Source organism: Salvia miltiorrhiza, chromosome 2, assembly GCF_028751815.1.
Source record: "Salvia miltiorrhiza cultivar Shanhuang (shh) chromosome 2, IMPLAD_Smil_shh, whole genome shotgun sequence".
Taxonomy (NCBI): domain Eukaryota; kingdom Viridiplantae; phylum Streptophyta; class Magnoliopsida; order Lamiales; family Lamiaceae; genus Salvia; species Salvia miltiorrhiza.
In genome coordinates, this window is record NC_080388.1 from 56919122 (window position 1) to 57063300 (window position 144179).

Here is a 144179-nt window from a genome sequence, read left to right on the forward strand (position 1 = left end):
GACTTCTCTGGTGAGGATTTTGATGACTCCTCTGGCGAGGATTTTGATGACTCCTCTGGCGAGGATTTTGATGACCCCTCTGGCGAGGATTTTGATGATTCCTCTGGCAAGGATTTTGATGACTCCTCTGGCAAGGATTTTGATGACTCCTTTGGCGAGGATTTTGATGACTCTTCTGGCGAGGATTTTGATGACTCCTCTGGCGAGGATTTTGCTGCTACTTCCCATTCAAGCCTTCCTTTGTTGCTTTCCATCCAATGCATTCCTTTGCTGCTTCCCATCCAAGCACTCCTTTGCTGCTTCCCATCCAAGCTTGAACACTCTGCGCGGAGCATGGAGGACCCTGGGGGTGCAACCAACTTTCGCGGCTTACGATTAAGTAGTAACCCTCTGCGCGGAGCATGGAGGACCCGGGGGGTGCAACCAACTTTCGCGGCTTACGATTAAATAGTAACCCTCTGCGCGGAGCATGGAGGACCCGGGGGGTGCAACCAACTTTCGCGGCTTACGATTAAATAGTAACCCTCTGCGCGGAGCATGGAGGGCCCGGATGGCACAACCAACTTTCGCGGCTTACGATTAAATAGTAACCCTCTGCGCGGAGCATGGAGGACCCGGGGGGTGCAACCAACTTTCGCGGCTTACGATTAAATAGTAACCCTCTGCGCGGAGCATGGAGGGCCCGGATGGCACAACCAACTTTCGCGGCTTACGATAAAATAGTAACCCTCTGCGCGGAGCATGGAGGGCCCGGATGGCACAACCAACTTTCGCGGCTTACGATTAAATAGTAACCCTCTGCGCGGAGCATGGAGGACCCGGGGGGTGCAACCAACTTTTGCGGCTTACGATTAAATGAACCCCCTGCACGGAGCATGGAAGACCCGGGGGGTGCAACCAACTTTCGTGGCTTACGGTTAAATGCAACCTCTGCACGGAGCATGGAGGACCCAGGGGGGTGCAACCAACTTTCGTGGCTTACGATTATCTGCAGTCTCTGCGCGGAGCATGGAGGGCCCGGATGGCACAACCAACTTTCGCGGCTTACGATAGCTTCCCTCCCTCTGCGCGGAGCATGGAAGGCCCGGGTGGCACAACCAACTTTCGTGGCTTACGAGCGTTTCCCTCCCTCTGCGCGGAGCATGGAAGGCCCGGGTGGCACAACCAACTTTCGCGACTTACGAGCGCTTCCCTTCCTCTGCGCGGAGCATGGAAGGCCCGGGTGGCACAACCAACTTTCGCGGCTTACGAGCGCTTCCCTCCCTCTGCGCGGAGCATGGAAGGCCCGGGTGGCACAACCAACTTTCGCGGCTTACGAGCGCTTCCCTCTGATGGCAGCATGATTCCTCTGCTTTTCCCCTTGACTTGCTGAGGAGCAATTTTTGGATTCTTGAATTTAAAAATTGGGGACTACGGGTGTAGACCCTACTCCCCCCCTGGTGACATGTGCAATACTCTGTTATGAACATGTTGGCCCAATTACTCCTTAATCCATCTCCGGCCCACACACTCGCGTGAGCCCGTTTTCTTCTAGCCCTTTTCTTAAGCCCCAAACCATCTCTATATATACCCCTCCACCCTTCATGACCTAGCTTAGAATCCCTTATCTTCTTTCCGCCGCCCCAATCTGATCTCCTCTCAAACCCTAGATCTCCCGACCCTTTGTCTCTCGTATCATGTATCCCCTCCTATCTTGGTTGTGAAGCACTCAGTCGGGGGAGTGAGTCCTGTTAAGAAAGTGCACAATGTTGAAGACTGAAAAAACAGGACTCTCCCCCGCCTGAGAGTTTTATCTCCAGGATTCCTGAAGAAAACTTCCTCGTCACCCCTGGTTTGGCTATAAAGCACCCAATTGCGGGGAGTCCTGTTCAAGGCACCCACATTTTTGAAGGCTCCGCCCTTCCCTTTGTGTTTCCGGGGTAGATCTTCGGTATTGTGGTTGCAGGGAGCAGGCTTCCGGCAATCGGGAGCATTATCCCCGGCTTCCTGAGATCTGGATGTTGGTTGGTCTGTTCCTCTTCTGTACTCTTTCTTTTTGGCACTTTGACTTGTTTGTTTTTTCCTGGTGTTCTGCAGGCGTGGGGTAGATCTGGAGTAGATCTAAGAAGTGGGCGTGTCTCAGCGAAGAAGAAGAGCTTGAAGTGTTGGCGCAGGGAAGAGAAGTCGTCAATCCCTGATGTTTGTTTTCCCTTTGACCTGCTAAGAAGCAGTTTTTGTATTTGTTTCTCCCTTGTCCTGCTAAGAAGCAGTTTGCATTTTGAATTTGTAAATTGTGGGCTAGGGGTATACACCCTACTCCCCCCTCTGGTGACATGTGCAATGCTCTGCACGAACATGTTAAGTAGCATATGTGATGTAAAAAAGCGATAATTTAAAGTAAATAAAACAACACCAGGGAATTCCCTAGAACCACATATCTGTTTTATTGATATTATGGCCCCGGACCTCGTTAAAACCCCTGTGGGGAAAAAGAGTATCCTGTCTACATTGGCATTAGTCCTGCTAAGTAGCAGTTATACATAGAACTTTTTGAGATTGTTAATATTTCATGGTCTAGGAAGAGCTCTGGCGTCTGGATCCGACAATATATAAGCTCCACCCCCTAAGACCTCTGTGATGATAAACGGGCCTTCCCAATTAGCTTCGAACTTGCCCACTGCCTTCAATGCATCAGCCCGCTTGAGGACCAGATCTCCCTTTGCCAATTTTCGCGCTCTGACCCGCTTGTCATACCCTGCCTTGATAATGCCTTTGTATTTTGCTGCTCTGACCCGGGCTTCATCCCTCTGTGCTTCCACCAAATCTAGCTCTGCTCGACGAAGTTCAGCATTGTGCTCAGTGTCGTAGGTTGTTATCCGATATGATTCCAATCTTGCCTCTGCTGGTATTACCGCATTAGATCCATACACCAGGGTAAATGGTGCTTCACCCGTGGCTGTCTTTGGGCTAGTGCGGTAGGCCCAAAGTACAGTATCCAGCTCCTCCACCCATTTGCCTTTGCTCTGAGTCAGCCTCTTCTTGATCCCTTCACATATTGTCCTGTTGGCCAACTCCACTTGGCCATTCGCTTGCGGATGAGCTACCGAGACGAATCTTTGAGTGATGTCCATCCGATCACAGAAATCCGCGATCCTCTGCCCAGTGAACTGGGTTCCGTTGTCAGATACGATGATCCTGGGCACGCCAAATCTGCAGCATATATTCCGCCAAATGAAGCGCTCCACAGTCACCTCATCGATTTTCCCCACAGCTTCAGCCTCTACCCACTTAGAAAAGTAGTCCACCGCTACGAGCAGAAAACATTTGCCCCCTGGTGCTGTGGGCAGCTTCCCGACTATGTCGATACCCCACTTGTCGAATGGACATGCAGCATACATAACACCCATAGGCTCCCCTGGAGTGTTGATTCTCCCGGCGTGTCTCTGGCAAGCCTCGCACTTGCGGACGAACTCTCTGGCGTCTTTGTTGATGTTAGGCCAGTAGAACCCTGCCCGAATGATTTTGCGTACAAGATCCCGGAATCCCGTGTGACCACCACAGCAACCTGCATGAACTTCATTTAACGCAAAGTTAGCTTCCTCTGGAGATAAGCACTTTAGTAAAGGCTGAGTAAAGGATCATTTGTAGAGTTGGTCATTGAGCAAGCAATAATTTTCGTATCGGGCCCTCTGGTTAGACTCTTTGTTCAACCGCTCCCCTGTCTTGAGAAAATGTAGAATAGGAGCCCGCCAGTCGTCTCTGATTTCTACGGAGAAGACCTGTGAAGTCCCCATCTCTCTGGTATCACAGAGTAAAATAATTTCATCACTTCAGGTTTGTTCCACTGCACTAGCCATTCGTGCCAGTAGGTCTGCTTTCGTATTATCTTCCCGGGAAATCTGCTCGATTTTGAATTCCATAAACTTGTCCTTCATCTCGCTGAGCTTGCGGTGGTACGCCTTCATGCGTTCTTCTTTGACGCTATAGCCCCCTGAATATTGTTGGGCCACTAACTGGGAGTCTGTCTTGATGATGACACATTCAGCCTTGAGTTCTGACAAAATGTGCGCCCCTCTGACCACAGCTTCATACTCCGCTTCATTGTTGGACAATCGGCAAGTGAATTTGATTGCAAACTGATATGTACCATACCCCGGTGATGTGATGTATACTCCAATTCCGCATCCCTCTTTTGTCACTGATCCGTCCACAAAGGCAACCCAAAATTTCGGTATGGGACGGCGAGTTGTTTCTTGGATGAAATCTGCCAACGCTTGTGCTTTGATCGCTGTTCTTGGCTCATATTCCATATCATACTCCCCCAACTCCACCGCCCACTTCACCATTCTTCCCGACAAATCTGGGCGCCCCAGCACTTGTTTAAAAGGCAAGGCAGTGCGCACCACTACCCGATGTGATAAAAAATACGGCCTCAACTTTCTCGCCGTGACCATGACCGCCAGAGCAGCCTTCTCTATCTCTGTGTAGTTCAATTCAGGACCCTGGATGATTCGGCTGACGAAGTAGATAGGTTTCTGGTGACTTCCCTCCTCTCTGATGAGCACAGAGCTGATTGCGTCTTCCCCCACTGCTATGTACAGATACAACGTTTCTCCCGGGACCGGCTTAGTCAGAGTCGGGAGCTTTGCTAGATATACCTTGAGATCCTCAAATGCCGCTCGGCATTCCTCTGTCCACAGAAATTTAGTGCCCTTCCTTAAGATTTTGAAAAACGGCATGCTGCGCTCTGCCGACCGTGATATAAACCTGCTCAGGGCAGTGATGCGCCCATTTAGAGTCTGCACCTCCTTGATCCCTCTAGGTGGTGTCATTTCCATGATGGCCTTGACTTTCTCTGCGTTAACCTCGATCCCTGCAGGGGTAACCTTGTAGCCCAAGAATTTACCTGTTGTGACCCCGAAAGTACACTTTGCTGGATTCAACATAAGCCGATGCTTTCTAACCACAGTGAAGATTTCCTCGAGATCAGAGACATGGTCCTCTGCCCTTATACTCCGCACAAGCATGTCATCCACATACACCGAGATATTCTTGGAGAGCTGTTCCTTGAAGACTTTCTCCATCATCCGCTGATACGTGGCCCCCGCGTTTTTCAAACCGAATGGCATACTTTTCCAGCCATAAACTCCGCAACAGACGGCAAAAGCTGTTTTAGCAATGTCTCCCTTGTTCATTTTAACCTGATGGTATCCCTGATACGCGTCCATCATGGATAATAAGGCGCATCCCGAAGTGGCGTCCACCAGCTGGTCAATCCTCGGCAGAGGATAGTGGTCTTTTGGGCAAGCAGCGTTCAGATCTCTGAAATCTACGCACATCCTCCAAGTATTTGTCTTCTTTGGTACCATCACCGCGTTTGAAATCCACTCTGGATATTGCACCTCCACAATGTGCCCTGCTTCCAACAACCCATAGACCTGCTCCCTTATTGCAGCGTCCTTCTCGGCCCCAAATTCCTTGTTCGTTGCTTTACTGGCTTAATTTTAGGATCCACATTAAGGCAGTGCTCTGCCAACCCTCTGTCAATTCCCTTCAAATCGGCGGTGCTGAATGCGAACACATCCACATTTCTGCGCAAGCAAACAATGAGCTCGTCTCTGACTTGATCACTCATGTTAGACCCAATTTTAGTCTGAAAACCCTCTTTCCCCGGGAACAATTCGATCATGTTGCAAACGTCACTAGTAGACACCAGCGCGGTTTTTTCTGTACTGTCCCTATCTTTCAACACGTCTGCCAATTCATAGCGCTCCTCTGCCGAGGCATTCACTTCACCCACCTTCCCCTTCTTCCGTGTATCCATTCCCTCTGTCACTCTTTCCCTTTTCTGTCCCGCTGAATGTGTAAGCATTTGTACATGGCAAGCTTTCGATGCTGTTTGATCACCACAAACTTCTCCCACTCTCCCTCCCTCGATGGGGAATTTCATTTTCAAGTGAAACATAGAGATCACTGCCCTAAACGCCATCAATGCAGGCCGGCCAAGTATCACATTGTAGGAAGGCTTTGTCATGTCAACCACCAAGAACCGCACCTTCCTAGTTTTGCTATTAGCAGCCGTAGTGCCGAGATTTAACGGTAACTCCACATAACCCAGAGGCATGACCATTTCCCCTCCGAACCCAAACAAAGGGGCATTCGTTGGCTCAATGTGAACATCGATTCCCATGTTTTGAAGGCACTCCCAATATAAGATGTTCACCGCGCTGCCCGAGTCTACGAAGACACGGTGAACGATACAGCCGGCAATATCTGCCATAATAACCAGTGCATCATCGTGCGAATACATTAATGTACGTAGATCCTCTGCCCCAAAGGTAATCATCGGCTCTTCTGCCGCGGTTGTAACCTCCATACCCTGCTTGTGGTAATATCCTGACTTCACTGCTCTAACCACTTGTTTCTTAGCCCTATTTGATGTGGGCATCCCGTTCTCTCCGCAAATCATATGAACTTCCCTCCGATACGGGGGAGGAGGTGCTTGTCTTTCCGGCCCTTCCCTACGATTATCCCGATTGTCGTTTCTCTGATCCCTATTATTCCCCTGTTCTTGTCGTTGATCCCGGTTATTTCTCTGATCCCTCTGATCTCTATGATCCCTCTGGTCCCTATGATCCCTCTGATCATTCCTCCTCTGACCCTCATTTCCTCTATCAATGAACTGGTCGAGATTTCCCTGGCGCACCAGTAGCTCTAACTGATGCTTGAGATGTCCGCAATGTTTTGTGTAGTGTCCAAAAGAGTTGTGATACTCACACAGCTTATTATTAGGCCCCTCCTGTGGCGGCCCATCCCGGTAGGTTCCCGGTGCCCGGAAGAATGGTTGATCCTTTACCAAATGAAAGATTTCCTCCTGTGGTTTATTTAAAGGCGTGTACTCAGTAAATCGTGTGACTTCGTTCACGGTACGTTGCTGCTGGGGCGGCATTCCTCCTTGGGGTGGCAGTACCCTCGGAGGTAACCCTCTGAATGGTGCTCTATCCTGGTGTCTCTGTCTCTCTGGTGCTTCCTCAGCTCTTTTAACTTTATGTTTATCGTTTTCCGCTTTTCTCGCCATCTTGGCGTCTTCCAACTGTAGATAGCCTGGCAACCTTGCCATAATATCGTCGAAATCCCTCACTGGTCGGATCTGTAGCTCGTCAAAGAAGAGCCCCGGCTTGAGCCCTCTGACATAGGCACAATTTTTAATCTGAGATTCCGCCTCTGGCACCTCCAGAGCGGCTAAGTTAAATCTGGCAGTGTATTCTCTCAATGTTTCAGTTTGATCTTGTTTGATATCCATCAGCGACAAAGCTGACTTCCTCACCCTTCGCGAGCTTGCGAACTGACGTAAAAAGCGGGTCTGTAAATCCTCAAAGGAGTGAATAGAATTGGGGGCGACTGTTCCGAACCATAACTGGGCTGGTCCAGTGAGAGTAGTGGAGAAGATACGGCACTTGATGCCCTCAGTATACATATGCAGTGTGACCAACCCTTCAAAACAGTTGAGGTGGACCTCTGGGTCGGTAGTGCCATCGTAATCTAGCGAGATGGGTTTATAGCTCCTGGGTAAAGTGTCTGCCAAGATATCGTCAGAGAAAGGACTACGGTTGCTGATAGGATGAAACCTTGAAGTCTTAGCCCTCTTGTCCTCCTTGTACCTTCCCTGCTCCCTTCTGTCTCTTGGCACGTCACGGTCATGACGCTTGTGAGCCCGGTGCCCTGGCCTGCCAGAGGAAAACTCCAGCTCCCTTTCTTCTGATCTTTCGGTGTACCGTGATTTCTCTGGGCGGTGGGACTTTGACTTCTCTACTCTGTACGACCGCTCTGATCTCTGTTCCCTGTCGTCCCTTCGGGATTTCTCCCTCAACGATTCTTCCAGATTCTCGAGTTGGTGTTTCAGCTGCGACACTTGCTTTTTCAACCGTGCCTTCTCCTTCGGTCTCTCTTCCTCAAACACAAGGGAGACAGATTGACTGTCAGACTCGTCAACCCTCTCTTTCCTGACAACACTGCTAAGCCTAACACGGCTCCCCTCTGGTCTAGCTAGTTCTCTGTCAGCAGCGTCCCCTTGCATTTCCCCAGGCATCACAACCTGTTTGTTGATTGCCAACATGTTTGCCTCCTGAGCAGCGGGAGGTGGGGCCTCAGTGCCCTGCGGGTTGGCTGCTCCAACCGGGGTAGCCACAGTAGGGATGACAGACATCATCGGAGTTCCCAGTGCCTGACGCATGTTAGCATAGCTGAGCAAAGCCATCATTTGCTCTGCCAGCCCAAAGTTAAGCGATCCCCCTCCAGACGTGGGGGCCAGACTTGGCAGATTAGAGCCCGGTGTTACCAGAGCAAACCTCTGGGCGTTGACATTCAACCCTGTTGTCGGAGTGGCTGAGATAGCCTGAAAACCCGGTGGCACAGTGAAAGTGGGGTTACCCTGAAGGCCATTGAACAGTGAGGTAGGCACCTCGGTAGTGACAGCAGCAGAATCGAACTCCTTCTCCAAGTTGCGGTGAGCATTAGAGGATCCCATAGTACCTACATAAAAACATAGTGAGAAGAAATCTAGATAACAAATGGATAGAGCCTCCCCTACTGATTGAAAACCCGATATGAGAAATTCCAAGCACCGGCGCAGAGGCCGTTTAAAAATTCTCCTTAAGACAACTCCATGCCCGGGGAAATAAACCCAGGGCATAGATTAGAACAATCAAAGCCCGAACAACAGAAATTTCCCCTGTAGACTCTTATCAAGATCCGGCAGAAGAAACAGAGTGTCCAGAGATAGACATAAAACAGAACAATCATCAAGAAGCTTGTTAGCACAAAACGTTAAGCATGAGATATAGTAAAGAATTTGCGAGAAAACGAACATCATAACCCAGAATTACCACGATCGTGCGCTATATTAACCGCAAAAACCCAAAAACAACAGAGTTATCATGGCAATCAGCCGGATTAGTAATATAACGTGCTAAACAGGGTATATAACAAGGATTAGTCGAAGAAAATATGGAGCACACCAACAATTATCATCCTCAGTCGAAACATAGTCGTAAATTAACAGTGCAAACCCAATTATCACAGAAACAAATCATTACCCCATAATCCACCGATAGAAAACGAAGATTAGCCACAAAAACACGAGAAATATCGACAATTATTACCCTTAAACGAAAAACGTCCACAAATCAACAACACAAGCCCAATCAACAACATTCTACCGAAGCGAAACCCCATAAATCGTCAACCAAAACCCAAATCAAGCAAAAACAGAGCGATACTCCACAATTTACCGGTATAAACGTCAGATCTACAAATAAAATCCCGATTATACGAAGAAACTTTGTATTCACCCATAATCGAACCGATCAATCGGTAGATAAACACATATCCCCCCAGTTCATGATTTACGACTTTCGCCACCTTTCCCCATGCACCAAAAGCATAATTAAACACAGATCGCAAAGAATTGAAAGCATATCAACCCGAGAAAACGTAATTAACAGCTCGCAATCATCTAGGTGTCCGAATTATCGGCTCCCGCGGTACCGACGCGCGCAAACCCGATTGGAATTTCAGATCTGCCCACGCCGGCGTCCGTAAACTCACATCCTAGCTCAGTAGCTTTCCCACAGACGGCGCCAGTTGGTGAAATTATAAACCAACACCTAATCTAAAGAGTAATAAGCATGATTATACCTAGCGTAGATGATCGGAGAAAGCAAAGTAAACAATTGGAAAACCGGAGCTCAAGAGAAAACTAGCTGTTGTATTTGAAAGTAAGAGATAGCGTAGTGTACAGGGGAGCACGCATGGCCTATTTATAGATTACATATAAGGGCAAAATGGTAAAATCATCTGTGGTTCATGCGCTTGGCATGATAGAAGGGCATGTTGGTAAATTTGCCTTCACGCGGGAAATCTCCCGCGTCTCTGGCGATTCCGCTGATGAAGGTAGTTCCTCTGGCGGAGGCTGCTTCTCTGGCGAGGGCGACTTCTCTGGCGTGGATGACTTCTCTGGCGAGGGTGACTCCTCTGGCGAGGGTGACCTCTCTGGCGAGGGTGACTTCTCTGACGCATGAGATGCCTTTAGTGGGTAAGATCCCTCTGGAGAGGATGATTTCTTCTGACGAGTGTACTTCCTCTGCCATACTTATTCCGCTGGTGGATTCGATTCCTCTGTTTTGCATCATTTCCCTACTCTGCACATATCACTCCTCATCAAATTACAAATTCAAAATAATCCGTAATTTTATTTGCTAAAATCCCTATAAATAATATGCTACTAATCAACCGACAGTTTGCTTCTAATTAGTTCAGATATTGTGCTGCAGTTTTGGGCCTTCGTTTAATTTTAATCAACTTTACAATTTTATTTCTTATTGGAAAATATTCAAGAGAAAGATCATGACATATAAATTTTAGGGTTAATAGTGTTTTATGTCTCGAATTTTTAACATTTTTCACAAAATGTCCCGAACTTTTATTTTCTCCAAAAAAAAACCCTGAACTTTCAGTTTTTTCCATAAAATATCACACTATACAAAATTCGGGGACAAAAAAATGAATTATCTCGCCGAAAGAAATATTTTGGGGACCGCTGTTGTTGGAAAATCATATTGGGAACCACCATTGTTGGAAAACGCTGAAAGTTCGGAATATTTTTTTTATCATATTTTCATCATCGAATTTTGTATAGCATGACATTTTATGGAAAACTAAAAGTTTAAGATTTTTTAGAAAAAAATAAAACTTCAGGACATTTTGTGAAAAACGCTGAAAGTTCGGGACATAAAATACTATTAACCCTAAATTTTAAATATAACCATCAATCACAAGCACTAGATGTGGCATAATAAATCTTAATTACTATGAATTATTAAACTTAAATTATAAATTATTTGATTACAATTAAAATTTTAATTATTATTATTGATTAAGTTGTTAGGCATATGTTCGCTAGGGAGTTGATCGTGGTAAATGATTAAATATAATTTCACATTTGATGATACTCTCTCAAGTTTCAAATAAGATGATGTTTTGAACTTAATTATGATCTTTTAAGTTCCAGACGAGATGATGCACAAAAGTTAGAGGTGATCTGTCAAGTTTCAAACAAGATGATTATCATAACTTAATTATTGTTTTTTCAAATTTTAGATAAGATGATGCTCACAACTAAGTTATGGTATTTTAGGTTCCAAACAAAAGTGAGATTAATTAAATTATTTTCTCTCTCTCTCTCTCTCTCTCTCTCTCTCTCTCTCTCTCTCTCTATATATATATATATATATATATATATATATATATATATATATATATATATATATAGGGGAGGGCTAGAATAAAAACACTCTTAAGCGTGTAAAATATAAATGATTTTCAGCCCTTAGATCATCAAGATCTACGGTTGATTCGTAACCCTGTTGGATGAATTCGTGGTCCTGAGTTCGAATCTCAAAGGTAACAAAAATTTATTTTTCGCAATTCGTAACTCTGTTGGATAAATTCATACATGTTCTACATAAAATTCGTACATTAAGAAACGTTTATATTTTATACACTTAAGAGTGTTTTTATTCTAGCCCACCCCTATATATATATATATATATATATATATATATATATATATAGAGTGGGGCTATAATAAAAACACATCTTTTTGTAAAAACTAAAAACGGCTGAATTCTATGTAGAACACGTATGAATTAGCTGTGTAACTGTATGAATTGCGAAAGGTCCTGAGTTCGACTGAATTCTATGTAGAACACGTATGAATTTCACAATTCATACAATTACACAGCTAATTCATACGTGTTCTACATAGAATTCATACATTTTAGCCGTTTTTAGTTTTTACAAAAAGATGTGTTTTCACCCTAGCCCAACCCTATATATATATATGATCTTTTATTGGTATTTATCTTCTTATCTTTTATCCTATTTCTTTTCTGAAGTTATCAAATTCTCCACTAATTATAAAATCTTTGATATGCATATCAAATTGAAGATCATTACAAGAATTTTAATTTGATATATTTTGTGTAAATATATGAACCTCTCCTACGTCATATTTGTTAGAAGCACTTAGTCAGGTGAAAACTAAGTTCCCACTCACGTACCCGACTCGAATCTAGAAAAGGAAACCTACTTCATTGAATTCCCTATTCTTACTATCGAGCAATTGAATTACCTCTTTCTCAAACTGAAAGGATAGATTTAAAATGTAAAAGTTACATTTATTTAAAAATTTAAACTAAAAAAAATCCATGTCCTCTCTTCTCTCTCGTTTTTAAAAATAATTAAGTGCATATATAATTTTTATATTTTTATTTTTATTTTTATCCTTTTTTTCTTTTACTTTTTTCTTTTAAATATAAAAATATTTTATTGCATTGCACAAGTGCAAATGCTAGCTAGTGTTTTCCTAAACCCATAGTTATGGCATTGTCTTTATTATCGCCCAATATCTTCTTCTTTCTAATCCTAATTATGCGTCAAATATATGTCAATTTAATTTTCTTTAGTTATACAATATGACATCATTCAATTTCAAAGTAATTCTAAGCAACAAAACGGCCTTGCTTAAAGAAAATGTTTATGTTCATTGTTGAATGAATAAGAAAAGTGAAGCATCCAATTAAGCAGGCAGCGTCTCATTTTCATCTGTTCTTTCCTACCAATCCAATCATATAGTAATGTGGCAACTAATCATCAGTATTAGCAATAACACTGAGAGAACGTAACCACAAACCTTAACTGAACTTACAATATATACTTAAAATATAAGAGACAGGCAGACACCCACCCTGCACCAAACCATTGCCTTCATTTCACTCCAACCAAAAATCGAGAAATAAATTACAAGCTTATCTACCACAAATTTGTAATCAATGGTATGAATTATATTTAATTTTTATTTATAAATATTGAATTAAAAAAAATTATATACTCTGACTTTGGACTTATCAATCCCAATAATAATGAATTAAACGTGAAATCAAATGATAAAAAATAATTATACACCATAACTGAATGAAACATATCCTAATTAATATTCATTAAATTAAATTAAAGGAGAAATATGCATATAAACATAAAAACTAAAAGTGAGACACAAAATGGAACACTACACGCTGAATCTTAAACGTGCCTTCAAAAGTAGCCAAGGACAATTCTGTAATTTTGCTTCAGGCCTTCCTTATATATGACGCTCCACGCCCAAACACTTGAGGTAAATCGATGTACAAATATTTGTGATAATTATTTGGCTGAGAAAGAAAAAAGAGATGGGTGAGAAGAGCAAGATTCTGATAATTGGGGGCACAGGGTATATCGGTAAATTCATAGTGGCGGCGAGCGCAAAATCTGGGCACCCCACGTTTGCTTTGTTGAGAGATGCTACAATTGATGACCCTGCTAAGTCCCAACTCATTCAAGGCTTCCAAAATTCTGGAGTCACTATACTCAAAGTAGTATTTTATTTTCTAAAATGAAAATTCATAGTTATGCAATGTTGATCTTAATTAGTGATTGATGAAACAGGGTGATTTGAAGGATCATGAGAGCTTAGTGAAGGCCATAAAGCAGGTGGATGTGGTAATATCCTGTGTGGGTCAGATGCAGTTGGCTGATCAGCTGCACATCATTGCTGCTATTAAAGAAGCTGGAAATATTAAGGTCATTTCATTCTTTTCTATTGTGCATTTCTTTCTTCAATACAACTCAACATTTCTTCCCAACTGCCAACCTACGATTTCCCTTGTGCATTCAAAATATTATGATAAACCATTATTTCATTAAATGTCGTAGATAAGCATGCGATTCATTTGTTACTGGCTATTGTTCAATACGGTCGCCGTATGAAAATTGATCAGAATCATACTATACATGAAGCGTCTGTAAATTTAAATAAACCAGATGGTAAGTGAGGCGCAGTTGAATTAAAGTATTGGATTTAAATACGAGGGAGTTATTCAAATGAGCCCAACTATTTATCCTATAGAATAATTACAATTTTTCAGCTCTTAGATCATGAAGATTTACCAAGGATTCATGACTTTGCTGAATGAATTCATAGTCCAAAGTTTGAATTTCGTAGGTGGCATAAATTCTTTTTTTATATATATATACTTTTTCAAAAAAACACTCTTTTATAATTGTAACAAATCAAATGTTATAAAACAAAGTTCTTTTATAGTAATCCATCGTCCCGAAAGAGTATTCTTAGCTAATTCATCACGAGTTTAATAAATGTTAGGTAAATGTGTTGTGAGTGGAAAAAATGATTCACTTTTATGAATAGAGTGGAGAAATAATGGTTGGCCATAGTGCATGGTGGGATCATGTCCAAAAATAAGTTGTACGTACTCTTGTGAGACGAATGAAAAAACAAAGTAAATATATTCTCTATGGACGGAGGGAGTAGGAAAAGGTGTGTCTAGTTTGTCACAATATGACTAATTGAGAAGTGTTTATACTAAATGGTGTATACAAAACTTATGAAAGTGCATAATCTAACAAAAAAACAGAGGTTCTTGCCGTCGGAGTTTGGAAACGACGTAGATCGTGCCCGGGCGGTGGAGCCGGCGAAATCAGCATGGGCGGTGAAGGTTGATATCCGGCGAGCTACAGAGGCAGAAGGCATTCCATACACGTACGTTTCAGCCAACTACTTCGCTGGCTATTCTCTGCCAACGCTCATGCAGCCAGGACTCCCCCCTCCGCCTACAGACAAACTCGTCATCTTTGGCGATGGGAATGTCAAAGGTATTTCAAATCTATTACTACTAGTCTATGTTTTTCGACTTTGCTAATTAATTACTCATAAATATACAACCAATAGGTCGGGGGTTCGAGTCACCTTAGGAGCTAGAGTGTGAATGAGTTTTTTCCTTTATTTGGTTGTAACAAATTTAAAAAAAAAAAAAAAAATACACACTTTTACATAATTTTAGTTTTTCACATGAATTAAAAATTTCTATCTCCAAACACACAAACTTTTAGTTATTAATTATCAACTAGCAAGCATAGGGGACATTTTTATATTTCTATATTTGTATAAAATTGATACCAACTCAATTATCATATTTATAAATATAGTAAGAAATAATTTTAACTGAATATATTTAAGTTGGATATTTAAAAATTAAAATAAAGAAAATTTCACAATAATAAAAATTGATATCATGAAAAGTAATAAAAATAAAAAATGAAAACAAAAATAAAAATAAAAATATAAAAGAATTAAAAAATAGATTTATTCAAAAAAGATGAGAGAGGGGGGAGAATTTTTTAAAATTTTAATCTTTAAATAAAGATAACTTTTATAATTATATTTTTAAATTAAATATATACATAAAATACTATATTAAAGCTCTTATTGTGATCTTTAATTTGATATATGTATTAAAAGTTTTATAATTAGTCAAATTTCACAATTTTAGAAAGAAATAAAAAATAGAAAAGAAATAAAAATAAAAAATATAATTCACAAATAAACCTTTCAATTTTATTATAACTACAAAATTGCCACTCAATTTTGAAATTTTAATATAATATAGATTTCCAACTAATTAATGTCATTGTGGCTAGATGAAGTAACAAATGAATGTCACTGAAATGGTGTAGACATCCAACTACTACATCAGTCGTTTAAGTCATGTAGATATTTTAGACATCCACCTCAGTATTAATTTGAATATCATATGAAAGTAATAATTAAAAATTTGTATAGTTTTTTTGAAGATAAAATTTGTATAGTTAGAAGCACAACTTTTGGTGCACGTGCAAAATCAAAATTGAGTGAAGTTGATGTAGTTAGAAGCACAACTTTTGGAAATTGTAATAGAAGCAATTGATGCATTATTTTGCAGCTGTGTTCAACGATGAACGTGACATTGGCACATACACCATCAAAGCTGTTGATGATCCAAGAACCTTGAACAAGATCCTCTACATCAAGCCTCCCAAAAACATATACTCATTCAATGAGATTGCTGCTTTATGGGAGAAGAAAATCGGCAAAACCCTCCAGAAAATCTATGTACCCGAGGACCAACTTCTCAAACAGATTGCAGGTATATAAATATCTACCAACATATACATATATGTATAATAATTTTCCATTTCTACTAATAATTTAATTTTGCAGAGTCAGCAATGCCAATAAACATAATTCTGGCGATCAACCATTCTGTATTCGTGAAGAGTGATCAAACATATTTTGATATCAACCCATCATTTGGATTTGAGGCTTCACAGCTCTATCCTGACGTCAAGTATACTACTGTGGACGAGTACCTCAACCAATTTCTCTAAATTGTTTCTCCATTTCGACTACATCAATAATGGGAAACCTCAAATTTATGTTATATACTTTTATGTGTGTTTATGAAACATTTATGGATCTACTATGTATCTCAAATTCGTGAACAACGGTTTCTGCTATAAATTTATCGACTTTAATTTTAATTGTTGTGAAGTTTCTATGCTACGGAAGTTTGGATCGCCTAAAGGAATGGAGAGTTTTAATTGTATATAATTTAAAAGCTAGCTTCCTCTGTTTTATAAATCGGATTAATATTAAAAATCGAGTCCAAATTGGTGATATAACTACTAGCAGTCGGCTTTGAGCTCACATGAAAGCACCAAAATGAGAAATCATGCACCAAATTTAAGAGTGTAACAAATTGTATTTCATAGCAATTAAACACTAACAAAATCAACTACAATAAATCTTGTAGCTAATTCAAAATCAATATTGAAAAATCTTTTAGCTATACAATTGGTAGCAACTCAACAAATATTGAATAATTCATAATTTGACAACATGAATTAGCTTTAAATTTTAATGTTCCTCATTAAAAAGTGATAGTATTTTTTATAAAAATAAATAAATTAAGATGAAGATGTGGATAATAAGATAAGTACTGTATCCTAATATGTATTAGCCTCCCCTAGCAATAGGGATTAGGGAGTTGTAGAAAGTCAAATATGAGTTGGAATACGGCATACATTTAATTCTCTACGGCTACTGAATTTAGAAACTTCTACTGCTACTGCTACTAATCTATTACTCCCACTAACATTAATTTTTAAGTTTTAATTTTTAATTTTTAATAGGTTTCAGAGGGCAGCTTTGAGGTACCGAACACTACTGCTTTAAGTAGATAAAATTATTCACTATAAACTAGCCTAGTGATATATTTTATCTAACAAAGAAATCTATAAATGAAATCTTTTGATGTAAAATGGGTAGAAGTTAATCAACTCTCCAGAGTTATAAAAAAGACTCATAATCATAACGAATAATGATCGAGAATCACAACTACAAAAAGGATAATAGTAGAAGAAAAAAAAAATCCTCTCATAAACAATCTAGTAATTGATGCGTTTAGTGAATGCGCAACGAAGATATCAATCATTTTGATAAATAAAAAGAAAAGAACAAAAAGGGGAGTATGGGCCATATTAAATGAACAAAACAAGTCGGTCAATGCAATTAATAGTAGTAAGCTCAACAAACAACGACCCCACCCCAATTTTGGCGTCAAACCATAAATGAAATCGTCGGATTAATCATTCAGCAATATAAATATTGGTAGACCCGACTTTCTTATATATACAAGCTTGTTTTTAACTTCACAATCAACCTTTACTATCAAGTTATCAACAATATTTTCTAGAAAAAGAAAAAAGTAAAAAAAAAAATGGGAGAGAAGATCTTGATCATCGGTGGAACAGGATACATCGGCAAATTCGTAGTTGAGGCCAGCGCTAAATCTGGGCATCCCACTTTCGCTTTGATGAGAGAGGCATCCCTCTCTGATCCAGCCAAATCTGAGCTCGTCGAAACCTTCAAGAATTCTGGTGTCACCTTCCTAATTGTATGTAACTCTCTCTGTTTTTGTGTGTGACAGAAAAGGTGATGATTTTGGGGGAAATATAATATACTAATATGTATATGTGTATGTGCAGGGAGATCTGAATGATCACGAGAGCTTGGTGAAGGCTATAAAGCAAGTGGATGTGGTTATATCAACCGTGGGCTTCATGCAGATTGCTGATCAATATAAGATTATTGCTGCGATTAAAGAGGCTGGAAATGTGAAGGTAGCTAGCTCTAATTTTACCACCCTGCATGCTCTTGCTATATAAAAATATGTGTAGGTGAAGATATATAACATAAATGGTTGCAGAGGTTCTTACCATCAGAATTTGGGGGTGATCTGGATCGTTGCCGTGCCGTGGATCCCATAAACCAAAACTTTCAGCTAAAGATACAACTCCGCAGAGCAATAGAGGCAGAGGGCATTCCTTACACCTACATCGTCTGCAACTTGTTTGCCGGCTACGCCCTCTCCAATTTCCTGCAGCTGGGCGCCACTGCTCCTCCCAGAGATAAAATTGTTATCCCCGGAGATGGAAATGTTAAAGGTATGTATATGATGATGATGACTAATTACTTAGTGATTGAGTTATTAATGATTAATATGTTGCAGCTGTGTTCAACGAGGAACATGACATTGGTGCATACACCGTGAAAGCTGCGGTTGATCCCAGAACATTGAACAAGATCCTCTACATTAAGCCTCCTCACAACATATATTCATTCAATGAGTTGGTTGCCTGCTGGGAGAAGAAGATCGGCAAAACCCTCGAGAAGATATACGTGGCAGAGGATGAGCTTCTGAAGCAGATTGAAGAGTCGCCGATGCCGGTGAATGTGATATTGTCGATCAACCACTGCATATTCGTGAAGGGTGATCAGACCTATTTTGAGATCGATCCGGCCGTCGGGGTTGAGGCTTCCCAGCTCTATCCTGAGGTCAAATACACCACCGTGGATGAGTACATCACTCAGTTCGTGTAGGTTAGCTTCTCCATGGAGAGAATAACTGGTTTCTTCTGTTGATTCACGTTTGCTATGTTTTGTTGGCTTATGATGATAAGTGCCATCTACGTTAATAAAATATGAATTTTAGCAAATAAATTTCAATATACTTTAATTGTCTATCTATAATGATGTATTTATTTCATTTTTAGTACGTACGTCATTCAAATAAATATTTTTTTTCTTATTTGGACGCTACTTTACACATAATTGGAGATGCCTAATCAGATTGACATTGATTAATACTCTTAATGTGAGACTATTTCTCCATTATAAATACATTCATGTAATAAACTAGAGAGAAGCGAGAGAATAGAGAAGAGAATACGAATTAAGTGTATTCAATATGGAGGCTAAAGGCCTCTATTTATACAAGTAGGAAGCTAGGGTTTTAGGGAGATTTCTTGGTCAACACACATAAGATATATCTTATAAGATATATCTTATAGATATATTTACAACACTTCCCCTTGATTGACCAATCCCTAAAACAAAAAATGTTGCCTCATTAAAACCTTGCTAGGAAAACCCAATGGGACAAAATCTTAGTCGAAGGAAAAAAAGTACAACTGCTTCCCCTGAACTTGAGATCATAGAAGATCTTTGAGTCGACGTATGCCGATCTCATGTACCAACTTTCTGAATGTCGATGTTGGTAATGCCTTGGTGAATAAGTCCGCCAGATTATCACTTGAGCGAATTTGTTGAACGTCGATATCGCCATTCTTTTGAAGGTCGTGTGTGTAGAAGAGCTTGGGAGAAATATACTTCGTCCGATCGCCTTTGATGTATCCTTCACTACGCCAGATTCGCTCATAGATAACGGATTTTATCCGTTATCTATGTGAGAAAACATCCGTAATATATAATGGTGTAATGTATGTGAATTTCATACATAACGGAGATTTAAGCGTTATCTATTCTATTATACATAACGGATATAATCCGTTATCTATAGTATTATATCCGTTATCTATTCTATTATACATAACGATTGTTTATATATACGTAACGGATTATATCCGTTATCTATAGTATTATACATAACGGATTATATCCGTTATCTATAGTATTATATCCGTTATCTATTCTATTATACATAACGATTGTTTATATATACGTAACGGATTATATCCGTTATCTATAATATTATACATAACGTTTCAAACCGTCATGAAAGTTTAATATTCACTGTTATGTACACACCTATACATAACGGTTTTTTTATATTAATAACGTTTGGTAATCCGTTATGTATAACGTTTTTTACCGTAATTAGATTTCTATTTCTCCGTTATCTATTAATTTATACATAACAATATAAATGATAAAACCAACAATAATAATATTATATATCATCCAAAATATTTAATTTTATATTATTATCATAAAAAAGAATTCATACAAGATTTGAATATAGTCAAAATTCAACAACTGTTCTATCTATACTATTATGCCTTACAAAAATACTAAACATATTAAATATGCAACTAGCTAGCCATATGGTACAACTTTTCTTGTGAATTCACAAGTCTCTTCAGCTCAACGTACGACTCATTTAATCCACCACAAACCTGCCACAAAATCATACAAAGAGCCAACCAAGAATCACAATATAGAGCATCATGATAAACACTTAAAAAGCATATCAAAGTGATTGGTAAAATGGACAAAACCTATCAAGTTACTAAGCACTAAAAACTTCTCCATTTCACATTTTTTAGGAAATATTACTAAACACTAAAAGTACCCAAAATTGATGCAAGAACTCAGTAGGAATAAGCAAATATGACAGTGATGTGAGTTCCATATAAGTTGGCAATTTTTATTAAACTGGTCTAATGTTATCACATCACTCGTATTATCTTTCAAATACACAATCATATACTATATTCTTAATACTAAAAAGTAAATGCCCCTGAGATAAACATATTACATACTATCTACCCTACACACAATTTGGTCGAGGGAGACGAACCTGGAGTGTTAGAGCACTTGTATGCTTAGTCACCAGGAAATTGCACAAGTTCGCTTCATAATCCACTGTTGAATTAACGAAAAGAAGAATCCACATGAATTTATGTTCCTTTCCAAGTGCGACAACTAAGTTAAATATATCAGGTTCCATTACAAACACAGCCAAACTACAACAGCAATCGGTGCCATATAAAGCATCAAATTCATGGAGTTAAGCTTTTCCCTGCAATGACGAGTGAGCTTATTAAAAGCTGGTAGTCAGTTATGCTTTGAGAAAGAGAAGATGAATTCAAACATAGAGCAACAATTATCAAAGTAAGGATACAACAAATATTATTTCTATTAAGACAATCAACTAGACTATATATTGCTTCAACCGATATAGACTTTACTGCCAAAAGATTTTTTTTAGGTAGAAGTCATACAAGAAAAGCAAAAACAATAGTCAAGAAAATATTTAGCAGATATTATGATTAGTTACTTATCCTTCACTGGAAAGAAGAGCCCCACTTGAAGGCTGAATAAAATATGGAGGTCTTACAAGCACAATCAGAATGGTAAAGAACGTAATTTTTTAGTTGGTTAATAAAGCACCAGAATAAGCATCGAACCGCCATTTTAAATTGCACTTACTTGATGACCATTCTCCCCTTCCTGTATATCAAGAGGAGAAAAGGAATAAGAACCAAATGCTGAGACAGTTCCTAAGTACAATTGAGCTGAAATACTAACATGAGCAGTTGAAGGTAACTGCCCAGATAGTTTCCCTGAAGGATTATTCATTAAAGCCTGTCGACGGAGAACCTGATCTGCTGTCTCCATGTCAGAAATTTTCTCTTCAAGCCTAAAAGATAGAAGATTAATGAATATACCATGAGGCCAAATAAACACAATCTATTGATTTCATTAATTTTTTTCACCTGTGAGAAAGAACCAATATTATCTCTTCTAAGGACTTAAAAAGAATAAACTACATGGAAATAATGAGCTAATTGTCCGATAACTGATTCAAGAGTAGAAAAAAAGTTATATATCAACCTCTGCATTTCGGTCTTCAGCTTAATTATCTCTGTCTCTGCCTCCATAGCTAGCTTGTTCGACTCTTCATACTTCTTCTCTCCTTCATCTACTTTCTTTTCCAGAGAACTCACTAAACTCATGAAAAATGCAAGTGAATTTGTACTAACCTCAATAGAGGCCTAGCATCTTAGCTCGGTCATATGGCTGGGATCAAGTTCGGACACATCCTTGTTAGCTTCACGGTCTTCTGCCACATACTCCTGATAATAGGGGAAAAATAAGAAATCGCTATAGAAATGGAATCAACTGGAGGAAGATGCAAATGGAATCAATCTGAAATAGGATTTACTCAAAGCAACAAAATGGAGTAAGATGCAAATGGAATCAATCTGAAATAGGATTTACTCAAAGCAACAAAATGGAGTAAGATGCAAATGGAATCAATCTGCAATAGGAAAACAGAGCTCACTTTAAACAGAATCTAAAAAGCACAAAAATGTGAGTCAGTTTTCTAGTAGACAACTACTACCATGTTGTATCTGTTCCTCTGCAGAGTGAAAGAAAGTATGACCATAACATTAAATAGAAATGAAATCGCACAGACTGGAGACTCATTTTAATAAGCCTAATTATTAAAATTCTGGCAAGGCTTAATCCAATTCAATTATATCATCAAAATTGCACAACGAAGAAAAATTAGCAGCGAATTTACTAGAATTCAACAAATAATCATATCCAATAACTTGAAAATTATCAATAGCAAGGAATGAAAGTGATTGTCCTTGGGTAGAAGATGAAGAGCTAGAATTGATAACCTCTGATGATAGCAATGGAGCGAGAAGCAAAACTAAACTTAGAAACACTAAATCTCTTCTAAACAGATAGCAAATCTAAAATAAAACAAAATAAACTCAGTGCAAAATCCATGAATTAGAGGCAACAATTAACCTCAACCCACATTCCATGTCCTACAACAACGAGATAAAGAGATAGCAGATGAGAAATGAAGAATGAACCTTTCAACTGGAACTTGAATTTCAAGTTGCTCACCACCACTAGCAGCCTGAACAGTGCTGAATCCTCGAGCAACAAGTGAGGGTGAACCTCCAGCATCAGCCTAACAATACACGATCAGTTTCAAATTTAGGTCTTAGAGCACAGGAATACAAGACATGATTTCATTGTGAGCATCCACCATGCCTAATATTCAATTAAGCAAAGCTTACCACCTAAGAAAACTGTCATAACAATTCGGACCCGGAGCAATCAAGAATTCAGAATCCCCCCGCGAATTCAATAACTACAGTGCAAGAAGCAATTGAATTAAGTCGGACTACAAGAATCAATCAACTGCAACACCCCGTTCTCCGAAGAAGAGAACTAGAACTTACTAAGTATGCATAACTTACAAAATTGCTCGAGAATTTAAAAATTCGAACCCAGAGTAGAGAAGTGCAGAGTTCAGGACTTACTGGAGTTGGAGAGAACTGTCGTTACCGGAGCAATTTAGAACCCTAGAAAGATAAAGTTGTGCCCAATTTGTGCATATTATCTGAGAGAGAGAGGGTCGCTGCCATTAAAATCGGAGTATTTCAGTGCGAGGGAGGTGACTACCGGTGGAAGCGGTGGAGGTGGCGACAAACGACCTAGGGTTCTGAATTTGGGGAAAAAATAGAGGAGCTCGAGATAGGTCGTGAGGGGAAAGTTGGCTTTCCTGAGAGGCTTCGATGACAGGCCACCTGCGACAACCTAGGGTTCGAAGCTGGGACTTAGTTCGATCCGGGTCGCCGAAGCGTGCGCCGCGCTGGAGTTGGTGAAGGAGGCGTCGATCCGGGTCGCCGAAGTGTGCGCCGCGCTGGAGCATCGGCATGGTTCGAAGTCGGGACTTGGTGGAGAATCGGGGCGAACAGAGTTGGTATATGGCAGAGGGGTCGATTTGGGGAAGAAGAAGGCGGATGGGGGGAGGAGAGGCGAAGAAGAAGGCGGATGGAGAAGAAGGCGGATGGAGAAGAAGAATTGCAGAAGCCCTGTTTTTCTTTAAGTTTTTGGGGAAAGTGGAGGTGTCGAAGCCAATTTGGGGAAGAAGAAGCCAATTTTTTGATTTTTTTTTTCTTTTAATTTTTAAAATTCTATAAAAAGATGCTCATAGATAACGGTCGGCTTAACGGTTTTGTAATACCGTTATGTATGTATCTAATAGATAACGAACAAATATAACGGAATAACTCAAACCGTTATCTAAACGTATGGACAACACTACATAGATAACGGTTTTTTGTCAAAACCGTTATCTATTCTAAAAATGCGCTCATACATAACGGTTTTTTCAAAAAACCGTTATGTATGAGGTGTTATGTATGTGCATTTTTGTAGTAGTGCTTCCTTGAGTTGCGCGATGCAAGCAATATTGTCTTCATATAAAATAGTTTGTTTGGCCTTTGATGAAGCTAACCCGCACGACTCTTGGATATGACTCGTCACATTTCTCAACCATACACATTTCTCGACTTGTTTCGTGGATTGCAATGATTTCAGAATGATTTGAGGATGTTGCAGCCAAGGTTTGCTTCACATATTTCCATGATGTAGCAGTTCCACCACATGTGAAACGTATCTAGTTTGTGACTTAGCTTCATGTGGATCGGATAAAAATCCTGCATCCGAGTACTCCACTAGAGTATTATCAGATTTTTCTTGATAATATAATTCAAGGTCAATGGTACCCCTTTAGATAATGTAGAATGTGCTTAACACCATTCCAATGCCTCAAAGTGGGTGCAACGCTAAATCTTGCTAGAAGATTGACATAAAAAGCTATATCTGGTCTAGTAATATTAGCCAGATAAGTCAACGCTCCAATTGCACTTAAATATGGTACTTCAGGACCAAGTATTGTTTCACCCTCTTCAATTGGTCGAAATGGATATTTCTTAGTATCAATAGATAACGACCATTGGTGATGCTAATGAATGTGCATTATCAATGTAAAAGCGTTTTAACACTTTTTCTGTATATGTGGATTGATGGATAAACGTTCCTCCACGGATACGTTCCATTTGCAAACTAAGACAAAACTTTGTCTTTCCCAAATCTTTCATCTCAATTCTTTCTTCAAATATTCAGCAGTTTTATTGAGCTCTTCAGGAGTCCCAATTAAATTTAAATCATCAACATAAACTGCTATGATTGCAAATCCACTTTCTGTTTTCTTAATGAAAACACAAAGGCAGATATCTTTATTCTTGTATCCTCTTTCAAAAGATACTCGCTCAGTCTATTATACCACATACGACTAGACTGTTTCAACCCACACAACGATTTTTGCAGTTTAATTGAATACATGCTTTTGGATTTTGACTGCAATCCTTCAGGCATTTTAAATCCTTCGGAAATTTTCATATATACGTCATTGTCTAATGACCAATATAGATAAGCAGTTACTACATCCATAAGGCATATATCAAGCCTTTGTGACACAGGCAGACTAATCAAAATCTGAAAGTAATAGCGTTCATTACGGGAGAGTATATTTCCTCAGAATCAATTCCTGGTTTTTGTGAGAAACTTTGTGCTACGAGTTTTGCTCTATATCTCATAACTTCATTTTTCTCGGTTCTCTTTCTAACAAAGATCCACCTGTATTCAACATGGATTTTAGATTCCGGAGTTAAGGTTATATATCCAAATACTTTCCGGTTATCACAGGAATTTAATTCCCTTTCTATAGCTTCTTTTCACTTTGGCCATTCAAGTCTCTGTTTGCATTCTGCAACAGATTTCAGTTGAGGATCCTCATTTAAAACATGAAGAGCTATATGAAAGGCAAATATATCATCAACAATGATATTTTCTCTCTCTAATATCTGATGTAAATAATTTATTGAGATCTCATGATTTTCAGATACTTGTAATTCTTCAGGAATTACATCGCTTTCATTTGGTTGATTAGTCATTTTCGTCATTGTTTGGTTTCCATCTTGCCCCTTTCTTTTTCTAAGCATAGAATCTTTGGAATCAACTGGTCGACCACATTTTTGACGAAGTTTAGACTCATTTGCTGCCAAATTTATTTGTCCTTCAAGGACATCAATTTTAGCTGGAGTATTTGCAGCATGTATGTGAGATTGTGTCACTTTTCTTGTATCTACAAAAGCATCAGGAATTTGATTTGCAATATTTTGCAAATGAATGATCTTTTCAATTTCTTGTTCACATTGATTTGTTCTATAATCAAAATGTGATAAGTTTTTCTCATTTCAAGAGAGTTCCTTGTGCTTTTCTGGATGTAGATTTATTCCTCATAATGTTGGAAATGTAATTTCGTCAAAATGACAATCTGCAAAACGTGCAGTAAATAAATCACCTGTTAAAGGTTCTATATACCTTATAACCGAGGGTGAATCAAATCCAACATATATCCCAAGTCTTTGTTGGGGACCATTTTTGTTCGTTGTGGGGGGTGCAATTGGGACTTAAACCGCGCAACCAAAAGTTCGTAAGTGAGAAACATCAGGTTCTCAGCAAAAAATAATTTGCATTGGGAAGTATTCATGATTGGCTTATGTCAAACTAATGTTGCAGCATGTAATATGGCATGACCCCAAACAATAGTTGAGAGTTTTGATTTCATAAGTAATGGTCTAGTAATAATTTTAAGACGTTCAATAAATGATTCCGCTAAACCATTTTGAGTATGGACCTGAGCGACTGAATATTCAATCTCAATTTCAATAGCCATACAATAGTTTTCAAATGCTTGAGACATAAACTCACTAGCATTATCAAGACGAATTCTTTTAATTGAATTGTCTGGGAATTGAGTTCTTAATTTTATGATTTGAGCAAATAGTCTAGCAAATGCCGCATTTCTAGTAGAAAGCAAGCATACATGTGACCATCTAGAAGAAGCATCAATCAATACCATGAAGTATCGAAAAGGTCCACAAGGTGGATGTATAGGTCCACAAATGTCTCCTTGAATTCTTTCTAAGAAAGATGGAGATTCAGTATTAACCTTCGTATATGAAGGTCTAATGACTAACTTGCCTTGCGCACAAGCATCACATGGGAGTTCATTTGTAGAAAGAATCTTTTGATTCTTTATGTTGTGCCCATATGAATTATTGATTATTCGGTGCATCATAGTCGCTCCAGGATGTCCAAACCTATCATGCCAAAGCTTAAAGCTTTTTGTATCATTGAACTTTACGTTCATGACATGGTTTGTCTCAATTGCTTTTATGAATGTGTAATACATTCCAGAAGGTAGTGTTGCTAATTTTTCTTTTGTCAGCTTATAGCCTGAAACAAAAGAATTTATATAAAGATATCCGTTGCTACCTTCCGCAATTTTTTTTTTCCGATGTGGTATCTATTATTGTGGATATCCTTGAAACTTGTAAGTTTCTTTTAAACTTACTAGAGTACAGGGCATTTTCAATATCTAATTTAGTATCATTTGACAAAATGATACAAGCTCTTCCGGAGCCTTCAATGATGTTTGATGCACCTGATATTGTGTTAACATTATTCTCATCTAATGTAAACTTAAGGAAATACTTCTTCTTTTGAAGAATAATATGTGTATTGATACTATCACCAAGACAAATATCACAAGATTCCATATGATATTAGTGTATAGATGTTCATGCCTAGTTAAAAACCTCTCCGCAAAAACCTTATAGGAAAAATTCGGTAGAGGAAAAGAGTACAAGACATATATATTTACTCATATATTACACTAGTTGCCTCGTTAAAAACTTTAACTAAGAAAACCTCGAAGAAAAAAACTTAGTAAAGGAAAAAGAGTACAACCATTCGGCCTTTAGGGCCATTTGACCTTCACGGTCTAATTTTTGAGAGCATGTAATATATATTTCTTTTCAAGAGCATGTAATATTCTTCAGGAATATTACTTGTGCTACTTTAATAGCATCAATTTAAGATCTTGAATGTAATATTATTCAGGAACACTACTTGTGCTCAAGGTCTAATTTTCGAGAGCATGTAATATGCATTGCTCTTCAAAAGTATGTATTATTCTCTAGGAATATTACTTGTGCTATTTTAATAGCATCAAAATATAAACTTTAAGATTATTCGTGTTTCTTTGAAAACAACGATAATTATATTATTCGTAATAAATATATATATATATATATATATATATATATATATATATATATATATATATAAATCAAATGCAATATAACATATTTGCATCAAAACTCTAAATCAAAAAACAAATATAAGTGGAAATTGCACAAAGTTTAACAATCTATTATAAGCAATTTTACGGTAATTGAAAAGAAATTTGATTAAATATTGAAGCAATTGACTATTTGCTCATGAGATAAAAGCAATTAATGGCATAACATATTGATGTATGGAAACAAACATATAAATCGATTCTATATCTGACGACGGATCTAATGAATATACATTCGCTTAAAGAAATAGAGCCCAATATTGATTAATCACAACAGAAGATCAATTCATATACCAATGACAATGGCCTAATAAATCAAACGCAATAAGTCGTAGTACTTCTCTGTTGTCGAAAATATTAACAAGAAAATTGAACATCTCATATAGAAAAGCAATTGGCAGTTCATATATAAAAACAATTGCACTTATTGATAACAAATCACGAAATTTGGCATGGAAAACACTAATCGTGTGAATTTAGTGTATATATAAAAATCTTTTCGACCACCCTTTTTCAAGATATAAGAATTCAATTAAACTGAAACTTTATTTTATTTTACTAAATATTGCAATCCGTCAATATAGAAAAACCAAGGACACATCCCTTTTTCTAACTAATCTAGTCTAATGATTCCAATATCTGTTATTTGAGTTTTTGAAATATTAAAGAAGACAAGCATTAAACATACAGCTTCAAAGCATCTAGCAGCCAACAACATGTATAAGGGATTTAATATGTAGAAAAACAATCGCTCAATGACCAATTAAAAATTAAGGAAACTTGCATACAACAATCACGCTACTACGACAGAAATAAAAGGTTGAAATACTTGCACAAAATTATTTAGATCGAAGATGAATACAAGAATTTTGTGAAATCAAATAGAGATGAAGTTATTTAATTATATGATTCACATAAAATCGGCACATATTGAAAGTAGAATTAATTACCTTTCCGATCGAAGGGAAGTAGAATTAATTACCTTTCTCCGATCGAAGGGAGATCAGAGAACTAGAACTATCGTGCTGATAACGTGTAATAAACTAGAGAGAAGCGAGAGAATAGAGAAGAGAATACGAATTAAGTGTATTCAATATGGAGGCTAAAGGCCTCTATTTATACAAGTAGGAAGCTAGGGTTTTAGGGAGATTTCTTGGTCAACACACATAAGATATATCTTATAGATATATTTACAACAATTCAATATTTTTTTTTATTAAAACTCACGTTGAAATATTTCTTTTTTTTTTACTTGAACGCTACTTTCATCCCCAACAATACCTCCTCAAACTCAGGATTTTGCTGACATCATTATGGACTCACTTTCAACTCATTCAATATTTATTCACATTTATTCTTTATAATTTAGTAAAAATAGTTTAACAGTTATTTTAAATCAATACTCCCTTCGTCCCAATAAGCTTGTCTCGTTTCTTTTGGGCGCTGTTTTTAAGAAAAGTTAAATTAGTGTAGTAAAAATGTGTAAAGGTGTGGGACCATGCTTATTGTTTGTAGTGTAAATCATTACAAAAAATAGAGATAAAACAATATTATTGGGACAACCCAAAAAGAAAAATATGACAAGATTAGTGTGACGGAAGAAGTATAAGATTAAATAAATTATTTTATAAATATTAGATATAAAATTAGCAAATAATTAACTGAATATTTAGAACTAAACCCACAACACAAAAGACAACTTCATTAAAAAAATTATTGAATACAACACACATCATAAACTTTTAATTTAATAATGGGTTAAGGTGCAGATTCATCCCTGAAGTAGAGGTCCCTATATCAAACATTAGGAGTGAGCAAAATCCGGTTAAATCCGAAAATCCGAACCGAACCTAACCGAAATACTAATTCGGTTCGGTTAATTTGGTTTTCGGTCCGGGTTTGGTTTTGAATTTTGAAATTTTTGATTTTTCGGTTCGGTTATGGTTTTTATGAAAAAATATTTGGTTAACCGAAATCCGAACCTAAATAATAATTAATTTAATAATTTATATATATTATTTAAAAGTTAAAATGATTATTATTACTACTATATAAAATAGTCAATAATTACTCTTAATCTCGGTCAATTTTTTAAAAAATAAACTTTTCAATAATTACTCTTAATTTATACTCTTAATCTTTGGTTAAGATGTTTTAAAATTTTGGTTATTATTTTTTAAGGATTTCGAATCTTGTATATTGAATGTTAATTAGTTATTTAAACTTTAAAAAATATATTGTGTATTTATTTCGGTTATTTGGTTTTAACCGAAATCGAACCGAAATATTTCGGTTCGATTTTGTTCAGTTTTAAGCATGTTCGGTTCAGATTTGAATATTAATAATATAATTCGGTTTTAATTTGGTTTTTGTTATTCGGTTCGGTTCGGTGACCGAATAACCGAATGCTCACCCCTATCAAACATCCCCCAATAGTTCAAGAAAAAGGTGCAATTAAACCCAGACCTCTAACGTCGTTAAGCGCCGTTAAACGTCTGGGTTTAACTGCACCCTCCACTTCAGGGGTGGATCTGCACCTTAACCCTTTTTTATTTTTATTTTTCAATTTCGGCAACCCACCTTCGGCATCAGCTTAACCGCCTCCGTAGTCATCGGCTCCAACATGCATCTTATCAGCTCGCACGCGCTCAATTTCTTGGTCGTTGATTGGGCGTATTTATACGCATTTATTTGGGGGATTTTAGTATGATTTTTATGCTTAATTCATGTTAAATATCATCTTTTGGATATGAATTATGGTCTTATATGAATTTTGATGGTATTTGATAGGTTTTGAAGAAAATACTTGGTTTAGAGAAGAATTTTGAAGCTCGGAGCAGTGAAGAATACAAGCTGAATTTCAAATTGAATGGAATTGTTGGTGTGGCGAAAGTAGAAAACTTGGAATGCATTTTGATTTTCTTGTGGGCTGAATTCGATTCCTTTTTGCCCAAGGCCTTGCGCCATTTTTCTTTTAATTAGTATATTAGGCCTTAGTTTTCTAATAAGTGGGCCTGCGCCACTTTTAGGTTTCCTATTAATTTAGGTTAGTTTTGTTATTAGTTTAGGGCCCATACGCCACTTTTAGTTTTTAATAGTAGAATTAGGTTATTCTTTAGTCATATATATATATGTGAAGTAGACATTTTTGTGGGGAGATATCACAAATCAGACGGCACCTTGGAGAGCAGAATTCTGGACGCAAGTTTTGGAGCAATTCAAGTTTTATTTCTTTCATCTTTTTCTTGTAATTTATTTATTTATTTCTTGTGTTATTTAATTATGTTTTCTAGCTAAATTCGTTTATTCCGGCAACGATTAGGGAAGCACTAGCGAAATTATTCTGTGAGATCTAATTGTTCTTATACTTTATTTTATGCTTGCATCTGCGATTCTCCATGTTTAATGATATTAATTGTTTTAATCCATTAGATAGTTGCAAATATTTATTGGGTTAGAATTAATTATATAGCCAATTGAACCGGCCATCCGTAATTGTGGTTTAGGTTTGATTAGTGGTAATTTGACACATCAGGGTCAAGGGAAAAGCAGTCTTAATTCAATAATCCTGCGTCAGAGTTTATTGGTTTTGAATCGGGTTTCTCTAGATATTAATGCTGTCGGCTCATTAAACCTATAGAGCGTCTCTTACGGTTGTCAGTCGATTAGGGTAGTAATTAGTGAAGCGTCTTCCTGGTTACCGAATAATTAAAGAGAAATAAGATCACGTCAGAAGCGTCTTCGGTGGTTATAACTGATTTGTTTGCATGATTTAAAGTTATTTTTGCATCGATGATCGGAATAATTAAGCTAGGGTGGACTTAATTGATTGCTGGAATTCTTTTATTAATTGTTGGAATTTTTATTCATCTTTTAGCTATTGGAAAAATTGGTTTATTTGGATTTTATTTATTTAATTTTAAGTTTAGTATTTTCTATATTTTATTCTCAAAATTTCTTGGGTTACTTGCAGACTTTAATTAGAGAAATTCTCGCCAGTCCTTTGGGAGACGATTTTGCTTACTGTTGTCTGCGCAGTGTGGGCATACCGGCTGACTGCCGGATATATTTGGTGTAAAACGACGCACCAGTCGTCGACTGCCCATCGTCGACATGCAGCACCGCCACCAGGTCCAGATTTGGACCGGATGCTGCTTGGTCCAGATTCATATCCGTATTTTTTTTACTTAGGTCCGGATCCGGTCCAGATTCATTGGTTCCAAAAAACTGAGATTCAGGTCCAGATCCATAAGATCCTCATGGTCTCGGGTCCTGACCCGGATCCATTATTTTTTCTCTTTCAAAATAAATTTATAAATATTAAATTAACCAAAATTAAAACCATAATTATTGTCTAGAGTTTTAGCAATTATTCAAAAATAAATAATTAAATCATAATCTATAAATAATACTCCCCTCGTCCCACGAATCTTGACACGTTTAGTTTCGGCACGAGAATTAAGAAGTTGTAGATTAGTGTTTTAAATGTGTAGGTAATAAAGTATAAAAGTGATAAAGTATGAGAGAGAATGTAATAAAGTGATAAAGTATGAGAGGGAGTGTAATTAAGACCCCTTATTTTTGGACTAATTATTACCTTATTTGGAAATATGTCAAGATTTGTGGGACGGCCCAAAAAGGAATACGTGTCAAGATTCGTGGGACGGAGGGAGTATTATAAAAATTCAAAATAAGTAAGCATACAATAATCAAGCACTAAAGAACATATTAAAATAGTAAAATAATGACATACACACTTATTTTAATTGTATATGTACAAAATGAATGAAAATTAATTATCATATCATTAAAATCAATTTTATCACTAACTTCATCACAATATTAAGTAACAGTGAAATAATGTGTCTTCTATTTTACATTGAAAAAAGAAAAATAATATTATCAATACAAATAAAAGATATAATAATAATAATAAAATAAATAAATTTTAAATATACTCACTCCGTCCACGAATCAACTTCCTGTTTGCCTCTAAAATTTTGTCCACCAATTAACTTCCTACTCTGCTTTTTGGACATATATACCCTCCCTTACTTTTTAAATTACTACACTTTACCAATTGGACCCACCACACTTTACCATTACTTGTCTAATTAATCTAATTTTGAAGTTAATTAAATGGAGTAGGATATTTCGAATTTCCAGTTAATTGATAACGATTCTTTTTCGTTCTATGTTGAATTCACGTATGAGAATTTACCTTTCTATTGCTCAAAATGTAAACTTACAGGACATCCCACCGAAAAGTGTCGGAAAATCTCCGTTAAGAAGACGGTTGTGGAAGAGGATGTTCAAGATAGAAGTCAAATGCCTTTGGTTAAAAATGGGAAACAGTGGCAACCTATCTCTGGTGATGCTAGAGACGAGAGAGAACATGAGCAGGAGACAGCCAAGGGAGATAGGCCGGTTGAGGTGGGTTTGATACAGGTTTCCCCAGCTCGTTCGGACCCGGGATGTTACTCACTTCAGAAAAATGATCAACATAAACAGTTAAGCTTGCCGGTTTCGGCGTCGAACAACAGTTTTGCCCTGTTGGATAACGAAGGCACTGAATTGCTTGAAGAACCGGAGCAGCAGCGGCGGGTACCTCTTTCTAGGGGTAAATCTTTGGATGATTCCAATTCTGCTGAACACTACGGCCCTGATAGGTTGGCCGAGTGTCTAAAACCTTGTAAAAACTCGGTGTTTGATCAGCCAGTCAACATTTCTGCGATCAATGATGGACATATCTCGGAGGAGGTTTCGGATGAGGATGAAGAAGTGAACTATGACAGCAGTGGGAAGTACGTTTCCACAACGGATGATATTGCTGTTAATAATGCCTTGAAAGCTCAATGACTTGAGCAGATTTTGGCGATAGCTAAAGCGCCCATGCCAGAAACAGTTGCTCCTGCTAAGCGACGAGGAAGACCATCCAAACAGGACCAAGCTGCTAGGGCAGCGGAGAACACAGCAAACAGGCCAGCGGACACAAGCATTAAAAGTAGACTTCGTAACACGGGGGATACGTCGCGTACTTTTGTGATTGATACAAGTAATAGAGACAGCGCTCTAGCCATGGAGAGCGTCGCCAAAGAGAGCTGGGCGGAAGAGGTTGAAAGAAGCGGAGCTGCCTCCGCTAACATAAATTAATTCTGATGAATATTATTGCATGGAATGTCCGTGGTTTAACGGATGAATCCAAACGTCTGCTGAAGGAGCATTGTAATTCTTTTAGCCCGGTGGTGTTGGGCATTCTTGAACCGAAACGGGCGTTTCGGAAAGTTAGACAGAGTTACTGCATTCGTTGAATCTTGTCCCGGTGCATCAAAACTGCCGGTCTCCTCGCTGTTCGAATATTTGGGTTTTTGTTCACTCTTCTGTTGTTACTAATGTTTTGTTCTCTTCTGATCAGGTGGTTGTGGTGGACTGCATGTGGCATAGTTATGATTTTCGTATTGCTTTTGTTCATGGTTCGAATGACCAAAATGACCGCCGTGATCTCTGGCATGATCTTCTTCGTTTCGTTTCTGGAAAAATGGTTTTCATGGGCGATTTTAATGCGGTGAAAGGTGCTCATGAGCGTCTGAGTTTAGCTTCGCCACATAGAGGTTCTTGTGAGGAGTTTTGTTATTTTATTGATAACTCTGGCTTTATTGAATCCCCTACGGAGGGGCTTCGATTCACTTGGTCGGGACGTAGATTTTTACCACACCATGTGGAATCTGTTTTAGATCGTGCTTTGTTTTCGCAGGGTTTTGCTGATCTCTGGTCGTCGTTGGTTACTGCTGTCCTGCCTCGCCTCACTTCGGATCACTCTCCGTTGGTGTTGCAATGCAAATTGACAAACCCTACTGGTCGGAGGCCTTTCCGTTTTCTTAATATGTGGACCTTGCATCCGACCTTTCAGGAGATGGTGGCGACATCTTGGAGGGAGACTGTCAGCACACGCTGCCCGATTTTATGTGTTATGTTGAAATTGAAAAGGCTTCGTAAGGAGATTGGGGTTTGGAATAAAGAGGTTTTTGGCAATGTGGATTCCTCCATTTCTTCTCTCATGAAACAGCTTGAGACTACTCAGGGGAAGATTTCTGCTTCTGGATATACGAACGATCTCTTTGATGAGGAGGTTAGTCTTCAGGCAAAGCTAAATGTATCGTTGACACATAAGAACTGTTTGCTTCAGCAAAAAAGCCGTACGAACTGGCTTCGGGATGGAGACAGGAATACTGAGTTTTTTCACCGTTTGACCAAGTTCAAGAAACGGAATGCGCCTTTCACTCGCCTCAAGATTGATGGTAGAGAGACTTATGATGCCACTATTATTGAGAATCATATTATTGACCACTTTACGTCTCTTTCCGCTGATGATGGTCGACCTTCTGGAGATCAGTTAGAGATTGATGCGCTTTTTGAGTCGGGGGTGTCTGATGATCAGAATGCGCGGTTGGTGAGTATACCCGATGAGAGTGAAATTGCGGCGGCGGTTTTTAATATGGATGCTTCAAGTGCTCCTGGCCCTGATGGTTTCTCTGGTAACTTCTTTCAAAGTTGCTGGGATGTGATTAAAGCGGATGTCATTGCGGCTGTTCAGAATTTCTTTCGCCATTCTTATTTACCTTCTGGGTGTAATTCCAGTACGATGATTTTGATTCCCAAGAAGGATTCAGTCGACACTGTTGCTGATTTTCGCCCGATTGTCCTTTCGAATTTCTTATTCAAGATTATCTCGAAGATTCTTGCCTCTCGTCTTGGCGTGGTGGCTGCGTCTCATGTTTCTGACAATCAATTCGGCTTTATTAGCGGGCGTAATATTCATGATTGCATCATGCTCAGCTCGGAAGGTTTCAACTGTATGAAACGCACGGACAGGGGACGTAATATGGCTTGTAAAGTTGACATCCGAAAAGCCTTTGATACTATTCGATGGGATTTTAGCTTGCAAGTTTTGCGAGCTAATCACTATCATGAGAAATTCATTTACTGGATTTCTATTATTTTCAGCTCGGCGAGGCTCTCTATTCTCTATAATGGTCAGCTGCGGGGATATTTTGCTTGTTCTCGCGGAGTGCGTCAGGGAGATCCCCTTTCTCCGATTCTCTTTGGAATTGCGGAGGATATCTTGAGTCGGCTTTTTAGCAGCTGCGTTGATTCTGGGCATCTACAACCTATGCGCTATAGTCGAACTTTTCAGTTCCCTACTCACTTGTTCTATGCGGATGACGTTATGATCTTTTGTAAAGCTACAGTTCGGAATGCTAGAAAAATTCATCAGATCTTTTCGTACTATGACTCTCTTTCGGGTCAGCAGTGTAGTCTGGAGAAGTCTTGCATTTACTTTGGTTCGGGAGTTCTCAATGACAGGAAAAGTGCTATTCATCGTGAGCTCAGTTTCACTACCGGGAACCTTCCTTTCAATTACTTGGGAGTTCCGATTTTCGTTGGGCGTCCGAGAGCTTCTTTCTTTCAGGCAATTCATGATAGGATTGTCCAGAAGTTTGCTCGATGGAAAGGTCGTCATCTTTCTATGGCTGGGAGGCTTTGTTTAGTCAAGTCGGTTATTCAGAGTTCGATTGTTCACTCCATGATGGTTTACAAATGGCCAAAATCGTTACTGCACTCCCTTGACAGGAAATGTCGTAATTTCGTTTGGTCGGGAAATATTGATAAACGGCCCAGCTGTGCTGTTAGTTGGGGTAGAGTCTGCTCCCCCTTGAAAGAAGGCGGCCTCGGCATTAGATCTTTTACGTTAATGAACAAATCTTATTTGATGAAGCTGGCTTGGAAGTTAATTCAGGGAACTGTTTGGGCGCATTCCATTCTGAGATCGAGATATCTAAACAATTTTGGGGTTGCAAAGGATTCGGTGTCGAACTCTTCTGTTTGGATTGGGATGAAAGAAGAAGTCAATCAGTTGGTGGATGATTCTTATGTTTGTATTGACCGTGGTGAGCATACTTACTTTTGGCGGGATGATTGGCTTGGGTACAAGCTTGTGGATAAACTTAAAATTCCGATATATATGCATGATTTTATGAGCTTCTCGGTTAGTGATTATTTTTATGATGGTGTTTGGCATTTCACGACATCCTTTGTTTCTCGTTTTCCTGATATTGTGGATGATATTCTGCGTATTCCGATGGGCGGCCAGAGGGATACGAGATTTTGGAAACAGTCGGTTAAGGGTGAGGTTTCGGCCTCTTTGGCTTTTTATAATATTTGCCATCGTTTTCCTGCTGTTAGCTGGGGCAAATGGATCTGGGAGGACTTTATTCCGATGAGGCGATCTATTCTCTGTTGGCGTGTCCTCCATGGGCGCTTGCCTACTATTGATGTTCTGATCCGGCAAGGGTTAATTGCGCCCAATGCTTGTTCTTTGTGTCTCCAAGATAGTGAGACGATGTCGCATGTGCTTTGGGAGTGCTCGTGTGTTCGCCCTATTTGGACTGATTTTTTAGGTTGGTTTGGTAAAGAGAATCTCTTGTGGTGCATGGATATTCATTCCTTCTTAGTTCTGGCTTGGAATCTCTCTTGGAGTTCTCAAATTGGTTCTTTTTGGAAGGCGGGAATTATCACTCTGATGTGGCGTATCTGGTCGGGACGCAATGCGCTTATTTTTTAGGATTTGTGCTTTGATAGACGTGCGGTTTTGGCCTTTGTCAAGGCTTACTTTATGGAGATTGATGGGGTTTTCCGGAAGTTGGGTAATATTTCTAATTCTTGGGCTAACTATTCGATCACTCGTGCGATTGGGGTGAGGAGCCGTGCTGCTCCTCCCCCCTGTATGGTGGAGGTTCACTGGTGGCCTCCCGTTGGTCAATGGATTAAAGTTAATACAGATGGCTCGGCGGCGGGAGCTCCTGGAGTTATTGCTGCGGGTGGGGTTTTTCGAGACAAGTGGTCTCATGTACGAGGTTGTTTTCATTTTAAAGGCGGCAACGGCTTTGCTTTCGAGGCGGAATTGTTGGCTGTGATCTATGCTATTCACATTGCTCATACCCGAGGCTGGCGGCATCTGTGGGTTGAGGCTGACTCTATGTATGTGGTTCACCTTTTGTACTCTCGCTCGAGTGATGTTCCTTGGAGATTTAGGGCGTTTTGGCAGCATACTCTTCGCCTGCTTCGGGATTTTTCTTTGATGGTCTCGCATATTTACCGTGAGGGTAATCAACCGGCAGATATTATGGCCAATGATGATCGGCAGGAAGGCTGGTGGCCTTTTGCGATTGAGGAGATTAGGATTGCGGTTGCAAGGGATATGTCGACGCATAGTCATATCCGTATGGTTATATAAGCAGGTTCGTTGGTTCCCTTAGGCTTTGGTTGGGTTGTTTTCTTTTGTTGTTGGTCTCCTGTTTTCTTTCTTGGTTCTTCTTCTTCCGGTTTTCTTGAGCCGAGCTTCTTAGGGGTGATGGTTAGGCCGGAACTCCTGAAGTTGTCTCTTCCCGCTCCTGAACCGAATGTGAGTCTTTCACTAGTACTCTTTTTCCTTCTAAGGTCTCTTCTTCTTAGAAGGTTTTAATGAGGCTCGGTCTTTTGTTTGCTCTCTTTTGCGCTTTCTTGGATGTTTTGTACTCTTTTACTTTTCCATTAATACAAGCCTTATTCTCATCATATTTTCTGAATTTCAAGTTTATTTATTTATTTTTGAATTTTCAGTTTATTTATTTATTTTTGAATTTTCAGTTCATTTATTTCCAGTTTATTTATTTATTTATTTATTTCTATTTTATTTATTTATTTATTTTCGAATTTTCAGCTTAATTATTTTCCAGTTCATTTATTTGTTTATTTATTTTCTGAATATTCAGTTTATTTATTTATTTATTTTCTGAATATTCAGTTTATTTATTTATTTATTTTTGAATTTTCAGTTTATTTATTTTTCACTTTATTTATTTATTTTCTGAATTTTCAGTTTATATATTTATTTGTTTTCGAATTTTCAGTTTATTTATTTTCTGAAAAATTTATTTCCAGTTTATTTAGTTATTTATTTTCTGAATTTTCAGTTTATTTATTTATTTATTTTCTGAATTTCAAGTTTATTTACTTATTTATTTTTCAATTTTCAGTTTATTTATTTCCAGTTTATTTATTTATTTCCTGTTTATTTATTTATTTTCTGAATTTTGAGTTTATTTATTTATTTATTTATTTTCTGAATATTCAGTTTATTTATTTATTTATTTTCTGAATTTCAAGTTTATTTATTTATTTATTTTTGAATTTCAGTTTATTTATTTTTCAGTTTATTTATTTATTTTCTGAATTTTCAGTTTATATATTTATTTATTTTTTAATTTTCAATTTATTTATTTTCTGAAAAATTTATTTCCAGTTTATTTATGTATTTATTTATTTATTTTCTGAATTTTCAGTTTATTTATTTATTTATTTATTTTCTGAATTTCAAGTTTATTTATTTATTTTTGAATTTTCAATTTATTTATTTCCAGTTTATTTATTTATTTTCTGAATTTCAAGCTTATTTATTTATTTATTTTGAATTTTCTGTTTATTTATTTATTTATTTATTTTCTGAATTTCAAGTTTATTTATTTATTTTTGAATTTTCAGTTTATTTATTTCCAGTTTATTTATTTATTTTCTGAATTTCAAGTTTATTTATTTATTTATTTATTTTTTAATTTTCAGTTTATTTATTTATTTCCAGTTTATTTATTTATTTTCTGAATTTCAAGTTTATTTATTTATTTATTTTTGAATTTTCAGTTTATTTATTTATTTATTTATTTATTTCCAGTTTATTTATTTATTTTCTCAATTTCCAATTTATTTATTTATTTTCGAATTTTGAGTTTATTTATTTTCTGAAAATTTTATTTCCAATTTATTTATTTTCCAGTTTATTTATGTATTTATTTATTTATTTTCTGAATTTTCAGTTTATTTATTTATTTATTTTCTTAATTTCAAGTTTATTTATTTATTGAATCGGGACTTTTGTTTAATGTTTTCTCATTTAAATGCTTTCATTTAATTCACCTAATAAAATAATGTCAAATAGTTAGTGCAAGATTAGTAAAAGTAACCACAATACTTTAACACTACCCTTTTAGTTTTTTACACCACCTTTACATCACCTTTTTCAGCTTTCTTAAAATCCGTGCCGAACACCAAACAGGAAGATGATTCGTGGACGGAGGGAGTATATTATATAGATAGATATATACACAATTAATATCATAAGATAAGCTTAAAGGGTTAAAGTGTTGGAGGAGATGCTGCTGTGCGGGGGAGGAGGGGGGAATCGAAGAAGTTGGTGGCGCTGCTGCATGTCAGCGGTGGGCAGTCGACGACCAACAGATTGGGCATGTGCGAGATGGCAAGGTGCAATTCGGAGCCGATGAGTACAGGGGCGGCTAAGCTGATGTCAGAGGTAGGTTGCCAAAAAAAAAAAAAAAAAACGGGGGGGAGGGGGGTTAAGGTGCAGATTCACCCCTGAAGTAGAGGCCCCTATAGTGTTTATCCCCCAATTCTCGACCTTGGCGCAAATAAACTCAAACCTCTAATGTCGTTAAATGTCTAGGTTTAATTGCACTATCTACTTTAGGGGTGGATCTGCACCTTAACCCTTTAATAATTTAACTTCCCCCATTTATGCTGGTTTTTCTTGATGAGTCAGAAGATAGAACTCGTTGAGCAAGGTAGTATTGATAGTCTTGATAGTAATTAGATTGATATCCATATGGAGCTCCTGGAAATTTCATTAAATGTGGAGGATAAGGTTGGTGATGAAAATTGAAATTTTGATAATCGATGTTAGAATTTTAAGGTCGAAAATTTGAATTTAGAAGATCGAAGTTGAAAATTTCGGGATGAGAGTTGGACACTTGGGAAGCAGAATTTGATCCGCAATATTTATAATTGGACCAATTTGAATTCATGATCTCACAAGATATTGGTTTGGAAGAAGAAGAAATTTAAAGAGATGGATGAAGAAGAAAGTATGAAAAATTATAGGAATAAATTTAGTGAGATTGATTTCTTTTATAGATTCTTTTTATCTCTAGTATAAAACTATAAAAGTTATTGTATAACTTACGAAATTCTTTTTATTATTCACATCTTTTATTTCATTTGATTTCTCAAAGCATCTATTCCCTCCGTAAATTGATCAATTCCTTTTGAAGATTGAATTTTAAAAATTAGTGTTTTAAGTGTGTTTGGTAATAAAGTGAATAAGTGATTGAATGTTTCTTTACTTATATTTATTCCATATAAGAAAATTGATCAACTTAATTGGGACAATTCAAAAAGAATATTGATCAAGTTAGTTGGAACGAAGAGAATATTTATTAGGGTTAATAGCCAGAAAATACACGAACTATTTTCAAATTTGCATATTGCACATGACCTTTAAAAATAGCTCCAGAATACATCACCTTTCAATTTAATCGCAATTTGCACCCGCGTTGACTATTACCTTGATCGGTGGTGACGTGGCTAACGGATTTTGTTGACGTGGACGATTTTTTGATGTACGGCGTCGTTTTGGTGTTACATTACAACCCCCAAAACAACGTCATTTCGTAGGTCTAGAACTTAAATTTGAAAGCTACCCTGTCGACGCTCCAAGTGATTACAATGGACTCAACCATCCTAAGTGTGAAGTATGATCTCTTGAAACGCCCCAATGTCTTTGGGCCACGCCTTGAGATTATATGGATCATGGATGGATCATCAGTATGCCTATGACAAATGCAATTATCGACAATAGTTATGACCTAACCGAAAACCTTACCTCTTGTTATATTTGATTTCCGTTTATCTTATTTGTGCAGGTTATACAGATTGAGACTTGTGACACCTCAATTTGTCTTTGGAGAACAAAGTGTCCCTCATTCCCTGTGGGATTCGACCCTATACTTGCTACTAAGACTGATCTTTGGTTGTGAGCATAGGAGAGTGCTTTGTCCGTTTAGGGCAAACACAAGTATTTTGATCGTACCACACGACGGGTGCATGTCAAAATTGGCGCCGTTGCCGGGGAGTGACGCGCAATAATTTTGTTTTTCCCTCATTCCATTTTCCGCTACTGGTGTATGCGTGGAACTCGTCGAGTAGCAAGAGCATTGGTATTTAACCCTGATATTGATAGAACTGAACGTCGACTACGCGAAGGAGCACAGATAGCGAGACGCGAAGCTATGGCAGAGGCCGAGCAGGCGCAGACCCTCAAACAGTTGGCATACCCAACTAATCTAAACCTGAGGCCCAACGGAATCACCTTACCAGACAACCCGTTTGCACCTCGACGATATGACTTGAAGCCCTCACTTCTTCAGATCTTACCGAAGTTCAGTTGATATTCAGGAGATGATCCACACACTCATCTCCATGAATATAAAATATTCAATTTGCATCTTACGTTTAAGTTGGTCAGAAGATCTTTAATATAATATAAAAATTATAAAAAATGAATTTAAAATGAAGGTTATTAAAATTTTAAAATATTTTATTTTATTTTTCTTTGTTAATTTTTTTAACCTTTTATTTATGTTTGTCTATGAAAATATTTATTTATTATTATTATGTGAAATTTCTCTATAATAATAATGTGTAATATTAATTTGTATTATCAGTAATTTAAAATAATTTAATAACTATAATTATCATTACGCTTTATACATAATTAAAAATTACGTTCTTAAATTCAGTTTTTTATTGAATAATTAGTATATTTTATTTTCAAATCATATTTTGTATTTATTATATTTTATTTTTATTTAATATTTATATTTATTTATTTAAATATATTATTTAATTTCAACTTCGCCGTGCATTGCACGGATTATTGTTCTAGTTTTATTAAAAAGTGAGCTATGTTGTCCCCTTGGGATGGCCTAGTGGTTGGGGTGGTTGTCTATTGTCCAAGAGGTCACAGGTTTGAGTACTCTCGGCCACAATAACCACTAGGTGGGGTGTGTGTGCGTGGTTTGTATTATTTATAATGTAATTTCATAAAAAAAAAAAAAAAAAAGTGAGCTATGTTTGGATAGTCTATAGATGCGCATGGTTATTAGTGGAGTGTCATTTATCGGCGCATAGTAGCAGTAGCAGTGATTTGCATCGCCCGGATCCATCCATCATTCAAAGTGTAAGATTTCAATCTTCCCACTCTTTTCTCGGTTTTTTGCTCGATCTTGGATATGGACATGTTTTTCCCCAATCAATCTGCTTTAAGTTTTCTTCGACACTTAATGCTCAACTATTGCCTTTATTTGGGTTGAATTGAAGAGAGATATTGCACTTCTGTTGATTTAAGGCAAAAATAGAATAATATGTATATATATATATAAAGCGATTGTGGGATAGGATGGAGCGGCTAGAAGCACAAGCTTGCGCAAATGCTGTCGATTCAGTCTTATTTCTACTTCTACTATGATTTTCAAAACAAATTAGACTCACTATTGAATGCCACTTGTATCTGCAGCCAGAATTGCAGACAGAAATGGGAGGTAAAATTCTACTGTCACTGAAACTTCAAAAATTTGGGTCGCGGATGTATGTTGGTGCTACTTTTTTTGAACTGTTTATTGGGGGTGAAACGCGCAGCTGGTGAGGTGGGTTGCTCGAGTTCAAATCTTTGGTTAGCTCAAAACCCCAGCAAAAGATGGGGTGAACTATTCTTTCTGATTTACACACCTTTCTGGCTCACTCTCTGCCTTGGCATTGTCGTTCCCTACAAACTCTATGAGGTATTTCACACTCATACTTACCCACGTTGTCTTTTGTTGTTGATATGCAAGTTCTTTCTTTTTCTGGTTGTTTTAGTAAACAAGTTTGTCGTCTGCACCATAGTGTGATGTTCTGTCAGAGGGAAAAAAAAGGAGGAATTTCTTATTCTGTGTATACCCATGAGGTTGATTGCGAAAATGGTTTTGATTTTTCTTATTCATATAAATGTTGTAAAAATGTAATAAATATCGAAGCATGAGTTGAGTTTTCATGCTTCACAATATTCAGTTTCTGCTTGTTAATTAAAAATCTTGATAACCTGAACAGAAAGATAGAACGTCCTAGTTGTTGGAAAATTTAAAAGTATAACTTCAGCATTGGCCTGAGATCAAGGATTTAGGGCAAGCTTTGATTGAAATCCAGTACTAGCTCATTGCCTACTAGTGTATACTTGTATATTACATTATTACCTGCTTTTACGTTTGTAGAACATATTTGAAAGTTATTCTAGTAGGAATGCTATTCATTATTTCAGTTGGCAGTTTACAGAAAACAAGCAACTGTACATTGTTTGCGTGTCTGCCTCACCATCTTATGGAAATCTTCCTTTGGATAATTATGAGATATTGAGATATGAAACATGTCTTCTCTATGTTGATATTTAGGAATAAGGACTATTTTGGACTAAGTTTGTTTATGATTATGTGTTGTTTTGCATAAAATCTTAAAGACATCATCGATTACACCACTTCATTTTGCAAAAACTTGAAGTTGTATTTGCTACTCTGACTGACATTACAATTTCCTTTACACAGTTGGCTAATTTTCAATTTTATTTTGATTCTGTTTTAGACTTCATTGAAAAGTAGGAATAGAGTCAGTTGTATTTGGAAGTTAATGCCAAGTACTGTCCATCACTTTCCCAGGATGGTGACAAAATTTGTCATCTGCTATTCATGGTTGCGTGGCTTAAGCTTAAAATATGTGGTCAACTAATTCTCTCTTCCATTTTATATGTACAATGACAATTATGTCTGAATCCATGATTTATCATATAATAAGTGTCTACTTAAAAATTTCATAATTCTTTTGCTAGAATTTCACAGAGTGGGAGTACCTGTTTCTGGGACTTGTTTCAGCATTGCCTGCTTTCATAATACCGATGATTTTTGTTGGAAAGGTAAGTTTGAGGTTTGTTGTCATGTGGTGAATAAACTCATTTTAGTAGAGAAGCTGGTGATAAACTATGATGATGTAATTGCGTATGATGCTTTATCAGGTGAAATTGGTTGGTCTGCTGACCATATTTGTAATTCTAAATCTCAGACTGTCTTTCTTGCTATTATGAGCCATGTCTTTCTTTCCCTGGGATGATGCAAATGAAAAGTCATGATCAAAAACTTAATTGTTAATGTTAACTTGCAATATATATTCTAGCGGTAAGTTTAGAAATCATAACATCTTTTCCATCCACATTTTCAATTTGTGTGACATTTATTCCTTCCTCTTAAACTTTTCCAGGCAGATCGTAGCTTGTGTTGGAAAGATCGTTATTGGGTAAAAGTAAGTATAAATGTGTTGTTGCTAAACTAATTGATCATGTTTCATTTATATGTGTGATCATATATGCAATATGCTTTCAATTGTTTATGTGAAATTCCACATGAGACGAGGCAATAGGAACTTTGATCACTTGCATGACATAGGAAACAAGACTATCAAGTGCCCTTGTTAGATGAAAATCACACGGATGCTTGTTTCCATCTTTTGTCAAGCAAAACTGTCCTAACGGAGCTTTCTTAAGAATAACTGCTCTTGCGTAATAAAATGGTGGTGATGGAAGATTGCAGATAAATACTTTACATTGTGATTGAGCTATAGTTTATTAGACTGTGCCAAAACAAGTCCTGGCTAATCAGTTAAGCATGGAAAGTAGTGTGCTAACCTTTTTCCTCATTCAATATTCTTCACAAGAAATGATGATGATGTCTTCACATAAAATTAACACACTGAATTATTTTTCTTTTTGTTTATACTTTTGTTAATCAAATACAAAGAGTAGATTCTATGGCAATAGATATCACATATATTTAATTATTTAGCTTCAGACATAGCTGTTTCCTGTCCAGGACTTCGTTTACATCTATTAATTAATAACAACTATGTAAAGTTTCTTTCATGAGTTTAATGAGTTTTTTCAATGTATATTGCTGTAACTAGAAAGTTTCTTTTCTGCCAGGCTAGCGTCTGGATCATTCTCTTTAGTTACGTCGGAAATTACTTTTGGACCCACTACTTTTTTACAGTATTGGGTGCATCATATACATTCCCTTCGTGGAGGATGAATAATGTGAGCCCAAAAATCATACTTGTTTACATCCATTTTAGTCTTTTATTGATTCATAATCATTGAAAGTGACCACAAAAACCTTTTTGCAGGTGCCACATACAACCTTCCTCCTCACTCATGTGTGCTTCTTGTTTTATCATGTTTCTTCAAATATGACACTTCGCAGAATTCAGCATTCTATTGCTCACTTGCCAGAGAAAACACAGTGGCTCTTTAAGGCTGCCTGGATTTTAGTTCTTTCATATTTTGTAGCATATCTAGAGACTATAGCCATTTCCAATGTAAGTAAAGGAGTGGCTATAAAGACACACACACACACACACTCATCTCTTAGGGCTTATCTTTTATGCAGTTTCAATGTTTTTGTTAACATGCCTTGTGCATATTAATATTCTTTATTAATCTTTCGCATTGATCATGTGCAGTTTCCCTATTACGAATTTGTAGACCGGGCTTCCATGTACAAAGTTGGCTGCTTGTTTTATGCAATTTATTTCTTCGTCAGTTTCCCTATGTTTTTGAGGTAAATATATGTTCTTCTCTGTCTGTGTGTGTGATAATTTTCAGTGCTGATGGGTCCGTCTCTAATTAAGTTGGCCTTGCTTGTCTCTCATTGAATTTCGCCTTCCATCTTTTAATTAATGAAAATAAATATTTCTTTGGGTACTTGAGAAGCTATTGTGTGGTATGTGTGTGTTTAGCAGATTAGGAGTAAATTTCCAAAGCCTACACAAATATCGGTTGCTGGATGACTAAAATAGGAGGGAAAAAGGCGAAACACTTGACTCAAGGATCGAAATCTAAAATGTACAGATATGATGGGCTAACTGCTGAAATTTGTTAATTATAATTAGTGATTATGACTGGAAGACTTAACATTATTGTTCAGTGCAAACTCAAAACACCTAAAGATTAGGTGAATAAGTATAGCAAGTGTCTATAATAAAACTTCAATTCAATCGGAATCTCTTGTAGCTCTGCTTACATTGATTGGCATTATTTGCAATGAGCAGGATTGACGAGAAACTTAGTGATGATGCCTGGGACTTGCCCAGAGTGGCTATTGATGCTTTAGGTGCTGCGATGCTAGTTACCATTATACTCGACTTATGGAGAATTTTCCTTGGTCCAATTGTGCCGATTACAGGATCAAAACAATGCCATCAACCGGGGCTTCCGTGGTTTCCTTGAAGTACAGAAGGAGTAGCATGTAAGCAAGAAATGTTCATTTTTCTTGTTCGTTCACATGGACACGTTCTCTTGTAGCTTTTGTGCATGTGTGGCATCGGGTTATTCTTGGTAAATTATAGATTGTGCCACTACCTTTTATTGTTTTTCAAAAAATATTATCTACTGACGTTTTTACTTACTAACTCCCAACTTTGAAAAAAGTTGGATTTATATCCCGCATCACAGAATCCGGCCATATAATGATGAATCACCTTGCCGAATTCTTAGGGGGATTATACATGGACTTTTCATGCTTAGGCTACTTAAGGATCCATCTAAAATTCCAACCAAGTGATTCATCATTCATTCGCCAGATTTTGTAATGCGGAGTATATAGCAATCTTTCATGATCTCACAAAATAGTTAGGTTATTTTTTTAGAAATTGATTCATTTTCTACAAATAAAGTTCTAACTATTTTTACAAATAATTTTAAAATTCAGGATATAAACTATAATTAATCTTTTATGTTATAATCCAGTATTCTAGAAAGTCAAATAAACGTAATAGTACTATTCAACTTTCTTTCTGTTTGAGAATGGAGTTTTTTCTTTTTGAGACGATTCAACTTTGAGGTGCCAAAATACTGATTTTTTGGAGATACACCCAGCTACTCTATTCGTATAACACTCAAATCACATTATTTAATTTAAAATAGGTGGAAGTTTAGAAGTCAAAATCAATTCCAGGAAGGATCTAGAGAGATGAGAACTAATTTTAAAAGTTTTGAATACCAATTAAAATAACAACGAAGATTTTGAAATAGAAAAAAGTAGGGAGGAAGAGGAACAATATGGTAAAGTAAAGCATCCAATACCGACGGCATGAAACTAAATAACCAGGATTTCTAGGCTAGAGTGCATTAAAGTATTTAGGAACTTCTGACTCTTTTTTTGATGTATACTTTTTTATTTTTTATGCTATATTTTAATGTAATAATCATTAACTTTTTTCTGGGTAATTTATAATTAATAATTAGTATCTCATCCATCCACCAAAAATTATTGTCTTATGTAAAAATAGGCCAATAATTAGGATCTCTTCCTCCTCTCAGTCATTTATTAAAATATGCACCCATCAAATCACATTATAATTTTCATAGATAAATTGAATAGTTTAAATCTTTTAAGACCATTGTTTTAGGGTGATTGATAAACAACCTATTATTTTAAATTTCCACGTTCGTGATTATATTTGGACTCATTTTAAGTGCAAAATAACTCAATAAGGCCCAAATGTGATCGACGAGCGTCAAAATTTTAAATAATTAACCTATTTTTTGCAAGCTTGAATAAAGTTGATCTATTTTTGCAAATTACACCGATGTAGTTTACTGAAAAAACTTAAAATCATGAATGAAGTATAGTTTATTACATTATAATAAATTCAATAATTAATGAAACACCACTATAACAAAGAAAACTGTGAGGACCTCCAAAAAAAAGCTATCAATTCATGTGAGATTTATTATATTTTTTATTTTTTTTTCCAATAATTAGTTAGTAAATTTGAAAATCAGTTAGAAGTCCTCCCATTCACGTACCTTTTTCCAGTTCCGCCTGCCGACATCTCTAGTACGAAGTATGAACTCAGCCAAACACACACACACACACACTAGACCGCAAATTTTGGGTCAATCCAACGACAAAACCTCTAAACAAATATTAATTCATCATTATCGTCTGCTTTGACTGGAGAATTTTTATAATGCTAAAAATGGATAGTGGGTGGATGCTAATTAGTTATTTATATGTGAACCCATCTCAACACTAATTCATCATCAAACTCAGCAACTGTAAGTCATAGCAGAGTTTTCAAGAAGAAGAAAAAAAAAGTTTCACATAAAGATAGAAAAATGGGAGAGAAGATCTTGATCATCGGTGGAACAGGATACATCGGCAAATTCGTAGTTGAGGCCAGCGCTAAATCTGGGCATCCCACTTTTGCTTTGATGAGAGAGGCATCCCTCTCTGATCCAGCCAAATCCGAGCTCGTCGAAACCTTCAAGAAATCTGGTGTCACCTTCCTAACTGTATGCATCTGTGTGTGTGTGTATTGTTTTTGTGTGTGAAAGAAAAGGTGATGATTTTGTGAGAAATTTAATTTGTGCAGGGAGATCTGAATGATCACGAGAGCTTGGTGAAGGCTATAAAGCAAGTGGATGTGGTTATATCAACCGTGGGCTTCATGCAGATTGCTGATCAATATAAGATTATTGCTGCTATTAAGGAGGCTGGAAATGTGAAGGTAGCTAGCTCTAATTTTACCACCCTGCTCTTGCGTGTTGGTGAAGATGGTGCATATATATTCGTAAATCTTGAAAATTTTAAATTATTGCAGAGGTTCTTACCTTCAGAATTCGGAAACGATCTGGATCGTTGCCGTGCTGTGGATCCCATAAACCAAAATTTCCAACTCAAGGTACAACTCCGCAGAGCAATAGAGGCAGAGGGCATTCCTTACACCTACATCGTCTGCAACTTGTTTGCTGGCTACGCCCTCTCCAATTTCCTGCAGCTGGGCGCCACTGCTCCTCCCAGAGACAAAATTGTTATCCCCGGAGATGGAAATGTTAAAGGTATGTATATGATGATGATTATTAATTACTTAGTGATTTGAGTTATTAATGATTAATATGTTGCAGCTGTGTTCAACGAGGAACATGACATTGGTGCATACACCGTGAAAGCTTCGGTTGATCCCAGAACATTGAACAAGATCCTCTACATTAAGCCTCCTCACAACATATATTCATTCAATGAGTTGGTTGCCTGCTGGGAGAAGAAGATCGGCAACACCCTGGAGAAGATATACGTGGCAGAGGATGAGCTTCTGAAGCAGATTGAAGAGTCGCCGATGCCGGTGAATGTGATATTGTCGATCAACCACTGCATTTTTGTGAAGGGTGATCAGACCTATTTTGAGATCGATCCGGCCGTCGGGGTTGAGGCTTCGCAGCTCTATCCTGATGTCAAATACACCACCGTGGATGAGTACATCACTCAGTTCGTGTAGATTATTAATTTGTTATGTTACATTTCATGTCGTGCTTTTAGGTATATGTTATGTCAGCACTCCAAATTTTATACTTGTAATCGAAATCTATTTCCTTACTTTCACTACAATAAATGCTATCTTTTTGCTTCAATGTTTTTGGATTTAATGCTGTTTTAAAGAGGAGAAGCAACAGTTGAAAATCAGTTCCGAAAAACTGCAAAAACTTAAAGGGTTAAGTATCAATTTGGCCCCTAAGTAGAGACCCCTGTAGCTATTAACACCCTATGGGCAGGGGTGTGTCAACTAAGCCCCTGAAGTACCTAATTTTCGCCAATTAACCCCTTCGATTTAACGGACGGTTAACACCGTTAACTATTTTAATTTTTTTATTCTTTTTATTTTATTGGTGGTGGGACTCACACCATCTTCTTCACCAAGCTCGTCGGAAACCTAATCCACCCCTTCCCCGAAATTCCGCTGTGGCGGCGACGACGACGGTGGCGGCGACGACGGTGGCCGACTCGGAATCGTGTAGGACGCCATCTGTAACACATAATCTAAATTTAAATAATTTTAAATGCCAAAATATTATAAAATAATCATTTTGATCATTTTCCGACGAGTAGCCCCCGCCGAGCCTTCATCACTCCTCGGGGCGAGCCCTCCCTTCTTCGGCCGACAATTCCATCTCTAATTCCTAAGGCATCTGAATTTGTACGTGGGTCGATTAACAGAAGATGTGTGTTGGGTATCTGAATTCAAGAATGAGAATTTTTTTGTGAGAAATCTTAGGTTGCTTGCTGTGTTTGCTCAAGATAAAAGAAAGAAGAAAAGATAGGCTTGCTGTATTGAAACAAAACTGTATAATTTTTTTACTGAATAAAAGGATTACCTTGTGAAGCTCTGCAGTGTCACAGCCCAAAACCGTTTAGTTCATTTGCAAATTTAATTTGAAAATTATTATAGTTTCGAGTTATTATATATATATATATATATATTAGTCGAGTTTGTGATGAATTTGTCTAGTCGCACCCCTAGTTAGATGTATGATTTCGAACTATAGATTATATCTATGGAAATGGAAGGTTATATTCAATTATTTTTACTTTAATTTGGGCCTAAATACGATTATTTGAAATTTAATATATGTTGGGCCTTATTTAATTTTTTAATCTAAGCTTATATACATTATACCGGCCCATTTACTTATCATACATTACAAGCCCATATATATTATTAATGTGTAATTCACTTTTTATTAAAATAAAAATGAGATTTACGTGTATCCCTCAGCTTCAGCTACATATTCACATTTACTCAGCTTCAGCCACGTATCAGTCCAATTCTTATCTCATTTAAATTGCCTCGCGTCTCCATCAGCCTTAACCATTCCTCATTTTGTTCACTATTCTTTACCCAGCGTTTTAAACACTGCAGAATTTTCAATAGGTAAATGTTTGTTTGTTTTTCTTTTCTGTAATTTTTCACAAATTTTCAAATTCTCTCATCACAGCTATTCATCCTATTTTATTCCCTTTTCATTGATTTTGTGCAGCAAAAACGATAATTTATCAGAATTAGCTTTCAAGTTGAACTTCAAATTCAGGTGTGGGATTTATTTCAGTACATGATGTGGTTAATCTTTGTCCATTTTAATATTATGTGTTTACCATATGTGAGTTGCATTAAATTATATCGCTAGGGGCCCGTTGAATGGGTCCAGGATGGAAAGATCCTTGGTATGCCACAATGCGATATTATGTTAAAGTTATGGTTGCAACCAGTCGCCGGGGGCCGGCTAAATCGGTCCAGGACGGAAAGGTCCTTGGTATGCCACCGTGCGACTTTCAGTTACGAATGTATTGATCATATGTGATTCTCATTTTATTAACGTGGACAATGATTGCATGTTCCCACACTGAGTGTACCCTGTATGCTCATCTCATACTTAACATTTTCAGGTTTTAAAGGCCGGAGGCGTGTGGAAGGTCGAATGACGAGTCAAATGTTTTTAATTTAGCTATAGTTAAAACGTTATTTTGAGTAAAGTTGTTTTAAATAAACATTTATTTCACTATTTTCTCGTTAAATATTTATTTATATTCATAGTTTTTCCGCGTGCGTTTTCATTTAAAATTAAAATGGATTTGGGTGTCACAAGGTGGTATCAGAGCAGGTCTACTTTTCTGTAGACTCTGCAAAATATTTTACGTAAAATTTTTAAAAGTCATATGTGAGAAAGTCATTCGACCACTACGCGCTCCGACTTCAAGGTAAAAGTATTTGAAAAGTTTTCAAGGGGATGAGTATAAATTATTTACGTTGAAAGTATGTTGAGTTTTGCTGCAATGATTGAATAAGTATTATCAGAAAGTTCAAGTTCACTATGCAAGTTATTATGAGAAAGTTCAGTATTCAAATTATTATGTTGAAGATTATTGCAGTTATGATTTGTTAAATTTCGAGGACGAAATTCTTTTAAGTGGGTAGGTTTGTCACAGCCCAAAACCGTTTAGTTCATTTGCTAATTTTATTTGAAAATTATTATAGTTTCGAGTTATTATATATATATATATATATATTAGTCGAGTTTGTGATGAATTTGTCTAGTCGCACCCCTAGTTAGATGTATGATTTCGAACTATAGATTATATCTATGGAAATGGAAGGTTCTATTCAATTATTTTTACTTTAATTTGGGCCTAAATACAATTATTTGTAATTTAATATATGTTGGGCCTTATTTAATTTTTTAATCTAAGCTTATATACATTATACCGGCCCATTTACTTATCATACATTACAAGCCCATATATATTATTAATGTGTAATTAACTTTTTATTAAAATAAAAATGAGATTTACGTGTATCCCTCAGCTTCAGCTACATATTCACATTTACTCAGCTTCAGCCACGTATCAGTCCAATTCTTATCTCATTTAATTTGCCTCGTCTCCATCAGCCTTAACCATTCCTCATTTTGTTCACTATTCTTTACCCAGCGTTTTAAACACTGCAGAATTTTCAATAGGTAAATGTTTGTTTGTTTTTCTTTTCTGTAATTTTTCACAAATTTTCAAATTCTCTCATCATAGCTATTCATCCTATTTTATTCCCTTTCATTGATTTTGTGCAGCAAAAACGATAATTTATCAGAATTAGCTTTCAAGTTGAACTTCAAATTCAGGTGTGGGATTTATTTCAGTACATGCTGTGGTTAATCTTTGTCCATTTTAATATTATGTGTTTACCATATGTGAGTTGCATTAAATTATATCGCTAGGGGCCCGTTGAATGGGTCCAGGATGGAAAGATCCTTGGTATGCCACAATGCGATATTATGTTAAAGTTATGGTTGCAACCAGTCGCCAGGGGCCGGCTAAATCGGTCCAGGACGGAAAGGTCCTTGGTATGCCACCGTGCGACTTTTCAGTTACGAATGTATTGATCATATGTGATTCTCATTTTATTAACGTGGACAATGATTGCATGTTCCCACACTGAGTGTACCCTGTATGCTCATCTCATACTTAACATTTTCAGGTTTTAAAGGCCGGAGGCGTGTGGAAGGTCGAATGGCGAGTCAAATGTTTTTAATTTAGCTATAGTTAAAACGTTATTTTGAGTAAAGTTGTTTTAAATAAACATTTATTTCACTATTTTCTCGTTAAATATTTATTTATATTCATAGTTTTTCCGCGTGCGTTTTCATTTAAAATTAAAATGGATTTGGGTGTCACATGCAGACAACCGAACGGAAATGAATTTAAGTTTGGTGCGTTTGGGTAAATTTTCAGAAAATGAAGTGATAAAGGTTGGTGGGTCAATTTAAATAGGGTGGACTTGAAAGAACAGATGCTCAGTGGCTGAAGCAGATTCAATCAGAAATATGTGGCTTAACTACAAAGAACCACGTAAATACCAGAGCTCTGTGATACGCCAACAGAAGTCCTAATAGAAGCCCAACAAGTTATACAAGATGAACCAAGCCCAAGCTTAGCCCGGAGCCGACCTCGTCGAGAGATTAGAAAGCCCAACCGCTATCTTAATTAGTTATTCCTTTACTTATTGTTTTCTCGGAGTCCTACATAGATTAGCACTAGATTAGAGTTTATTTCTTGTTTTCCAAGTAAGTAGTTGTTGCCCTAGCTTCTATATAAGAAGATGGGAACGTTTGTTTTCTTTATGCTATGAAATTATTTCTTGAAGCTATTCTTTGCGTGATCGTAAGAATTGCCGGAGTTTTGCGTTCTCCCTAACGTGATCATTAATACGTAGCGTATTAATTGGTGCTTTCATTGTTGTTCTCATGGCCCCCGACGTTCCCGATTGGCAAGCGCCGCTCACCGCCGTGCAGAAACAGATCGACGAGCTCGTCGCGCTTTTCCGCAACTCCCACCCTTCATCATCCTCCACCATGGATAACCACAATCCTCGTGGCCCGCTGGTTCGTCTGGACGTTCCGCGCTTTGACGGCGATGATCCTCATTCCTGGATCTTCAAAATTGAGGAATACTTCGCATACCACAACACACCAGACACGCAGCGCCTCCAAATCGTTGCGTTCCATCTCGACGGCAAGGCCTCCACATGGTTTCAATGGCTGAAATCACAACATATGCTATCGACATGGCCGGATTTCTTAGCCCGCGTTCGCGCGCGCTTTGGTCCCTCGCAATTTGAGGACCCCGAAGGCACGCTAGCCAAACTCACACAACAAGGTTCTGTTGGTGATTACCAATCCACCTTCGAATCTTTAATGGGACGCGTCACGGGTATCTCTGAACCTCTTCTTATATCCTTTTATATATCTGGGCTCCAGCCATCTATCTGTCGTGAATTACAGATGAATCGACCATCAACGTTGGACGAGACTTTCGCTCTTGCTCGGGTATTCGAAAGCAAGTACTCAGAGGACCCGCCCAGCCACCACGGCTCCAACCGGCAGTTCAACAGGCCGGCATATTCGCCCTCTTCCATGCCTCGGCCACCACCAGCTCACACGCCAACACCACCACCATCGAGCCAACCTATCACCACACCGCCTATCACTGGGCCTCGTCGCGAAACCACCACGGCTGTCCCGGTCCGACGCCTTACCCCGGCAGAAACTCGCGAGAAGCGCGAGCGCGGTCTCTGTTTCCACTGTGACCAAAAGTGGAACCCCGCCCATCGTTGCAAATCAAAAGGCACTGTCATGCTTTTAGAGGGAGATGACATCGAACCTTCGGAGGATATTGAACCCACAGAACCCGCTGATCACTCTTTGGATGAGACACTCATCATGGGCGATATCTCTAGCCTGCACTCATTGTCCGGCGCTACTCACCCCCGATCTCTCCGTTTATGGGGCACCACGCTCAATCAACGCTTTCAGGTAATGATCGATAACGGTAGTACTCACAATTTCATTACACCTGCCCTTGCAGAGCGCCTCAAGTTGCCACTCTCACCGGTTCCCAGCTTTCGAGTCCGTATCGGCAACGGTGACTCTATTATCTGCCAGCACGTCTGCCACCACACCACTATCAACCTCCAAGGCACCGACTTCACTCTGGATCTCTTCGTGTTGCCCATCAAAGGCCCCGACGTTATTCTCGGCATTCAGTGGCTACAAGAATTGGGCCGTGTGCTACACGATTATAGTCACAGTCGCATGGAGTTCACGTGGAATGGTCAACAAGTTTTTCTCGAGGGAGACCCTTCGCTTTGTTCTCGCGAAATCTCTTTATCCTCGCTCCAGGCCCTACTCCAATCTGATGAGGTTGATTCACTATTTGAATTATGGATGCTCCTGACCGACGAACCCGCTGTCCCATCTATTCCTCTTACTGAACTCCAGGACGTTTCTTCCTATTTTCGTCCGCTCCTGACTCAGTTCGCCGACGTATTTATAGCACCAACGGGACTTCCTCCACATCGCCTCTTCGATCATCGTATCCATCTGGACCCAGGTTCCAAACCAATTAACATTCGCCCATACCGCTACCCTCACTTCCAGAAGAGCGAGATGGAACGTTTGGTCCAAGAAATGCTCGATCAGGGCATTATACGCCCCAGCCACAGCCCATTTTCATCCCCAGTGCTATTGGTTCGGAAGAAGGATGGCTCTTTCCGCTTCTGCGTTGATTATCGCGCCTTGAACGCGGTCACCGTTAAAGACAAATTTCCAATTCCCACCGTCGATGAACTCATTGACGAATTGGGCACTTCAACCATCTTCTCCAAGCTCGATCTGCGTGCCGGGTTTCACCAAATCCGTATGCACAATCAAGACATTTTCAAGACGACATTCCGGACTCACGACGGCCATTATGAGTTTCTAGTGATGCCATTCGGCTTATCTAATGCTCCGTCTACGTTTCAGGCCACTATGAACTACGTTCTCAAGAAATTTTTGCGTTGTTTCGTCGTCGTCTTCTTTGACGATATACTTATCTACAGTCGCTCCGAGTCCGAACATCTTGAGCATTTATCCGCCGTGCTCTCCTGCCTTCGCACCAACTGTCTCTACGTCAAGCTCTCTAAGTGCTCTTTTGGGACTTCGTCTGTCGCCTACTTGGGTCATATCGTAAGTGCCGGCGAACTCAGAGTTGACCCGACTAAAATCCAAGCTATGCTCGATTGGCCACAACCCAAAACGGCAAAACAATTGCGGGGCTTCCTTGGATTGACGGGATATTATCGTAAATTCATCCAACACTACGCCTCTATCGCTGCTCCTCTCACGGACTTGCTGCGTAAGGACGGGTTCCATTGGTCCACCGAGGCCTCATCCGCCTTTACTACCTTACAACAGGCCATGATCTCGGCTCCCGTGTTACGGCTCCCTAACTTCTCGAAACCATTCACGATCGATACAGATGCTTCGGACCTAGGGCTTGGTGCGGTTCTCCTCCAAGACAATCTCCCGATTGCGTATCATAGCCGGAAACTAGGCGTTCGCCTCCGAAGTGCCTCCACATACATTAAAGAGCTCCACGCACTTTGCGAAGCGATCGGCAAATGGCGCCAGTACCTCTTGGGCCGTCGTTTTGTCATTCGAACCGACCACCATAGCTTGAAGGAACTCCTCCATCAACAACTTCACACACCGGACCAACATCGCTACATTCGCAAGTTGTTGGGTTATGATTTTGTGATCGAGTACAAGCCCGACTCCCATAACGTCGTAGCCGACGCCCTATCGCGTGCCCCGGCAGCCGATTCGGATTCTCCACTCGCCACTGACACCTCGGCCTCAGTTCCTCCTTCGTGTTTCTCGATTCAGAGCATCCCCGTCTCCACCTTCCTTGATCAGTTACGTCGCGCCAACTGCGAGGACCCCGAGCTCCTCTCTTACCACCAGCAGCTCCAGCAGGGTCTACTCCCTCCCGACTATGCTGTGATCGACGGCCTACTTACTTATCGCCACCGCTATTTTATTCCCCCTTCAGCTTCTTTCAAGCAGCAACTCTTACAAGAGTATCATTGTTCTCCCTTTGGCGGACACGGTGGAGTTAAGAAGACCCTTGTCGGCCTCTCTACTCTCTTTTATTGGCCTAAAATGCGCTCCGATGTCGAGGATTTTGTGCGCGCTTGTGTGACCTGCCAACAAATTAAGTCTCTCACCACTGCTCCAGCCGGCTTGCTGCAACCGTTGCCCTTCCCCGCACTGGTTTGGAATGAGCTTACTATGGACTTCATCACTCATCTGCCGATCTCACATGGCTATTCTGTTATTCTCGTAGTTGTTGATCGTCTCACAAAGGCTGCCCACTTCGGTCCCTTATCTGCCGGCTTTACCGCAAGCAAGGTAGCACGTCTTTTTACTGATATGATAGTCAAACTACATGGTTTTCCTTCCACTATCATCTCTGATCGTGATCCCATTTTCATGAGTAAATTCTGGTCCGAATTGTTCAAACTTAGCGGCACCTCTCTCAAGCACACTTCCGCTTATCATCCCCAAACTGACGGTCAAACCGAGGTCGTCAATCGATCATTGGAGCAATATCTTCGTGCCATGACTTCTGATCACCCTACTCGTTGGCCGGATTATCTTGGTTGGGCCGAGTTTCATTATAATACCAGTTTCCATACTAGTATTTCCATGAGCCCTTTTCAAGCCGTGTACGGGCGTCTACCGCCGGTCATTCCTCGATACACGCCCAGCTCCACTTCTGTCGATGCCCTCGACACTCTGCTTCTCGAGCGCGATAGCTTACTCCAGGCATTGAAGGAGTCCTTGACGTCTGCTCAGCATCGCATGCAACAGAACGCAAATAAACACCGCCGTGACGTTTCCTTTGATGTTGATGATCGTGTTTGGGTCAAGCTACAACCGTACCGTCAAGTTTCTGTGGCGCGTCGTCCAGCTCCCAAATTAGCTAAACGATATTTTGGCCCATACCGTGTCTTGGAACGTATTGGCGCTGTTGCTTATCGTCTCGATCTCCCTGTTGGCAGCCGCATTCATCCGGTTTTTCACGTATCTCTTCTCAAGAAATTCGTCGGTTCTGCTTCTACTCCCATCGCTCACCTCCCTGTGGACTCTGATGGTTCGCCGACATTGGTTCCTTTGGTCGTTATTGCTACTCGCACCATCTATCGTGCTGGTACTCCAGTGCCACAATTATTAGTTCAATGGGACGGCCTTCCGCCGGAGGCGGCGACTTGGGAATCTCTATCTTCCTTTCGGGAGTCATTTCCAGAATTTCACCTCGAGGACGAGGTGGTTTCAAAGGATGGGGGAGTTGATACGCCAACAGAAGTCCTAATAGAAGCCCAACAAGTTATACAAGATGAACCAAGCCCAAGCTTAGCCCGGAGCCGACCTCGTCGAGAGATTAGAAAGCCCAACCGCTATCTTAATTAGTTATTCCTTTACTTATTGTTTTCTCGGAGTCCTACATAGATTAGCACTAGATTAGAGTTTATTTCTTGTTTTCCAAGTAAGTAGTTGTTGCCCTAGCTTCTATATAAGAAGATGGGAACGTTTGTTTTCTTTATGCTATGAAATTATTTCTTGAAGCTATTCTTTGTGTGATCGTAAGAATTGCCGGAGTTTTGCGTTCTCCCTAACGTGATCATTAATACGTAGCGTATTACTCTGCCGGCCACCGTCGTCACCGCCACGCCGGAGTTTCGGGGAAGGTGTGGATTAGGTTTCCGGCGTGTTTCCAGCGAGCTTGGTGAAGAAGATGGTGTGGATCCCACCACCAATAAAATAAAAAAAATTTAAAAAATTAAAATAGTTAACGGTGTTAACCGTCCGTTAAGTCGGAAGGGTTAATTGGCGGAAATTAGGTACTTGAGGGGCTTAGTTGACACACCCCTGCCCATAGGGTGTTAATAGCTACAGGGACTTCTACGTTAGGGGCCAAATTGATACTTAACCCAAACTTAAAAGAAACTATTGTTGAAAATGACAAAGAGCTTGGCATTCTTTGCTCATCATCAATTGCACCTTAGCTTCAATTCTTGTACCTAAAAACTTTGTATGTAAGCATCCTTTTCTAGGTGAGACTGGGAGTACTTTTCTCTTTTACCATGGATATTTACAGTTTCGCTTTTTACTTCTGTTTAAATGTTTAGAATTCAATAATGTAGGTCCTCCAATGCTATTTTCTTTTATTTTAAATGCTTGCAACCGCATACATTTCTTGGAGAGAATATGTTTACGGAAAACGACTTTCATTATCCTTTATGGGGTAATAAATTGTCTATATAGATTGTATAAATTTTAATTATTTTCGGAGAGAATTGTAGTTTTGAGAAAAAGAAATCTCATATTTTAAGATGAAATTATATTGGAAATTTCCTACAGCTCAATTAATTAAAATTCAAATGAGAATTATATATATTTTTTGTGAGATTATGTGATAAATATTGCACTAAACGTATAAAGTCATTAGATTTGTCGTAAAATAAATTATGTTAAAAAAAATCGTTCCTCATGAAATTCAAACATTAATTGATGATGCATTCATCCATCAAAATGTGCTTTCACTGTAGATGTTCGCGATCAAAGTCGCTTTCAAATGATTTGAGGAAAGCTTTCGAATATGTTCAAAAGCATATTGCTTTTTGATTTTTGGCATGTACGCCATGTTGCAAATAAGGCAGCTCATGAGCTCGTGAAGTTTGCTTTATCGTGAATGTTGCAAACTTGCAATGCTTTGAACTTCGACGACGTTCCCTCGCTGCCTCCTTGATTTTGCTTCGTAATGATGCTTTTCCTCCTAAAAAAAAACTTCCGAATAATTGGTCCAAATCATACTATGAGGGATTGCGATTTTTCAAATAAACCTTAGGGTGTTTAAATGAACCTTTTCCCTAAATAAGATAGCACTTTTATAATTTTAACACACACTCTCCATTCGCTCGTCTCACTTAGCCCGTATATTTTTTTTCAAACTTGGCCTAATTCATTTTTGTATAAATAAGAGCCACCAATTTACACAAATAAGTGAAACATAACACTTTATACTTGCTCGTAAATAATCGTAGAAAAAAAAAATTAAGTCAACTAAAATGGTATAAAATATTAATTATTTTGTAGTTTCTACACTCATCGATAATTGTTTATTCATATTTATTACTATGACACTCTTGAAGAAAATGTCCATCGACAAGGTTATAAAACATTAAATAGAAAATAAAGAATGCATATCCGAAATATGAAGTTGAAATATTTAAAATTTATTAACGTGCAGCGCACTTATTTATACATGTAATACGACAAGAAAACATAAGAAAAGTCTCTCAAAACAACATTATCCAATGAGGTTATACTACACAAACTGAGTGATGTACTCATCCACAGTCGTGTATTTGACCTCAGGATAGAGTTGGGAAGCCTCTGCCCCAACCTTTGGATCGATCTCAAAGTAGGTCTGATCTCCCTTTATGAATATGGAGTGGTTGATCGACAATATCACATTCACCGGCATCGGCGACTCCTCAATCTGCTTCAGAAGCTCATCCTCTGCCACGTATATCTTCTCTAGGGTGTTGCCGATCTTCTTCTCCCAGCAGGCAACCAACTCATTGAATGAATATATGTTTTGAGGAGGCTTAATGTAGAGGATCTTGTTCAATGTTCTGGGATCAACCGAAGCTTTCACGGTGTATACACCAATATCATGTTCCTCGTTGAACACAGCTGCAACATATTAATCATTAATAACTCAATCACTAAGTAATTAATCATCATCATCATATAATACATACCTTTAACATTTCCATCTCCGGGGATAACAATCTTGTCTCTGGGAGGAGCAGTGGCGCCCAGCTGCAGGAAATTGGAGAGGGCGTAGCCGGCAAACAAGTTGCAGACGATGTAGGTGTAAGGAATGCCCTCTGCCTCTATTGCTCTGCGGAGTTGTATCTTTAGCTGGAAATTTTGGTTTATGGGATCCACGGCACGGCAACGATCCAGATCACCCCCAAATTCTGATGGTAAGAACCTCTGCAACCATTTAATGTTATATATATGCACCATCTTCATTGCCTACACATATATAGCAAGAGCAGGGTAAAATTAGAGGTACCTTGATATTTCCAGCCTCTTTAATAGCAGCAATAATCTTATATTGATCGGCAATCTGCATGAAGCCTACGGTTGATATAACCACATCCACTTGCTTTATAGCCTTCACCAAGCTCTCATGATCATTCAGATCCCCCTGCACATACATTTATTAGTACTATATGAAAATCATCATCTTTTCTTTCACACACAACTACACACACAGAGAGAGATACATACAATTAGGAAGGTGACACCAGATTTCTTGAAGTTCTCGACGAGCTCGGATTTGGCTGGATCAGAGAGGGATGCCTCTCTCATCAAAGCAAAAGTGGGATGCCCAGATTTAGCGCTGGCTTCAACTACGAATTTCCCAATGTACCCTGTTCCACCGATTATCAAAATCTTCTCTGCCATTTCTTCTTCTTTTTCTTCTCTACTTGAATTTTCTTTTCTTGAAAAGTTTGCTTAAGATTTACTGAGTTTGATGGAATTGTGGAGTTGAGAACATTATTTAAATAGGAAGGTAGCATCATGATTTTGCTGCTAAGTCTTCGTTTGATGAATTTCTTAGTAATTTAATAATTTTCGTAGCCGCCCTTGCTTATTTAATTTCTTAGGGTCAATGTTGGATACCATGACTTATCTTTTGCTTCTTTTTTAATTCTTTTCTTTAGATTTTATTTATTATTACGAAATATTGGGATTAATCCTCATCTCTAGTTTTCTTTAGTACTAGCATTTGCATCCCGTGCAATGCACGGGAAAATATTTTTAAATTTTATATTTATATAAAATTAATACTAATTCAATTATTATACTTATAAATATAATATAATATAAAATTAATTTTAATTGAATGTATTTGAATTGAATATTGAAAAAATAAAAAAAATCACAATTATAAATTTGATATTATGCAAAACAAAAACAAAAAAATAAGTTGAAAAAATTAAAAATAAAATACTAATTAAAAAGAATAAAAAATAAATTTATTCAAAAAAGATGAGAGAGGAAAGAGAAATTTATAAAACTTTAATATTTAAACAAATTTAATTTTTACATTTTGAATCAAATATTTTCATAAAATATATCATATTAAAGCTCTTGTCGTGATCTTTAATTTGATATGCATATTAAATATTTTATAATTAATCAAATTTCACCGCTAGAAGTATCCTATCTCTATGCTGACCGACGAATCCACACTGGAGTAGATCGATAGTCCCTTATTCAATTCCTTCGGAATTGTCGGGACGTTAGCTACAGTTAAAACTAGGAAAACAAAGACTTAGAAGTCAATATTTCATAGATTTAATCCAGTTAACAAGAGTATTTAGGGAAAAAAATGTAACAACAAATAAGAAGTTAAAGAAAATAAAAATAAACAGACAAATGTAGAGTTTAAAGATAAAACCTTCTATTTTATTATAAGTATAAAATTGTCACTCAATTTTAAAATCAATTTGAAATTGATTTTAAATTGGAAACTCCCTTTTTAATATAGTATAGATTAATTAATTTAATTGAGAGTTTGAATTTTCTGCTATGTCCAAAATAAACGGAGAGAATTAGCAGAGAATTTTCTGCTATGTCCACTATAATATTTTTGAATAAAATGAAGAAGAGTAAAGACTGAGGAGTCGAATAAAACTGTGGCTTGTAGTATGGCAATTTACTTTTTGACTTTCTAGAACTCACGAGAACACAAAATTTAATCAATGGAGCACGTTCAAACTTTCTAGATTTTTGACAAACCGTATTTATATACTATTCATTCAACAAAGAATTATTTCTTACATAATAAAATCTATACTATATTAAAAAGACAGCTTCCAATTTGAAATTAATTTCAAATTAATTTTAAAATCGAGTGACAATTTTGTATTTATAATAAAATTAAAGGTTTATGTTTAAACTATATTTTACTTTTTATTTTTCATTTTTTTAACTTCTTATTTGTTGTTTTATTTCTTTCCAAAATTGTGAACTTCGATTAATTATAAAATATTTAATATGCAATAAGAGCTTTAATTTGATATATTTTATGTAAATATTTGATTTAAAATGTACAAATTAAATTAGTTTATTAAAATTTTATAAATTTATCTTCTCTCATCTTTTTGAAAAAAAATGTATTTTTAACTTATTTTTTTTGCTATTCATAATATCAAATTTTATAATTGTAAATTATTTTTTATTTTTAATATTCAATTCAAATATATTTAGTTATAATTAATTTTTATTATATTTATGAGTATGATATTTTAATTAGTTAATTTTTATATAAATATCAATAATAAAAAATATTTATAATATATAGGGGATAATTCCAATTATATCCTTTAGGTGAGATATTAAATTGATTTTGGTGTACAAGGAGTATATTTTAGGACTAAAATATTGTTTTATTTTAATAATTATTTATTTATATAAAGGTTAAATTTGTAATTAACAAAACATGGATAACTGATTTTTTGTGCTTGAGGGATCTTGGTTGTTATTTTATTTATGGTATATCTGTAACATCTCACATCCTATAAACTTTTTTTTTATGATTTTATGATTTATTAAAATTCATAAAAATAATCTTTTTCATATATTTTTTTTCTCAATATTATGTGAAGGGGATTTTCAGGAGTCTGAATTTGCGCCTAGATAAGATTTTCATTATCGAGTAAAATACGACTTTGATGAATCAATACATATACATTTGTGGAATAAAGGTTCTCTATTATGTTTGGATGGCGTTTGCATTTGTCTCGATGAGCAAAAATTGACCTTCAATGATTTTGGTAATTTTAATAATTTTTTGATGTTGAATTATATAGTATAATTTATTATTATTATTATTATTATTATTATTATTATTATTATTGTTGTTGTTGTTGTTGTTGTTGTTGTTGTTGTTGTTGTTGTTGTTGTTGTTGATGTTGAAGGACCTCAGTGTAAGAGTGACGAGGAGTGCGCTTCATATAAATCATTGCACAAAATATTCTTGATTTTTCATATGGAGCATGCAAATGCCACTTACAATCTATATAATATATAAAACACCAGTGTAACGGCTCTTTTTTGGCGCCATTTTTGGCAGTTTCAGAAAATCCCTTTTTTTCGGCAGATCATATTCTCTCTCCAACTCCTTTTAATTCATTCTACTACTTCTTCTTCTTCTATATTCCAGTATCTCTCTCAACACTTCCATCCACCACGCTGCCGCAGCCGCTAACCCCCACCTCCCAATAAGCCGTCAACATAAACCCTAAACCTGACCATGAATTCCAACAAAAATAATATTCACATCTTTCATCCATCAACCGAAGAAAGTGATTAAAAAAAAGATTTAGAAAGAAAAATAAAAATAGAGATTCAATTGAAGAAAACGAGTGAAAGATAATAATCTGAGTTTTTTTTTGTAAAAAAAAAGAAAACAGTATTGATATTTTACCTAAAGATCTCTTCTTCAATCTGAATTTTTTTCCCCTTTATTTCTTCATTTAGAGGAAAAATGCAAACTTAAAATCCAAATAAAATTGCTCGTCAGCATATTATATTATAATAAAAATTATTAGTATATTATTTATTACGATAAATGCTATTATTATTATTATAATATATAGAGATAAAGAAATAGAGAGAAGGTTGGGATTAATTAACCGTCAGTCTTTGATATTATATTTCTCGCTGTCTGTATTATAAATTTTATATATTTGTATCTACTAGCAATTTATTTTGTCACTATATGTCATCTAATATAATCATACAATATTAATTTCGGGTAAAGACTACAAAATTCAAGAGAAATATAAAACTAGTTAGGATAAAAAATAAGTGATGAACAACGCACAATCTAATGCAAGCCGGAAGATTATTACAAATGTAGTGGAGACAAACAACGTTGTCCTCATTTAATAGGAAACGACGTGGTTTCCTTTGTATTTTCCCAGATTAATAACAATCTTGATGCAGCAATAAGCAAAGCTACTTGTAATTCCAGCAATTAATATATTAATAATTTAATAGTTAATCACTCTTTATCTCCTATATACACTGAGAAATTTGACCCTATTTTGAAAAATGATTATTCGTTTCTCTGTTTTGATAAAGAGTAAGACGAGCCATAGCATGAATTATTCATCATTTAAAACCTCAAAACCAATAGTCAAAATACAAGAACTAAGTGATTCTAGCATATTTATGCCTTGAGATTCATGACTAGCATCAGATGCAAGATGAACAAGAAAGCAACATCATCAATTTCAGCCCTGCACTTGTGCGAGTATCATTTTTCTCATCTATAATCATGAATAATCGGTAGAAACCTGAACTCTAATCTATCTGCCTTTTAATTAATGTTCATATGCATCTCCATCATCATTGAGAAAGTAATCAAAATAGAAAAAAGTTTGGGGTGATGAAAACTCTCTTTTCTTTACAACGAAGACTAAGCATGTAACTTGTTAGAACTCGTGGCTATTAGCTGGGGTGGACACATATCAAATGAAGCAAATGTTTTTGCTAACATTTCCCAATTTTTAAGGTCTAAAGCAAGTGAACGGTGATTCAGAAAAACCAAGATTGTCATCATTCAAGCTGACCCCAATTGTTTTATAGTAGTATCTCAACTCTCATTGACAACTTCAAAGACACAGACACTACAAAAAAAGCGTTGATTACCGACGGCTAAATGCCGTCGGTAAAAAAAGACGGCCGCCGGTAAATAGTGTTACCGGCGGCGATAACGGCGGCAATACCCCGCCGCTAAATGGTTCGTCGGCAACGACAATAACGGCGGCGAACATCCGCCGTCGGCAGTTAACGGCGGCGATGCCGCCGGAATTGTCGCCGTTAAACGGCGGAGCCTAGCCGGAGAATTAGCGGCGGCAGACACCGCCGCTAGTTACCGAGGGCTATTTTGCCGTCGGTAGAAAGCCACCGGAGTCCGGCTGACCCTGCCGGAAAACTACCGACGGCGATTACCGCCGCTAGTTAGCGGCGGCGAATCGCCGTCGGTAACAAGCTACCGCCGGCCGGTGGGTCATGCCGGAGGATGGCCGGGTATTTACCGAGGGGAAATTGCCGTCGGTAACTACCGACGGCGTTTTGCCCACGGTAATGTTTTTTATTTTATTTTTTATTTTATTTTATTTTATTTTATTTTATTTATTTATTTATTTATTTATTTATTTATTTTATTGTATATTGTATATCCACAATTTATTTCCGTATTTATACGGTATTGCATACTTTAGACGAACTTCCCAGTCGGCGACCCGACTTCCCAGCGGGTCACCCATCTTGCTTGTGCTCTGTGTCAAGCACGCTTAACTTTGAAATTCTTTTCGAGTGATCACCAGTACAGAACACTCGTATTATTGATATATCTACATCTATTAATTCATTTAAATGCTATATACTCACTCATATAATTATAATCTTTGAATATGTGGAGATAATACCTTAAATATGTTGTTAATTAGTGAGCGAGTTCGTTTCGGTCCTTATTTTTATCGTCGGTAAAATATTTAATTAATATTTAATAATTAATTAATTAATTAATTTTTTTTAACATTAATACACCAAAAGTGTTTTAATTTGGTTATTATAATGTGATTTGAATTTATTTGTTTATGTTAAATGCAATCATCATCATCATTGCCATAAATATATAAAACATATATAGTTTTAATAATTAAAGCACTTGAAATATATAGTTCAATAAAACATAAATTTGAAAAGAAAGTGCAAATGTAATTTTGTTTGAAAACATAAACATAAGTCTAAGCATCATCATCATCATCATCATCGGCATTAGGGTGTGGAGGTGGCTGAGCATTATACATCCTCATAAACGCCTCCAATTGAGCCATGCGGTCCTGCATCTGTTGGCGTTGTGCTTCCTCTGCCGCCATGCGCTCCTCCATCTGTTGGCGTTGTGCTTGCTCTGCCGCCAATTGCTCCTCCAGCGTGGAGATCCGTGTCTCATAAAACTGCTGAGACACCGCAGAACTGCCCGTGCTGCGGATAGACCCCCTACTAGCCTGACTCTGCCCGGCACTCCCGACGCCGTAGATCCGTGACCTATCAATTTGCACCACCTCCAAATACACCTCATCTAGCCGGTCCTGTCGTCCTGTGGCAGCGGCTAGTCGATGAACCTCGGCCTAATACATACATAACAATGCATAATTGTTAGAAAATAAATACATTCACTAAATATTTGAATAAACTTAAACACTTACGTCAATTCTAGCATCTCTCTCCGACGTATAACTTCCGTCGGCGTACGTGTGGAGGCGGAGGAAGGTGGCATAGTTCGGTGCATCCTGGGGAGTACCAGGATCCAAGCTCTGTAGATGCATTTATATAAGATAAATAAGTTATATTAGTCAATATATTAATTTAATTTATATACTTAATTATTTGTTAATTACATACCATATACTGCTGCAGGATACGAGTCGACTGGGACCCGCCCACGTGCCTACTGATCCCTGTACCCTCCCCATCGGGCTCGGACATCCGGTTTGCACGAGCTCGATTTGAAACAGCCTCAACCTCGGGCTGATGCCAGTAATCCCGGAGTCCAGTCCAAAAATCGGGAGTCATCCAGACGGGCCTAGACATCTCTCTCCCTTGGCTGATACACTGCTTGAGATCTGTCTTGTAGTTGCTCATCATGTCGGAGTACCTTTTGCGGGCTTTTGTCTCCCACATTTTCCTCACGTCACGCTCATCATCGGGCTGCCACGTAAACTCTTTCTGTTGAAAGAAAGAGAATTAATTTAATATCAAACATTTTAACAATTTAATATGATATATTTATATGTATTATAAATTTAATTGTACCTGTAATTCATCAAAAAATTTATCCTTCATCGCCGGGGGCGTCAACTTCCATGTGTACCCGCCTGGGTTTTCAAACATCTTAAATGTGCACGTGCAAGCTTTGGACAGGCCAGAGGGCTCCAACAAAACACTGTGTACAAGTAATTTTGTCACTTAATCATGGTGTACGAGAAACAGTAATTTTAACTAATGTACTTACCCAGTCGTAGGATGCCTCTGAAATACCGTCCTCCCATCAGGTGCTTTAACCTCTCTCTCTCTGATAGCGGCAGCTGTAGGGCCCCTAGGCCTTCTAGCCCGTGAACTACTAGAAGCCTGGGGAGTCTCGGGAGTCCCAGAAATATGCGTCCCAGACCCATCAGATGTATCTGATGTAGCTTCTGGCGCATTAACGCCAGATCGCCTCCCAAATCCCAAGAAACCTCGAGAGGTAGACATGATGCCTGTTGCATACAATTAAATTAACAAATATATAGCGAAACATAACCTTAACAGTAACTAACAAACATAACAAATTTGCAATCAAATTCAACCAAAATGTGCATTTACATTTATTCATAAGCATCACTACTATCATCATCACTATCGTTAGATGTCAACGGGGAATCATCGTCTTCTGCTTCATCGTCATCTTCAATCTCAACGACTCCACCGAGGGGATGAAGGAGAAGTGGTTGTTCAATGCCTACACTTGTGTGAGTAGGCATAATAGTAACCACTTCTTCTTGAAATGGTTGATCTAATGTTGATGTAGATGCTGCAGTAGACACTTCAACCTTTGATCTTGCGTTGACTTTGCATGCTGACCACCAATTTTTCTTTGATTGGTTCGTACTGGGATAGGGACAGTAAAACACTTGAACTACTTGACTTGCCAAAACAAAGGGATCATACTTCTTATATCTTCGTGTGTGGTTCAGTGAAACTAACTTGAAGTCTGTATCAATAGAAGTTCCCTGAGCCGACAAGTCAAACCATTCACAGTTGAACAAGACTGTCTGCTTAATTGGATACCCCGGATACTCCAGCACGCAAACCTCTTGCAGACGCCCATAAAAGTCTAGCACATCTCTATCACTACCATAGACCGAGCCTTTTATGCAAACGCCACTGTTCACAGTCGCACTCTCTCTATCATGCTCAGTTGTGTGAAACCTGTAGCCATTCACGAAATAGCCGGAGTATGTTTCAATCTCCCTTAATGGTCCAGCTGCAAGCGACCTAATATAAGGGTTCAACTCGTCGTTACAAGGACGACAAACCTGTTTCACACAAATATCATTTAAGTTTGCTAGCCAATTTTAGAGTAAGTAAATGTATATTTAACATAAATTTATCGTCTCTTACGTAATGGTTAAACCACACAATAAACTCGTTGTGAAACGCGACTTCAAACTCTGCATCAGTCATGTAAGGATTTGCATATCGTTTTTCCTCCTTGAAGATCCTTGGATACAAAGAATCAAATAAATATGTTAACACCTATATATGATGAACACTTCTTATACGTAAATTGAACGAGAATACTCACTTGCTATATGTCTCTGCAACCTCTGCACAATTGCTCAAAATATACATGTGTGCAGCAAGCCATTCGCGCTCATCCATGTATCTCTTCGTCCCTCGGCCAAGTGAACGCCCAATAGGTTTGAATATGGCGAGACAAAGAGGATCATCATTTTCAGCAACGGGCATCTCAATATTGCGAGGCAAAGTTGTCCACTTTGTAGATATTTGATCTTCAAAGTAAAACGAAGAGAAGGTTGACATTTCTGCAAGTAAGTATGCATTGGCGATGGACGCCTCAACCTTGGCTTTGTTTTTTATATGATTTTTTAATGTCCTCAAATATCTTTCAAAAGGATACATCCACCGATATTGCACTGGACCAGCCAATCGTGCCTCATCTGCCAAATGAACTGGTAGGTGCTCCATTGAATCAAATAAACTAGGCGGGAAGATACGCTCAAGTTTGCAAAGAGTAACAGCTATCTTCTCACTCAGTATTCTCATGTCATATATGGCCACGTTGCGGGATGTTAATTCTCTGAAGAAGAAACTTAACTCTGTAATTGCCTCCCAAACATTCTTAGGAAGAAGTTCTTTAAATGCAACAGGCAGAAGGATTTGCATGAACACGTGACAGTCGTGACTTTTCATGTTGTGCATCTTCAGGGCGTTCATGTCAACGCATCTACTAATATTTGACACGTACCCAACGGGAAACTTAAGACTCTTGATCCATTGGAGTAAGATCTTCTTCTCTTCCCTGTCAAGCGTATAACATGCTTTCGGATACCCTCGAGTTCCATCCACTTTCTTCAACTCTTTCCGCTTGCAGAAGGTGTTCAATTCTTCTCTAGATTTTTCTGTATCTTTTGTCTTCCCCTTCACATTCAGGACAGTATTAAACACGTTATCAAACACATTTTTCTCAATGTGCATGACATCCAGATTATGTCGAATCAAAAGATGTCTCCAATAGGGTAGATCCCAAAATATGCTTTTCTTTTTCCACCCTACATCTTGATATTTGGCGAGTTGAGCGTTCCTGCCATCGAAGTCTTCGGTAACCTTCACGAAGCCTAACCCCTCGATTTGATTCAAGATTTGTATTCCTGATCTTTGTTCTGGTGGACCAACATTGCATGTCTTATTCCTCAAGAATGAAGTTTTGTTTCTCCTAAACACATGGTTAGGAGGTAAGAACTTCCGATGATTATCAAACCACGATTGTTTTCCACTCATCGGCAAAGTGAATGCTTCTGTATTCTCCATGCAATGTGGACATGCCAATTTCCCAGCTGTACCCCACCCAGACAACATAGCGTACGCTGGAAAATCACTGATAGTCCATATCAAAGCTGCTCGCATCTGGAAATTTTGCTTCAACGATATGTCGTAAGTGTTCACACCAACCTCCCACAGAGATTTTAACTCGTGTATCAATGGCTGTAAGAATACGTCCAACTTCATCTTTGGGTTTGATGGGCCAGGCACGAGGACTGTGAGGAACATGAATTGTTCTTTCATGCACAACCACGGAGGCAGGTTATACGGCGTGACAATAACTGGCCAAGAAGAATATTGACGCCCTGATTGTGCAAATGGGGCAAAACCATCTGTAGAGAGGCCCAATCTCACATTTCTGATCTCATCGGCGAATCCAGGAAAGACTGAATTCAAATGTTTCCATGCCGGAGAGTCGGCCGGGTGGCGCATTATCCCATCGTTTGTGGAGGTCGCATGCCACCGCATATGTTCAGCAGTTGCAGGAGATGCAAACAATCTCTGCAATCGGGGCGTCAAGGGAAAATAGTGCATCTGTTTGGCGGGCACTTGTTTCATTCTGCGACTCCCAGATGCACGCAAGCTGTCCTTATATCGTGATTGGTCACAGAACATACAACTATATATGTAGCTCACTAGTTTCCCCCCAATACAACATGCAGTTATTAACACAGCAATCGATCTTCTCTACTGGCAAACCCAAACCACGTAGATTTCTTTTCGTACTATAGAAGTCTTCTGGACAGTTGTTACCCTCTGGTAAAGCAGCTTTCATCATCGAAGACATCTGATTGTAAGTCCTCTCTGACATGTGGCTTTCAGTCTTTATGCTCATGAATTGAGTCATCCAACTTAATTGTGTGTACGTGTCACATCCTGCGTACAATGGAGTATCCGCTGCATCCAACATGTTATAAATCTGTTGAGCGTCATTATTGGGCGGCTGATCCAGATTTGGAGGATCTTGATAATTACTAGGTCCAGCATGGTCATGCACCATCCTTTCGTAGTTATTGTATAATCCATCATCCTCATTCATTATAGCATGTTCTCTCGGCATAGACAGCGGTGCTTCCCCGTGACAAACCCAAACTTTGTAATTCAGGACAAATCCACGCCTACTAACATGTTCTCTGACCGTAGGTACATCTAAATACGCTTGATTCTTGCACTTCTTACACGGGCACCTAATGTTACCTTGTCCATCTGTGTACGCCGTTTGATTGAACGCCCACTCAAGGAAAAACTCAAGCCCCGTTTCAAATGCGGTACGATCATTGTATCTCGCGTACATCCACGTACGATTATCACTCATTCTTGCAAATTCTAATTGAAAAAAACAAATAAAATATAATAAATTACTTGAAATCTAACAAAATTTCGACAGCATAACCCCACTATCCTAACTACCAAGTGCTCAACTCTACCAGCAACTATAGTGACCATAGTGGTCCTAATTTACTAAGCCTATACTAGGTCTACCCGGCCCCCCAATGTCGAAGCAATAATACAATACAAATAAAAGCAATAAAAATCATGGTAATTAAATTAAAAACAATCATTTGTAGGGACAAGATCCTTAAGAAATAATCAATTTCTATCCCAAAGGGAGAAGATCCTTAAGAAATTGATTAAATCTATCCCACAATATATATATATATATATATATATATATATATATAATAATATAACATTTCATAAACACATAGCACATAACATTTAATTTAACAAAATTATCCAACATATATAAATTATTCTAACAAACAATTCTTAAACTAATTGATTAAAATTAATATAATTTAAAATTAATCATGCTTCATAATTTAAAATTAATCATGCTTCATATAATTTAGTTATAAACAAAATCAATTATAAATTAATTAACTATATATAACAAATAAATCTATTTAATTAATATATAATTAAATACATAAATAAATTCATAAATAAATAAATAAATAAATAAGAGAGCGTACGGTGGTGGTTTCCGGTGGGTGTCGTGAAGAAGGCGGTGAAACGAGGTCGTCGAACTACAATAAATAATATAAGTGAAAATTATATAATTATATATATATAATTAAAATTAATGAGATATATATATATATATATATATATATATATAGATCTAGAGAGAGAGAGAGATACCTGCTAGGGCGGCGGCGGTCGGCGGCGGCGGCGAAGCAGCAGCAGCAGGCAGGGGAGGGGGGGGGTGGATTTTCGTGTGTGTGTGCGGCGCAGAAACTGAAAAAAGAAGGAACCCGCTGCCCTATATTTAAACGGTTACCGACGGCAAATGCCGCCGCTAGCTAGCGGCGGCAATTTTGCCGCCGTTAAATCTATAAAATAAATTATTTAATGCGTATTTTAATATTAACGGCGGCGTCGCCGCCGCTAGCTAACGGCGGGGAATTTGCCGTCGGTAGATGGCCGGTAAATTCGAAAGTTCGGGTCGCCTGGACTGCCGCCGCCGTGCCGCCGTTATATACCGACGGCAAAATAGCCGCCGGTAGTTTTCGCCGGTAAAAACGCGTTTTTTTGTAGTGAGATTAGGCACTCTTTCTTTCCACAGTGTGTAATATAAAACAAGATACTGGCATACTGCTAAACCCTAAATATCTGAGAATGCTCAACCAAAAATTCAATCAGCATAAACATGCTCAACTGAACTTAGTATCTAACTCTAAGCACAAAAATAATGAGTATATCTACATTGTTCAGCAGCTAAGTAAAATGCATCAATATCTACAAACAATCAGTTCTTGCTTGAAAGAGCTAAATGCAGATTCGTTTCATAAAATCTTCGATTCCACCTTTGAACCAATGGCAGCACTTCGCAATTATTCGAAACCCCAATCTATCTATTATACTAAAGGAAAGTTGTTTGGAATTCCAAAATTTTCACAAAATTTAAAACTCAAATATTAATGCTGGAGATTCATATCTATATATAGAATGTGAATCAAAACAGATTTTTCATTTTGTTGTTCCTGATTTACTTAATTTTTCTGTACATGCATATTAGTCGATGTAACACATCACATTATTACATGTAATGGTGTTTTTTTTTTCTTTACTATATTTGCAGTTTAACGTTGAAAATTTGTTTGAAACAGGCACTAAAGATTTGTATGGCAACATGTACTTCCAACACAACTTCAGTTTTGAATCTGCTCGGAGTAAACAAGTATTAGCCGAGCATTTTTCTGCTGCACCAACGCATCGTCTGAAAATAAAACCTTTAGGAAATATTTAATAGCTTGCTTCCTCCATCAGTAAATAAATACTATAAACTAAAAATCAAGGTTGATTTTGCTTCCATGCGTGTTTAATTTAGTATACAAATATGCAGCGAGAAAGTACAAATTCAGAAAATGAAACAAAACAAATTTAAAAAAAACAAACCTACCTGCTGCTGCGGAGTATCGAACGGAGGTGATGGCCGTTCTTCTATTCTGTCTTTTATTTCTAATATTTAAATTAGACTATATAAATTTTGCTTTATACTTGGATCAATTTCATTATGATAATTTAGGAATCAATGAAATATTTGTATATTTTTCCCGTAAAAATCAATGATAAGATTTTTGAATCAAATTAAGAAGAAAAGACTTAATAAACCTATTTGAATTAAGATTCAACAGATATATCAAATTGAGATTTAAAGATTATGGTTACTTTATATTGAATTAATTGAAAAATTAGACATAAAGCTTAAAACAAATTGATCATGCACCAATGCATATTTGAACGCGTTGAAATTTATAAACATAATTTTTTCAATAATTGATCATGCTTCTCAATAAAAATTTGAACATACAACAAAATGAGAAAATTCACCTAGTCACGTAATTTTTTGATCCGTTCTTTTAATTCAAAATTCAATATCGATTTTAAATAAATTACCTATCAAAAACCTTAGTAAAATGATATTATGAATTTGGATAATTAATTCACTTAGCCTTGTTGATTAATGTTTTGATCCGCTTAGAATTATATACTTGTATATGTCTTAAAAGTTAAACCTAGTTAAAAAGTAATTTTACTGTTTATTGATAGTCTCAAATCCGTATATTAATACTCTCTAATTACTCAAACACGTAAATATCCTTTTATTAATTAGTTCTAAATCGATCAATATCATTAAAAAATAATTTGAGATATATATATCTATGGGGAGAGCTAAAATAAAAACACTTCTTAAAAGATAAATAATTTTCAGCCCTTAGATCATCAAGATCTACGGTTGATTCGTAACCCTGTTGGATGAATTCGTGGTTCTGAGTTCGAATCTTAAATGTAGCAAAAAATTATTTTTCACAATTCGTAACTTTGTTGGATGAATTCATACGTGTTCTACATAAAATTCGAATATTGAAAAATATTTTTATTTTTATTTTAAGAAGTGTTTTCACGGTGACCTTTCCCATATATATATATATATATAATAAAGAAGATTTGTATTTTTAAGTTCGAGGAAAATTTGAGAATATTAAATAAATAGATTAATATGTGAATTGAGAATACAAAATTGTATACTATTAAAGATAATTTCAAATAGAGAATGCATGAAATGCTACCTATAAAAGCACATAAACATAAAGTTATATAGTGCCTCTAATATGTCATTTTATTATAAAATGTATACATCCATACTCAGTCCCAAAATCAATTAAGCAATGATTTTATATATAAAAATATATATGTATGCATACAAATTATGTTCAACCCATTTAGAATTTGCATACACGTAGTTGTCTCAAATCTAATCAAAAAGATAATTTTATTGTTCTTTTTTTATATCTCAAACATATATGTTAATACCCGCTAATTATTCAAATTTGTAAATATTGTTTTATTTAAGTTTTTAATCAATGATTATATAAAATCGATGCTAAACTTTACACAAAAAATGGAATGATAATTAATTAAAAAAGTTATGCCTCCGTCGAGATTGAATGCATAAAGACTTTCATATCGATATTACCCATTAGAATCACAAAGTGGAAAAGAGGAAAACTGAAAATAAATAAAGTGATTACTATTTGTGTGATTGGTCAATTCTAAAATAAATTTAAAATAGGTAATCAAGATGGCAACATTGCTTTTAAGCCATGCATCATCACCCTCTTTCTCTCACCCCAAATTTAAAAGCTCTTCTTTCCGTAATAAATATTTGTGGATTTTAATTTAATTAATGATTTTATTCTTCCTTTGCAGAGTGCTGCACCCAACCAATTTATATCTATAGTACTCTCTCCATTATTATAAAAAATATCCATTTATAAGTGACATAAGTTTTAATAAAATAGTTGAATGTGTTGTAAGTGAAGTAAGGTTTCATTTTATTGTGAGTGAAAAACTTACCAAAAATAAAATGAATATATTTTATAAAGACGGACGAAAATAACAAATTGAATACAATTTATGAGAACGAAGGGAGTGGTTTGTAACCCAATTAGGTAATCAAGATGGCAATATTGATTTTCACTATCCACCATCACCCTCTTTCACTCACCTCAAATTTAAAATGTCTTATTCTCGTAATAAATATTCCTAGATATTTTAATGGTGAGTGAAAATTTAAAATGTTATATTCCTTAAGTTATACTCTCTCTGTCCACCAATTCTTGATCCATTCCATTTTTAGTAATTTTTTCACTCACAATAAAGTGGAACCCTCATTTCACTCACAACATACTACACCAATTTCTTAAAATTTGTGCCATTAGCAAATGAGTCAAGAAATAGTGGACAGATGGAGTGTATGAAAAATGTCTTCTTTTATAAACATGAGCATCTTATGCCCTATTTTTTAAATACCCTTGATGTTGATGGTTTTGCTTGATTTTTTGTGAAAGTCTTACACATTTGACCGATTTGACAGCTATCAGTCATAAAAGTCAATAATTTGATAGCTATCAGTCAAGAATACATCTAACCGGTGAAAGGCTAAGAAATTAGATATTTTTGCCTATTAACACTTTAAGGCTAAGAAATTAGACATTTTTGCCTATTAACACTTTAAATGATTATGTTCTTCCTTCCAGAATGTTGCACCCAACCTATTTATATTTATAGTAGTTTGTAACTCATCAAGTTTTGACGTAGATTATTTTGTGTTGTAATTTATAAGCAAATTTTATAAAACTAAAGTTTATATTTGGTGAAAGTTCGAATTATAAAAAGGGTAAATGGCCATAATTATGGCTACCATAATGGGTCAAATTAGTCATTTTGTATTTATTATGATTATATATTTAATTAGTTTTAATAATTAATTTAATATTTTACATTATCACCCTTACATTTATTTCTTTCCTTAATTAATTATAAATAGTTTCCTTATATATATTCAACTAATTATATTGTATAGTTGACTAATTAATTGTTACATAAATTAGATCCCACGCCAAAAAGGAAATACAATACCCCCCTACCCACCCATCACAAAAAAGGTATCATACCTACATGCAATTCACTCTATGAAAATGAAAAAATACGTAAGAGTTCGTATTTGTTTTCTTAAAAAAAAAAAAAAAAAACTAATTTGTACTTGCTTTTTTGAAATAAACAAATACTCAAAAAAATTTGTTGATAGTTTTCGTATTAATCTACCTAAGAAAATATCGTCTAAAAAGATTACTTAAGAAAATATAATTATTTATTGTTGATTATGAGACCAATGTGATGCACGAATCGTGATATATTACTCCCTCCGTCCCGTCCAAGATGCTACATATTCCTTTTCGGGCCGTTCCAACAAAGATGCTACATTTCTATATTTGGCAAAAATAAGAAATTTTAAACACTTAATTAACACTAATTAAGTATTTCTTTATTACCTCTCTCTCTCCTACTTTATCACTTTATTACATTCTCTTTCTTACTTTATCACTTTATTACTTTCTCTCTCCTACTTTATCACTTTATTATTACACTTAAAACATTAATCTAAAACTCCTTAAATCCCGTGCCGAAAAGTAAATGTAGCGTCTTGGCCGAGACGGATGGAGTATTATTTATAAAATTTAAAATTATGTAAAAATATCAAAATGTTAGTATGATTTATGAGTTAGATTAATTGATAACAAATAAATATATGTTAATATTAGTATATGATTTAATATAGTTTAATACTCCCTCCGTCTATCAATTCAAGGCCTACTTGCCTTTTTGGTCCGTCCACAAAAACAAGGCCTACCTATTTTTGGCAAGTTTTTATTCATTATTTAATCAAAAAAGTCAAAGATTCTTTACAAAAAAGTGGGACCCTTTCTCCACTCAACTAATAAAAATACATTTTTTCTTAAAAAGTGGGACCCTTTCTCCACTCAACTAATAAAAATACTACATTTTTTTCTTAAAACCCGTATTTTTTCATATAGGCCTTTAATTGGTGAACGGATGGAGTAATAATATTATCATCTTAATGCAAATAATTAAATTAAATCTCCTTTTGAGAAAATAACACCAAACCATCAATATAACAAAATAAATAGTTGTCATTTAATATACCAATTTTGGGTTCTTAAAATTTCAAACTATATTATTATTAAAAGTTTATATTTAAATAGCTCAAAATTAATTAAACATTAAAAAATACAAATAATATAAATAAATAAATAATTCCTACACATAACTATAAATCTATACAATAGAACAAAAATTAATTTTGACATTTTAAACGATCATAACTTATTCGTTTAAAATAAGGGTCTCAAAATAAGGGGGTCTCAAAATATATAGATCCATGTAAGTATTATATATATGTATATTATTAATAAAACTCATTCTCAATATTGAATTGTTTAAAACATCATAACGGTAAAGACTTTCTCATAGTTTCTTTAATACTCCCTCCGTCCCATTTCAATAGACTCACTTCTTTTGGGCACGGATATTAAGAAAACTTACTTTTTAGTAGGAAAGTGGTGTGGTCCACACCAAATAAGTACTATTTTTTTACCCTAAAAGAAAAATGAGCTTATTGGGGTGGGACATCCAAAAAGGAAAATGAGTCTATTGGAGTGAGACGGAAGGAGTATCTTTTTTTTTCTAAGTTTTCTTCAGTGGTCTTCAACTCTAGAGCAAGGTAATTTTTTTAAAAAAAATTCAATCGTATTTTATATTTTTTAAATCACACCAAACTAGACGCGTTTATGCTTTTATTATTATTATTATTATTATTATTATTATTATTATTATTATTATTATTATTATTATTATTATTATTATTATTATTATTATCGGGTTCAAAATATAATTTTTCCAACTCATTTCCAATTTACTATTTTCTCATTATTTTTTTCCATGAAGAATCAAACAAAAAACTCAATGTGCGACATTTATCTTAGTTAGTTTTTTTTTTTTTACTAATATGTTGTTATTTTATCATTACTTTTTACTAATATGTTGTTATTCCGCTATTCTTTAGTTTTATAATAATAATAATAATAATAATAATAATAATTGTATAATTATTTATTTTAATAATAATAAAATAATATTAGTAGTAAACTAATAATAAAAAATAGGTACATAGTACTTTAATCTTTTTATAACTGCTAATCACCTACACACACCAAAACTAAATAAATTGCATATTAATACAAAACGAAAATTTGAAGAATTAATTTTGGAGCCAATTATGCTGTTTTCGGCCTTTTCCTTTTTAATGGTTTTGCTATGTTTGGAAATTAGAGTAGTTGATCTACACGCTTGTCAACTGGAAAATATACTCCCTCCGTCTCGCGAAGCGTGACCCACTTTCTTTTTTGGGTTGTCCCACAAAGCTTGACCTGTTTCTAAAAATAGCAAAAAATTTACCTTTTATTCACCTTTTCACTTTTTCACCTACCACAGTTAACACACAAAATACCAATTTCTTAATTCTCATGCCGAAAAGAAATAGGTCACGCTTCATCGGACGGAAGGAGTATATATCAAAAGTATTTCAAGGATATTTTAGATATAAATAGTTTTCATAAAATTTTAAGGGTATTATGGCAGCCATAATTTTAAGGGTATTATGGCAGCCATAATTATGGCTCCATATAATTTCCCTTATAAAAATAGTATATATGAACTTTTAAATATATACATAATTTAAAGTATGATAGTTTGAGTAGTTAGTTACTATTTCATTTAGTTCTTAACATAATTGTGAAATAAAGACAATAATTTGTGAGCTAAATATTCCCAAAATTTAGTTGACTTTGAGTTCACTCTTGAGAAAAGTGTACATTTGCTAGATTCGAGTGTCAATGAATAATAGTGACGGTACTATATATGAGTAGGATTGTAAATGAATAGCCAATAAGTTACTTGAGACTTAACATAAGAAAAAAAATTGTTCAAAGTACAATTTAATAGTAAACGAGCCGAACTCGAATCTGATTTCGAACTCAATAATTTTATCATGTCGAGCTCCAGCATGAGCTTGATAGCGCTCAAAACGTTGAATTCACAAACAAATTTGGATTCATTTGTTCTCGAACATATTTGGGAATCAATTTATTCAAGATTGTTGAAAAGCATCTAAATTATTTAATGTTGCTAATCGAAACAAAATTTTATTAAAAGAAAAAAACAAGAAGATGAAATCCTCAGTCTTCAATATAAAGGCCGAGACTTATTAAAACTTTATGACGAAAGTTCTAGGTAAAAAAAAAAAAAAAGAGGAGAGATAAAAGGGCCATGTTAGATGGGGCGAAGGTTGGTGTTTAAGATTGACAACCACACTTTCCTTGGTAACAGACGGGTGCACATTGGGATGAGCAACTTGCATCACTTGGTTTTGTTGCTGATTCAGAGTGGGCGTAACAAGTGCAATCTCCACCGTCGATATTTATGCCGCTGCATTTATATGAAGTGCACTCCTCTTTGCTCTTACACTCATTTCCTTCAAATTCATAAGTGAACAAATTATCTAAAAAAAACGTTCTTTTATTTAAATAGTAATTGCGTATTATTTCACCAATGTCAATTTTTTTTGAAGCTCAAATTAAAGATGAATTATACGTTAGACTGTATATGTACGATTCTACTCTGTTTTAAATTTGATAAAATAATTGAACATAAATAGTTGCATTCGACGTTGGAAATATTTACTGAAATTACCATAAGCACCGAGCTCCGATTCTTGCGTACGTGTTGCAGCTGTTGCTGATGACATTTCTCCTGTAATCATCCAAAATATATATATAAAAAAGTATGAAATTACTCACCCAAAAATAAAAACAAAACGAGTTGGAAGAATATTGAATATATAATTCCAAGATTAGAATGAATTAATTAACCTGTACTTTTTAGATATGCATATTGTTTTATTGGCTTGGCAAAATAGTTCTCATCGTATTAAGGCCTTTCTAAAATTGTAAAACTATAAACTATTTATCAAATTAATGATACAAGTACTCTTTAAATTAAATCTGATTCTGTAATTTAATTAAATCTAAAAACCAGTCACAAAATTATTACTGGGATAGAAAATAAAGCTAGCTCATGATACACTAAAGAAAGAGATGCTAACCAACGACAATTAGCAAAAAGATGAACATGAAAATCGATTTTTGAGAAGCCATGTTGAATATTTGATTATTGTTTGCAAAGAGATTATGTATATCGATTCATTCTTTTCTTCGTGTTTATATAGATGTTTCAAATATGAATTTGCACCACATACTTGGAATGGACACCCGCTCTATATGGAGAGTTTTCTCCATCGATCTTTCATGTTTGTGTGTACTATAAATTGGTTTGTTCTTGATTTGGTCTAAAAAGAAAAAAGAATTTGCGCCATTTTATTGATTATTATTCTAATTAATTAAATTACATTTCGATTTTTCCATCACGTGATAAATCTTAATCAAGTATGGCGAATAAAGATCTTTTTTTTTTGAGGCGGGGCGAATAAAGATCTTAAATGAGAGAATTGATTGGAAGAAGATATGTATTGATCCATTCTATCTATAACATTATATTTCGATTTTCAAATATGATTAATCTGTTCAAATATACTCTAATTTCTCCGTTAAGAGTATATATGCAAAGGTCACATAAGAACGTTGAATTCTCATTATTTAATTCCTTTCTTTTTCATTTTGCTACGACGATACCGAAGACATACCAATAAACTAATAGTTGAAATATTACTTATTCGAGCAATGATGTGAAATTAATACTCATCTGACTAGCTATTTTATAATTGAAAGTCGTTTGATACTTGGTATGAGATAAAATATGATTAATATATATTTCATCTTATATCATATTAATATCATGTTTGGTAGAATGCATTAATATCTGGTGGCCTCTCTTAATAAAATCTCGATCCCACAAGATATTCTTTGTTGGTTTGCGGAGGAGATGGGAGAGGAGGATGTTGATTTATTTTGTGTTGGTTGTGGGAGGAAAGAATCCAGCTGGGGGAGGAGATATGCTGGAAAGTTCGGTCCTGTTCTTGGCTAATTTCCAGGAAGCTCGTTTCAAGGCTGATGCTCATCTTCAATTGCTTCCTAAAGAAGGAGTGAAAAACTGGATTCCCCCAAAGAAAAACACTTTCCGATTGGATGTGGATGTTGCTTGCCGGAATGGTGCATGGAAGCTATGCAGGTGTCGGTCTTGTTGTTCGAGACTGGAGAGGGATGGTGATTGTGGCCGGAGCTCAGCGTATTGGGTGTCCGAATATACTACTTTGATGGGTGAGCTTCAGGCCATGCTCATCGGGATTGGATATTGCTTACAGAACGTTATTGGGCTTGTGCTCGTTTATTCGGACTCTCTACTTGCTATTCATGTGGTCCACGATGACAGAGTTAGTTTCGAGGCGTTATGCGATGATCTTCAGTTGGCTTTTACTCACGCGAAGAATTCTTGTGTTTGGGACTTTCGTCATGTCCGTAGAGAAGCACTTATTCTTAGTGAATTTCGCTATTTCTTATGCCGATGTAAATATCTGGAAGTCTGATTTCCCGAGCTAGCTTCTTGATTTGATTCATTGGGATCTTATTTATATTTTTTATTTTATTCTTAATTATGTTATTAATTATATGTGTAACAATGACACGAGTAACTTGCGTACTGTGGGAATCATATGTTGATGAACTCAATATATTTATGGAAAGCAAGTCAAGTGAAGATAAAAAGAGTCAGTAATGACAGTTTTACAATTTGCTATATTATTAACATTTAGAGGTTCATATTTCATTAATCAGTTACAATATTCATATATTAATATTCAACTAAGCTAACTTTATAAAGTTTTTCTCACAATTTAAATTTATTTTTGGGTGTAACTAAAGTTTCCACAATAAAGATCTTTCAGAAGTTGATTAAGATAGTGATGATCTACGGTTATCATCAAGAAAGACAATGAAGAAGTACTCTCTAGATTCAGTGTACCATTAGACTGTACGAAAACTTTACATATATGCAACAAGATCAACCAAGATAATGATTCAACTAAACTCCTCGAAAAGACAAAGCTTATTATTTAGGATGATACATCAATGACACACAAATACTTCTTTGGTGCGCTCGATAGAAGTCTAAGGCGAAAATAAGATTGTAGTGTAAAAGTGTGTGGGTCATAATCATTATCGAAAATATAAACAGGTAAATATTAATAAGACACCCCTAATAAGGAACTTAAATTAAATAAAGTGTAATCATGCTTCTAAAAAATATTGATTCATCTAATTATGAACTTTGTAATGACACTAGGCAACTTGGGGAACACGTAATTGAAGGCAAAATCATTTTAGAAAAAAGTGCGGGTAAAAAGTTTCCTATAGCCATAATAATTATGAGTCTCTATGAGTGTTTGTTTTGCTATGACATTAAACAAGAGTCGGCAACAATCTCTTTCGAAGGTAAGATTATAACTACCGAAATTTATGTTTAATCATGGACAACTGTACGTGACAATATCAAAAACTACTAGAAAAAAAATGTCTAAAGATTTTAGTACGTGTCTATGTGATGAGAGTGAACATATGCATAATAGAACAACTAATGTGGTGTATGATGAAAATTTTGATAGATTACGAGGTAATAATACATTTAATAATTTATTCAGACTTTGTAAGTTGAATTGATACTATTTTTTTTTTCAGTGATTGGTTGCAGCTACAAACATCTAATTTAGGTAAATTTCAAATAAATATTATAGTTTCTATTTTAAAATTTTGTGGATTAGTATTGTCCTTAAATATACATTTCATAAGACATCTAATTTAGATCATATAAAAAAAATATTTTTTTTAAAACTATTTCATTCAATACTCTAATTTAGTAAAATATTACTATTATTTAGGACAAAATATTAAATAATTCCACATTATTTTATAAATTTATATAATAACGAATCCCGTCAAATTTTCAGGGGCATCTAACTAGTTTTGATAAAAACATACAGAATTTTGCGAGGCGTCATCGCAAGAACATTAAATTATTTCAGTAGAAAATTGCATTATTCGGACGATGAACAATCCTCGGATTAATAGAGTTAAATAATAGAGTAATTAGTAGTTAGTCAGTGTCACGAATTTGACCACAATTACGTCCAAATTCATCTGTGGCGCAATCGAAGTAAAAGCCTAAACCAGACGTGCATGATTGAGGCAAACATACATTCTTGTTGTGTTAGTATCCGGTGGAGATTGATATAGAATAGTGCAGCGTGAATATCCACCATATCCTTGTCCACATACACTTACTTCAATCATGATCTCACTTCTTACATCATTATCACATCATTTAAAAAAAAAAAAAAATCGCTTCAATTACTATTCACGAAACTTATAATTAAGAAAAATGCAATTTGAAGACCTTTATTATGGAGAGATTGTAAATATGAGTGAAAATTTAAAATATCTACGCCCATTTGTATCTGTACGAAAAATATTCACTTTTATAAACATAATATGTATTCTATATCTAAATAATTTTTTTTTAATATTTTAATTATTATTATACTTGAGAGATAACACCTTATATATTTCTCACATATTCTAAAAAAAGAACAATTTGATGTTAATCAATCAAAATTCATCTAAATATATATATATAGTAAACTCGTGAGGGGCTTCAGCCTCCTAAGCCTGAAACCCCCTTAGTCCTAATTGAATATAATCATTCTTAATACTTAGTTAACAATTAAAATTAATCTACATTTTTTTTATAAAAAAGTTAAAAGTCGCATGCGTAACAAAGGGGCTGAATACCCAAAAGAACATTTTTCCCTATTAAAATTACTCAAATTAGTTAATTATTAAATAGATTAAATGATGAGATAGCTGGATTTAATTAAATATTGAATAATTAGTCCAAAAAAAATTGAATAATTGAGTGATTAGATAATTGGACCTATTAGAGATTAGAGATAATATGTCCAACGTCATTTAATTCATACTTCATCCGTCCCAACTTTTAGTATCTATTTGAAAGTGACACGTGCTTTAATAAAATTATTGGGTGTCTTGTGAGTGGAATAAGGGTTTACATTTTATGTTAGTGTTAAAATAATTAAAGTGGAGCAAGAGTTCCATATAGTTTTACTAAAAATATAAATGGATATCAAAATGTGAGACGGTTAAAAAAGGAAAGATGAATACTAAAACCGGGAAGGGAGAATAGCATTTTATAGGTACGCGTGAGAGGGTTAGTTACGTAATTTACGATCCAGAATGGCAGTACCGACCTATATATAAGTGGTGCCGAAACTATAGTTAGGAGAGTGAGTGAGTGTGTTGTTATTGTATAATCTGAGAGGAAGATGGCGGAGAAAAGCAAGATTCTGATAATAGGTGGAACGGGGTACATCGGTAAATTCATTGTGGAAGCCAGCGCCAAATCCGGCCACCCTACCTTTGCTTTGCTGAGAGAGGCCACCATCTCCGACCCCGCCAAAGCCCCTCTCGTCCAAGGCTTTAAGGAATCTGGTGTCACCCTTCTCACTGTATGTATATACATAATGTGTGTGTGTGTGTGTGTGAATGCGTGTGTGTTTATTTGGTGGTGTGCGCGTGCAGGGTGATCTGAACGATCACGAGAGTTTGGTGAAAGCCATAAAACAAGTGGATGTTGTTATATCTACAGTAGGGCAGCTGCAGTTGGCCGATCAAGTTAAGATCATCGCCGCCATTAAAGAAGCTGGAAATGTGAAGGTAATTGTCCGAGATTAACGCATTGCAATTTGCACACACTGATTTTGTTTTAATATTGGGATCAGAGGTTCTTGCCCTCGGAATTCGGGAACGACGTGGATCGCACGCGCGCGGTGGAGCCCGCCAAATCGGCCTTCGAAACCAAGGCCAAAATCCGCAGAGCTATTGAGGCGGAAGCCATTCCTTACACCTACGTGTCGTCCAACTACTTCGCCGGATATTCGCTGCCCACGCTGGCGCAGCCGGGCGCCTACGCTCCCCCGCCGCCCAGGGACAAAGTTGTCATTTACGGCGACGGAAATGCTAAAGGTAATCCAAATTCTTGGTATTTATAAGTGGTGTTGAGTAGAGACAGACCATCCGTTCTCACCTTTATTTATATTAGTGCGTCACATCTCTCTCTCTCAAAATGAAATGCTTGTGGAATAGTCTTAATATGTTCATGACTTTATAATCTTATCTTGTGACTGAGCCTCAGATGTAAAAGTAGAAACTAAATTGTATATGCATTGACACCATGAATGAATACAAATAACAACACGACATTTATAATTTTATTGGTGCATGCTTTCTAGCTAAAATTCAGATTAAATGATGGTGACCATTCTCATGGATACATTTGGATTTAGCTGTGTTCAACGAAGAGCATGACATTGGCACATACACCATCAAAGCTGTGGATGATCCAAGAACCTTGAACAAGATCCTGTACATCAAGCCTCCTAAGAACACGTATTCGTTCAATGAGCTCGTTGCTCTGTGGGAGAAGAAGATCGGCAAAACTCTCGAGAAGGAGTACATCCCAGAAGATCAACTCTTGAAGAAGATTGAAGGTGACTTGACTCCTAATATAATTCATCTTTATTTGTGATGGATCTAGATATTAATCCATATATATATATATATATATATGTTGTAGAATCCCCAATTCCTGTGAACATCATACTATCCATCAACCACTCCATATTTGTGAAGGGCGACCAAACCTACTTCACAATCGAACCCTCCTTTGGTGTTGAGGCTTCGGAGCTGTATCCAGATGTCAACTACACCACTGTCGAGGACTTCCTTCATCAGTTTGTCTGAGAATTCAACATCGGAGCTTACATTGTGTCGCTTTCTTCATTAATGCCCATTGCTTATAAATAAGTGTGTTTCCTAATCGTCTCATTTCACTTGTTAATTTGATGCTACTGTGTTTTCTTGGTCTCCTTCTACACTTCACATGTAAGCTCTCATCATCAAATCATATCCCCATTTGCCTTTATATGTTGGATCACTTCTTATATGATTGTTTTGCATCTACGTGGAATATTGTTGCTACATATATACTCCCTCCGTCCCACAAATCTTGACACATTTAGTTTTGGCACGGGAATTAAGGAGTTGTAGATTAGTGTTTTAAGACCATCTTTATTCACGACTCTACCGACCGGTCAACAGATAAGACAAAATGTTTGATTGAAAATAAAATAATAAAATATTTTTAACATCACAACCGATTGTAAAAAACATGTTATGACCGACTTGTACCACAACCTAATTTGTCAAATGGAGCTATGGCATTTGGCATTTTATTACTGAAAAAATACAATAAACAATAATAAAAGAATCAAATATATTAGGTTGGTGTGGGTTATTGATAAAGTAAAAAAAAAAAAAAAAGTTGAATTGAATTATAGGTTATATATGTGGAAGAAAGAGAAATTATTTTTTATTAAAAAGTTGGGTTGATGAAGGTTATTGATAAACATAGTCTAAGTGTGTAGATAATAAAGTATAAAAGTGATAAAGTAGGAGAGAGAAGATAATAAAAGTGATAAAATATGAGAGAAAATATAATAATTATTACCTTACTTGGAAATGTATTAAGATTTATGGGACGACCCAAAAAGAAATACGTGTCAAGATTCGTGGGGACGAAGGGAGTACATAATGCCTTTTATTGAAATAACGAAAAACTTAATAAATCTATTAATTCCATTTAATCAGGACTAATAATTCAATAATTGACTATATGTTGGGTATCTTCGCCTTGCCGGGATTACTTCTCTTGTTTCCCGAACCTCCGGTCCTTCTCACTCGACACTCTAGTGCCAAGATCCTCTTCACGACTCTTCCCCTTGACTTCTTCTTCTGCTCTTTTTCTTCTTTACCTTCTACTTCCTCTTCCTCCTGCGTGAACCTGCAAATCACCAGAAAAGTAGCAAGTCAACAGTTCAAAGAAAGAGATAAAAGAAAAACAGAAAAGTAAGAGAGTCCAGAGGAGATTCAAGGTGGGAAAAGTGTGCCCTTTCGGACACAGAGGCTCAGATTTTCCCACGGTAGGCAATGCACACTCCGGCAGCTCAAGGACCAAGGCTCAAAGGTGGAAGCGGAACACAAATCGGAGCCCAACTCAGTTAATCTCAGCCGCCCAAACTCAGGAATCCGATGGACAGGACTCCGGCGACTCAAAGAACACAGCTCCGTCACCAAACAGGAAACCTTCTCAGGAATCCGGCGACACAGGGAACTCAACAATATCACCAAGCAGGAGACCTTCTCAGGAATCCGATGATAATGCTCTCAATAGCAGGAAGCCCGCTCCTCACAGCCACAACACCGGCGATCAGACCGGAAACACGAAGGAATAGCAGAGCCTTCAACGTTGTGTACCTCTTGAACGGAACTTCCCACAATCGAGTGCCTTATAACCAAGCTGGGGACAGATCAGGGAGGTGAAGGGAGGCATCGGGAAGGGGGGGAGAATTGAAGGCGGAAGGAGAACCGAGGAGTCGGGCGGCGGAGGGAACTGGAAGGGCGCAGATGGGAGAGAGAGATAATAGAGCGGCGCAAGGGAAGTGAGGGATTAAGGGTTTGGCTGAAAAAGGGGGGTGGGATAAATAAGGGGATGGGCTTGGGCTTGGATAAAAGAAAAGGTTTAAAGGGAAGATGGGCTTACGGGGTTTTGGGCTTGAGCTGAAAAATAAAGAGTATTGGGCCAACAATCCACATATCCACCTTTGGCACAATAGTCTTTATGTCACCAGGGAGTGTGTGCCTTTGATACGAGCTTATCATCATAGCCATTTTTACTATCATCCTATCACAAAGACAAGATAACAGAGGGTGAGAGAAATATTAAGCATATTAATCTCAGTCTCAACAACAGAGACCAACCCAAGGGAAATCACCATTTCTCAAACCAAAAGAGGTTATCATTGAAGACACAACAGACACACACACATGCACTCAAGCAACATCACACAAGACACACACAGAAGAGACAAACAGACCAGAGCAGAGCTCACAACAGATCAGACACTCAGAGCAAAAGAAAACACATGCAGAACACACAAACACAGGGCAGAGCAACAGACTCAACAAACACAAACACACAGAACAAAGAAAACATGCAAGAAAAAGAGAAAAAACATGAAAGAGACAAGCAGCCACAGAGGCTAAACTTGCCACACACACAAGTACAGAAACTGAACTTTAACCATGATCAGAAAATACAACAGGAGCAGAGACCACATTGCAATCAAGGCCTTCTTTCTTAATAGATCCCTTAACAACAAGCCTAGCTTTATATCTGACATTTTTAGTATCATGCTTGACCTTAAACCACAATTTGGACTTAACAACAGAACATTCAGTGGGCTTTATCACTAGAGCCCAAGTTTCATTAGGTTCATTCATAACAGGCTCAAGCAAGTTTTCTGGTTCAGCATGCAAGTTGGGTTGAGGATCCACCTCAAAAGGAACAGTGGGGGTAAACACAAGCTCATACATGCTTTGATCAGCAACATTCACATTCTCCACCTCACTTGGAGCAGCAAATTGTGAGGATTCAAGCAGGCAAGGGACTGACTCAGCACAAACAGCATATAAACCACCTTTTCTTGGTGCAGAGAAGTACACCACAGAATCCTTCTCAAATTGAAATCTCAAGTGATTCACAGAGCCATTTAACATATTGTCAGCAAGTTTAGACACAGATAACAAGCTAAACTCCAACTTTGGCACATATCTAACATCATTCAAGGTAAGCAAACTCCCATTTTCAAACTTCAAGCAAATGTCACCCTTTCCCAAGATTTCACAGTTTTGACCATCAGCTAAAACAATATGCCCTGACTTAACATGCTGTAAGTTATGAAACATATGCTCAAAAGGAGTGACATGGAAGGTGCAGCCAGAATCAATCAACCATTCACTTGAATTTACAGATTTAGATACAGCATTAGAGTAGTTTATGAACTGAAAATCATGATCATGCACCATATAGACACCATCATCTTCATAAATATTATTAGCATGCTGCTCAGGTTCATTAGGAACAAAGTTCTTGTTTTTCTTAGGCTGTTTACACCTATTTGAAAAATGACCAGGCTTTCCACAATTCCAACACAGCTTTTTAGGCTTTTGATCAAATCCCCTTTTATCTTTGTTAACAAACATGACCTCACCATGCAATGGTTTTGATTTAAGAATCTTCAGCTCACTTTCTTTAGCCTTTAAGCCATTCACAATCATATCACATGTTACTTTAGACCCTCCATACTTTAATGCAGACTTGACTTCAGCAAATGACTCAGGAATGGAACTTAACAAAATTTGAGGAGCATATTTCTCAATATTGTCATCACCAGAAAGTTTCAAATCATGCAGCAGTTTGTTAAAATCATCCATGTTGGTGTCAATATCCTTAGAGGAGTCCATTTGAAAAGTCATGAACTGATTTTGCAAAGACCATGCAGAAGTTTCAGATGATGCAGAGTACAAAGAATTCAGTTCATCCCATAAATCCTTAGTACATAAGTGATGAGACACTTTCCTAACCACAGAGCTGCTCAAGTTTAACAGAATTGTTGCCCTAGCATTATCATTCATGTCATGCAATTTTTCATCAGTGACAGTTTTATCAATTTTAGTTAATAAAGCCTTATTAACCTTCTCCTTAACAAGAATGCATTCTATTTTGGTTTTCCAGTCCTGAAAATCATCCCGGCCATTGAATGGCACCAAATGCAGGTTGTTCATGATGAATGCAGATGCAACACTTAGGCAAACACACTTTCTCACAGAAAACCACAACTACCACAGAGCAGGTAACACCACAACAAAAGGTCACAGGGACCTCAAGGAGGAAGCCATTGGAGTTAAGGAGCAGGGAAGAGCCCAGATCTCGGCACAGATCAATCTGTGGAGCAAGGTTTCGCACTGGTCCCTCCAAGAAGTTCCAAGAGGACTATCTGAGTCCAGAGAAGGGTAAAACTCTCAATCCAAGAGAGATTTTACAGAACAAAGCAGAAACACTAGAGAGAGCAAAACAACAGCGGAAACAGTAAGTAACCAAAGCACATACAGCCTGTCTAGATAGCCCCTTTTCTCCCTTGATTTCCAGGGTACTCGCACGAGGAGACTCCTTTAAAGGAGAATCCAGACGAACTGGACCAAATGCAAGGGAAAACCTCACTTGGCTTTGAATGCCAAGGGTTTATCGAGATGACAAGGCAACACGCGGAAGCAAAAAAGGTAACAGGATCGCAAGATACCAGACAAAAAACAGGTAAAAGAACAAAAACAGCAGGCAACACCAATCCTAGAATCTAGGAGTCTTAGTGATTAAGCCAATTTACCAGAGCTGGATTCCCAGGTAGGGGAAAATCCAGATTTACCTTAATCCTTGCTCGTCGGGAGCGAATCGGCGCAGCCAAAGGGCGGCGGGGTGAGAGGGATGTGTTCGGGGGGAGCCCCGGCAAGGTCCCCGTGGCTCTGATACCACTGTTGGGTATCTTCGCCTTGCCGGGATTACTTCTCTTGTTTCCCGAACCTCCGGTCCTTCTCACTCGACACTCTAGTGCCAAGATCCTCTTCACGACTCTTCCCCTTGACTTCTTCTTCTGCTCTTTTTCTTCTTTACCTTCTACTTCCTCTTCCTCCTGCGTGAACCTGCAAATCACCAGAAAAGTAGCAAGTCAACAGTTCAAAGAAAGAGATAAAAGAAAAACAGAAAAATAAGAGAGTCCAGAGGAGATTCAAGGTGGGAAAAGTGTGCCCTTTCGGACACAGAGGCTCAGATTTTTCCCCCTTAAACTCAGCAACCCTTCCGGCAGCTGAATGATCAACGGCGAGGTAAGGACAATGGAGCAGCTTCACAGATCTCAACAGAGCAACCAACAACAGGAGCCAAGGTCAGAACTCCGGCAGCTCAGATCTTCTCAGGTAATCACCAAACAGGGCTCCGATGGTCAGGAAAAACCCGGTGATACCTCCACCCACGTCTGGGAATCCCGTATTATCAAGGAGTTTAACCACAAAGGAATAGCAGAGCCTTTCAGTCCTTGATAATCCGTATTCCCGGCATGAGAAAGCATCAGAGATTTAAAGGGAGGTAGGGAGGAGCTGGACAGCAGTAATGGAGATGGAGGAACCGAGGGGAGCAAGGGAAGTGAGGGATTAAGGGTTTGGCTGAAAAAGGGGGGTGGGATAAATAAGGGGATGGGCTTGGGCTTGGATAAAAGAAAAGGTTTAAAGGGAAGATGGGCTTACGGGGTTTTGGGCTTGAGCTGAAAAATAAAGAGTATTGGGCCAACAATCCACACTATATATTCTCGAAACGGAGTATACAAGTATATATAGAGACGTAAAAATTTGTTTTGCGTATATATACACTACTAGAGATCTCAATTTAGTTTTAAACTATAATGGATTGCCCAAATAAATCGATAATAAGAGGGTTGACTCATAAAATACAGTTCAAATGTCGAAATAGCCCTAGCTAGCCTGAAAGCTAGGTGGGTTGACTCAATTAACTATTTTTTTCTATTATTTAATTGCCAAACCTTGTTACTTTACTTTTAATTAGATATTAAGTTCTTGACGTTTGTGGAATGTATTTTGCTTTTCTTCAATTATTATTGAAAAAAACTAGTCATTTATGTTAAATATATATATATACATCTCGTACCTATAACAAAGTTACTTATTAGTTAGAAATGTGTAAGTTTATGTTAAAATGATGCTCCTTTTTGTAAGGTTACTTATCAATTCTTACGTAAGTTTATTTTATTTTAAAATGACACTCATTTTTTTCCATTTAAAACGAGGTGAATCTTGATTGGAAAAACACTAAGTATTTTTTCTTATAAAAATATGGCTATTAAGAAAAATTCACACGTCAAAAATATTTCGTAAACTAGTTGGCCCGACTGATTAGCACGAAATAAGATTTATGATCGATTAGAATAGAAAAAATCTAGTACGTTCGAAAAAAATTTGATTGACTCAAACCAGAAGTAATTCAAAATTAAATGAACTGTATCGAAACTAATAAGTGAGTTGACCCGATTAAATTAGTTACATTACATTAACTTGATGTTATTAGTTAGTAACATAAAATTAATCTACATAAATTACATTAGTACTAGATTAAATTATGAATTTGATGTCAGTTTTTAAAATCATTAAAATAATAATTAGTTGTGTGTTGTGACGACTGAAAGTCGAGTTGCTAGTTGAAAGGGCCCTTTCGAAAGTGCTCCTATAATCCATTGATAGCAACGTGACAGATGCCATGGGATTTTATTGCTAGAAGTAAGTAAATGTGATACAAATACAATAATTGATTAGAGCGAGTTGTGAATTCTTTTTGGGAAATGCTTTTCTTTTTGGAGATGTTGTCTTTTGAGCTGGAAATTAAACCGTTGAGAATTTGCAACATTTGGCCATTTGGGCATCAATGTGTTTGTGGGTGGCACGCTGCCATCAAGAGCTTCTTGACTTGGTATGGGATGCCCCATCCTTTCTTACCTTATAAATTAACACGCATCGACTATATTATATATAGATATATATTGGGGTAAGGTTAGGTTATAAATTTATTTTAAAATATAAATTACGAATTATAAATATATGATGATTTTTCTGTGAAAAATAGTAAGTTTAAAAAAAATAGAATTTTTATTCCGTAAAATTTGAATTCATGATCACAAATTCATTCTACAAAATGATAAAATGCTATAGATCTCTACAATGTAAAAACTAAAAATAATTCCTAATATATGGAGTATTTTAAATTAAAATTTTATTTTATCCAATCCTTTTTTCTCTCTCTATTTATACACATTTCACTGAACAACTCAACCAGGTATGCACCAATTAGGCAAGGGCAAGTATTTCCGAGTGGGAGCATCGTGGGAGCATCTTTTGTATATATAATTATGGTTACTTGCGTGAGCAAAAGGGAGGGGAAATGCTTGCTTCACTTTGAAGGATGATTGCCAAATTCAAATGCGAGAATATTATATTTACTTGTTATTTATCAAGCCTAACTTGTAATTTATAAATCTAGGGTTACATGGGATTATCATTTCAATTTTCTAATTAATGTGGTAGCTGACACAGATACTATGTTAATTTGAAATTGACAGTTTATGTATATCTAAAAAAGAGGTTCGTATGTCCCAAGAGGACACCAAGCGGTGCGACCTCCTATGTGTGAACAGTGAGGTCCCGGGTTCAAACCCCACTGCTCCCCCTCCCCAACTCCTCCAAGTCAAAAAAAAGAAAAGAGGTTCGTATAATTTGGAGCGTTGATCTGTTGTGCTTTATTATACATGTCATCGAAAATATATACTTACTTTGGTGTATTCTATGATGTTCCACAATCCAATTATGACAATTTCCCTCTAAAGTTTACTTTTGTTCGAAGAATAATTGAACAAAGCAATTTTGTTTTGGCGTAGGTGGAGCTGAGATTTATCTCATCCTTCCAAAATACGAAGATCTAACCCTCATATACCACTACAAGAAATTTGTTAATAGACAATATAATATACTCCCTCCGTCCGCGATATCGTTTCTACATTTGTCATTTCGGTCCGTCTGTGATATCGTTTCCACTTCCATTTATAGAAGTAGGGTCCACAAACTTCCACTCACAACAATAATAGGACCCAAACTCCACTCACTACAATATCCACTACTATTCATCACTTTTCTTAAAACCTGCGACATCCACAATATAGAAACGATATCGCAGACGGAGAGAGTAGATAATAGGTTTCGAAAATTATTATTTATACGCTAATAAACAATAATTTTTAGCTTAGTCATTGTCTATGTTCGAGAATTTAGACGACAGACCCCTAAAATCGTTGTTTATGATCGACAACAGCTAGAACGCACCACAGGCCCGGCCCAAAATTATTGTATGTTGTCTATTACCACCCCATATAGATGACAAGTCCTAAAAATATTGTCTATAAGCATATTAGACAAAAAAATTTGAGGCATGTTGTGTATTACTACCCCACGTAGACTACAATTGAAACCGTTGGTCTACAAGTATATTAGACAATTTTTTGGGGTCTATTGTCTTTTTAGTATTAATGTATGTATTTTTAGCTTTTTATACTCCCTCTGTCCACGATATCGTTTCCACTTTGTAGATGACAGAGTTTTAAGAAAATAGTAGGTAATAGTGGGTATTGTTGTGAGTGGAGTTTGAGTCCCCCTATTATTGTGATTTGTGAGTGGGATTTGTGGACCCTATTGCTATAAATGGAAGTGAAAACGATATCGTGAACGGACCAAAATGACAGAGATGGAAACGGTATCATGGACGAAGTGAGTGTGAGTTTTTAGCATTAATGAAATATATATTCGAAAAAGCAGAAAATTTAAATACAATTGCAAAAAAATATTTTAACATAAGAAATAGACAACACGCAAAAAAAAATTATTATTTATTAACAAATAGACAACATGCAAAAAAATTATTGTCTATCAACAAATAGACAACGTCATAAAACTGTTGTCTATACATATAAAAAAAATTCTTATCTTTAATCAAATAGTCAACAGTTTTCTAACCATTGTGTATTTCAATATAGACGATAACCTATGCGTGTTGTCTATAAACGCCTCCACATAGATTACACATCTCTATTAATGATAGTCATTTTTTTAATAGACAATAAATTTTGTTTGTTGTCAATTAGCGAATTTCTTGAAATTAAGAAATACTAGTATATTTATACAATTGAAAAACTAAAGATATATATTGAGTTTTTTTTATGAATTAAATTTGATAATCTTTAGAAAGAATCAAAATTGAGTGAGAGAGAGATAAGAGCATAGAAAAAAATTTGATGGAGAAAATATGGCGGGAAAATAAGTTGTTACAATTATGCTTTTATATACTAGTAGCACATTCATTCGAATGATGCACGAAAATCAACAAAATTAAGTAACATTTTTTGTCTATTAATATTAAACATAATTTATAAGTAAAAAAAGTCAAATTACCAATAATTAATTCAACAAAAAAAACATAAAATTATATATTTTGAAATATTTTATTATAGTACAATATTTGTGGTAATACTGCCATCATTTTTATCATAAAAAAAATTAAAAAATTTAATTACAATCTCATACTCTTGATAAGCCACATGCAAATGATGTGTGAAAATTGATTTATATATTAATTATGATTCCTAAGTTAATTCATAATACTAGTTATTATATGAATCATTCGTATACAGATATATACGTGACCTTGCAAAAAAAAAAAAAAAATTGTATGCCCATTCTCCCCTTTTGCAAACATAAGAATATCATTAATTGATCATGGTCATATATGAGATGATTAGCAACACGTACCAAACAATGAAATTAGGAAGTTGGAGAATAAAGCACAATCTAATTTCAATCCGCTTTTCTTTTCCTTTCATTGTGATAAATATTTCTATAAATGAATTGTTGTAAAAATTAAATAATGATCCTATAACAACAAATTAATCATACCTTCTAAGAAAGGGTATTATTTACAATTAATTAATCAAGGCAGGTAGGTAGGTGCATCTGCTCCACACAATGCAAACTCATTTTATTCCGACCAAAATGATCCCTCAACTCAACAAGAACCACACCTTCGCCGCCGCAGGTGCTGTCGCCGGTGCCACTGCCGGTACTGAAACTATTGCTTCGGCAAGAGCCTTTCTCGGCAACAATAACTTCACCCCTTCCCTGCCTTCACCTGCATCTATACATACACATACACACACATATACATATATACATGAGAGAGATGAAAAGTATATATATATGATGGATTAAATACTAAATTAATACCATCTAATCTTGATTGAAGATTAGCAGAAGCAGCGAGGCGAACAAGCGTGGGAGTGACGGCGGTAAGCAGAGCCCAGAAAAACAAGATGACAATATAGATTCTAACATTCATTGCTGACAAAAGAATTTGGCAGCCATTGAAAATTTATATAACTGCAATGGAAATCATAGTCTTAGCTGGCCATGTTTGAGAACCAATATAAGCTGCTCATTTTGGGAAATAATTTAAAGTACTATATAGGTTGCGAGTTTTATTTATTTGCTTTGGAGTTTTTATTTGGTTGTTGGAAGTTGTTGCACCAAATGTATGTGTAATATGATTTGGAATCCTTCTGTCATGGGTTTTATTGGCTAAGTCAAGGTCTAAAGCATTATGTTATTTTCCGCATATATATTTGTATATTGGGGCCGGTTACTGTGAGACTTGTATAGTTGAGATTCTTCAAAATGTTTGTTTGCCTAATTTGGGAAATGAATAATGAATCTATCTGTCTATTTTTCTACTCTTCTAAAGTTATTATTATTATTACGTTTACCAAAAATATAACACTTTTATGTGGCACAAGTTTTAATAAAATTGGTGGACATCTATGTAATGCCCCGCTCTTTTAAATACATATTAGATTAAATATGTGCATTAGTTATAAAATTCTTTTAATTATTTATTGTGATTATTTTGTTCAGATAATATTATTTCAGCAAAAGTCTGTATAAGAGATACAGAGCTGCGATTTAATATTCAGTCATGAATCAAACCAATAATTAAATTTTTGGTTTAGCTACACATTTGAAACTTTGCATTACCAGTTGATTGAATCACTAGCATTAGAAATTTTACATTTATAACCGATTTCATAAATCGTGTTATTTAAATCAAATTGCTGGAATTATAATTTGAGATCATATGCATAATAATTTTATTATTTCGCGTTATATGTGTTAAGGTATTAAGTCGCGAATTAATTCCGACTTTCACGTATTAAATCTCAAGATTGAGGATTTAATTTATATAAATACGACGAGTATTTAATCATCGAGAATTGGAGAATTATTACAGAAACAAGTACGAACTATGAGAAATTAGATCACGATAAATAGTCGAATCACTACACTATTACACCAACCCCTCCAACATATATCATTATCACAACTATTCATCTTCAAAAACTGCATTTTTCCGCAGTTAATCCCATCCAAATAGTCAAGATTTCAGCAAGAGAAAATCATGCCAATATCCACAATTTTCACAGCTGCAATATCTTCCATGCAATCCATCACACCCAAAAAGCCCCAATTTCAGGAGAAGATGATCACGCCGAGAGCAAAGTTTTCAAAGATGGCAGGAGAAGATGATCACGCCGAGACCAAAGTGTTCAAAAATGGCAGCAATATTTCTTCAACATTTGCTGCCACCAACCACCTCAACCTCTCTATAAATTGAGGTGAGTTCTGCAGAAGGAAGAAGTGCAGAAGTGCGAGAGGTGTGAGGTAAAACAAGAGAAAATTTTAAATTTCTTACTTGCAAGAGCTCAAGTGAGCTCCCTTCGCCGGGCCGTTTATTCGCCGACCGGCCACTAGGCTCTGAACCGAGAACGTGTACTCGTTCCTCCATCTTCAGGCTACCAAACCCAACAATCGAAAGGCCGAAACCTTCTCTATATTTTCCCGACCAAAGGCCACAATATCCTTCGGAGGCCAACGTCGAATTCCCGACTTAGCCACCGGCCAACTTATGGCCTTCGTTTCTCACTATCCTTACGACGAAAAAGGATCGAGAAACCACCGTTGTGTAGCCTGATCTACCTCGCACGAGGAAGACTAAGTCGTAGACCTTCGCGGCTAAACACCATAGCGGAACGACGACCAGAAAAACCCCCGGCGAACAACTTCCATTAGTGCTCACTTGGACAAGGGTAAGTTGACGCCCTTATTTCGATGCATTCCCGTTTCTATTATATTATGGGAAATTTCTGGGGTATAGATGGGAGTGTGGTGAATATTTGTACAAAGTTTCATGTTATTTGAACTTCGTTTACTACCCTTTTAAAATTTGAGAAGTCTACTGCCCGTATCTGTTGAAACTGTCGTGAGGCAGATGATTAAGTTAACTATTTCAGTAACCATATGTTGATATTTAGCTCTCAAATTTTTATGGTATAAATTTATATGCGTTATCTATCTGCATATAAAATTTGAGGTCATTCCGGAAACGTTTGCTATTTTTCAAAGATCTGGACTTTCAGTTGGCAGAAACTGCCGAATCTGGTAGGCGATGGGAAAATCGCTATATCTCTTAAACTACTTGGAGTTTTTCAACATACTTTTTTTTCAATTAAACTAGACTCAAAGAGGTTTCTATTGATATAAAATTCGACTCCATACGAGTTCGGAATAAAAGCAGTTTATTAGTTGAAGTTGAATCTATACAGTTTTGTTGAGATGGAAATGATTCAAAATAATTCCTATTAAGAATTTTAAAGTTTTATTGTTGATAAAATATCACTTTTAGTTTATAAATGAGCTATTGATGTGTGTATATATATATATATATATATATATATATATATATATATATTGGTGATTGACATTATTAAATGGGGAAAAGGAAAACGTTTTATGTTTATAGAATTATTCTTTATTTATAATAGATAAATAAAAGAATAATATAAAATGGAATTTCCTACATCCTCAAAGGTACATGAAGTATTTTGATAAAGGAAGAACGATTGTATATGAGTTAGATATAGTCGTTTAAGGAAATATGGGTAGTTAGAGAAATGAGTGAATAGTGATTCACTGCATTTGTTGTTATCTTTTCTATTATTCACTCGAACACATGTTTTCGTGTTATTAAAGGTTCAAATAAACAAAAGCGCCTGAGTAACCTATCGTGCTAAGGAAAGAGAATCATTGTCTTAAGTAGCAAAACACTGCAATCAGGTGGGCATTACTTTTACTATACGTATATAGAGATCCCCTGCGTGTCGTAGGCCTCTTATACGAATGAATGCATGAGATGATTTAACTGTTAATTTCAGTTTTATATATCTATCAAACGAGTTTAATGCTACCTTTGAACAAGTTATTTCGTCACAAATCTTTGAACTGGAAAATATTACAACTGTTGTCTTGCCATAAAATGTTTAAATTTTAGTATGATATCTATCTGCTTTGGATTTGCCAATGATGCAATCGAATTCGGGTCCTGAGCAGTTGATAGCTATCCTGCTAGGACTAGTGTACACCAGTGACCGTGAGTCATCTAGCGGGTTGGCCGGTCAAGTGACCGTGAGAGGTGGCCACCTCTCCGGCACACAGTTTCAGATATGATAGATTACAAAAGAACTTAGTCTGATCAGACGAACTTTAAGAATCACAAATGAACTTAGTAAGCTTGGGCCTTTTAGCGAAAAACTCCCTTGCTGTACTGTTTATGATGGCATGACAATTTACAGTTTTGAAGCATGTATTTTTATACCTAGGCATACGTGCCCACTGAGTGCTTTTGTACTCAGCCCTGCATATGTTTTCTAAATATGCAGGTTGAGCTGATGTGATGATGGTGCTGTAATGAGCGGAGTCTCCAGGGTTGTTAATAAATAGTTAACCTGTCTAGAATATGTCTTCATACATATGTCTAGCTACTTTCCGCTGCAAGATGTTGTTGATGTTATAGTATGTTATGTCATACTTTGAGTCTTAAGAGAATGGTTTCATATGATGTATAACTTGATCAATGATATTAATTAAGTTTTATGCTGTCTTTCATAGACTATTTTCAATTGAGTATTCATGAATAAAAATGACGAGTTTTATTAAGATGAGTAAGTTTTACGGCTATAAATGACGCCCCTTTTCTTCCCCTTCTTCTTTAACCCCATCCCTAGTCGTAGATCACTCGGCTTAACTATCCTTAGTTAGGGCGGGCTGTGACAAAGTGGTATCAGAGCGAAGGAAAGCTCTGAATTATAAGTCTTGAGTTTAGTCTAGAATGAGTCACTAGACTAATAGTTATTAACAACCGTGAGCTCAGCGCACCATCACACCAGACTCAACGAGGTATGTAAAATTTCAAAGTTTATTTGACATTAAATTTTGAAGAGCATGATGTTGAGGTTATATGATGAGTTATGATGTTACACTTTGAATGTGCATAGTTTGAGTTTGAGGATGACAACATGATTAATAATGAGTTATTATGTTGTAAGAGCATATGTTGACGTTACATGATGAATCATGAGAGCGTTTATATCATATGATGTTATATGATTGAGGATGCATAATTATGAGTTATGATGTGATGTATTTGAGATATTTTGTGATGAGAATTGTTTGAGCAGTTGTGATAAGTCACGATGATTTAGATGAAGGAATCTAATGTCATTGTTAAGAGAGATTTTTTTTTACTAAGTAGAAGGATGAAATGAGAACTTAGAGCTAAAGCTTGAGAGAATTAGCAATTGCTTTAAGTACTTGTTGGTTTGAGTTATGAGTTTGAGTTATGAGCTTGAGTATAATAGCATGATTAATGATGAGTTATTAGCATGTTGCAATGAGATATTGTACGATATGTTGAGTTGTTTTGTGACGCGAGTTTTGCTCACGCAACCTTAATGGTACTTGAGGAGGTATCATGAGCCATAGTCTTTGGAGATGGCTTTGAGAGAGAATTGTTGAGTTGTCTTACTGAGTCACGATGATTTAGATTAAGGGATCTAATATCATTGTTTAGAGAGATTCCCTACTGAGTAAAGATGGGACGAGATGAGAATTTAGATGTTTTGAGCTTGAGTTTTAAGATAACAGTACTACTTAGTAGGAGTTTTGCTAAGTTATGTTTTGTTTATTTCTGTTGCTAGAGCCAAGGAAGGCTAGGGTTGAAAGGATGAGAAGTAGCCGAGGAGGGCTAGAGTTGATGAGAATGAGAAGAGAAGCCGATGTAGGCTAGAGCTAAGGATGATCTTGAGAGTATGAGCAGTACACCCTTGTTTTTGATTAGTTTCAATTATATTGCGATGTATATAACTTACTTAGGAGATATTGATACTTGAGCTTTTGACATGCTGATAGATAAACATGCGAATATAGTACCCTACTGATGTTAAATAGATGGATGTTCCTAGTGTGCTAAAGTAGCAACTAGATGAGTTAACCGGTAACAATTACCGTAGGAAGTCCAAACCGAGACATAGCACCATTAATGGTGTCGGTTTAGAAGGGACATTACGATAGATACTATGGTTTTTGTAGGGTTTATATAACCCCTTTATGTAAGTCCTCTAAAAAGAGGCATTCTACTGATGGATATATTAGGTTGACCAGAGTGGTCTTTTTGTTAGCATTTCGTGAGTGCTTATTGCCTTACAGATGAATGTTAAGGTAACCGTGAGGGTTTCCTTAAAGTTGAGTTAGTAAATTGCACTTGAGTTTCGAGGATGCTTAGAGCGTTGGTCGAGTTGAGTTTTCCTTTTGTGATTTCAAAAATGCCTCAAAGATATCATCAAGAGTGTGATGTGAAGGATAGGCGGGATAATACTCCGCCACCACCACCGCAACATGAGAGGAGAGTCGAAAAATATTGAATTTTCGAAACAAGAGTCTAGAACATAGGACCCTGAGTTTAAGCTTTTAGCTTGCTGGTGTGAACTTAAGTTTTGTTATGTATACTATGTTGAGGGTTTAGAAGACACAGAATTTTCAAGTTCGGGATAGTATATCCCGTGTGACTGGGGAGTGATTATGTTGGACCTGGCCAGTCCACATGATCCAAATCTCAGTAGACGTCTTTTGGGTTGAAAATCCATGTGTTTCAACTTTCGGTTGAAAAGCCAGATGGGTTCATACTCGAGGTCATTTTGTTCGACCTAGTAGTTAATCATTTCATACCCTCTGGTCATTCTTTTGATTCTCTTGAACAATTTCTACAACACCTTGCTTTGATGTTGTGTTGAGTTTGAGCCTTGCAACTCGTGAGTTGTCATAATAAGATCCCCTTGATTGATAAGACTAAGAAGTGTTAGTCTACTGACGTAGTATACTACCCAAATTATGGCTTCGTATAATTGTGTCTCATTGTAATTAGTTGAGATTAGTCTTTGTCCTATAAATGATATCGACCACTCATTATGATAGAAATTCAGAGTTCAAGCTAAGATCGTAATATAGTGTTCGAGTACGAGGACTTAAGTTAATTGGTCTACGATAGTTTTAAGTGATTCTTATTTTTATAGATCTAGATTGTATGATGTTATGTGGGAAGTATATGCCTTGAGATGTGAAAGGTCGATGGAGTTTAGTTTACCCAAAATTGGGAACTTTTGAGTCAATGGTTAAGATGATTAATAGATGATGAAGATGAGTCCATGAGATGTATATGATGATGATTGATGGAGTAAATTGAGTATATGATGTCAATTGATGATTTTGATATGAGTTAGTTTAATAAAATTAGGGATATGTGTATCTATGCTCTAATTTGTAAATTGATGGGTTATATGTGAGATTAATTGGCTAAGATTGATAGATCTATGAATGGATTAAGGTATCATGTGTGTTTATTAAATTTCAAAGAGTTTACTTTAATAAAAATTAGGACTTTTTGCCTATGTGTTATTTAAGTGATTTTGGCTTAAGATATATGTATTTGAGCATGATATTAGTGTATAATTATGTTTGAGTAAGTCTTTTGTTGGCTAAGAAAATTTTTACTTAGTTTAGTTTGTATGAGTTTTTGAGTTTTCATATTTTGAGAAGTCGATGATTGATAAAATGAGGTCTAATTGCTTTATGACCATTATGTGAAAGTTTGTCATGTTTTATTAAGAGTTTTATGATGATACATGAAGTTTCATTAGAGTTTAGTTTACATGATAAAAGGGAATCTATATGTGTATAATGATTTATATGATGAATGAGATCATATTTGAGTATTTGAGTAATTTTGAGCACGAAAATGAGAAGAGAATTTTAATGATGCGTTCGTTGAAATGTTTTACTTAAGATTTGAGGTTATGATGTAAGAAGAGAGTCAAGATTGAGTATGATGAGTATTATAATGTGCTTGAATGTTTTCAAGTGCTATATGTGTTTAAAATGAGCTTTGATTGGTTTTCATTGAAGGGATGTTGGGTTGAGCATTTAAGAGTTTGAGATGAGATTTTGGTGAATTTCGTAGGCCTACTGACCTACTGTGATCGATGGTTTTTAGATGTCTAATAGCTTTGAAAATTTTATAGCAAATCCCTACATGAGTCTTAAGCACACCGGTAAAATTTTAAGTCATTTGGACTTCGTTTACTATTTTTTTATAAAATACAAAACCTAAACTGCACATTACTACCGAGAATTTCAGAGAACAGGAGAAAGAGTCATTCATTTCAGTAGCTTCCTGTGTGATCTAGATTTCAACATTTTTATGGTATTAACCTTATTGTGTTAGCTAGATATCCACCAAAGTTGAGCCCAGTTTGACAACGTTTACTAATTTTCAAAAATCCAAGTTTTCGATTGCTCAAAACTGCCGAATATGGTAGACTGTAGTAAAACAGTCATATTTCCTACAATACTTGGATTTTTGACTCTACTTTTTTTTATATGAAACTAGACTCGAAGACCTTTCTTTTGGTATGAGTCTCGAGTCCAAGAGGTGTCGGAGTCAGAACAGGTTAGATTTTGAAGTTGAGTCAGTGTAAACACAGAGCATGTTTTGATAATGTTTGATTGTGTTTTCTTATGGGCCTTAGGTGATTGTGTTGTCTATGTGTTTAAATGAGATTAGAAGAGCCTTATATGAGAGACAAATCGAGACTTAGAACCATGATTTTCTTGAAACCTATCCTTGAACTTAAGGATTTGAGATGAGTGGAGAGTTTATATAGAGTTAAGTAAGGAGATAGAATATGAGATAGAGCATAAGTTTCTTTTCATGTCTCTGATAACCATAAGTTTTTATGTCGAGTCTAGAATAGTATCTCTAGACTTCTAAGAATGTCAGTAACCCTCAGCTCGCAGTCACACTGCCGCAACAAAGGTACAATAATAGTTTCAAAAATATACATATATGTATTTCAGACGTTATGAAAGTTTTTCAAGAAAATGTGCGCCTTATGTTTACGATGCTATGTGAATGCTTTTTGTCGTGTTTGGGACTACCCGAACCCATAACGATTCAATGAATATATTTCGTGTTTGGGACAACCCGAGCCCTTAACGAATCAATGTATGTATGTATGTATGGTCGAGTTAGATTCCTTGAATCTTTCCGGCATAAGCAAAGTTTTCATGAAAGGGACATTAAATGTCCATATATGTTAAGGTTTCAAAAGAAACAGAAGTATGTATGTATGAAAGAATGAGAAAGCTTTATGTTGTCGTTTTAGGCTAGAATGATGGGTCCTCTTACAAACCGTTTGAGTACCACCCAAGAATGCTTTGAGAATGTTAATCGTGATAGCACCGCTTGATCGATTTAAGTAAAGACTGGTAAGATAGAAATGTTTAACATAGAGATGTTACAACATAGAGGCAATGCTTTAAGACTAAGGATTCACTTGAGCTATTTCAATAGCGGTGAGATTAAGTTTTTCACATAAGAACTTATGTTGCTTATGATTATGATGTTAATCGTGATAGCTTGGCTAGAACAACATAGAATGGACTTTCATGGTATCAGTAACTTATGATGAAGTACTTATTAGTAAGTGCTTTAAGTTAGAAGTTGACTTAGAGCTTTATAAGAGATAAGAAGTTGACATGATTGGGGGTGAAGCTCCCATTTGACTGAGTGATTCATCGTGCTGGGTCTGGTCAGCCCATATAACTAAGATCTCGGTGATTGTCAATTAGGATTTTGACCTTGAGTAGAGCGTCATCCCAATGTATAGACTCACACTATGTAGTTGTCACAATAAGATCTTATTTTACCACGATAAGCACAGTAATGACTAGAATGACTTAGTTTGCTGTCAGTTCTCGAAGTACTAGAAGGTGATATTCTCACAGTTAGAAAGATACACTAAGCATCAACCTATCTTTTGACCGATAGTCGGTAGAAACAAAGCAACTTCTGGAATCCCAAGTGGAGAACCAGGGCAGATAACTAGTATGATAGAATTTTCAACAAAATGTCAGGACGTGCTCCAAATATGGTGGACACTTATAAGAAACGCGTGAAGGAGTTCGCAAACGAATGGCGTCATGAGATATTCAATTCCCCTACCAAGCCAAAGAAATATTACGTAGGAACAACCAACGAGCAAGACTCTCACCATCGAATCACTGCTACCAAGGGAGAATGGGAAGACTCCGACACAATCTGGATATACACCACCTCAAGATGTGGTGAAGGAAAGAAAATGGAATGAAGAAAACAAACAGAAAATTCGAGAATAGAAAAAGAACTTTAAGATAAGACTTAAGATCTAACCCAACCTCAGAGCCAACAACCTCACACTAGAAGGGTGATTGTTTCGGCTATAGTATCAAAAGCTCCATCAATAGGAATGTTCAAAGGAAGCAAGTATTTGTTTTAAACTTCAGAGAACTTGAGCACTATGTCTCATTAGCCCCAAAGTTGAATTACTTGACTTATGACTTAGAACTCGTTGTGGTTGTGCACGTGTTGGAAATTTGGAGATTCTATCTCTACGGAGTTAAGTGTGAGGTCCTTATAGCTGACAAGAATTTGAAGTGTTTTTTTTTTTTTAGCAAAGAGATTTCAATGTAAGACAACAGAGACGATTCGAATTAGTGAAGAATTATGATGGTACTATCAATTGGAAATTAAGATAAGATGTTTCACCACTAAATATAAAGTACTGATTGGTGATTGCCTTATTCGGTTTAGTAATTGTTCACCATCCGGAGACAATATCAAGCTGTGTAGTTGCATCAATAGTTAAGTGTGAATTTCAAGAAAGGATTATGAAAGCACGAAATGAAAATGGATATTGGTGAGAAAATGTGTCTCGCCTCAAGAATAAGAAAAACGAAAGGATTCACGAAAGTCAGGAATAGTGCACTAATGGTTAGTGGAGGATTGTGGATGTATACACTGAATATTACGTCTCGCAGTTAAGAAAGTATGTGATTAAAAAAAGATGAGATAGTCCAAGCTCAGGGCTTAAGTTATGAAGAGAAATCAGTTTAGTGACTAGATTGCAAGGTTCAAGTGTTACGAGGCAATAATGTTGTTCTCGTCATGTAGTGGAACCATCACAGGATGGAAAAGGCTACAAAAGAGATGAATGAAACGAATGACTAGTATCACAAGCTAGAATACCAGGTATGCAAATTTCGGGACGAAATTTATTTTAAGGGGGGTAGTATGTAATGCCCCGCTCTTTTAAATACATATTAGATTAAATATGTGCATTAGTTATAAAATTCTTTTAATTATTTATTGTGATTATTTTGTTCAGATAATATTATTTCAGCAAAAGTCTGTATAAGAGATACAGAGCTGCGATTTAATATTCAGTCATGAATCAAACCAATAATTAAATTTTTGGTTTAGCTACACATTTGAAACTTTGCATTACCAGTTGATTGAATCACTAGCATTAGAAATTTTACATTTATAACCGATTTCATAAATCGTGTTATTTAAATCAAATTGCTGGAATTATAATTTGAGATCATATGCATAATAATTTTATTATTTCGCGTTATATGTGTTAAGGTATTAAGTCGCGAATTAATTCCGACTTTCACGTATTAAATCTCAAGATTGAGGATTTAATTTATATAAATACGACGAGTATTTAATCATCGAGAATTGGAGAATTATTACAGAAACAAGTACGAACTATGAGAAATTAGATCACGATAAATAGTCGAATCACTACACTATTACACCAACCCCTCCAACATATATCATTATCACAACTATTCATCTTCAAAAACTGCATTTTTCCGCAGTTAATCCCATCCAAATAGTCAAGATTTCAGCAAGAGAAAATCATGCCAATATCCACAATTTTCACAGCTGCAATATCTTCCATGCAATCCATCACACCCAAAAAGCCCCAATTTCAGGAGAAGATGATCACGCCGAGAGCAAAGTTTTCAAAGATGGCAGGAGAAGATGATCACGCCGAGACCAAAGTGTTCAAAAATGGCAGCAATATTTCTTCAACATTTGCTGCCACCAACCACCTCAACCTCTCTATAAATTGAGGTGAGTTCTGCAGAAGGAAGAAGTGCAGAAGTGCGAGAGGTGTGAGGTAAAACAAGAGAAAATTTTAAATTTCTTACTTGCAAGAGCTCAAGTGAGCTCCCTTCGCCGGGCCGTTTATTCGCCGACCGGCCACTAGGCTCTGAACCGAGAACGTGTACTCGTTCCTCCATCTTCAGGCTACCAAACCCAACAATCGAAAGGCCGAAACCTTCTCTATATTTTCCCGACCAAAGGCCACAATATCCTTCGGAGGCCAACGTCGAATTCCCGACTTAGCCACCGGCCAACTTACGGCCTTCGTTTCTCACTATCCTTACGACGAAAAAGGATCGAGAAACCACCGTTGTGTAGCCTGATCTACCTCGCACGAGGAAGACTAAGTCGTAGACCTTCGCGGCTAAACACCATAGCGGAACGACGACCAGAAAAACCCCCGGCGAACAACTTCCATTAGTGCTCACTTGGACAAGGGTAAGTTGACGCCCTTATTTCGATGCATTCCCGTTTCTATTATATTATGGGAAATTTCTGGGGTATAGATGGGAGTGTGGTGAATATTTGTACAAAGTTTCATGTTATTTGAACTTCGTTTACTACCCTTTTAAAATTTGAGAAGTCTACTGCCCGTATCTGTTGAAACTGTCGTGAGGCAGATGATTAAGTTAACTATTTCAGTAACCATATGTTGATATTTAGCTCTCAAATTTTTATGGTATAAATTTATATGCGTTATCTATCTGCATATAAAATTTGAGGTCATTCCGGAAACGTTTGCTATTTTTCAAAGATCTGGACTTTCAGTTGGCAGAAACTGCCGAATCTGGTAGGCGATGGGAAAATCGCTATATCTCTTAAACTACTTGGAGTTTTTCAACATACTTTTTTTTCAATTAAACTAGACTCAAAGAGGTTTCTATTGATATAAAATTCGACTCCATACGAGTTCGGAATAAAAGCAGTTTATTAGTTGAAGTTGAATCTATACAGTTTTGTTGAGATGGAAATGATTCAAAATAATTCCTATTAAGAATTTTAAAGTTTTATTGTTGATAAAATATCACTTTTAGTTTATAAATGAGCTATTGATGTGTATATATATATATATATATATATATATATATATATATATATATATATATATTGGTGATTGACATTATTAAATGGGGAAAAGGAAAACGTTTTATGTTTATAGAATTATTCTTTATTTATAATAGATAAATAAAAGAATAATATAAAATGGAATTTCCTACATCCTCAAAGGTACATGAAGTATTTTGATAAAGGAAGAACGATTGTATATGAGTTAGATATAGTCGTTTAAGGAAATATGGGTAGTTAGAGAAATGAGTGAATAGTGATTCACTGCATTTGTTGTTATCTTTTCTATTATTCACTCGAACACATGTTTTCGTGTTATTAAAGGTTCAAATAAACAAAAGCGCCTGAGTAACCTATCGCGCTAAGGAAAGAGAATCATTGTCTTAAGTAGCAAAACACTGCAATCAGGTGGGCATTACTTTTACTATACGTATATAGAGATCCCCTGCGTATCGTAGGCCTCTTATACGAATGAATGCATGAGATGATTTAACTGTTAATTTCAGTTTTATATATCTATCAAACGAGTTTAATGCTACCTTTGAACAAGTTATTTCGTCACAAATCTTTGAACTGGAAAATATTACAACTGTTGTCTTGCCATAAAATGTTTAAATTTTAGTATGATATCTATCTGCTTTGGATTTGCCAATGATGCAATCGAATTCGGGTCCTGAGCAGTTGATAGCTATCCTGCTAGGACTAGTGTACACCAGTGACCGTGAGTCATCTAGCGGGTTGGCCGGTCAAGTGACCGTGAGAGGTGGCCACCTCTCCGGCACACAGTTTCAGATATGATAGATTACAAAAGAACTTAGTCTGATCAGACGAACTTTAAGAATCACAAATGAACTTAGTAAGCTTGGGCCTTTTAGCGAAAAACTCCCTTGCTGTACTGTTTATGATGGCATGACAATTTACAGTTTTGAAGCATGTATTTTTATACCTAGGCATACGTGCCCACTGAGTGCTTTTGTACTCAGCCCTGCATATGTTTTCTAAATATGCAGGTTGAGCTGATGTGATGATGGTGCTGCAATGAGCGGAGTCTCCAGGGTTGTTAATAAATAGTTAACCTGTCTAGAATATGTCTTCATACATATGTCTAGCTACTTTCCGCTGCAAGATGTTGTTGATGTTATAGTATGTTATGTCATACTTTGAGTCTTAAGAGAATGGTTTCATATGATGTATAACTTGATCAATGATATTAATTAAGTTTTATGCTGTCTTTCATAGACTATTTTCAATTGAGTATTCATGAATAAAAATGACGAGTTTTATTAAGATGAGTAAGTTTTACGGCTATAAATGACGCCCCTTTTCTTCCCCTTCTTCTTTAACCCCATCCCTAGTCGTAGATCACTCGGCTTAACTATCCTTAGTTAGGGCGGGCTGTGACAATCTAAAATGACAAAAGTATCATACTTTTCATGAACTGGGGAGTATTATTATTGATGTTGTAAAACTACATGTAATCTTGTCGATTTTGTGAAAACATTCTTAGTGGGAAAAAATTGGAGGTTCGAGTTCACATTGAAAAAACTATACCTTCGACCAAAATTATAGCAAAGATTATTGCTTCCTATTATTATTTCTTACTGCAACTTCTATTGTGGATTTTACTTATAAACTACGAATTCAATTGTTTGACTCAAAGTCAATATGTTGTTATTGTTGAACTAGGAAACAATGAAAGAATTTTCAATTAAAAACTCAAATATGCGTTCAAAACACCAACGAACTCAGATCACAATACTTTTACTCTCTCTCTCTCTCTCTCTCTCGTTACAAAAGCCAACACCAATATTTATAGATTGCTATTTTGGCTGCTGTTCAACCTGAATTACCGTGATACAACTCTCTAGGCTTAATAGTTTATAATATGTATATTGTAAGGTTAATAGTGGATGCTGTACCCGACTTTTATCATTTTCCAAAAAATGTGATCACCTCACATTTTTCACTTTTAAAAACCCTAAATTTATTTTTTAAAACAAATTCAATTTATACCGCGCATTATAGAATTCGATAATAAAATAGTTTTGATTCTTAGTTGGAATATGTATGTTGAAAAAAAAATCTCTCGTTCATCAAGTAAAATCTTCAATACCACAAGCTTTGTACCTTAGTATTCATGACCTTTATAAGGAAGAGTTACAGATGCTCGATCTTCGATCCTAAGAAGAAGAAGAAGACATGTTTGGGGACGGCTGCAGAAGAACAAAGACTAGAATTGCATGGTGGGTTTAAGACCAGAAAATGCTTTTCACTATTAAAAAAAGGAACCAAATTAAAAACGAAAAGCTGAAATAAAATGAACTAGTGGTATTCACTAAGAAACTTCCATGACAAGCCCCAACCAAAGGGATTTGTCTCTCTGGAAATCTAGAGTGAAAGGGATTTTTCAAATACTAAAAAAAATTTAGAGCTCTTCCTCCACAAATAGCACCAACCAAAGTTAAACATGTGGAAAAGAAGAATCGACCGATCAAAAATGAATTAGACAAACTCCATACTCAGCCAAACCATCTTATCAGCAGACCAAACACGAATTTCTGGAATTTCGTGTTGCTTATGGTAAAACTGACTATCTCGACATTAACAATATACTCATCTTACATCTTACATCTTACAACGAAAAAAAAAAGAGATTAATTACGATAATTACAAGCGATCTTAATTTATTCGTTACTGTCTATCAAGTTAACTTTATAAGAAGTACATGTTTCAAGTAAAATGTTATCACCTATAATTCCATTGGTACAGATTCTGCACATGAACTCAGTCCTTTGACAGACCACGGGTGCTTTGAGTTTGAGCAGGCCTTTTCCCAGTGTACCTCTGTTTTCAAATGTAAATGAAAATAATGGTAAATTAATCGAGGGCCAACGAGTGCAGAGTTACTTTCATATATATGTATATAGATAGATAGATATGTAAACCAACTTAAACATTTTAAACATTCATTACTAAGTGATCACCTGCTTTCCCCAGCTGAATGGGAGATATCTGTACTTGATCATATGAGTGATTAGCCTCTTCATTGTGAGGAAGAAAAGGAAAAACCAGTAAAAGAACAAAATGGGCCAGAACACTGGGACGTCGAACATGGAGAAGAAGGTTAAGAGGAAGGCAACACAACAAGCTTTTGTGATTGCATACCTGAAAAGAAAAGTCTTATCAGCACCAAAAAAAAGGGAGCAAATAAACCAAAGTGAAAGAAAATTTATAAGTGTTTCCAGATCCTCTACTAATCTTTCGTTCCTAAAACTTACTGAGCTTTCAGATCTCTTTCGCAAGAGACATTGAAATTGCATCAAAGGCATGACTCCACTCTAATTTAATTTCCTCATTCATGCAGCTCACATATTTCTGTTATATCAATTATTAACATATAGTACTATTTTAGGAGCACTAGAATTTTAAAACAATTGCAAAAACAAAAACAAAACAAAACAAAAAAATCTTTCTTTTCTCCCGAAGCACCATTCTATCTGGTTAATAATGAATAATTGACTAAGACCAGAAAAGGAATCATGCCATGCTGAATAATCAATGATGGACAAGTACAGTTAGATTTTATATGATAAGATCGTCAAGTGTAAATATTTTTCAAATATGAGTGTTACAACATACTGTGGACATCAAATTGTTCCTCTTTTTAGTAAGCCAAGAAATAACAATAGGCAGAGAACAAAATCAGAAGATGGAAGAACCAAACCTTAATAAGACCAACTTGATGCTAGTAGAAACACATGCCTTAAATGGGAAACTAGATGCTAGATACTATATCTATTTCACATTCCTTTCCATCTATTTTCTCACTACAATGCAACAGCAACTCATGAAGCATCAAACATTGGACTACACATAAAAATTGCAGCTAGAGTTGCAAATATATGTTACTAAGTAAGAAGGTGTTTGGCTAAGCTTATTTTAGAGAAGTTATAAGGTCCAACAGTTTATAAGATCTTTCAAGAGCTTATAAGATGCAACAAATTAAGAGATTACAAGTTGTCAAAAGTGTTTGCAAAATTGAACTTACAAGCGAGAGAGAGAATATAAAATCCTTGTTAGAGAGAAATTTGAAAAGAGATGAAGTCGGAAAGGTATATGACACAAATAACAAACCATAGTAGGATTACTTTTGTAAACTAATTATTGCTTATAAGATTATGACAAAATAAGTTGTCTAGGAGTTTGTTTTGCCAAATACTTTGCAAGAGCTTATAAGCTCATAAACAGCTTAGAAGCTATTTTAAGGAGCTTATAAGCTCAGTCAATCCCCCCCTCCCCCCCACCAACAAGAGAATGCAGCATACTAGAAGCTACTGTACATTGCCAAAGAAGGAAACAAGTAGCTTATAAACATAGGAAATATGTATCGAACCAGAACAAAAACTCAGGAAGGCGACGGACAAAGGGCCTGAACTCCTCAGAGTCTCTAGTAGGCGAAGAAGGCCCATCCAGCATTTCTAGCTCAGGATCAACCTTGGGTGACATAAACCCGATCAACAAATTCAAGATGTAGATTGACAGGCCATATGAGATGACATAAAACCCCTGAGCATAATAAACACGCAAGATGTATATTGCTGCTGCAGCAAGTGTAACAAGCCACCTACGAGCCATATGGGGACCGGACCTATCCAAATAAAACTGAAACTTCCTCGAAAATTCATTTCTCCACTTTGCTAATGGTGACTCTGGAGCAGCAGTATCAGTCCCAACATCTTCCATTATCTTCACACTGCATTGGAATGCAGAGCAACATAAATAAATAACCATCAACAGCATCGTCAACTAGTGAAAGAGTGAACCCCAATATATGAAAATAGTCTTTACAAGTAAATTGTTTCTGCACAGCAATAACAACATTGACAAAGCATAAATTGTTCTTCACAATTCTTTCTAAGTTCAGTAATTCCACAAGACGTTTGCAAATTTAACACACCACGCACACACAGATGAATAAAAGCTAAGCCCTCCGCTGCCGGTGAAGCAAGAAAATATAGAAGAGAATTAGCATATTTAATTGCATAACCAACTCGAATTGATAAACGATTTCAACAACACTAAAATCAGGTACCATGAAAGAGTTTAATTAGCCTGTAATTACCCCGATTAGTGCAATTACTTTTAGAAATCCAAAGTAACTGCACAAATTCTTCAGAATGAATTACCTCGTAATCAGCAATTCGTTTCAAAATATGTCCGTATTAACTACAACTGTAACAGAGAGGGAATCGGCATAAACATTCTAGAAGAAATATGCATAAACATAGAGAGCCGACCTCAACTTTATGGGAGAAATGGTGTAACAACGAAGTAAACAAATGGCTTGCGAACTTGTTTTTACGGCAAAATTTTCACTGCTTCATTTTTGGTCTGTAACGAGTAAATTAATTTCACCGGGTAGTAATTGTGAATAGTAATTTCATTCGCTTTATGTATTTACATTATTGCCCCTACATTAAAATACTACTCATCTCTTTTTAAAAACCAAAATACTAACAAAATGTTCCAAATCCAAACAACAATAAATTCAGCACAAACATATCGAAATTATGAGCAAAGCATCAAAGTAATGGCAATTTGGTGCTTAAAATTTTAAAGATAATAATGGTTTCTGATGAGTTTTATACTCCCTCCGCTCAGGTAAATATAATCTTAATAAGGAGTGACGTAAACTTTAATAAAAATGATTAAGAAGGTATTTGGCTAAGTTTGCTTTAAGAGCTTATAAGATATTTTAAGAGCTTATAAATGTAATTTATTAAGAGCTTATAAGTTGTCAAAGTGTTTGGGTAATTGAGCTTATAAGCTAGAGAGATAATTTTTAGTTAATGAGAAAAAAATTGTTAAAGAGAAAAAAAAATGAAATTAGAATGATATGATTAAAATAAAAAATTATAGTTGAGTTATTTTTATAAAATGAATGTTGCTTATAAGATAATGAGAAAATAAATTGGGATAGAAGAACTTATTTTTTGTGAGCTTATAAGTTTTTTTTTTTTTGAGGAAGAAGAAGAGCTATATTAATTCAAATCGGAAAGAGCAATATTCGAAAGCCAGATTGGAAAATCCGACTTCCAAATCATTACATCAGATAAAGACAAAGCAAGTCTAGCAAGTTCATACGCGGCTCTATTAGCCTCACGATGAACATGTAGGTACTCCAGCACCACCGTCTCGCGAGCATGAGCAAAGGCCTCATGCAAATCGTCACACAACGAATCAGAACCATGGTGAGTATCATGAAGCAGATGAATCGTGACTCATCCTAAAACACCTAGCGGATGGACTCGAATTTATACGAGGTCGTCCTAGGGCGGTAAGGTGACTCAAGTTGTCTCTCAAGGAAGGCTTAGCAGGGCTTCAATTGTGCTACTCACAGGAAACAGGAAATAAACCTACACACTCTAATCAGATAGCTGGGTCTGGCACTCTCTCTTTTTAATCTAGGCGTAATTAAATAAGGCTTGTAAAATTATCTAATGCAGAATCAACAGAAAGTATATAAATCTATCTAGGCGAAAATAGGAAGCAGATTAAGAACGCAGGGAACTAATAAACCTAGGATTCTAACTAGCAATCTAGAAAGCATTAGATAATTCAATCAAATAAGAACAACGATTATCTAGGCGAGATAAAAGAACAATCAATCATCAAATAACTCGAAGCAACAATAATCTATGCGAAGGAAATAGACTAGCATTCAAACATATAGAAAGCAATAACTAAGTTCTTACAGCGAGTACGATCCAAATCTTCAATCTAATGTAATGAAAACAATCATAATCTTCAATCCACGAAGCCACAAGATGTTTGTTGATGTTTTAGCTACTCTAAAACTAAGGGAAAACAAGGAAAATCGCCTAGGAGGCTGCTGGGGTCGAGAAGTGCCAAGAAAAACCCTAAAAATGGGTTTTAAACCAAAAATCTGTAACTGCCAGAAATACGCAGTAGGCGGCCGCCTAGAAGTAGGCGGTGGCCGCAGAAAGTAGGCGGCCGCCTAGAAGTAGGCGGTGGCCTAGAAGTAGGCGGTGGCCGCAGAAAGTAGGCGGCCGCCTACTACCCCTTTCGTAAATCCAAGGTAGGCGAGCGGCGAGGCTAGGCGGGCGCCATAGGCGGCGGGCGCCGTGTGTGCGGCGGTGGCCGCAAGAGTAGGCGGCCGCCTACCCGGAGGCGGTGGCCTAGTCTGGCGGCGACAGCTGCTCCGGCAGTTGCCTCTTTATCCAAAAATGCTCAAAACTTCACGAAAAACTTCCCAAACTCCGGAATCCTGCACCAACAAGAAAATGCAGCAAACAACACTCGAGCAAGAATAAAATGGCACGAATATGCACAGAGTATGCTCGAATGTGTATCACACAACCCAATAATAACACTCAAAAATAAGGTAAACAACCCCCCCACACTTAATCCATTGCTTGTCCTCAAGCAACACTCACAACATCAAATGGAAATCCACAAGCGATTCTACTCACCAAGCAAAACACCAACCAATCCAAGTTTTTCAAGATATCAATGTCCCCAATCAGGTGTTTAAAGTTAAGGTTTAGAATGCAACAACAAGGTGATACAACTCAATCCGATCAGACCCAATTCTCCGCTAGGGGTGAATTTCCTAATGCAATTTCCTTTATAATCATATCTCGTTCCTTTTTCACATTCTTTCATTTTTTCACATTTCACTTTTTTTTTTGGGTCAAGTTATTTTCGCTCTTAATAGATGGGCCGTAATTCACGAGATTGACACTTTTGGAGGTGATCCAAAATATTCTCGCGTGGTTTCCCATGCTCATAATGATGCCATTAGAGGAGCAGAGACCCAGAGCTATAAAAAACTCAACAACCAACCAAACATTTCAACTCAGAGAAAGATATTAGGAAATTGCAGTGAAAACACTCCCCCTAGCCTCTATCGGACAAATCACATCAAGAGTTGCTCATCAGGGTGTTGCATCCAAACATTAAACTACTTACACCAAATTGGGAACAATTCAATCGCAAAGAACAAGGACAACAAACCACTCAAAACACAAACCAGAATCGCTAGTGAACCACCATCAACATGCGAGGTGCAATTAAAAACAAACAAGAAATCAAGACAAGGGGACCATTCGCCCCCACACAAGAAAGCTCACAAACGCAACAAAAAGAAACACCCACAGGATCCACAAATACCAAACCAACTAACACCCCCCCACACTTAAAATCTGGCACTGTCCTCACTGCAAACAAAAAGAGGGGTGAAAGAGGAAACTTCCCTGAATACCGATCCAAGTGGTGAGTCTGTAGTGTCCCACGATGTCTGCCTCTCTCTCAACCATAGAACAAGCAGTCTCCAACGCAACAACCTGCACCAAACAACAGAAACAACAAAACACAACGCAAACAAAACGAAAGAAAAATGAAACAAGAAAAAGCAAGAAAACATGGGTTGCCTCCCATGCAGCGCTAGTTTTTAAGTCGCCAGCCCGACTAAGAGAACCCCTTAACCAAAATCCGATTGAAGCTCTAGCTGCCTTAACGCCCTTGTAAACATTTTCTTGCATTGCAGCTGCGGGTCCTCCAAATGAGTGCTTCATGCTCATATCATGAGATGGCCCTCTATCCACATATCCAACGAGATTGAGTGCCCCAGCCTCATCAAGCTTCTCCTCTAGTAGCGAGGCACACAGAAGGCCTTGCTCTTTATTTTCTTCCTCTTGCAGCTTATCCAGGAATTCTTGCTCAATCTCTCTTTCATCTTGCAAGTTAGCAAGAAATTCTTCCATGATCTTGTCCTCCTCCTGTAGCTTATTCAAGAGTTCCTGCACAATACAATTCTCCTCCAAAGCATCAATAGTTTTAACATAAGAGCAGCTTTGAATTAAGGAAGTGGAGGGAGTAGGTTTTTCATCAAAGGTTGAGAATGTTATCGCTCTACCTGCCCCTGCCATACTCACAGTCCCCGTACTCACATCGATGCGAGTCTGGGTGGTGGCCATAAAGGGTCGGCCAAGTAGCACGAGATGCCCATTCTCGCCTCTAATCCCTTTTCCCATATCAAGTACAACAAAGTCAGCTAAAACACTAATCCCCCTCATGACCACCTCAACATCCTCGACAAGGCCTCGTGGGCTGCTAATGGAGCCGTCAGCTAGCTCTATCTTAATGTTCGTGCATTTCAGCTCTTTATTTCCCAATTTCTCAAAAATATCAAGCGTCATCAAATTGACTGCCGCGCCCAAATCAAGCATTCCTAAGACCTTTTCAACCCCACCTAAGCTAATATCAAAAATAAAGCTACCTGGATCTCCTTGCTTGGGTGGTGGTTGTTCTGGTGCCACGGTGACAGGTGGCAGTGGCCCACTGGGGCATTGGGTAGCCTTGATTGCTCGCACGGTTTTGCTTCTCCACTTCCCCGTGGTTATTGGGGTAGTTTCCTTGATTACCGCCACGGCATGAGCTTGACGCGGCTGTTCTTGCTGCAGCTGATTTAGGGCTCCTGTAAGTTGCCCAACTGTAGTCTCGAGGCGCTTGATGGTAGCACTCTGAGACTCCATGTTCTGTTTGGTCATCTCCATGAAGGACTGCATGGTGTCCTCGAGAGACGGCTTCTGCGGTTGAGCTTGCTTCTGAAACTGTTGGGGGGCATTCTGGTATTGCTGCTGCTGCTGAAAATTCCCTTGTTGCATAGGGAACTGTTGATACTGCTGATACTGCGGGGGCTGCTGCTGCTGATAAGCTTGAGTGTAGTTCTGCTGCTGAGCTCTCCAACCAGAACTGGAGCTTTGTTGCCCTTGATTAAAGATAGGCCTCTGTTCAAATTGAGGCCTCCCCGGATAGCTCTGAGCAGCATAGACCTCTGCTTCTCCTTCAGGTGTGAATTCCCCCATGCGATGGCACGTGTTGGTTCCATGACCAAAATCGCCACATATTCCACATCCTTCTGCTGGTGGCGCGTGAACTGGTGGGGCTTCTGCCTGGTTCATCTTGAGGTGCTGAACTTGCCTCATCAAATCTGCTACTTGCTTCTGAAGCTCATTGTTGGGAGCTACTGCATTGGCTTCAACCCTCCTTCCTCTAACTGATTTCTGTTGAGAACTCGCTGCAAGTGTGTTGAAAATCTCCTTGAGCTCATCAGCTGTCTTCCGGGCAATGTTGCCCCCTGCTGTACTGTCCACCATAAACTGTGCCGTCTGAATCAATCCGTCATAGAAGAACTGCATCAACATGACGGGTGCTAACTGGTGCTGTGGGCACTGGCGGAGGAGCTCTTGGAATCTCTCCCAAGCCTCGTGGAGAGGCTCGTCAGCTCCTTGCATGAAGTTCATTATTTGAGTCCTAATCTCCTGTGTCTTGTGATTAGGGTAATATTTGAGCATGAACTTCTCACATGCCTCGCTCCACGTGGTTATGGAGTTTGGCGGCAGGGACAGCAACCACGTCCTCGCCCGGTCTTTGAGTGCATAGGGTATGCACTTGAGTCTCAACTGATCCTCGGTGAGCTCCAACAGTGGGAAGGTCTGTACTTGCGTGCAGAAGTCCCGGATGAATTGTAGAGCATCCTCACTCGGCATCCCATAAAAGAGCGGCAGCAGGCTTGAATCGTTCGGCTTCAGATTATAATTCCGGACTGCCGTGGGAAGCACTATCGCTGACGTGCTAGTGTTCCCGATAACAGGCCTGGAAAAATCCCCCATATACTGTACATTCTGCTCCGCCATGACTTCTTGGTCGAGACTGGGATAATCCTCTTCACAATCTTCCTCTGGATACTGCGATTCCACAAAGTTTCTCGAACTGGACTCGGACTCCTCCTCCAAACTAGAAAGGACCTCACGAGGTCGGTGAATGTTGTCAAAGTAAGGTACTAGCTTTCTCTTCAAGCTGCGGCGACCTTGCATACACAACACTAGCAAACCAAATCAAACGCACCGGAGGGAGAAAAATAACCGAGTCAAAAGAAATAAACAAAAATAAACACGGAAAACAATGCAACACAATCAAATGCCTAAAGCCTTCCCCGGTAACGGCGCCAAAATTTGACTCATCCTAAAACACCTAGCGGATGGACTCGAATTTATACGAGGTCGTCCTAGGGCGGTAAGGTGACTCAAGTCGTCTCTCAAGGAAGGCTTAGCAGGGCTTCAATTGTGCTACTCACAGGAAACAGGAAATAAACCTACACACTCTAATCAGATAGCTGGGTCTGGCACTCTCTCTTTTAAATCTAGGCGTAATTAAATAAGGCTTGTAAAATTATCTAATGCAGAATCAACAGAAAGTATATAAATCTATCTAGGCGAAAATAGGAAGCAGATTAAGAACGCAGGGAACTAATAAACCTAGGATTCTAACTAGCAATCTAGAAAGCATTAGATAATTCAATCAAATAAGAACAACGATTATCTAGGCGAGATAAAAGAACAATCAATCATCAAATAACTCGAAGCAACAATAATCTATGCGAAGGAAATAGACTAGCATTCAAACATATAGAAAGCAATAACTAAGTTCTTACAGCGAGTACGATCCAAATCTTCAATCTAATGTAATGAAAACAATCATAATCTTCAATCCACGAAGCCACAAGATGTTTGTTGATGTTTTAGCTACTCTAAAACTAAGGGAAAACAAGGAAAATCGCCTAGGAGGCTGCTGGGGTCGAGAAGTGCCAAGAAAAACCCTAAAAATGGGTTTTAAACCAAAAATCCGTAACTGCCAGAAATACGCAGTAGGCGGTGGCCGCAGAAAGTAGGCGGCCAAGTAGGCGGTGGCCGCAGAAAGTAGGCGGTGGCCTAGAAGTAGGCGGTGGCCGCAGAAAGTAGGCGGCCGCCTACTACCCCTTTCGTAAATCCAAGGTAGGCGAGCGGCGAGGCTAGGCGGGCGCCGTGTGTGCGGCGGTGGCCGCAAGAGTAGGCGGCCGCCTACCCGGAGGCGGTGGCCTAGTCTGGCGGCGGCAGCTGCTCCGGCAGTTGCCTCTTTATCCAAAAATGCTCAAAACTTCACGAAAAACTTCCCAAACTCCGGAATCCTGCACCAACAAGAAAATGCAGCAAACAACACTCGAGCAAGAATAAAATGGCACGAATATGCACAGAGTATGCTCGAATGTGTATCACACAACCCAATAATAACACTCAAAAATAAGGTAAACAAATCGCCAAGAGAGAGTCCGAAAACAACACCACAGGACCCAAATCTAACGACAAACTCACACCCACCGCAACAAGCATAGCGTGCAGCTCACCAAGTAACACCGTCTCAGTATACCCAACGGGCTTAGCTCCTGCCGCAACAATCTCCCCTCTATCGTTTCGAAAGATGAAACCCACTCCCAAGCTGCAACCATTCTCCTGGTACGCGACATCAACGTCCAGCCTTAGCACGTTCCTCGGCGGAGGATACCAGAAATCCACTCCCTCAGCAGGTAGAACACGCCCCTCAATAGCTAGCTGTTCTTTAGTTTTCTGGAAAAGCCCCAGCATCCTGCTGCTCTCTCTCACATCCACCACCCCATAATGTTTTTTATCACCATGTGTTTCACCACATAAAAGCCTCCAAATCATCCAAAGCTTATAGAACCATTCTGCCAAGAGCTCACCGCCACCCTTATCCAACACCAGCTAACTTATATCAGCAAGAGAAAGAAACCTGAAATCCCCAATCCACTCCCAGAACACCGACTCCTTCCAAAACCCTCTAACTTTCACACACCACACCAAAGTATGCGCCGTACTCCCCCAATCTTGTTTGCACCAGTAACAAGAACCAAGAACCGGAATGTGGTGAGCTGCAAGATTCCCATTAGAAGCAATGAAATCATGAAGAGCTTTCCAAGCAAAATGCTTAACTTTAGGAGGGACGTTAAGCGCCCAAACTTTCTTCCACCACGAAGCTTCGGAAAAAGAAGAGGTTGACGCTCTTGGCTCGTAAAAATTTGTGCCGCATAAGTAGCCCGACTTAACCGAGTATCTTCCTCGCTCGTCAAAACCCCAAAACCGTCTATCCTCTGTTATTGTAGCATCCATAGGAATAGAACTAATACTCTCAGCCACAGCTTCAGGAAAACAAGCCAAAATAAAATCTTTATCCCACGAGCGATCACTGTTCATCATATCGGCCACCCTGAGGCTATCCGTTGCTTCGCCATCCCATATCCCGAACCCCGGAATCCATCTATCCCGATAAGCCTTTATTGAAGCACCATTACCAACTTTCCATCTCAACCCCTTAGCTAACAACTCACGTCCCCAACAAATTGATCGCCAAGTGTATGACGCATTGGGAGAAATAGGAACCTCCATAAAATCTGCATCTTTGAAATAGCTGTCACGACCGGCCCTAATTAAGGATAATTAAGCCGGGAAAACCGTGACTAATGGAGGGAGATTAGAAGCGGGGTAGAAAGGGGGATAATCAAACAAGGAAGGATCGCATTTCATCATTGTTAACAAAAGGGATATTTATAATATAACGGAGGTTTAGTCGTATAGACTCAAATAACTAGTAAGTTCGGATAACTCCGACTTAGCCAAAATAACATAAAACTTCTGAGTACGCAGCGGAATAAGGTTCTGATTACATGTATGAAGACATGTATCCCTAGAGTTCATTAATACATAATAAGACAAAATAGTCCCGCTCGTCACTTCATCACCATCGGCAGCTACTCAACCTGCACATTTAGAAATATATGCAGGGCTGAGTACAAAAGTACTCAGTGGGCACGTATGCCTAAGTATAAAAATACATGCTTCAAAACTGTAAATTGTCATGCCATCATCAACAATACAGCAAGGGAGTTTTTCGCTAAAAAGGCCCAAGCTTACTAAGTTCATTTGTGATTCTTAAAGTTCGTCTGCAGACTAAGTTCTCTTGTAATCTATCATATCTGGAACTTTGTGCCGGAGAGGTGGCCACCTCTCACGGTCACTTGACCGGCCAACCCGCTAGATGACTCACGGTCACTGGTGTACACTAGCCCTGGCAGGATAGCTATCGACTGCTCAAGACCCGAATTCGATTACATAACTGGCAAAGCCACATCAGATAGATATCATACTAAAATTTAAACATTTTATGGCAAGACAACAGTTGTAATATTTTCCAGTTCAAAGATTTGTAACGAATTAACTTGTTCAAAGGTAGCATTAAACTCGTTTGATAGATATATAAAACTGAAATTAACAGTTAAATCATCACATGCATTCATTCGTATAAGAGGCCTACGACACGCAGGGGATCTCTATATACGTATAGTAAAAGTAATGCCCACCTGATAGCAAATTTTTGCTTTGGTAAAGTAGCTCCTTGACTGGCTATTATTACTCTCGCGCTTCACCTTTATTGCGATGATATAAAGTAAGATATTTGCTCGAATAAAATCCTCAATTAATGAGAATGCGTAATTTAATTATGCATGACTCGTATTCCGATAATTATTATTCTGAGATAATAATCTGGGAGATTCTATTATAAATCCTAATTGTCAGATTAAATAAATAAAATTAACTAATTGAGGATCGTCTCATGAGGGTGGATAAATAATTAATCCGCTCATCTTAGAGTATTCTAACTCTCTTACTAATTAATAGCCTCATTCTAAATTAATCAATAATTAGAATTAGCTCAATTTAATTAATAGATTAATCTAGACTACCCTTAAATTGGGCCTAATTTTAAGCCAAAATAATAATGACAGTCAAAATAAAATTAACTCTAGCCCAAACTAATTAAATACAGCCCATTATCAATTTAGATCTGCAGCCCACGTAATTAAAATGAAGGCCCAAATTTCGGCCCAAGGGAAAAAAAATCAGATGGCCCAACACAAGCCCACACATTTTAAAACTCCTAATTCCTTCTCCTACCTCACCCACTCGATTCTCTCCCAATTTCTCAAAATTGGTCTCAGCCATTTCTCTCTCTCTCTTTCTCTTCAAATCTCCCTGCGTCTGGACGTCCGCCGCCTCCGCAGCTCCGCCGCGAACGGCCCCGGCGAGGCCGTGTCCGGCCGAGGGTGCCGTCCTCGGCCACCCGCCCCTCTCAAGAATCGCTGCCTTCTTCTCTCATCTCATCACGGTTCGACGCCGCCGCCTCTGGAAAGCCAGCGAAGATCTGGTGCAACTGCCGCCGTCCGCCGACACGCCTGGAAGCTCTATCGCCGGACGTCGCCGCTGCTGAGGTAACGCCGCCGCCCGGAGTTGCAGCTGCTTTGCCCGGAATCGAGGTCGCTGGTCTGATCTCCAGCAGCCCGCCTCGCTCAGAGCCACCGCCGCCGTCGTCAACTGGAGTCTCAGCGGCCGCGGTCTCTCTTGGATCCGCCGGCGTCGTTGTTGTTCCAGAGTTGACGAGGGACGACAGATAGCTTCTGCCGACAGCGGCCAGCTCGTTGGAGCTGCCCTTCCCCGGAGTCCGACTCGTTCTCCTCCTTTCTTAAAGCTAAGTTCAACCTCTCTACTTCCCCCTTTTTTTTATGCTAAGTTAGACTAGTGCAGGGAGTTCTCAAAGAATCACCACACACAGAGATCATAGTGAAGTATCTAAGCATATTGTTTTTCTCGAGCAAGTAAACTGTCCGTTAGTAATATTCTACCTCTTTAAAGCATTCCATGATTTGTTCTATCCTGATGTAAAGTATAAATCTTTCTATGGTTATACATATTATGCCCATTTGATACAGTGGTGAAATGTGATTATGCCTCTGATATGAATGCGAACTGAATGGTTATTTGAGATAGTAAAATACCTCGCTTGTGTTCAACTGATTGGTTGTTGCTGGAGTTGAGTGAAGTGTGAAATAACTGAAATGAACGATGGTTCACCTTTAATGCAGGTGAACTAATCAAAGAGAATGAAGTTATTGAAGCCAAGTCTTACCTTGAGAACTTGGCTGAACGAACTGGAGGCTTCTATGCCCTTTGGAGAGAGTTCTTGGTGGTAGCAAAGTGATAGAAACTTTGGTGTTGTTTCGCTGATGATTTAAAAGATGGAGTTGTGGGCTGATACTACAACGAAGTCAAAATGTGTCTGCCTCTTTAGAGAAGGTGTAGTCATAGGTTGCGGCTGAGGTGGTTGGAGGACTTGGGCGGCTGGAGCATGCTAAGGAATAGGGAAGGGTGCTGCAGATTTTTGCACACACATACACTTTTCCTTTCTTTGTAGTCAACATCCTCATGCTTAGGTAGATGTTAGTACTGTAATAGCTAGGTTGGTTGTGGTGCAATTAAATAAAATCCCTTTGGCTTCAAAATTCTAAATCTGTAATATGAAATGCGTATTTGTGTATTTGCTTGATATCTGATTTCTAGATCTCTTAGGATAAATCTAAATTAAATCCGTAGATTTAATTAACTCACGAGTCGGAAATAATCCACAACTTAAGTAATTATAAATAATAAAATCGATAGTCTCATCTCGCTCAATAAATAACATGACTTCGCTAAGTCAGTTATAACTTTTGAAAAACATCACCAATAATATAAATTCAGGATCATAAGCTGAATTCATATCCGGATAATAATCGGTTCCATTCACTGATGAAAAATAATTAACACAAAATACTGGATTTTCAAATATATAAAAGAGCGGGTCACTACATACTACCCCTCTTAACAAAAATTTCGTCCCGAAATTTGCATATATCTGCTAAAACAGTTCGGGGTATTTCTCCTTCATCTTGTCTTCAAGTTCCCACGTGGCCTCTTCTTTCTAGGATCTCATAGGGTCCTATAAATCGGGGTCTAAGTTTCCCTTTAACTCCGAACCTAATGATCCCTTTTGATGGAGAAACTTTCAGAAAGACTTTTTCTCCATTCTCAAATTGTAAGTCAGTTCGGCGTTTATCAGCATATGACTTTTGTCTATCTTGGGCCTCCTTAATCCTCTGTCGGATTTGGCGAACGATTTCAATCATTTCACCTATTGTGTCTGGCCCTAGGATTTTTTTCTCTCACCCACTTCATCCCAATAAAGTGGCGATCTACACTTTCTCCCATACAGTGCTTCGTAGGGTGCCATAGCGATAGTCGCTTGGTGACTATTATTATATGCAAACTCGATGAGTGGCAAAATGTGCTTCCAGTTTTCACCCTGGTCTAGCACTACTGTCCTCAGCATATCCTCCAATGTTTGAATCGTTCTTTCAGACTGACTATCTGTCTGTGGGTGAAAAGCTGTACTGAAATTCAATTTTGTGCCCAGTTCTTTTTGTTAACTGATCCAGAATCTGGATGTGAACTTGGAATCTCTATCCGATGTAATTGACTTTGGAATTCCGTGCAAACGCACAATCTCTCTAGCATAGAGTTGAGCTAGCTTGTCGGATCCATGGGTGATTGGGATTGGTATAAAGTGCGCACACTTCGTAAGTCTGTCCACAATGACCCATATAGCCGTATTACCTCGCTTGGATCTTGGCAATCCTGTGACGAAGTCCATTGCTATATCATCCCATTTCCATTCTGGTATCTCCAAGGATTGTAACTCCCCGTAAGGCCTTTGGTGTAAGGCTTTCACTTGCTGGCAAGCAAGACATCGCTCAACAAACGAGGCTACATCTCGTTTCATTCCTTCCCACCATAAATTCTCTTTTAGATCTTGATACATCTTAGTACTTCCCGGGTGGGCAGTATAAGGGGTATCATGGGCTTCGCTCAAGATTTTATTCTTAAGTTCTGCATCTTGAGGAATGCATATCCTTCCTTCAAAGAGTATGGCATTGTCTGGTGCTTCTTGGAAATCTTTGAGATCTCCTAATCTTATCTTTTTCCGTAATTTTTCCATCTTCTCATCCTTTCTTTGTGCTTCTACCACCATTTTTCTTAAACTAGGTATTGTCTCAACAACGCCTGCTATAGTTCCAGGTGGTTTAATCACTTCTATTATCATCTTGTCAAATTCTTTTATAAGCTCATCTTCTCTTGTGAGAAGATGTCCTAATTTTGATGAGACTTTTCGGTTTAATGCATCGACTACTACATTAGCCTTGCCTGGGTGGTAGTTAATACCGCAGTCATAGTCCTTTACTAATTCGAGCTATCTCCTTTGCCTCATGTTTAGATATTTTTGCTCGAAAAAGTACTTCAGACTTTTATGATCAGTAAAAAATCTCACACCTAACTCCATATAGGTGATGTCTCCAGATTTTTAATGCATGTACTACTGCAGCTAGTTCCAGATCATGAGTCGGATAATTCAACTCATGAGATCTAAGTTGTCGTGATGCATATGCTATTACCTTGCCATCTTGCATCAACACGCAACCTAGTCCATTTTTTGACGCATCCGTGTAGATTACATATTCTTTGTCTGGTTCGGGGACTGCTAAAACCGGCGCAGTAGTTAACATTTTCTTGAGTTTTTGGAAACTCTTCTCACACTCGTCTGTCCAAGTATACTTGATCCCCTTCTTGAGCAGTTGCGTCATTGGCCTTGCTATTTTCGAAAATCCTTCAATAAACCTTCGATAATAGCCAGCCAATCCTAAGAAACTCCTGATCTCATTTGGATTTGTTGGCGACTTCTATTCTTGTACCGCTTCCACTTTAGCGGGATCTACTTTGATTCCTTCGGATGATACGATGTGTCCTAGAAATGTGACTTCTCTCAGCCAAAACTCGCATTTGCTGAATTTCGCGTAGAGTCGTTCATTCCTTAGTGTTTGTAGAGTGGTCCTCAAATGCTCTTTATGTTCATCTTCATTTTTGGAGTAGATGAGGACGTCGTCTATGAACACTAAGACGAACTTGTCCAAATAGGGGTAAAAACCATATTCATGAGATCCATGAATACAGCTGGTGCATTTGTTAGCACGAATGGCACAACTACGAACTCGTAGTGGCCATACCTTGTTCGAAAAGCTGTTTTGGGTATATCTTCTTGTCTGACCTTCAGTTGATGATAGCCAGATCTCAGTCGATTTTTGAAAATACACTCGCACCCCTAAGTTGGTCAAACAAATCATCTATCCTTGGCAAAGGATATTTGTTCTTGAGTGTTAGCTTGTTCAGCTCTCTATAGTCTATGCACATTCTCAAGGTGTCATCTTTCTTTTTGACAAACAAAACTGGTGCTCCCCATGGGGATACACTAGGTCTGATGAAACCTAGGTCCAGTAGTTCCTGCAACTGAATTTTCAGTTCCTCCAATTCTTTTGGAGCCATCCTATACGGTGCCTTTGATACCGGCGCCGCTCCCGGTTCTACGTCTATGGTAAATCCCACTTGCCTATTAGGTGGCAATCCTGGCAAGTCTTCTGGAAACACATCACGGAATTCTCGTACGATATCCACATCTTCAATTGCTCTTTTTGTCTCAGCTTTCCCGTTTAGGTACACGAGGAATGCCTGAGAGTCCTTCTTATTCATCATTTTTCTTGCTTGTAGGGTGGATATAATCGGTATTCTCCTACCCATTCTTATCCCGTGAAATTCCCAAGCATTATTTCCTGGAAATTTGAAAGAGATTTTCCGCTCCTTGCATAAGATTGTAGCATAATTTTCAGCTAGCCAATCCATTCCTAGGATTATGTCTACGTCTGACATTGGTATAACATATATGTTGTTTGCTATGACTTCTAGTGATCCTATGTTCAATTCTAAGTTCGAGCAAACATGTGTTACTGTCGTTGTTCCTCCTATTGGTGAAGAGATACTCATGTCCTGATTAGATCTTTCTATTTTGAGTCCTAGGGTGTCCACACATGCACTTGCAATGAAAGAATGTGAAGCACCCGTATCAAACAGAAGTACAACAGGTGTGTTAAGTAGCATTCTCATACCTACCAGGTTTCCCTGGTTTTTCTCGGGCTGGTTCTGTTTGATAGCATAGGCTCTTGCGTGATACGGTTGCATCTTTTGTTGCTGCTGACGTGGCTGTTGTTGTGGCAGTTGTTGTTGATGTGACTGTTGAGGCTGCGGCAATTGCAGATGGCGTGGCTGGGGTAGTGCTTGGATTGCTCTCAGATGTGGGGCCTGCAATGGTGGGTTTGGCCTTAAGCTCATCCCGTGTTGCTTATTTGGGCAACGATTTGCATAATGCCCCTTCTGGTTACAGATGTAACAACTATCACTGCCAGCCTTGCAGATTGCAGATTCCACCATGGTTTTTGTTGCACTTTGGGCAGGGTGAAGTTTTCTGTTGGTTGTTCCCTGCCACAGTTTTCTCTCAGTTTGGCCATTATTATTGCCCTTCCATTTTCGTTTCCCTTTGAAATTTTGGGACTGGGCTTGTGGGGGTGGTGGCATAGGTGTTTCCATTGGTCTTTCCCATGGCATTGCTGCCTCAATGTCAAGAGCTCTACTGAGTGATTCAGTATACGACAACCCTCCATGACGAGCCAAAGCCATCCTCATTTCATGCCTCAGACCGGCACAAAATTTTTCAGCCATTTTCTCGTCTGTATCAACTAGTTCTGGGGCATATCTAGACATGTCGCAAAACATCCTATCATACTGTGTTACCGTCATCCTTCCCTGTTTCAGGTTATAGAATTTCATTTCTTTCTTCTTCCGGTAACTTTTGGGTATATATTTATCATATATCCCTATCTTGAACTGCTCCCAGGAGAGGTTTTCTAGTTGATCAGCTGTCATTGTCTTCATTCTGGCTTCCCACCAGAAATTAACTGACCCAGTCAGCTAAAAAGGGCATGCAAGTTAGGCGCTCTTGGTCAGTGCAGCGAAAAAGCTGAAAATGCGCTCCATCTTTCGTACATATGTCTCAGCTTGGCCGGATCTCTTATCCCACTGAAGACAAGTGGACTTTGTCATAGGAATAGTTCTTCTATTCTATGTTCTAGTTGTATGGGTGGTGAGGCCATGTTTTGTTCTAGCCCTGGTACTGGGCCTCTTCCATATCTCAGGGAATTCTTTCCCCTTCTCTCGGACGCCTTTGCTTTGTTCGCATTCCGATGAGTCGACATATGGTCACCAATGTAATACACATATGCATATCGTCGATTCTATAAATCATTTTCTTGATTCTCAAATCTCGCTCATACTCTATCTCATGAAAGTATATAAATAACATAGCAGAAGTGACTTGCCGCAAAAGACTGATAGGGTCGCTACATAGACATGGGAAATTAGTATCAATGAGGACTATTTCATCAACATTTGAATATAGATATGGTGATCTATCCAAGCATTATACATGATGAACTGGCTATCTTGCAAATTCATCATGAAAGAGCTCAGTTCCAAAATGCCCTATTAACCAGCGTTTCCGTACTAATACTAGTCAAAATAACTATGCCAACATAGGGGCATACAAAAGCATCGAAATGATCATCGTTTTCGAAATACACAAATAACGTCTTACTAAATGCACAAGAGATTGTCTGTATGCATTACGTGCTTGACCCTTGGGTTGAAGCATACGTGTTTGACTGATTTAATCTTATGAGTATCTGTTTATCCTTGGGTCACAGAAAATCTACCAACAGCTAGTAGAACGCAATGATTCAAATCACAAATGGCAATTAGGCAAAGTGTTTCAATAATTTGCCAAACAATTGAAAATGAATAACCATAGGGTAGAAATGAATTGACTGAAAGGTCGAAACGAAATGACCTAATAGTCTGAACCCGTTTGGCTTTTCAGATGAAGGTTTAAAATATATAGGTTTAAAGACCCATATATGACGACTACTGAGATTTTGGCCATGTGGACTGGCCAGGTCCGACACAACTACTTCTCAGTCACTCGAAAATACTTTTCCGAACTTGGTAACTCTTGTTCATTGGCTGCAAAAGGTATATTTGGTCTAAAATCACCACTTTCTTCTTAACATCTTGAACATGTCCTTGAGAATATTCTAGAGCTTCTCAAACTTGGAGTCTGCCTCCTAGTTTAATGTAATCCTTAAACATCTTCTATAGGCGAAATAAGGTAGGCTCGACCTTACTCAACAATGTTCCTCTACATGATCTTAATGTAGTACTTCTAGTACTTAGTGTTCCTTCACATAGCGCTTGAAATGCAACCATATAATTTGAAGTACTCTTCCGTGTTATTGTAAAAGACCTTCTGAATCATCACGCATTCATAAGGAAATAGCTTTTGCTCCTCTGAGCATCTTTGCAGGGTATGTGTCACCATACGTAATGCTAAGTCATGGAATGACCTTAGTCAATGCTCTCATTCCGGCTACTAAACTAAATGCCTAATCCAAGACGTTCTAACTGAGGCGATGTCCTTGATAGGTTAAGGTATGTATACTTATCTTGAGTATATCCTTAGGGTCTCATTAGAATCTTAATTCATTTGTTTCAGCATCGATCCACTGTCGGCGCTTCTAGCTATTATTAAACTCTGAACCATCTTCGAGAACTTCTCTCGTCCTACACACTTGCGTAAACTTTTATGATCAATCATAATGGTTGGTAACTGCTAGTACCCATATCACATCTCGTCTTTCCAATTCGCAGTAGGTGATCGTAATCAATAAGGATTCTCAGTCATGTCCTCATCTAATACAATAGGTACTGTAAGCAGAATGGTTCCGAATATCTGAAACTATAAGTTGATAGCTTTAATCAAATTATTAACATCATATACAAAGCATTTTGACCCCTCGTAAGTCCAACTCTGAAGTTCATTGATGAATCATGAAAGTTATCCTCAAGCCATAACTAGTGATAATCGAGGCTAGAAGCGAGTCTCAGCTTATTAGGGATTAGCTAACTGATTACATAAGTCGCACTCATCGCTATAAGCAATATCATACTTAAACTATCATCGAATAAGGCAATAGTCGATTAGGTGTTCCGTCTCGCGTGAACAACCTGAATGAAGAACTATGCCTGCGTCAGTGATTCGTACGTGGCACTCCGCTTGCACCACTTTCATTGGATTCTCTTTCGCTTTCTTGGCACTTCACCATGGCTATAGTGAAATATAACTGAGCTTCTAACTTCTATTGTTCTTCTCGTAACAGTGATCATGCATTCTTAACGCATCTAAGTTCATTGAGTGATCTTCTTAATAAAAGACATAAATAGGATATTAAACACTTGCGCATTCGCGTGAAATATAAAGCTTTTGTCTTTTGCTGTTCTTCCTCCTGGTTGAGCATGGCGATGTGATGAAGTGTTAAGCTTTAGTCGACTGACTCATATATACTAGTGATCATACTAGAAAAATGGGTTAACTCTAGGGTTCAGAGCAAATGAACTGCTCTGATACCACTCTGTCACGACCGGCCCTAATTAAGGATAATTAAGCCGGGAAAACCGTGACTAATGGAGGGAGATTAGAAGCGGGGTAGAAAGGGGGATAATCAAACAAGGAAGGATCGCATTTCATCATTGTTAACAAAAGGGATATTTATAATATAACGGAGGTTTAGTCGTATAGACTCAAATAACTAGTAAGTTCGGATAACTCCGACTTAGCCAAAATAACATAAAACTTCTGAGTACGCAGCGGAATAAGGTTCTGATTACATGTATGAAGACATGTATCCCTAGAGTTCATTAATACATAATAAGACAAAAGAGTCCCGCTCGTCACTTCATCACCATCGGCAGCTACTCAACCTGCACATTTAGAAATATATGCAGGGCTGAGTACAAAAGTACTCAGTGGGCACGTATGCCTAAGTATAAAAATACATGCTTCAAAACTGTAAATTGTCATGCCATCATCAACAATACAGCAAGGGAGTTTTTCGCTAAAAAGGCCCAAGCTTACTAAGTTCATTTGTGATTCTTAAAGTTCGTCTGCAGACTAAGTTCTCTTGTAATCTATCATATCTGGAACTTTGTGCCGGAGAGGTGGCCACCTCTCACGGTCACTTGACCGGCCAACCCGCTAGATGACTCACGGTCACTGGTGTACACTAGCCCTGGCAGGATAGCTATCAACTACTCAAGACCCGAATTCGATTACATAACTGGCAAAGCCACATCAGATAGATATCATACTAAAATTTAAACATTTTATGGTAAGACAACAGTTGTAATATTTTCCAGTTCAAAGATTTGTAACGAATTAACTTGTTCAAAGGTAGCATTAAACTCGTTTGATATATATATAAAACTGAAATTAACAGTTAAATCATCACATGCATTCATTCGTATAAGAGGCCTACGACACGCAGGGGATCTCTATATACGTATAGTAAAAGTAATGCGCACCTGAGAGCAAATTTTTGCTTTGGTAAAGTAGCTCCTTGACTGGCTATTATTACTCTCGCGCTTCACCTTTATTGCGATGATATAAACTAAGATATTTGCTCGAATAAAATCCTCAATTAATGAGAATGCGTAATTTAACTATGCATGACTCGTATTCCGATAATTATTATTCTGAGATAATAATCTGGGAGATTCTATTATAAATCCTAATTGTCAGATTAAATAAATAAAATTAACTAATTGAGGATCGTCTCATGAGGGTGGATAAATAATTAATCCGCTCATCTTAGAGTATTCTAACTCTCTTACTAATTAATAGCCTCATTCTAAATTAATCAATAATTAGAATTAGCTCAATTTAATTAATAGATTAATCTAGACTACCCTTAAATTGGGCCTAATTTTAAGCCAAAATAATAATGGCAGTCAAAATAAAATTAACTCTAGCCCAAACTAATTAAATACAGCCCATTATCAATTTAGATCTGCAGCCCACGTAATTAAAATGAAGGCCCAAATTTCGGCCCAAGGGAAAAAAAATCAGATGGCCCAACACAAGCCCACACATTTTAAAACTCCTAATTCCTTCTCCTACCTCACCCACTCGATTCTCTCCCAATTTCTCAAAATTGGTCTCAGCCATTTCTCTCTCTCTTTCTCTTCAAATCTCCCTGCGTCTGGACGTCCGCCGCCTCCGCAGCTCCGCCGCGAACGGCCCCGGCGAGGCCGTGTCTGGCCGAGGGTGCCGTCCTCGGCCACCCGCCCCTCTCAAGAATCGCTGCCTTCTTCTCTCATCTCATCACAGTTCGACGCCGCCGCCTCTGGAAGGCCAGCGAAGATCTGGTGCAACTGCCGCCGTCCGCCGACACGCCTGGAAGCTCTATCGCCGGACGTCACCGCTGCTGAGGTAACGCCGCCGCCCGGAGTTGCAGCTGCTTTGCCCGGAATCGAGGTCGCTGGTCTGATCTCCAGCAGCCCGCCTCGCTCAGAGCCACCGCCGCCGTCGTCAACTGGAGTCTCAGCGGCCGCGGTCTCTCTTGGATCCGCCGGCGTCGTTGTTGTTCCAGAGTTGACGAGGGACGACAGATAGCTTCTGCCGACAGCGGCCAGCTCGTTGGAGCTGCCCTTCCCCGGAGTCCGACTCGTTCTCCTCCTTTTTTAAAGCTAAGTTCAACCTCTCTACTTCCCCCTTTTTTTTTATGCTAAGTTAGACTAGTGCAGGGAGTTCTCAAAGAATCACCACACACACAGATCATAGTGAAGTATCTAAGCATATTATTTTTCTCGAGCAAGTAAACTGTCCGTTAGTAATATTCTACCTCTTTAAAGCATTCCATGATTTGTTCTATCCTGATGTAAAGTATAAATCTTTCTATGGTTATACATATTATGCCCATTTGATATAGTGGTGAAATGTGATTATGCCTCTGATATGAATGCGAACTGAATGGTTATTTGAGATAGTAAAATACCTCGCTTGTGTTCAACTGATTGGTTGTTGCTGGAGTTGAGTGAAGTGTGAAATAACTGAAATGAACGATGGTTCACCTTTAATGCAGGTGAACTAATCAAAGAGAATGAAGTTATTGAAGCCAAGTCTTACCTTGAGAACTTGGCTGAACGAACTGGAGGCTTCTATGCCCTTTGGAGAGAGTTCTTGGTGGTAGCAAAGTGATAGAAACTTTGGTGTTGTTTCGCTGATGATTTAAAAGATGGAGTTGTGGGCTGATACTACAACGAAGTCAAAATGTGTCTGCCTCTTTAGAGAAGGTGTAGTCATAGGTTGCGGCTGAGGTGGTTGGAGGACTTGGGCGGCTGGAGCATGCTAAGGAATAGGGAAGGGTGCTGCAGATTTTTGCACACACATACACTTTTCCTTTCTTTGTAGTCAACATCCTCATGCTTAGGTAGATGTTAGTACTGTAATAGCTAGGTTGGTTGTGGTGCAATTAAATAAAATCCCTTTGGCTTCAAAATTCTAAATCTGTAATATGAAATGCGTATTTGTGTATTTGCTTGATATCTGATTTCTAGATCTCTTAGGATAAATCTAAATTAAATCCGTAGATTTAATTAACTCACGAGTCGGAAATAATCCACAACTTAAGTAATTATAAATAATAAAATCGATAGTCTCATCTCGCTCAATAAATAACATGACTTCGCTAAGTCAGTTATAACTTTTGAAAAACATCACCAATAATATAAATTCAGGATCATAAGCTGAATTCATATCCGGATAATAATCGGTTCCATTCACTGATGAAAAATAATTAACACAAAATACTGGATTTTCAAATATATAAAAGAGCGGGTCACTACAATAGCGTTGCTTTAGAACCTTTGCCAAGAGAGAGTTTGGGTATTGTATAATTCTCCACACCTGCTTAGCCAAGAGTGCTTGATTAAAAGTGGCCAGGCGGCGAAACCCGAGGCCACCACGCGATTTGGGCTCGCATAAACTGTCCCATTTAGCCCAATGGATTTTCTTTTTTCCGTCGTTTTCACCCCACCAAAAATTACTATAGCTCCTCTCAATATCCGCACATGTGCCTACCGAAATCCGAAAGCACGACATTGCATACGTCGGCAAAGATTGTAAAACCGATTTGATGAGAACTTCCTTACCACCGGCCGAAAAGAACTTACGATCCCAAGAAGAAATCTTCTTTGCAACCTTGTCCCTCAAATACCCGAACTGCATCTTCTTTTTCTTCACAATAAACGTGGGCAAACCCAAATAAAGGGAATGCCCGTTGGTCTCTCTAATGCCAAGAGTGTCAGTAACATCACTCACATGTTGTTGTGCGGTATTTGGACTAAAGAGGATAGTAGATTTCTCGAAGTTTATAATTTGGCCAGACGTGCGGCCATATTTTGCGATAATATCACCAAAGTTAACCGCCACCTGTCTCGTCGCTTTAAAGAAAACCAGACTATCATCGGCAAAGAAAAGATTAGTAACAGAAGGGCAATGTCTAGCCATAGTAATACCACTGAACAACCCCTGATTCTCATAACTTCGAATGAGTGAGGAAAACCCTTGAGCACATATCACAAAGAGGAAAGGAGAAAGAGGACAGCCTTGCCGAAGCCCTCGTGTCGGAATCATACCCCCATACACACGACCATTAATAACATACGAAAATTCCACCGTGCTCACACACTGCATCACCAAATCCACCAAAGAAAGTGGAAACCGCATGGTAACCATCAAAGCCTTCAAGAACCCCCATTCAACGCGGTCGTAAGCCTTACTCATATCAAGCTTAGCCGCAGCAAAACCCTCACTACCACACTTCTTATTCCTAATCCAATGCTGTAATACCCCGTTTCCTCGAGCTAAGTTTAGAATAATTTTGAACTTAGATTTAAGATGATTCACGCCGGAATGAGAAAAAGAATTTATTTTTAATTCCAACAAAAATGATTTACAAAAACATTTGTAAATTTAGTTATTAAATTTATATGCATTGCATATTTATTTAATTTAGCATTCAAGTATTTTCACGAGATCGATATTTATTTAGCGAACCCTGAAGTATTTATTACAGTCCCGATATTTTATCCTGAGGGATTTTATTAGTTCAATCAACACCGCATCTCACACCATACCCTATGTTCCTAATAGCCACCCTATATCATGATTATTTTTTTTCATACATGTCTTTAGCCACCCTATATCATGATTTTTTTTTTTCATACATGTCTTTATGCAGACAATCAAATCTCCCATATCTTTATCAAATTTCTTTTGCTTTAGGCTGTCCACTTTCTTTTGCTTCCACTTTCAAATTCCACTACACCTAACATCACCACTGTAAAACCCAACTGTCAGCCATATAATCAAACATCAGAACATGAACCCATCCATCCATACAATCTTTGAGTTCTCAAGAAAACAGCAACGCCGATTTCATCAATAGAAGCAATCAAAACCAGTATCATTCATTCACAAAGGTTCTACCTTTTCTTTATACATCTTTCATTTATTCTTTACACAATCCCAAACCATATCAGACTACATACATTTTTCATGAATTCTTTGCAGAAACACAACAAATAGAAACAGACTCCATTCCACACCTACAAGGTTATTTCTATGACTCGAGCACTTCTTTTGAAACAGAAACTCAAGTTAGAACCCATAACACATACACTGATTCCATTATATATAAATTTGCATATGACAACAAGACCCAAACTCAATGATGTTTATTTATCGTCTGTGCATATACATACATACATGAAGCATGTTTTCTAAATAGAAAAGAAGTAGAAATTGAAGCTCTGTTTTTATTCTTTATTTTCGAACTGCCGTGTCGAGTCGGGGAGAGAGCTTGAGGGCTAGGGATCGGCGGCGGTGGTCTTCCAGCCGTGCAGTCGCCGGAAGTCAGAGGGTAGGGAGGTGGAGACTGAAGGTGGGGATTAGAGGCGGTCGGCGATGGCTGGTTGCTGTCGTCCGTCCGACACAGAGTGAGAGGAAGAGAGGCAGGGGCCGGGCACGCGGCGGTGGTTAGCTCCGCTAGCCACTGTGGCCGCCGGACTTCGGAGAGATGCAGCGGCGTTCTCAGTTTGTGGGAGTGTGTGCGTGCTCATTCGGTGAGCGAGGAACGAGAGAGAGGACGAGGTAGAGGGGTTTAAGGATCGAGCGGTCGGCGGTCGGCGACTCTACCGCCGCCGGAGAAGGAAGAAAAGGGGGGGAAGGCGTGCTGCTGCGCGCAGCTTTGTGTGTGTGAGTATATGCGTGTGATTGTGTGTGTGAGGGTGTTAAATGATGGGTTAGGTTTGGGCTTAAGAGTTGGGTTTTGCAGATGGGCCTATACTTTAATTTTCACTTGGGCTGAGTAAGATTGTGGGTTTGAGTGTTGGGCCGGATTTTAATTAGATTGGGCTGTGATTTTTAAAAGCTTGGGCCATTTCCAAATCTTAGCTGGGCCCTTATTTATTTAAAACTTTGGGCTGATTTTATTTATTTAACATGGACTCAATTTTAATTAATAGTTGAGCCTTCATTCCTTTAAAATTTTGGGCTGCCTTCTATTAATTAAATGGACTACACTTATATTAATTAATTGAACTATTAATTAGTTTAATTAATTATTATTTTTAAAGGATAATTAGCATAATAATATTATTATTATTATGTGCATATTTTAAGTAATTACTTATCATATGTTAAGCATGACATGACATTGCTTTTGCATCATGAAATAAAACGTATTTATGATTTAATTGGATTGTGCAGATTTGTTTTAAAGAGCGACACTATTATAATTAATTAGACTTATTAAGTTTGATTAATTATTTTAATTTTCATTATAATATTAAATTATTATTATGTGTATATTTTTAAGTAAATTACTTATTATATGCTAAGCATGACATGAAATTGCATTTTTACTTGCAATAAAAGATTTAATTGGTTTTAATTATAATTCCAATTATTAAAGAAAGATGAGTAAGAATATTGTTGGTGTTCTTAACTCAAGAGAAATATTTTCAAATATTTATTCATTAAATTTTGAAAACCCGGCTAAGTGAATCATAGAATGTTAAGCACTACACCATGACTTAAGATTAGATACAAGGAGACCTATTGAGAATAGATTTCTTGTAGGCTTCGAGCATCAGAAGGATTAGCACTGCTATTCCGATTCAGAGATAAGGTTAAACGACAGGCTTTGCCTATACAGGTGGGCATTACTTTTACTATACGTATATAGAGATCCCCTGCGTGTCGTAGGCCTCTTATACGAATATATGCATGAGATGATTTTAACTGTTAATTTCAGTTTATTATTATGCCCAAATGATAAATGACTCTTATGAAATGAAAATGAAATGTTTATGAAATGAAATGAAATGTTTATGAAATGATTGACTGCCAAAAATGTTTAGGTTTTTATATGTATCCTATCTGTGTTGGTTCGCCAACTTTAAAGGAAATCCAATTGGGATCCTATGCTAGACAAAGGTCGCTAGCTAGGGTTAACGTGTACACTCATGGAGACCGCGAGTCGCTTGCGACCGGTCTTGGCGTCCGTGGTAAGGAGGCCTCCTTCCCGGCGCGTGACAGAAAGGAACAGATATGGATCATATGAAGGAAAATGATCGGCCGATCGACTTTATGAAAATGAAAGAAATATTTTAGTAAGCGCAGATCATTTAAGAAAACCCATGTGTGTTACTGTTATGGCAGTTCAATTTATATATGTATGCATGAATGTATTTTCGGCTATGCCCACTGAGTATTTTTATACTCAACCCTGCATGTATTTCTAAATGTGCAGGTTGAGCAGCTGATGGAATGGAATGATGTTGAGCGGGTGTTCCTTTGACATTTCAAGAAATGTAACCTTGAGTATACATCTTCATATGTATATCTCACACGTTTTCCGCTGCAAAACACTTTGATTAGGATAACTCTATGTTATGAAGTTGTTACACGTGTTATTGGGTAACCCACCTTAATCAGTTCTCTTTTATGTGTATGTTTTATAAGTATCCAAATGATCATATATGATCCTAGCTTTTTATCTATAAGTGACATTTTCATATACTTTAATGTTAAGTAATTGTCCATATCCGTTCCCACTCATTAATTTTCATCCCAAGTCATAATCCCGGCTAAATCATCATTAAAGGTAGCGGGCTGTGACAGAGTGGTATCAGAGCGGTTCGTTCGCTCTGACCCTAGAAACCTTATTCTAAAGAGTCGAGTCTAGTTTGATTCTTTAGACTTACATGGGTTCATATGGCACCGCTCAACACTCCATTACATCGTGCTCAATCAAGGAAAGAAGGTAACTGTAGTTTCAACTTTTTAAAGATGTTAATGTTCTAAAATGCTTCATGAATATGTTTATGTGAAGAGCATGTTATGATGAAATGTTGAATGTTTTGCCTTTCATGGCATATTTTCACAATCTATGATGTTATGATCAGACGAATGATAGAAAAATTGACATATGTTTTCCCGGAGAACATAGATTGCTATAAGTTGCATGATCACAATTTTAAAAGAACATAGATTACTAGATTAGTAGGATATCTCTACAATCTAGATTCTTAAGGTGATGATGTAGAAGAATGAAAGAGAACTTAGAATGTCTCAGCTCCCTTAAGAAAATTGTAGTGACCCGCTCTTTTATATATTTTAAATCCAGTAATGAGTGTTTATTTTTGTTCATCAGTGAATGAAAACGGTTATTATCCTGATATGAATTCAGCTTATGATCCTGAATTCATATTATTAAAGCAGTCAATGATATTATTTCAGAGTTATAACTGACTTAGCAAAGTCACGTTATTATTTTTAAGCGAGATGGAATTAGATTTTATTTTTACTCAAGTCGTGGATTATTTCTGACTCGTGAGTTAATTAAATCTGCGGATTTAATTTAAATATTAAAAAAACAAACGAATTAAATCTACGGATTTAATTTAGATTCATTTTATAACTTATCGATTTTAGAGAGATATCACATGTCGAAATCGATATTTATGTAAAAATACAGTATCAAACATAATCGAAGCCAGTATTTTATTACAGTTACAGAATCATCGAGACATAGAAAATACATCATTAATCTTTTACTACATTTTTATTCTTTCTTTTCTTTCCACTACTTTTGCTCCCCACTTCATTTTGCCACTAACTCCACTTTTTCACTATCACCATTATCATCAATCTTCCCACTAAACTTTGTTTCCATTTTCTTTAAACCACAATCATCTCCACCATTATCATCAATCAAGCAACGTCAACCAATGTATCAGCCAACATTATAATCTTCACTCATTTCTTTAACACCAGAACCAGAAAAATTGAAAGAGATAGAGTTGTAAAATTTCTGCCAACTTCAAAGGAGGTAAGCTTTGGCTTGAACTTCTCCATCTTTTTCCATGATTTAACCTACAATTACTGAAACAACAATACCAATTTTCAGCTCAATTCATTCAACTCAACAACAACAAACCAACAAGATACTCAAGGTATTAATTCTATCTCGAATATCTATTCTATCAAGCATTCGTACCAGAGCATGATCAGTTCATTCATGTGAAATCCCATAGAATCAGTATTGCTTCACAGACAAAAAGAAAGAGAACACCTTAGCTCTTAATCGAACACAGACCTAGTCCCAACATTGATGTTTCAATATTCAGTTTGCATACTCGTCAACACTCGCGTAATAGAAACAAACGAGACTAGAGAACTTAGCTTTATGAATAAGACCGGCTGCCTATTCGGTTGAGCCAAGACGATGACGATGATGACGGCGGCAGCTCTTGCTGCCTCGGCAGAAATCGGGTGACCGCAGCAGCAGTAGTGTCGCGAATAGAGCAACGACGCTGAACCGCCGGCCTTCCACAGACGGTGGAGATGACGGCAGAACCATGGTGGCGGAGGTGGAACGGAATCAGGGCTCGATTCCCTGCCTACTTTGACATCTGAATCGGGACCGGAACGACTCAGAGGAGGAGGCGAGATGACGCCGGCTTCGCCGATTGACGGCCAGGGGACCGCGGCGGCGGCGATAGTTATAGGCCGAGATTAGGGCTCAGATCTTGGGGCGACCTCCCCCGATTTTTGAGAGACGACAATAGAGGCAATTTCAGACGCAACGGTGCGACGGGAGAGACAGGAATACGGCAGCGTCGCCGGCGATTTCAGGCGAGAAAAGGGGCTGACAGGTCGCGTCCTATTTTAGAGAATTAGGGCTCGATGACGCTGTTGGCTGATATGGTGAAGTGAGGAGGAAGTGAGGCGAGGCGAGAAGATACGTCTCACCGTCGACCTCGGCGGATTTCGGAGCCGCAGCGGCGAGCCCAACAGCGGAGAGAAGCCGCGACTGATGTTGAGGTCCGACTGATGCGAGAGAGAGGGAATTCTCGACTGTTTTGAGAGAGAAGGCTCGACTGATTTTTTTTTTTTGAAAGAGAGAGAGGCCGACTGATTTTTGAGCAGGATTGGGCCTTTGTTGTTTTAATTTCAAATTGGGCCTTGTTTCATTTCATTCTGGGCCTGCTTCAATTTATTTCAATTGGGCCTTTGTTATTTCAGTTGGGCCTTATTATTTAATTGCAGTTGGGCCTTATTTATTTAATTGTAGCTGGGCCTTGCATACTTGATTTAAACTCAGCCCAACTGTTCATTATTTATTTATTTGGGCCAAGATTTATTTAACTACTTGAGCCAATGGATTATTTCAATTGGACCTTTCATTTAATTATTCAGGCTCACTTTTACTTAATTAATTATTAGGCTGCCTTATGTCGAGCCTTTTAATTATTTAAACTTACCACAGTACTTTCTCCCAATTATTAAGCCCGATTGAGTTTTAAGAGGTTATAAAGCGAGTAAGTCGAAGTATTTATTTATTCTTTTCTATCGACTACGTGGAGCGGGATTTATTTAATTGACGGATTAGAACACCCCGAAGAGAACAGATTAATTTTAGTTAATTATCCGGCTTCATGAGACGAGACTTAGCTTTTGTTTAAATCCGATAGCCTGGATTAACAATAGAAATTCCCTGATTATTTTCTCAGAATAATAATTCATGCATAAGAATCATGCATCATTAATTCTGTATTCTCAATAATTGAGGATTTTACTCGAGCAGTATCTTATTTATATTCTCGTAATAAAGGTCAAACACGAGATTAATAATCAGTTAAGGAGCTACTGTACCACAGAAAGTTTCTAACAGGTGGGCATTACTTTCATATATATCAAATGAGTTTAAATGTTACGTTCAAGCAAGTTATTTCATGACTAAATTAATTGAAGTTATTTCAAATATTGTCTTGCCATAAAATGTTTTAATTTCAGTATGATATCTATCTGATGTGGCTTTTATCATGTAATCAAATTCGGGTCTTGAGCAGTTGATAGCTATCCTGCCAGGGCTAGTGTACACCAGTGGCCGTGAGTCATCTAGCGGGTTGGCCGGT

General features: G+C 37.4%; 8 protein-coding genes and 4 long non-coding RNA genes across 14 annotated transcripts; 6 read left to right on the plus strand and 6 right to left on the minus strand.

The window, feature by feature from the left end:
- The first annotated feature begins 13202 nt into the window (after positions 1-13202).
- LOC131010538 (isoflavone reductase-like protein) lies at positions 13203-16449 on the plus strand. The gene is made up of 5 exons (XM_057938098.1): positions 13203-13448; positions 13522-13656; positions 14508-14745; positions 15852-16055; positions 16130-16449. The coding sequence occupies exons 1-5, from the start codon at positions 13266-13268 to the stop codon at positions 16294-16296; spliced, it is 927 nt and encodes a 308-aa protein (XP_057794081.1). The 5' UTR covers positions 13203-13265; the 3' UTR covers positions 16297-16449.
- A 1155-nt stretch (positions 16450-17604) lies between these two features.
- LOC131010539 (phenylcoumaran benzylic ether reductase TP7-like) lies at positions 17605-18994 on the plus strand. Its single transcript, XM_057938099.1, has 4 exons — positions 17605-17864; positions 17956-18090; positions 18177-18414; positions 18480-18994. Exons 1-4 carry the CDS (start codon positions 17688-17690, stop codon positions 18848-18850), a joined length of 921 nt encoding a protein of 306 aa, XP_057794082.1. The 5' UTR covers positions 17605-17687; the 3' UTR covers positions 18851-18994.
- Positions 18995-20226: 1232 nt separating this feature from the next.
- LOC131010540 (uncharacterized) lies at positions 20227-21208 on the minus strand. Its single transcript, XR_009096594.1, has 2 exons — positions 20850-21208; positions 20227-20445 (listed from the first exon to the last, which is right to left on the minus strand). It is a non-coding gene; the product is annotated as an uncharacterized LOC131010540 (long non-coding RNA).
- A 9614-nt stretch (positions 21209-30822) lies between these two features.
- On the plus strand, positions 30823-32166 carry LOC131010541 (uncharacterized). The gene is made up of 2 exons (XR_009096595.1): positions 30823-31298; positions 32050-32166. It is a non-coding gene; the product is annotated as an uncharacterized LOC131010541 (long non-coding RNA).
- Positions 32167-43091: 10925 nt separating this feature from the next.
- Positions 43092-47453, plus strand: LOC131010544 (cycloeucalenol cycloisomerase-like). The gene is made up of 9 exons (XM_057938101.1): positions 43092-43200; positions 43537-43561; positions 43659-43801; positions 44878-44961; positions 45303-45344; positions 46021-46131; positions 46221-46412; positions 46557-46654; positions 47145-47453. The coding sequence occupies exons 2-9, from the start codon at positions 43555-43557 to the stop codon at positions 47320-47322; spliced, it is 855 nt and encodes a 284-aa protein (XP_057794084.1). The 5' UTR covers positions 43092-43200; positions 43537-43554; the 3' UTR covers positions 47323-47453.
- A 1289-nt stretch (positions 47454-48742) lies between these two features.
- Positions 48743-50508, plus strand: LOC131010543 (isoflavone reductase-like protein). Its single transcript, XM_057938100.1, has 4 exons — positions 48743-49392; positions 49473-49607; positions 49701-49938; positions 50005-50508. The coding sequence occupies exons 1-4, from the start codon at positions 49216-49218 to the stop codon at positions 50373-50375; spliced, it is 921 nt and encodes a 306-aa protein (XP_057794083.1). The 5' UTR covers positions 48743-49215; the 3' UTR covers positions 50376-50508.
- A 370-nt stretch (positions 50509-50878) lies between these two features.
- On the minus strand, positions 50879-54173 carry LOC131010545 (uncharacterized). The gene is made up of 3 exons (XR_009096596.1): positions 54098-54173; positions 51250-51260; positions 50879-50900 (listed from the first exon to the last, which is right to left on the minus strand). It is a non-coding gene; the product is annotated as an uncharacterized LOC131010545 (long non-coding RNA).
- Positions 54174-61019: 6846 nt separating this feature from the next.
- LOC131010547 (phenylcoumaran benzylic ether reductase TP7-like) lies at positions 61020-62449 on the minus strand. The gene is made up of 4 exons (XM_057938104.1): positions 62110-62449; positions 61892-62026; positions 61572-61809; positions 61020-61503 (listed from the first exon to the last, which is right to left on the minus strand). The coding sequence occupies exons 1-4, from the start codon at positions 62284-62286 to the stop codon at positions 61133-61135; spliced, it is 921 nt and encodes a 306-aa protein (XP_057794087.1). The 5' UTR covers positions 62287-62449; the 3' UTR covers positions 61020-61132.
- A 7427-nt stretch (positions 62450-69876) lies between these two features.
- Positions 69877-71944, minus strand: LOC131010546 (uncharacterized). Its single transcript, XM_057938103.1, has 2 exons — positions 70250-71944; positions 69877-70165 (listed from the first exon to the last, which is right to left on the minus strand). Exons 1-2 carry the CDS (start codon positions 71938-71940, stop codon positions 69997-69999), a joined length of 1860 nt encoding a protein of 619 aa, XP_057794086.1. The 5' UTR covers positions 71941-71944; the 3' UTR covers positions 69877-69996.
- Positions 71945-86159: 14215 nt separating this feature from the next.
- Positions 86160-87942, plus strand: LOC131010548 (isoflavone reductase-like protein). The gene is made up of 5 exons (XM_057938105.1): positions 86160-86467; positions 86541-86675; positions 86741-86984; positions 87305-87508; positions 87595-87942. Exons 1-5 carry the CDS (start codon positions 86285-86287, stop codon positions 87759-87761), a joined length of 933 nt encoding a protein of 310 aa, XP_057794088.1. The 5' UTR covers positions 86160-86284; the 3' UTR covers positions 87762-87942.
- A 9429-nt stretch (positions 87943-97371) lies between these two features.
- On the minus strand, positions 97372-98313 carry LOC131010549 (uncharacterized). The gene is made up of 2 exons (XR_009096597.1): positions 97803-98313; positions 97372-97713 (listed from the first exon to the last, which is right to left on the minus strand). It is a non-coding gene; the product is annotated as an uncharacterized LOC131010549 (long non-coding RNA).
- Positions 98314-112609: 14296 nt separating this feature from the next.
- On the minus strand, positions 112610-115487 carry LOC131010550 (protein RER1A-like). 3 transcript variants are annotated; one of them, XM_057938108.1, is made up of 4 exons: positions 115374-115487; positions 114470-114829; positions 113061-113241; positions 112610-112920 (listed from the first exon to the last, which is right to left on the minus strand). In XM_057938108.1, exons 2-4 carry the CDS (start codon positions 114817-114819, stop codon positions 112861-112863), a joined length of 591 nt encoding a protein of 196 aa, XP_057794091.1. In that variant the 5' UTR covers positions 114820-114829; positions 115374-115487; the 3' UTR covers positions 112610-112860. The 3 variants fall into 3 exon arrangements, with proteins under 3 accessions (XP_057794091.1, XP_057794089.1, XP_057794090.1); XM_057938106.1 differs by having other exon boundaries at positions 115263-115420; XM_057938107.1 differs by having other exon boundaries at positions 115199-115419.
- Positions 115488-144179: the final 28692 nt, after the last annotated feature.

Excerpts from the sequence above, each read along its gene's own strand:
- LOC131010544 (XM_057938101.1), top strand. Across the intron at positions 45,345-46,020 it reads AAGATCGTTATTGGGTAAAA|GCTAGCGTCTGGATCATTCT; the intron begins GTAAGTATAAAT and ends CTTTTCTGCCAG. Across the intron at positions 46,413-46,556 it reads AGACTATAGCCATTTCCAAT|TTTCCCTATTACGAATTTGT; the intron begins GTAAGTAAAGGA and ends GATCATGTGCAG.
- LOC131010548 (XM_057938105.1), top strand. The coding sequence starts at position 86,285 with ATGGCGGAGAAAAGCAAGATTCTGATAATAGGTGGAACGGGGTACATC. Across the intron at positions 86,985-87,304 it reads CGGCGACGGAAATGCTAAAG|CTGTGTTCAACGAAGAGCAT; the intron begins GTAATCCAAATT and ends ATTTGGATTTAG. Across the intron at positions 87,509-87,594 it reads ACTCTTGAAGAAGATTGAAG|AATCCCCAATTCCTGTGAAC; the intron begins GTGACTTGACTC and ends TATATGTTGTAG.
- LOC131010547 (XM_057938104.1), bottom strand. The coding sequence starts at position 62,286 with ATGGCAGAGAAGATTTTGATAATCGGTGGAACAGGGTACATTGGGAAA. Across the intron at positions 62,027-62,109 it reads CTGGTGTCACCTTCCTAATT|GGGGATCTGAATGATCATGA; the intron begins GTATGTATCTCT and ends ATGTATGTGCAG. Across the intron at positions 61,810-61,891 it reads AAGAGGCTGGAAATATCAAG|AGGTTCTTACCATCAGAATT; the intron begins GTACCTCTAATT and ends AAATGGTTGCAG.
- LOC131010546 (XM_057938103.1), bottom strand. The coding sequence starts at position 71,940 with ATGCGCCACCCGGCCGACTCTCCGGCATGGAAACATTTGAATTCAGTC. Across the intron at positions 70,166-70,249 it reads GTTGCAGAGACATATAGCAA|GATCTTCAAGGAGGAAAAAC; the intron begins GTGAGTATTCTC and ends TTTGTATCCAAG.
- LOC131010543 (XM_057938100.1), top strand. The coding sequence starts at position 49,216 with ATGGGAGAGAAGATCTTGATCATCGGTGGAACAGGATACATCGGCAAA. Across the intron at positions 49,608-49,700 it reads AGGAGGCTGGAAATGTGAAG|AGGTTCTTACCTTCAGAATT; the intron begins GTAGCTAGCTCT and ends AAATTATTGCAG. Across the intron at positions 49,939-50,004 it reads CGGAGATGGAAATGTTAAAG|CTGTGTTCAACGAGGAACAT; the intron begins GTATGTATATGA and ends AATATGTTGCAG.
- LOC131010550 (XM_057938108.1), bottom strand. The coding sequence starts at position 114,819 with ATGGAAGATGTTGGGACTGATACTGCTGCTCCAGAGTCACCATTAGCA. Across the intron at positions 113,242-114,469 it reads CTTCCTGAGTTTTTGTTCTG|GTATGCAATCACAAAAGCTT; the intron begins GTTCGATACATA and ends TTTTCTTTTCAG. Across the intron at positions 112,921-113,060 it reads CATTCAGCTGGGGAAAGCAG|AGGTACACTGGGAAAAGGCC; the intron begins GTGATCACTTAG and ends ATTTGAAAACAG.
- LOC131010539 (XM_057938099.1), top strand. The coding sequence starts at position 17,688 with ATGGGAGAGAAGATCTTGATCATCGGTGGAACAGGATACATCGGCAAA. Across the intron at positions 17,865-17,955 it reads CTGGTGTCACCTTCCTAATT|GGAGATCTGAATGATCACGA; the intron begins GTATGTAACTCT and ends GTGTATGTGCAG. Across the intron at positions 18,415-18,479 it reads CGGAGATGGAAATGTTAAAG|CTGTGTTCAACGAGGAACAT; the intron begins GTATGTATATGA and ends AATATGTTGCAG.
- LOC131010538 (XM_057938098.1), top strand. The coding sequence starts at position 13,266 with ATGGGTGAGAAGAGCAAGATTCTGATAATTGGGGGCACAGGGTATATC. Across the intron at positions 13,449-13,521 it reads CTGGAGTCACTATACTCAAA|GGTGATTTGAAGGATCATGA; the intron begins GTAGTATTTTAT and ends TTGATGAAACAG. Across the intron at positions 13,657-14,507 it reads AAGAAGCTGGAAATATTAAG|AGGTTCTTGCCGTCGGAGTT; the intron begins GTCATTTCATTC and ends ACAAAAAAACAG.